Raw genomic sequence first — 121,896 nt, 5'->3', positions numbered from 1 at the left:
AGGTCTACAGCCCTGGCATAAAGAAGAGGCCAGAGCATGTGCTGTAGATACTTTGGGCCCTTCTGAGGTCAGGGATAAATTTTTGACTTGCTCAGTTTGTTTTCACCCCATCTGCAAAATCGTATTGGTGACACTGGGCACTCTCTTGGCACCCTGTCAAAAAATAACAATTAGGAAAGATGTCGGGCTTGGTATGAGGGGAGCTTTTTAACTTTTAGTTGACCACAGATGAATACAGTGTAGCCACATTGTGAATAATCATCAGTTTTGAAATCCTATTTGTTACAAATAAATGCGTATCATGGAGGGAGATTAGGGTAACTTGATGTCCATGCATCAATCTTTGGCGCTTCTTGTAATGGCAGAGGAAAGGGGAGCTTTCCCAAAGCTGTTGAGAGAATGTGTGGCTTTGTGTGGTTTGGTGCGTGTTTTTCCTCCTCTGAGCCTCCTAGGAGGGGGAATGTCTTTTGGTAGGCTCTGGAGGGACTTGAGAGAGCTGACCTGCCTGGATCTAAAAGTCAGCCTTTCAAAATTGAACCATAATCACTTTCTTCTGCTAAATGTGTTTGGTAACAACTTCTATGGGAAGTGTTCATCACTGGTCAATTGACAAAACCAAAAGCCATCTGTTAAATTTTGCCTAGAAAGCCATGTGTTCAATGGCCACTGCCTTTCCTGCACCTTGTTCTGGAATCTGGCATGTGAATTCAGTGATTCCACTAAAGGGAGACAATGCTTGAGATGTAATGGTGTGGCTGTTTCTCCCCCTTTTTTTTTTTCTTCCTGTTTTTTAAAAATATTTGTTGACAGCTGTTTTCTTTGGCAAGTATTCTTAACACTTTGTTCTTCAACAAAGGAGGAAGCCCAAGTGTCTTCTTTATAACTACAAAGAAAGTTCACCACTTCCACTGTCTGTGGACCTCTTCCTCTCACACCGGTGGCAGCAGAAGCCGTGCTAGTCCGACTCCACCGTTAAATGAGAAGGCAGTTGGGGATTTGTACATGTAAAGAGTTAGTGAAATAGTAGAAGAGTACTTTCTGTATTCACCCAGTTACTGTTTTACATTAATGAATGCTGTTTAGGAGGAAATGAAAATCTTTCTAATGGGATCTAAATGAGACAAGCAGCAGAAGGTAGTTTCCTGGAAGGGAATTAGATCCGACTGTTGGGATTTAACACACTCTGTTTTGCCAGAAGTGCTGTAAGATTATTAAAACATCACAACCTCATTTAGTTGCTTTGTAATCTGCTCTAATACGTCTCCCTTAACCTTCATGCTGATAAGGCAGTTGTGTAACAGACATTGAAGGCCAGATCTTGTGTTGCTTCAGTGCATGGGAGCCCATCCCAGTAAGCCCAGGTGGGAATGCTGGCTGCAGCATTTTCACTCTTCGGATTATGTGGAAAGCTTGCCTTTGGGCTGCAGGCAGCATCCCTGAGCACACACAGATGTGCCCTAAAGGTTACTGTGTGCTGCGGCATCTTGTCGCTGAAACACTCCTGCTTTTAGGGAGCCCCATGACAATTCTCTTGACAGGGTACTGGTCAACCCTTGCTTTTTCTGTACCTAAATTTTGGTTGCACGTGAAAGTGTGTGTGGCTGCTGTTAAGGTGGTGTTTGCTGTTTTCATTAAATGTTTCCACTTAAGTTAAACAGGTTTTTCCTCCAACAGGAGCGATCATTGATCCAACTTCAATCAAAAGAGGCATTTAGGCGACAGGGGAGAGGCCTTGCCTAGCTTTTTAGAGGGATGAAACATTGCATCATCCATGCTGCTCGCATGCACCTGTAGATAGGGAATGCTTTTTGGGTGCTAGCTAAACTGAATGGGGCAGGGAAATACAGCTGGGGAATGCTTAGCTTAAAAAGCCAACAAAAGTTTGGCTGTACCTAGTGCTCCGAGGAACCCTGTGATGGCTGCCTGGCTACTCGTCCCTGGTGATGTTTACAAGCAGTGGCTGTCGTGCTGAGGGGCTTGGGGGAGAGGCTCTGTCTGGATTTCTGTGGCAGGAAAGTGGTGTACTTTATGTGCGATCAGACTTTGTGGAGTTCAATCCCTAAGGTTACCTTTTAGGACAGTTTTCAAAGTTATCTATGTGATTGAAAGTAGGTGCCTTTTCTGCCATGTTTGGGGGTGTGTGTGTGTGTTTGGTTTTGGGTTGGTTTTTGTGTTGGTTTTTTTTTTTTTTTTAAATTTCATTTCCAATGAAATCAAAGCCAAAAGTATTTTCTTCGTTTTAATGGGGGGAGAAATGCTTCACCTGTTTAGATGCTTCAAAATTCTGCATAGTGTCTACTTGCACCATTAGTTGTCTCACAGCTTCATCCTCCTTCTCCCCCCACCGCAAGCCCAAACTCTGCTTAGGCGTGGTGTAGGGCTCGTTTGTGAAAGGATTTAGATCTCAGTTCCCACCAAAAAGACCCCCAGCAGTTCAAAGTGGCGAAATTCCCCAGGTCATCTGTGAAAACTGCAGTCCTTGCTGGTACGTACCAAGTATTTCAGGCCCCTTCTCAGTTTTGCTCCTTTGCTTCATCAGTAAGTGTCAAGTAACTATCTTTAGACAAAACCAAAGCACGATTTATTTTGCATTTGCTTCTTTATTCTACAACACAAGCAACATAAATAGTTTATAATTTTTGATTTAAAATATTTCCATTTCAGAACTCAGTCAGAATAAAATATACACAAAATACAATTTGCAAGCCAGCTTACAGTGACTGCCTGACCACTGGACACCCAAGGACCAAACAAAGCTAGCAGCACGACAGGACGCGGGGAGGTGTTTGTCTAAAGAAGAGCAGAAGGGTAGAGGGAGGAAAGATGGATGAGACTGGGGAATTGCAGCTAGCTATGAACTCAGTAGAAGGTAAACCCAATGTAAGCACTTGCTTGACAAGGTGATTTACAGTCTCTCTTGCAGAAAGTATTAGTGGCTCCTCCTGAATATACAGCTAGAGAGATGAAGTCCTGGGAATCATGTTTTGTGGTAAAACACTTCCTATGGCAGCCATCATCATGGAAATAACATTTGATTTTTTCATTTTCAAACAGGAAAGGATTAGATCTTTGGCAAAATGGAGTGTCCACTCCCTTTGGCTTGCTTTCAGTTTTCAGTTCTGGTTGAAGGGCCCATGGAAGTATGTTTGCAGTCTCTCAAATAATGACAAAAAAGGGGTGGGGGAGAGAAAGTGAGGGGAACGGGAAGAAGGTGCTCGCTGCTGTCATTGCATACTTTTCAATCTCCCATCTGCTCCAGCAAACAGCGTGCGGTACAGGGCTCTGTCACCACGGTGCTCTGCCCTTCCTGGCTGTTCTCCCTTTGGCATCGAATCCTGCTTTCCTCTGCAGAGCAGGGGGCTCAGGAGCCACAGCCTGCTTGCGGAGGTGATATTTGTCCCCTGCTTGAACCTGTGTACCCGTGCCTCTCTGCTAGCTCAGCTCTCTCGTTTCGGCTTGCTTCTTGTGGAAGCATGGCACTTCGCTGCAGCCCAGATGAACCAAATGCATGGGTAGGAAATAGGGCCCTGGTGCTCCATGGTATTTAGATGAAATTTATGGAAGTATGTAACTACCTTTTGAAAAGTGGGGTGTTGGGGTAAAAGGATTGAAATAGATCCTGTTGCCATGTTTCTTAACAAAAAATGCCCTCCATAAACTCAGTTCTCCAATTCAGGGTGGCAGCGGAGACTATGCAAACCTCAACTTGCGAATTTGCCAAAAATAAAGAGGATTTGAGGGATCTGGTCCCACAGGCGAGTGCGTTATTGCATTAATCCAGTATCATACAGTGTAGCTCCACCAATATCCACAGAATTGGGGCATTTCTTCTTCCCTCTGCTTTTAGTTCTTAGCTTGGAGACCTCTGAGCACTAAGTAAGCATGCATACTTATGCCACATGCTTTTATATTTTTTTATTTTTAAATAGCCAGCCCCCCATGTTTGGCCAAAGCTGTTTGTTTAGTATGATACGATAACAGTTAGTGTCACATATAAAGTATATGTTCTGAGGAGGATTAGTGGAAACAACAGAAAGAGGAGCTACGACTCCTTCCTTGCAGCTGTACAACTTCCGGGAGTCCCAGATGCGTTGCTGGTGAGGACTGCTAAGGGACCCTTATGTTGTATCCCTAGAGAAGCTCTACTCAAAAAGGGAGATTCAGTGAAGAGAGATCTCTAGCTGCCGGATGCTGTTATCTACATTGCATAAAATCCAACACTTGTGCTTCTGTGCTGTGGTAACTTGGTCCTTTTATACTAAAAAAGAAGAGAAACTTTTTTTTTTTTAATTGATGGTATTGCATCATTTCTTCAAACAATTGTGGAATGATCAGAAATGGAAAAAAAAAACTAACTGTATTTCTTGTCATATGCCATGATTAGCACTATACATAGATCTTCCCAGAAATGACTATAACCAGAGTAATGAGTAAATAGCTTGCTTAAACATAAACTTATCACACCCCCACAAAAGCAAGGGAAGAAAGGACTTAACTTTTTTTTTGTGAATTAAAAAATATTAATCTCTGAGGAATGGCATTTCTAGAATGGATTGCTAAAGGTGAAAATAGCCAAATCACATGCTCAATTTCTGAATAAGCTTCTACACAGAAGAGCTAGGTAGAAATAATTGGCTTGCTATGGTCAGCCTCCTACAAGTTAAAACTGGATCTGTGCAAAAGTTCTAGTTTTGGGGCTCTGGGATGTGTGGGAATATGTGCTGGTTCTTGTAGATTTTCCAAGAGGGAGGTGTATAGTGGACAGCAGCAGAGAGGGTGACATCAGGAACTGTACAGGACTTTCCCTTTTCTGAGAACTTGTGAACCTGTATGTAGGGATTGAAGGATTCAAGGACTGAGTCCTGAGTATTACAGATATCCAGCTATGTAACTCACATTGATTTCAACAGCTTAGGCGCTTTGAGTGTGGGCCTAAGCTGTGGAGAGCGCTACAAAGCGCAGGCAGCACATGGAGCTGGACCTCTCTACTTGCTAACTCGTTTGCCACTCGGTTTCATACGGGTGCTGCGCCGAGTGCTGCAGTGGAGATACCAACACTGAGATGCCACTATATCAAGTGCAGATGGAGATTACATATGGTAACACAAGGTATGTAGAGGTGGGGGTTATATCTTTGGCAGGTGAGGATTTGCCAGTGAATTTTACAGTAAGGTTTACGTTTTAAACACAACCTGAAGCTCAAATTGAAAGGCAAAGTACCTTACAAGTCACAGGTGTAAACTCTGCTTGGACTTGACATGAGCCAGCTATAGTCCAGAGGACATGAATTTTTTATCTGTGACGAGGCAAAAGCTGCGTTGCCTGTGCTTGGAGTTTTACAAGGAAAGTTTTGCCCACGTCTGTGTAAATCTTTCCCTAATAATTCTTTTTAGATGCTAAATTAAGTCAGCTATTCTCAAGTGAGTGTTTATCCCTAGGAGAGTATTAAATCTGTATCTTAACATCTTAAAGACATGAAAGCATGTTAACCAAATGATAGTGGTGGTAATTCTATGGCTGCTGAATGCTCAGAAAAGACTACTGTGGGGAAGTTACCATAACAACTGCATTAACCATTGCTGATGTGACACAAATATTCAGAGAGCATGATAAACATACTACTAATGTGGATATTGCTCTGCAAATATGCCGAATGCTCAGAGTATGACAGTGACTGGAGCTACAGGAATCTATACATAAACACATCAATTGTCTCATTTATCTGCATATATTCACCCTACAGAATAAAGTGCAATGGCCTGAAACCGTATCAATTGGGGTAAGACCTGCTTCTGTTATACAAATAGCACTTCCCTCATGATTATGCTGCTTTTTTTCAGCTTTAAATATTTGCGTGATGATGAGCTCTTCCATGTGAGTAAAGGTAGCTGATGCTGGCCAACAGCAACTTTCTCTGTTAGTGGCTGCCTGCCTCTGATCGCTGTGGTGGCCCTGAGGAGCGTGGTGTGAACTAGGCAAAGGCAGGAGAGGTGCAGCTCTGGTACCTGAGAAGGATGCCAAACCGCCGCACCTGGGCTTTTTTGTTTGTTTGTTTGTTTTCTTAAGCAGTTCAGTTAAATAAAAATTATTGGCCAGTCATTTTTAAAAATAACTGGCCAGTTCAATAAAAATCAAACCCAACTCCTATGGAAATGTATGTGACAAAAAAAGTAAGTGCAAGAACAGAGAAGAATGTGGTCATTAACCAGAGCAAAGAGAAAGAGCAAGCTCAGGCTATAATACACAGACTCTGTTTTTTCAGGGCTTAAATGTTCTGATTCAACAGTAAAGCTAGTAATATGCTGCTGTTAGCTCATGCATTGCGTTATGGGGCTATAAGTAAGGATTTGAACAGGTTATGTGAGAAAGACTTACACGTGTGGATACAAGGGCTACTTTGTGCTACTGACTGAAGTGCTTCCCCACTCACAAGTGGAAAGCAGAAAAGCTGCTGTAGCATGGTACAGCTGGACATGATTGGGGTGTTCAGAGTTGGGGAGTCCCCTTCTGAAGCTTAGGACAGGCTAGTGCCAGTACCCTTCTCCTGGGACTCCTCCTTTGGGCTAAAAGCTTGCTTTGTGAGGCTTGAAGGTAGCACGCTGGCAGCCTTAAGCCCAAAGCATGCATGAAACAGAGTGCACAGGACTATGAAATGGTGACTTCACATGTTTAGTGTCGCACTTCTTTGGGGCTTGCTGATGTCTATGGCTAAACTAGCAAAAAATAGCTGAGAATCTGATGAACCAACTCATTTTTTTATTTATTTATATTTTGGAGGTGCATTAGAAAGCTGCTGCATCTCAGATTAATGGTTCCTGAAGTGGCCATGGCCTGCTCTCCTCACCTGCTCACCATTTTGCATATAAGGAAAAGGAAGAGCAGCACATGCTAAACTTTCCTTATGTAAAGCCTGCTGCTTCAAAAATTCCTTCACCTCCACCCCAATCCTTTTCTGGAATTACTTAAAGTTACTCGTGACCTCTTATGGAGGGGTGTTAATGCGCAGAGGCACTGAGGATGACAATGGGCACTTAGTGCAAAATTTGGAGGGCAAAGTTTAAAACAGGGCAACAGCAATATAGCAAATTTACTCCTACTCATTTCCAGTATGGTATTTGTAGTGTAAGAAGTTGAAATGAAATGGTATTTTGGGTCAAGATGGTGGCTGTGTTCATGGGCTTGAGGGGGGTGGTGGCATGGTCACTCCTAGAGCTTTTCTTTCTGTTTTACAGAAGGATTTTTCTATTGCAACCACAACACCTAACCACAGTGTTTCCGAGATACTAGGCCCTCTTCTGGAGCCCTGAGTGATTCTGTTGGACTGCTGTCAATTTTACTTCTCCAACATAATTTAGGGATTTGCTTTAGTTTTAGATTAGTACAGCAAGGATCTGCATCCATTCAATGCATGTATAATGAAAAACAGCAGAGTTGGGTGTTCTGCATACAGTTTATTATTCTGATTTCTGTTGTTGCCTAATTAATGTACTGCTTTAAAAGCAGTTGTGTATAAATGCCCAATAAAAATTTTAACAAAAAATATAACCACCCTTTTACTCTACCTAAAGGTGTGTAAGAAAGACATGGCAACAGAAATCAAACCATGCCACTACTCTCCCATATACCAAGAGCTAATCTCACCTGTCCCCAACGAAGCATTAAAACTGTTGGGGGAAAATTGACAATTGATAAAATTGTTAAATTACTAATTTATAAAATCAAATGTATGTGGTATGAAAGAGTTGTTCTTAAGGAATTGTTATGTCCCTGAAACAACTTAGCAGAGGGAAGTTTTGAAAGAAAGGGAAACAGCGTGACCAACACTACAGAAAGTTAGGGGACAAATATTCCCTGCACAAGTCTAGTAGGTGACAAATGGGAAGTGGGAAATGGAGGGAAAAGGCAGGAGGATAGTGGCAGACTCTTTGTAAACACATCAGCTTGGGTGATGGCTGTTCAGTGGAGCCTCCTGGCTCCCTCTGTTTTCCTAGGTTTAAGATGCTAAAAGCTGTGCAAAATCCAGGCCTGATATAAAGAGATGCCATTTTGAGGATGCTTTGGAGCAGGGACTGAAGCTGTATATTTAGTTGGTGTGCACATTTTAAAAGCCTTGGGAGAACATCGTTAAGGGGTCACGCAAGATTAAAATCAACTTATTTTCAACAAATTATTTCAACTTCCCATTAACAAATTATGTAGTATGGGAGTACGAGATGGAATGTCCCAGGGGCTGACATAACTTGTGCAGCAAGGTAACTCTTTGCTGTGTCTAGCGTGAACAGCATCACATATGTATTTGACAATACAGTAGTCAATCCTTCCCCTTCTCTCACCCCTTAATAATATCAGCAAATTGTAGTAGTCACTATAGGATTGCTGCACAGAGGGGGATGTAACCACCATGAGGATCTGTCCCCTTCTATCTACAGCAGCAGACAAGAAATGAGAGAGAAGCAGGAAAGATACCTTCCTTTCAGACTATTTTCCATCTTGATTCAGCTCAATGTGGAGTGATAGGCTAAATTTAACATAGGTGATAAGGGTGTTCCTGGCTACAGCAGCTCTATATAAGCGAACATATAAGTTTCCAGTAGAAGCATAAGCTAACTTAGCTACAGTGTTGCTTAAACTGGAACACTTTCTTTACTCTGTTTAGTTGAATGCTGGATATTGGCACATGCTGGTATTTGCTCTGTGGTGTGTCTTCCCCCCAGCTTCACTGGAAACAACAAAACAAATTTCCCTGTTGCCCTTAGGAGGAATTAGACACGTGGAAAAATGATTGGCTATAGGGATAGCTGAAGAGGTAGCCAGGGTGTTGTAGAGAGGGCAGTTTGACAGTGCCATTTCTCTTCAAGCAATACTCCACAAGAGCAATGAAAGGATGAATAGTCTGTGCTTGGTTCACCAGTTTTAGACCTGGGATACTTTAATAGTCACTTATTAGCTACCCCAAATGTGACCCGACTTCAAAGGCTCTTCTCAGAGCAAAATAAATTTCCACTTTCTCTAGTGAGTGAGGCATATAGTTACTACAATAACTTTATTTGGCTTTCCTCTCTCATGCTAATTTCAGAAGGGAAAAAAGTTACCCTAAACAAGTGACACCTTTTTACTTGTCCTATAGCCCCACCTTTTTCCTGACTTTTATTTATCTATTTTTTTAAAGTGTACATAGGCTTACTGGTCTGGTTTGACATCCAGATGACAGTTGCGTTCACAGCTAATTGCAAGTGTGGAAGTTCAGCTGCAGTTTCATGTGGCTCCCACTGTTGCAAATTTGAATTAAAATGAAGGCTACTGAAATGTATCACCCCTTTAGGTACTAGCCTGATTTACTGGCAGTTTCTGGGTTCTGGGGCCATTCCAGACCCCCCTGGACACACTCATACTTTGCCCCCTTTGCTAGTGTGAGTGAGGGACACACAGTCTCACGTGGACAGAGGATATACATCAACAAGCTCACTGTTTCTTAATTTATCACCAACAAATGATCAATTAATGAACCCCAAATACTTCTTGACTGTATACCTTGGATGTCTTCTCCCCTTTGCAACAGAGCACAGCTAGGTTTAAATGATGATGTCGTAAACTCGGCCGACTCTTCCCAGCCATTCCCGTACTGCCTGGCGGACACGGATATCTGTCACGTGGCAAGTCAGCTGGCTGATGCAGGGGAACACTGCTGGCTGCAGGGCTGTGAAAGTTTGGTCTGGCAGGGCCTGAATCTGGTTGAGAACTGTCAGCACCATGTTGGTCCATGCCTACAAACAAATTGAATAAAAAAAAAAAGACTCTTTAGAAGACCTTTCTAAAGAGAAAAGCCCATCAGTTGAGTTAGAAAATAAGATATCTGGTGATTGCGGCCTCATAAAGAGGACTGAGTAATGCCATCATATTCATTTAATGTTCACTCTGTCTTCCTAATTCACATTCAGTACTGTAAGTCCTTGTTTGACTCTGTATTGCGGGCATGATGCTCACCCTTCATCACCTTTTACTTCATGAAGTGAAGTGAACAAAGACTTTCAAGTTTGATGCTTTCACTGATTTGGACATGCAAGCAGCAAGTTTCTGTTTAGCAACAGAGCTCACTATTTCTGCTGTGGAATTAACAAAAAAAACCTGAAGTACAAAAGCATTGTGACAAGCAGCATCCCATTTTCAACAGCCCTTAAGTGGGCTAGAGCCCTTAGAAGTAAGCAATGAGTTCACTGTAGGTTGTTAGTTCTTAGGACTAAGTGCAGCTTTGGCCTCAGTCACAGAAGCACTCTTGAAAGCGGTACTAGTATATGCCTGATAACACTGCCACTGATTTTCTTTTGATAAGACCGAATCAGGTTTTTATCAGTGCCAGGTGCTGCAACAGTCAGTCCTCATCGTGATGTAACATGATGTACATGTTCTTTATGTAACAAAGACATTTAATGAAGTGATTATAATCATTATAATAAAAGCAATAGAAAAAAATACTTCTCTTTTTAATTATTGCTATTATTATTAGCATTCTACAAGTATGTCCTACCTGTATCTGGGCCTCGGCATCCCTAACAGATATATTCAAGGAACTGACTGTGGATCCTGAGCGTGGTCTCTTCTCTTGTCTCAGGATCTCTGGACCAGCACTGAATGAATGCCTCATTTGACCTTGATCTATAAGATGTTGTGGCCGCTGGAGTATGGGCGAGTCTGGCCCTCTTGAACCCAGGAGCTCCCCTTTCTTTTCCACTTTGACCTCTTTGGTGAAGGATGTCGTGGCCTGTTGCTGCTTTCTTTTCTTGTATTCTGTCATGAGCTTGGAGATAGTTTTGTCAGTGGCTATGGTGTAGATCTTGTTGCCAGCACTCTCCCACCATTCTTTTTTCCTGGTTTGCTCTTTTTTCTCTGGTTTAGGACTTAGGGGTGGGGGTAGCAGCAACATTTCTCCACTCCCTCCTCGGGGTGTCAGACTGTCTCCCAGTTGGTCCCTGATTTGACTCCGGTCATCTTCCGATGGTGTGTCCTTCCCAGATTGCCCTCCGGTTGATGGGGTGGAGGTTTCTGAGTGAAAGGATGGTAAAATGAAGAAAGGGTCACTTTTGAACACTGGAGGCTCCTCGACATTATTCTCCAGGTCCAGATGCATCTGAATATAGTTGTTGCACAGTTCCATACAGAGCTTATGAAGTCGCTTGATTAGCCACCCCCAGTCCGCATTGCTGACAGGCTGTACACTCAGAGATGGTATTCGAGCCCTCCACTGTCTCTTCTCCTTCCCTCGTGGGGGACTGACCTGGGCAGTTTCTTCAAAAATGTCTTCATCTTCTGAAGAACACTGCTGTGATGAGTCTGTGCTTCTCTCATCATCTTCAAAGAGGATCTTCTTCACTTGCTCTGCAGTGATGTTCTCCTGGTTTGTCAGGATCGCACAAACCAAAGCATGGAAGTAGATGTTGAAGCTCATTGCTGACTGGCGATACAAGTTGGCAGCTCCACTAATACCAGACACTTTTTTCAGCAAACACTTCAACCCAGGTCTGGTGTCAAACTCTCTGGCTGTTCTATAGGAGTCCAGCAGTAAGTCAAAGATGACAGCGAGGTTTTGCATGGAGATGTACCTGAGAAAACCAGCCAACTTGTTTTCTGGTACTTGTATTGTCATTTTCTCCTCCAAGTTAGAAGGACCTTTCACAAATTCTTCCAGTAAGATGTCATATAAATTCTGGAGCAGTACTTGGTGGGACAGCAAGCTCACCACTATCGTCCTGAAAGGAATACTTGGGAAACCAAGCATGGGAAGGAAAAAAATAAAATAAAATTAAAATGGTGCATTGTGCTTTTACTAGGAGTACAGGAATACTTCGTATTTTAGAACCTAACATGAAAGATGCAAATGAAAGGCCAAATTTTCAGAGCCTTGTAACAAAAAAGTGGAGAAAGATAAAGTCATCTAGAATGGTCTTTCAGCTACTCTTTCAAATACTTTCCTAGAAGGGAAGACACTTACATTGATTAAGAAAAATAACCGTCCACAGCAAGCACACTAATGGCACGTGTGCAGAGCTGGTATTAAAACAAAGCTCTATTATAACTTTTGTCTTTTTCTCCAGAGATGTCTAATACTGAGGGATTAAATATTCTGTGTTTCAATTTCATGGCAGCTGCAAGTACTCTCAATGTTTCAGCCTGCTATAACTGAGGAATTTGTTAACACGCAAGTTATGCAGCACTTCTGCCATCGGTCCTGGACTATATTTTCTATTTTTGTTGCTGAACTTTGGCTAAGTTTAAATATCCTTAAAATTCCTCCACCAGCATTTCAGCCAACCTTAACTTTGCCATGACAAATTGAGGCCAAAACTAGTTTACCACTCAGTTTCCATTTCCACTAATGCCAGGAGTACTTCTTAAAATAAAATACAAAGAGCCAACCAACCAACCAGTGAAAAAACATCTACAGAAACATCAGCAATGCAATGGAGCATGCAAAGAAGCTTAAGTCTTGCTGAAGGCACTTTTCACTGTTTGCTCTTAAGACTTCAACTTGAACACTGAGAGCCTAGCATGGAAATACCTATTCCTAACCCTGTTTCTCACATGTCGTACTGGGTGATTCTTAGCTGTGCTCCTGTTAGAGAGATGCTGTGAGTGGTTCTGGATCTCACTGATTTTTGATTTGCACAGGGAACCCAGGAATGGCAAGTTCCCCCAACCAAAGTTTTCAGGTCATTCACTAGTAAATAACATTGAGAGGCTTACAGGTAAGGGAGGCTAGGAAGAAGGGGTGGGACAGGGTTGTTGTTTGGCATCTCATGGATTTAAAACTATAAACTGTAAAACCTATCTTAAGGCATTTAAAAGTCTTTGCGTAAGATTACAGCGGCAATGTTTTAAATGGAGCTGATGCTCTGGTACACGTAGTAATACTTGTTTTGATTTAGGGAACTATGATGGGTCACATATTAATTAACACTGCCATCTAGTGAGGAAGGGATTTTCCGGTTTGCTTGCAATACTGAAGTTTTAGGTCTAAGTCAAAGTGAATCTTCATGTAACATGAGATGTTCAGTTGTAGACCTTCAATTTTTTTGTTGCAAAAATTATCCTACTTTCATTAAACAACTTTCAAAAGTGTTTTCAAAATACCAAAACAAAAAGTCTATTTTTTTTTGAGAAATAATTTCAAAACTCAGTTTTAGGAATGCAACACTTAAAAAAAAATCCAGAAAACCCACATATTTTAACTCTGAAAATTTTGCCTTACGTTAATTGACTTATAAAAGCACACAAATGGTCCTGATTTTAAAAAAAAAAGAAAAAAAAAGTCCTGAGACTTTTGAGGAACTACCATATGCTTGGCCATGTAGAAGCTATAGGTTAGACAAAACTGTGCTTCTAGGGTTAATTTACTTATGTCAGTTCACTTACCATGACACAGCTGCCAGTGCCGATACATCAGTAAAATTTAATAGTCTTACTATCTGACAGAACTAAAATCTTGATGATTAATACATACATTGGAGCTCTTTATGGGGAAGTAGTTTTCCGCTGTAAAAATCATTAGAGGCTCTGACTCAGAAAAGCTCTTAAGAGCATGTATAAAGTTAAATGAGCGCTTGCATTGATTTCAAGAGACTAATCCTGTTTCAAAAGCAGGATCAGATGGAGATCTGCTTTTCCTTGTAATAGCCAAAAAGCCAGTTTCCAAGGACAGCTGAAAGTACTGCTCAATTCCAAACGAAATTAGTACAGAGCTATAGGTGAAAACACACAATGCCAAAGCTGGTTAAGGATAGTATTTTCTTATTCTGCCCAAAGTTTCGAATTGAAATATATTATTACTTTTTAGGAAGAAGAAAAGCTCCCTTACCCCAGCTTCCTGTGAAACGATGCAGCATTAAGGAAACAAAAGCAAAAAGGGAGAAGACAAACCCCCCTAAGGTTAAAGTAAAACTTTTGAAAGGCCACAGTTACTAACATGCAAGATCAGCATATTACTGCACTGCTGTAGCAAATAATATGAAAAACAGTGGCACAGTCAAATTTTGAGCCCTGTTTTGGTGAAAAATAAGCATTGCTGGGGTAACATTTGCCTATCGGCATATACGCTTTTTGCAGTTGTTTAGACAAAGCACAGTGTGAGAGCATTCGGAGTTTGTATTAATTGCAAGCTTTACTTATTTATTTGTTTAAAGACAAGCAAGACCCACACTACCTTTTCGAACACAGCCTGTTAGATTGCATGGCCTTATACGCCATGAGAGGGGAGTAGTCCAGTCTTTTGCTTTGCATTCATTATAACAAGAAGAATGATCTGCAAACCTTTGGATAAAGCAGGTATTTTCCCATCACGAAGGAAGGGTGTAGACTGTGATCTCAACCTTCCTTTGTCTCTGTGCAGGGCCCTGTTCTCTGAAGGCGAGGCAACAGAGCACCTGCTCTTGGGGGAAAACTTCTGTACAGCTGCGTAAGCATAGAACCATCTTGCATGGTCTTTCTTCCTGTCCATTCAAAGAAGGACCATTACATTCTGGCTCCTTGTTGCAAGCAATAGTTCAGTTTTGAATGAGAATGCCTAAAGTGGTACAGAAGCAGGTTTGCTATCTGGTAAAAGACAATTTCATGCCATGTATTACATACCTTGCAATACAAACACAAACCCTGAATGCAGAATTCTAATGCTTAGCCCTATTGATGTTACAGCAGTTGTTTAAACAACCGAATGCAAGCAAAAAGAGATATTCTTCGACAGGATCAGACTGTCATGCAAATGCATGAGTTTCTGAGGTGGTAACATATAGAAGGACTTCCACAAAAATAAAGTGCCAAGCAAAACCAACGTTCCCTAGATCAATATGTTGACAGTTTCGCAGCTTTGGATGTGGTCTCTTCACTTCATACTGCTCCAGTTCATCCATTAACTTTTTCTACCTTCTTAATCCAGTAATACTGAATTTAAAAGAGCATTAGTGAAGGAGGCATTTCATTTGCTAGGTATCATTACAAACATAACTACTTCCAAAGCTTTCTTCAAACTGATAGTTTTAACTCTACTTAAAGAAAATAATCTCAATATTGGAAAGATTTTCCCAGTATTTCCTATGAGAATTCTTTTCTTAATTTAATCTGCATTTCCTCTACTTGAAGGCTTTGTGTGGCCTTATGTATCCTTCAGGTATTTGTAACCTACCAATTTTTACTATCTATTAGAAGCGTTTTCCTTATTTAGCTTTCTGAGGGCCACATTAGAGACCCTGACACAGGCTTGTCTATAACTGTAACAGCTCTTGCATGTGCCTGCTCACCAGTATATGATCATGGGAACATTCGGAGAGCAGAGAGTAGTAAACTACTGTCTCCTGTGTCACAAAACCTAATTTTTATTTGATTGGTGTATTTCACTTTTTTTGATGACACCTATGGAGAGGCATGGTTTGCCAGGCTCTGTTCACATCTCTGCTGGCCTGACGATATTTTTATCTTGCTTTTAATGACACAGTATTTTCCTGAGAAGATATTTTACCTTCTCTGGGTATGCCCATTTGGTTTCTTATCTGGCGGCAGGTCAATGATGAGCACACACGACTGGGCATGTTCAAACCCTTCCTTGTTGCTAGGGGTCTTTGGGGAGCACTGGGTCTCCAGCATGAAGACCTAGAAAACAGCAAGTTACATAAAACAATCAGTTTAGCGCTTGCACTAGGTTCTTGGGAGGCCTGAGAACAGGATTTCCTGCATTGTGAAAGATCTGTTATGACGACTTATTTTACAGTGATGGAGAGAATGCAAGATATCCCCCCAGGCAGACCTTCCCTGGAGCATGCTGCTTTGATAAAACTGCCTCAGGGCCATGGGCTACCTCTAGACACCCAGCAGAGTACAGGGCAAAGGACAGACATCTTTTTCTTTGAACTTGTATAGGGCATAATACCAAACACCAAAACAAGCTTTCTGCTGTCTGTATGCTATTAGAAAATATCATGTATAGTGGAGACAAGGACCTGTTTGCATAGTTAGCCTGTTGTACCTAGAAAGGTTGGTTGTTAGAAGGATTATTTTCAGCCATGAAGATAAAACAGACACCTAACTTGCAATTCTTTGGATGGGAAATGGGGAAACAACTCTCAGTTGCTGTAGCTTTGTTCTGTAGCTTAGTAGTTGTGTCAAATCCTCACTGAGAAGGACTCAGGGACTGCCACTGATAGTGTCTACAAGAAAAGTATAAATGCCACATTCCCTGCTTTCTTGAGTTCTGCGTCTTTAAAACTTAATTTAAAACATTTTTTCTGTTCAAACAAAGCCTGCCATTGCCACATTATTTGTGATCAAATCCTGGTCTGTGTGTCTCAGATTTTCAAGCAGCATCAGGGTATGATTAATCAAGTCAGAAACTGACACCAAACATCTGTTGGCTCTTTTAATCCAGCTGCTTTCCCATGCTGAAACTGTCATACAGTATTTACGGTTTTATGGTACCCTGCAGGTCATTAAGTTCAGTCTGCTGTATTTCAAGGAACTTGTTTCATATAACCTCTTTCATAAACTGAACAACCTCCATTGTAGTCAAAAGGACCCTGAGAAGGTTGTCTCCAAGCTTGCTCTGCTGATTAGAAGTTAGTGGTGAGTTTTAAACCATTTGTTAAATGTCAGCATTATCCTCCAGTTCTCAGTAACTCTTTTTCTTCTCTGCAATCTCTATCCAGGTATTTATAGAGAAAAAAATCTGTATTCCTCTTCAAACTCTGCTTTGGTAGGTTGAACAAATCTTGTTTTCTAGTTTCATATCACAGTCGCTGTTCTAGTGCATTTTTTGCGCTTTGAAAGAATCATTCTTTAACAGAGTAATTAAAATGTATATGACATTCTAGATGAGAATTCATAGTGCCACTACTATTTCCTTTTCTCTATCAGAAACATTTCCACTGATGTATGCTAGGGTTGTCTTTTTTAAAGATACGTTACACAATAGGCTCATCGTCAGTCCTCCTCAGGTACCTATGCATCTTCCCCCACCCTAGGTATTCCTAATTCCTACTTACAGGGGGACAGTTTTAAGTTTTTTTTTTTCTAGCTTGTATTACTTTTTCTCAATACTGCTGTTAGACAAATACATGTTAGTCTGGTGATGAGGAAGTCTTTGCCCGGAGGGTTTGTGAGGAAGGCAGTGGTAAAGATGTACTTTCATAAAGAAAAGCCCCAAGTTTAAAAGTTCTCTGACTTCCCCGGAAACATCAGTCAGTACCTGTTGTGCCATGGCTCTGATTCTCCAGTATTCAGCTTCAGCACTTGGCGAGAGGCAGGGGGCTGCCACCTTCACTTCACAGGCATCTCCACTAAAGCTTTCAGAACCACTGTGGAAATAGCCCAACAGGTTCTATAGAGAGACACAATATCAGACTTTCACTGTGCGTTAAATGAAGTCAGTGACTGTAGCGTTGTCCGGCCTGTTCATGTGTCATACAACATTCAGAGTGATCTGTCCCACGTCACCTGCTATTTAGAATTTGATGTATTTGATGCAAAGGCATTACAACTTCTTATGTAGTCTGGCCTGAGATGAGTATTTTTTTGTTACAAGAAAGATAGTGAGTTGAGAAATAATCTATACGGAGCGTGCAGCTAAAGGATCAAGTAAGCAACGTTGTCTTCTGTCTAGTTTTAGCCAAACAGAGGAAGAAACAGATCAAAAGGTAAGTTTTCACCTACTAAACTCTTCTGATTTCATACTGTCAGGGCAATTTAAAATAAGTCTGGACTATTAGTGACTAGTGTTGTCTGCACATGTTTACAAAAACCGATTTCAATCTCCATTGTTGATCCAACACCTTTCATTGTGAGAGAACTGACAAAATAACAAAAGCTACCACATAATCCTTATGCTTCTTTTCTTGGCTCTGTACCCAAAAACTTTTCTGAAAACGAAAAAGCAACCTGTCAAAAGTTAGTGAGTTTATAACTAGCGTGATTACATTTTGACTGTCAGCAAAAAGGCAGTTTACCTTTACTGGCTCCAGAGTGGCAGAGAATGCATCCTGCAAGGCACAACACGCAAGCCTCCACATCTCTTCAGTAAAAACAGGCCCTGCTGTCACTAACACATACCTGCACGGACACAGGAAAACGTTACCATGTTCAAGAAGGAACTAGACAATTCTTACTTGCAATGGGAGAAGGTTGAAAACAGAACAAAAGACCTACTCAGTAGCTAGCTAATGATATCCAATCTCCTCCTGTAGTTTTGACTTCCCCCCCCCCCCCTTTGCTTTTCCTCTTTAAGTAGTCATCTTGCCAGGACAAGAACCACGCGTTGTGTAAGTATATAACGCAGTACTTATTTTGATCATGACTGTAATAACCTGAAGACTGTGAAAGGTATTAATTACCTCTAAAGACCTGTGAATTCCAACAGAAAGACCCTTGATTATTTTCCTAAGGATTAATTATTGACTAACTGCGTAAGTAACATACAAGTGCTTTTATGGGAATGATACACATAGCAATGCCTAAAATCACAGGCTCTGAAGCAGACAGAAAACAGCAAGAAAAGGTTAGTAAGTCTAAAATTCATTATTCAAATAACAATAGATAGATATATTGTAGACTTCTTTTGAGATGTTAGCCAACTTAATCAGTCCACAAGTTCTTCAAAGATACAAAGATATCTTTTTTTAAAATATGCTAACAGAGTGAATAGACTGTGTTACCTGATACAAGAGCAGCCAACTCTGGAAATAATTTCTGTTGGTTCTGCTACACAGGCTACCAGCAACTTGAAAAGATCTTTCAGCATAGCATTGATCATATTTTCATAACCAATATCTATAAGGAAAAGACACAGACTAGTTTTAACATCATTGCCTTTTCATTATAATTAGAGATAAACAGTCTTGCTACACTTACTGCTATTCAGAGACTTTGCGAAATGGAATCTTTTTATGCAGCTATCACTAGACTTGAATTTTGAAACGTGCATCACATCAAACTGAAATAAGAACAGTCCTTTTGATGTTAACAATACAAAATGTCTGGACTTAAGTGGTACTGGAGAAATTCTGTTAGATCTTGTTACTGAATATTCTAGTTCTTTATGATCAAAGTCTTAGTATCTTCTTTTGGAAAGTATAATATAGACTGTGATGATTTAATTTTGAAGATAGCCCTGCTCTGAGTGGAGGCTAGACTAAATAACTTCCCTAGGTCCCTTACAAATTATTTTTTTTCATAATTCTAAACCCTATAAAGAAAGAAGAAAACCCCAAACAAACAGAAATTTTCAACCCTCTTCCTCTTACTTTATGCTTGAGTAACCAAAAAGCAATGAAACCATCTCCCCAAGTAGCTATTCAGTAACATGCCACCGATGACTGTCAGTAGATGTGCAGTGCAATGACATACCTGAGTGTATGAAATTTTGAATGTGCTCCACTACGAGTTCACAGGAAAGACCAATGGCATGCTTGAAATTAGCAGATGCCACATCCCAGTAAGAATGGTCACCATGGCTGCGATGGAGCCAAAGAGACATCGTGGGAAGAAGAAGATGTACAACTGCATAAATGCCAAATCCTGGGCCTTGAAATAAACACAAGGATGGCTGTATATTTTTGCTTACAAAGCCTACATGCACAGTAAATTTGCTAAGTTGTTCCAAGCTTGAGGCCAGGGGCAGTGCTAAAGAAAGCAGGTTCTGAAACTTTTTTTGTGGGATGAGAGGGGTAAGCAGGTTTGGATCTAGTTTTGAGGTAGTATATGAACATTTACCCAACTGTTTACCTGCTGTCTTTCCCAGCAGGTCTACAGGACTATATAATTTTCTTTTTTCCATTTCCTGGACACCAGGCAAATGTTTTCTGTGGCTAGGACACCGATAGAGTACTGCACCTCTTTATTTGTGCAATAAATATAAGAGAATGTTCAACATGCTCTTACAAGATGCCTTTTGTCAACATAGAACAATGCACTAACTGGAACAACAGATCACGCTCTGAGAAAATCCCTTTCTACTTGAGAATGTCTCTGTGCATGAGTAACACACATTACAGAAGTGGTTTAGGATTCTAAGAGGTTCGGGTCAGGGCTCTACTAGCTGACATTTTATCAAACCCTTTCATTACCAGGTGTCTTGGCAATGTCCCTCAGCAATTCAAAGAGCAGATCCAAAGTAGGAGGCTGGTGCTGGCGGGGACAGTTGGATATAGCAGTTGTTAATTCTTCCAGCAGAATAATCCAGACATTGATAAGGCCTACAAGTAAGGAAACAAAGATTAAAAGCCGTGAGCGAGATACTGCATTGACCACAGATGGAACTTGCCCTCAGAGAGTGATGGAGGCTAAGAAGTTAATTAACTTAAAGATCATGGGTTCTTGCATGTTCACTGTTGCTGTGTAATGGTTGTGGGCAGTATCTATTTTTGAAATGATGGTCTCCTTTTCCTTCCCTTTTTATTAAGTTTGTGTTTTGTCCCATCCTTCCTCCTCCATGTACATCTTGTTCTGGTCTTCTTTCTTAGTTTACTGTTCCCACTAGTCCAGTCTCTTTAACCTTGGGGTTTTAAAAATTTTTTTTAATGGGATATCTCACTACCATTGCAAATGCTGCCCAGAATGCTTTGTACCCATTTAGGTTACGCTTTTAGGTAAGGATCCTAAGGTGACTAGCCATAATTTAACTGTCTCTATTTGGTACCCAGAACTGAACAGTAATGATGCCTCATGAAGTATCATCAGGCTGCCTCACATGTCATCTTTAGACATTAAGAGGTCACAGATAGAAGAGTATTAAATGTGGATATAGCAGAGCTGGACAACTACCAGAACAGCAGTTAGGATACAGGTAGTACTGTGAGTTCATATCTACATTAGCAAACGTATCCCTAAAGGATTATGGGATACAACTAGTTTTCAATACAATTTTGAAGATGGTTAGGAATTGCTTTAATTTTTCACAGATCACTTAAGTACTTGCTAGTTCCCCATGATACTATGAATGACTAGAAGGATCTTGCATACTACACTCACAATGCTCCTGCAAGGTATAGTGTTATTCTTGGGTTAAGTCTCCTTAAAAGGCTATGGGTTTATTGGGCTAAAATGGGTTTTACTTTGGTTCACTAATAAGCCCTTCTCTGCCACTGGTAGCCGTGCTGATGTGGTCTGTGTCTGCATGATGCTTGCTGGCTAATTATGTTCCAAAAGCAATAAAAAAAGGCTGCAAGGGAACTTTGTTTAAGATACACAGAGTTTGCTGACTGCAAGAGTCTTCCTGAGAATCAACAAAAACACACTGAAATCATTACTTAGTAACTGGGTTGATCATTTATTTATTCACACCACTTCCACAGGGTAGTATGTACGATGACATTGTTTGGAGTCATATGGACTTTAATGATGTTTCTAAATAAGGAAACAGCACAAATCACTTAGCACAAATCTGGAAGAACTGAGTATCTTTTAGAAACACTCTCTTGAAGAGTTTGGCATGGAATCAAATACACTATGAAAATACACTGCACCACCGTATGGCAAAGTAGGCTAAAACATTTTGCCCCATCTTGGTACTGACTTTCAGCACTGGAGTGCCAGGTGAAGTACTGTCTTCTGTCTTCGTAAAGTCAGTTTGCCTAGCAATGTTCTAATACTGTTACCAGCTAAATAAAAATTGGGTGAAAGTTTCAGTGCTTAGCTCTGAACCAGAGAACCAGATCAGAAGGTTTCTTTGCTGCAGGGTGGCATTTCTATTCACAGCAAGCAAGACTATTCTCTGATAGGCAAAGCCACTTCAGAACAGTAGGCAAGTGGTGCTCACCTGAGGTGGGGAGACCCTAGGTCAAGTCCCAAGCCTGGGTCAAAGCAGAGACTTCCAGTGACTTGGGTGTCCCACATCCCAGTGAACACCCTAAAATTTCCAGAGAGAAAAAACCCCAAACATAGAAAGTAAAAGTTTTTTTTTAAAAAAAAACCAAACAAACTAGGACTTGTGGTTTGCTTTTTTCAGAGAGCAGCTTTTGTCTCCTTTATCCAGGGCAGCAGTGGAACAGGACAATCCATGTGGTGGAAGAGCCTAGATAAAAGTAGGTACCAAGATTTATTCTGGTGAGGTATGCGAATGAAATGCATTGGAGTCAGCCTGCTTTCTGCCTGGTTGGAGCTGGCTCTTCACAGAGGCAGCCAGGCTGGAACAGCTCAGTCGTTCAGATATTCAAAAGTGACTGTACTGTTTCGAAGGGCAGTCCAGAAGCAGTAAGGCTGCATTCCTCTACCACTTGGCTCCACACAGATCTAGTTCATCAAACACCTGATTAATCCACAACCCATATAAGCCACAAAAGTAATCAGGAGACAAATGCTGCTTGTTTTTCTGGCAGTCATAGTGCTTTTTATGGACTTTAGAAATACACCATTGAGTTCAACAGACCACAGGACATAAGACCACAGGAAACATATTTAAACAAGTATTCTTTATCTTTCTAAACTCTAACTCTACACTGATATTTTTTCTGTTAAAGGCAGGCCTGCCAATACCAACCTTAAAAGGTTTTCACTCCTTTCCTTCAGCTGTGGTCTAGAAAGTATTTTTGTGTTAGCTCTCAGAAATATATACTGGTTGTATTATGAATATCAGGATAATTAAAATATTATTAAAATATTACTATCTTGTCCCAAGAGAGGGGTTGTATTTTTCTCATATGTGAGCTGTATCTTTTAACATGAAGAAGGTGATGTGATCTGAACCAAGTTCTGTGTGCGCACATGTGTATGTGTAGACAACAGGGAGACAATGAACTATGAAGTTTTTCTCCTTTTTCTCCCCCTTTTTGCAGCTGGCAAAATTTACAATGACATGTGGAAGAAGAAATTGATTAATTCCGCATTTACTGCTTTCAGTGCACTTACCGGTGTCGTCATCAAAGTCAGAAAGGATGCACTCAATACCATCCTCACTGCTAGCTGACTGTTCCTGCACTCTTCGGGGCAAGTTAACCAGCCGGCCACTGAGGAAGATGGGTTTCAAGGGCATTTTATAGATTTTGGCTAACAACTGGGGAGGGGAGGGGAGAGAGAGAAAAAAAGAGAAGAAAAGAGAAATATATATGGGAAAGTTTGTAAAAGCTGTCACATGCAACACAGGTATGTAAAATAAAATAAAAGCTATGAAAGCAGCATAATGTCAGCATCTGTTCTGTTCATCCAGCAACCGTGTAAATGAAAAACACAACTAGAGGCCAGAAGTCGTCTGTTCATTGACAAGTAAGGGGTCAGGGGAAGAAAGAGAGGGAGAAAAGCTATTTAAATAACACATTTTTGGGAAGGGAGCGTGCTCCCTCCTCATTTCTGAAAGACCAACGTTACTACTTACTCATTGCACCTATGACCTAAGAAGCTCCATTAGCTGTACACAGAATAATTTGGAGCTCCAAAGGACTAAGTAAATACTGATAAAAGGACCTGTACAGGTTCACTTCAGAGCTTCATTGCCTGTGTTGTCCATTACACAACAAATACAAACTTTGCAGAATTGTGCTATAGCTGGGATGCTACCAGTATTTTACCAGGCCTTTCTAAAGTATTTGCAATATACAGACAAGATTTCTTTTTAGTCATTCCTGTTCTTCTTCTAGTGGCAAGTTAAAAGGTATAACAAGATAAAAATGGCTGCTTCTTTTAAAGAGGAGAAAATATTTCTGCCTCACTGTGGACTGGGGTTTGTAAGGATGAGAAAGAGTGATGTGATGCACATAGTGTATAGATAGAACATACATTAGATATACACATAGATATTCACTAAATTTTTTTAGGTGAACAAGACAGCAAGAACAGTTTGATATGTCTGCTGTTTATTATTCTGAGCTGCCTTATTCTTTCCTTCTCCTCTCAGTCTGTGTACTGAATCCATCCATTATCTCTGAATTTAGGGATTGAGTCCTTTCAGCTATGGTAATATCCTTTGTTATGCATTTGTATTGTACCTTGAAAAAACATGGCCTGGGTCCAACAAAAAGACCTGCAGGTACTACAGAAATACAAACAACGTTATAAAATCAGACAAAAAACTTCCTAATAACCCTGGATAATAATCTGTGCTGTGTGCAAGGAGATTACAGGAAATGTGCCAGCATTCTAATTGTTAGAGATTTGCCCTGAGCTTCAGATATGTTTTCACGGTACAGATAAGCTGCTGCTGCGTTTTAGAGGGTGTAACATGTTGCTCTTCTTAAGACCTGAGAATTCTCAGGGATTTTTTTTTTTCACTCTGTCATTCCCAACACTTTTGCAGTAACTGTTTAAATAAGAATGAACGTAGCTTTGAATACGTTACTACTAGGTTTTGAACATTCACATTTTCCCACATGCTCCTTGGGTCCTTATCTCCTCAGTTTTCCCATCGTTAGCTGGCCTAGAAGGTATGAGATGCCTTCAGATCGCCACTCTCCATCTGGCAGTGCAGGTTATTACCATCAGGCCTACCACAGATTCTGTTGCGTTCGTGCAAACCACCTAACCATTGATGCAAAGCCTGGAGGTTAGAACTGTTTCCTAGGCCAGGTTAGTACCTGTGTGAGATTGTTCATCATACCTGAGAACATCTCCTGAGGTAATCCAGTGCGGGAAGGCACAAGTCTGTAGATGCAGATCCTGATCCTGGCACACAGTCACCCATCTCCTTACAATCTACTTCCCCTGGGGATAGGAAAGGCAGCATTGGGAAGGACAGAAGAAGAAAAACAAACATAGCATTAGTTTTCCTTTCTCGTTCAGTTGTGCCCTAATGTCTGAATAGAATCCAGAAAACATCCTTTGTTTGATCTTATTAGATGACAACCAGATGATTCTCATACAAACAATACAGTAATATTGGTCACAGTTTATACATGGACTTTTATAGGAATAAATGCTTTAATAAATACATGCCTATTTAATAACTCTTTAGTAGAGCCTTTGGAAGTTCTTATAATCATACCTTATAGTCATCTGTCATATTGACTCCACTCCATTTTTTTCCATGGGTGTATGAATTACTTGCTCATATTCAACCTTTGCTCAATTAATATACTAATTTTTTTCTATTCATTTGCAACCAGTGCCCTGGAAAACTCTTCTACCACAAGTTCTTCCTTTTAGTTTATTTACTCCTTAAATATACCATTTTATATTTTGTGCTACAGTATTTCCTTCTGCTGTCTAACTCAGGTGTCAAAGTCTCACAGTTTCAACTGTATGATATCCTCAGGCTCTAGTGTCTCAATATCACAGGTATTACTAACTCTGTGGCATCAGCAGACTCCTACTTTTAGGTCAGCTTGACTAAGTGTATTAAATAAGCAGATCAGTTCCACGGCATCCTGTTGCAGAGCTCCTCCCTGGATAACTCCAGCATTTTCCCTGTCTGCATAGTCCCTCCCCTCTCAGCCAATGTTCTGCCCACCCTAGAATACTTGGCTCATAACCATTTTTCCAGGTTAGCCAAGTCCTTCCCATTCAGTGCCAAATCTGAAGCTTTACTAAATGCCTATACACATTAATGTTTTATTGCCTTAAAAGCTATTCCTCTCATAAAAACCACAAGATAAATATTAAATCCTTTCATTAAAGCCTACTTTATTCTCCTTTCATTACATTTATTTGCTTTTTCTATGCTCTTAACTATTCCCTCCAAATGTATTTTAAAGTTGTCTACTATTGAGATCAGCCACGTCAGCCAGTGAAGTTTGAATCCTTTAGTTTTATGTTAAAATGCACATAAACGGTAGTATATTTGCTACTGCTTAGTACTGAAGTATCCCATAGTCCTACTCCCTTTAATACAAAAAAAGATCTTGCTTTTTGACATGTAACCACGAAGGGGACAAACTTATCTCATGGAAGTAAGAAACCTAAAGAAATATAAGACAGGCTTTTAAGTTCTCCAGAAGGAACATGAGTTCCCTCTACTGGTACTGGACATGCAAGTTTGTTTCTCTTTTGTAGTAATAATTACAATTCCGGTCTGTCATCACAAGCTGAATTCTGCCCCCATTGAAATCGATGGTGAAATAGCTTAATAAGACGAGAGTAACACTAAAGACTAGATCTGCTGCAGTTAGGTGCTTCATTTAAATCAAAGGGAGTTGCTTACAGACCTAGATACCTCTGTGAATTAATATACACATGGAAAAAAAAAGCCCCATTTTACCACTCATTAGAATTTTTGCAATTTACATAAGGAAAGAAAAAAATCATTGCCACAGTTCAATGAGAAGTGTCAAATGCTAATGATCAAGGCAAGCCAGGGAACACGAACATGGGGGCAGAATGACCCAACACCATTTGCCTTTGTTCTGAAGTTTGGTGAAGCACCACAATTACTCTGCAGGGTCACCTTGACTTGACACGCCTGGTCTCCGCTGCCCTTAGTAACACAACAAAAAAACTAATCATGGGGACAGACTGTTGTTAGTTGCAATGCTCATGATCTCATTGAAGGTTCAGCAGGTTTTCAGCACTGCATATGCCAAACTACTGCTGCTGAGGTGGGCAAGGGTAGAAAGGAGCCATGTGGCTTTGACCGCTGAATGTAAAACATACCCTGTTCTATTGCAGACAATCCATGCTGTCACTGCACAATGCCAGGCCATTTTGCAATATTCTGGTTTTTGGTGTGGTTTTTGTTTTTTTTTTTTAAATTAAATGAATATAAGCAAGTCCTGATGTAAACTGAGATCAAATGAAGCAGACATTTAATAGTGAGATGCATCTTTTCTGCTATAACAACTTGAAGCATTGATAGCATTAAAAATGTTTCTGAAATAATCCCTTGGTCTTGATTTTACTTTATTTTTTTAAAGCATTCTGGACTCAATTTCTTCACTGCCTCTCTCCTCACTACCATACTATGTATTACATACCTGAATTCTCCTCTTCTGCAGGATCAAGTTTGACATATCATGACTTAATAGGATAAAAGGAAAATAAAAATATTTACCCAGTCCTTTGACAAACTTCATAAGGCACATAATATAACTGGTGGCGGCATTGGCAAAGACCTGGATGCTGTCTGTGTTTAGAAATGCTTCAAAGACATCAAACACCGGAGCCTGGCGTTTCCCTGTGGAAATAACAAGATGAGAACTCTTCCCCATCCCCCGTAAAGGTGATTTTCCAATCATTTTTCAACAATTTAATTGAATCTGTAGAATTTCTTCTATTCTAGGCAGAGACAGAAATAATCTTAGAAGTAAAACCTTCTCTTGGTCCTGAGGCAATTCGTGTAGCCCTTCTTTGGAAGTAATACAGACTCCCTCCTTTGCTTTATCTGTGAAAAATACAGCTTATGCCTGCCCAAATGGTAAGAGCATTTGAACTCAGCTCAGTAGCTAACACTTCTGTTTGGTGAAAGTTTCTGGTTTAGTTCTTGATAACTGCCAAGATGACCGCAGTCACGTGGAAAACTATTCAGATTATACAGTAACAAAATAGCCTTGCTTTTCCTAAGTAGATTATCAGTCTTCAAAAGCTGTATACACTTGCATTTTGCCATCAATCGCAACAGATCTGAAAGACAAAATTTAGGTTTTCCTCCTAAAAAACCCATATCCCTCACACATGACTTGTAACATTTAAAAATACCTGCTAATGGGGCAAAAGAACAGATTAAAGTGATTTTCCCATACTACCCAGTTTCCATAGAAGCAAACATCTCTGGCAGGGATGCAGAATCATTCTTACAGGAAACATGGTTTGTAATACTGCTAGCAATTCGAAGCCTTGTGATTAAGTGCCTGGACAAGCACTTGCCTAGATTATCACACTAACTTACCCTGATGTATAAGAGCAATAGGTTTCACGTAGTAAGAAAGACAGTCCACGAGACGTGGCAGTTTTATACCGTATGCTTTCCTTTCTCTGGCAGGACAGTGACAAGGGCCCAGCCAAGCTCAGTACTCCTGCACTACTGTTTTGCTCAAAAAATATTCAAGTAGGTTTAAAACATTTCTTTCTCAATTCTACTCAGCTGCCAGAATCTAGATGATAAAAAGTCAGAACAACATCTCAGCTTTCCCTCCCACCCCAACTAATAAACCAGGTACTTCAGTACAGTTCTGGAGTATTGCAGTGCCGCTGCTAAGTGCCACTGTTCAGGTAGGGCATTTAAATATATTGAGTTAGTTATTGTGTCCCCGAGTAATAAGATAGGGAAACATATGGAACAGTCAGTGCAGTAAGTCCTTACCCATAGAGTATTCTCCTACAAGGTACTCTTTAACCTCTGACTTGCTGCTGCTGTGCACTGTTTCCAGAGCACTGAACAGGGGTCTCCATCCTGACTGGATCTGGGTAGAACACATTTCCACCAACTCTCCTATAGAGGTGACCACCTGCAGACAGTGTTGGAGAGGTTAAAAGAATAAAACCAAAAAACAGAACGGATACATAGATGGGCCTTCATAAAGAATGAGGATGGCTTTAAACACGTTCCTAGATTTCACCATGTCAGTCTAGACTAATTTTTTTTTTTTTAGATAAGAGAAAAGTTTTATTTAATTGCTTTAAAGCCAGGTGCTCTACCACAATGCTGGCTTAGTTAGGCAAAGCCCTCCTGATTCCTTGAAGATGATTAAGGGGCACCATTTGAAGGGAATTTGGGAAACACTCTCAAGCGGACCAAGTGCACTCTGGAGACCATCCTTCTTATGGGTATGGTAGGCCAGATACACCCTGATCAGGGCTGACTTGCCTGGTCTTGGACATCCTCATCACACAGCTCTAGCTGCATGATACGCTCAAAGGGGCGGAAAAGCGCCTCATTAAAGTGAAAATGAGAAGGCTCATTCCAGTCCGCCAGCACTTCAGTGAGGATGTCATGGATGAAGGAGACAGCCTTCCGAGAAACGTGTCTCTCCTTATGACAGGCAGCCTGCAAGGAAAGGAGGCATATTAGAGTTTGTCCAAGCAAAAAATTTGCTTTTAGTGAGACACTTTTAAGGGAGGTAAGCACTTATGCTGCTGAACCCTAAAAACGCCTTCACCACTATCGTGACTAGGGACCCCACTGCAAAGAAAACGGGAGAGTACTGCCATGGAAACAGATGACTGAGGCTCTGAGCTGCTTAGCATCCCACAGATGCATGAAGGTTTGCTGACAATTCAAAAAGCACAGAGCTAAAAATAAAGAAATTAAATAATAAAACCAACAGAACAGAACTCGTGTGAAATGTTGTCTTTTATTTCTACTGTGTGACCATTTTTCCCTTCAAAAAGGTAGTTTCTGCATATATTCACCACACCTATCTATGCATGACCAAATGTCACTTTTTATTTGGCTCTTTATAGAACTTAAAGTGAGAAGGTTCTCATCACTTTTGGAAGAGCTATTAAAAAAATTAAATACCAGTGAATCTGGATATAAAGTTACTGTTTTGAGCAACTATGCAGGTTATGCTAAATTCTGTCCTTTCCCTGATGTTGCTCCTTCCCAGTAATGCCCTCATCTGCACTGAAGTCAACCAAAAAGACTGACCGGCCCTGCATTCTAAAAACATGGAAGGTACTTGAGTTTAAACTGGCCTGGGATCTTAAAAGACTTAAAAGTGTTCAAAACATGAAAAGTATTTAAAGTGGTCTCAGGCTGGCATCCAAAGGCAAGTGAGACAGTAGTTTTCAAGATAAAGGGCTGTTAAAGCATACAACAAAACTATTCTCTGCTATTTCTACTTCACTTAGAGGGATTCCACTGAGACTCTCCAGTGTCTGAACTCTGCTGTAAGACAGTCCACACATTTTCTTGAGTCAATGAAATGAAGTGCTATGGCAATTTACTAACAGCTCAAATTAAAATTTCAGAGAAGCATGCACCCAATAGACCTGGGCAGATGACACCACATACCTCACCGACCGAAAGAAAGAAAGTACTGCACGTTTATTCATACCAATGATACAAATCAAAAAGCTCTGAGAAGTCAAGGCACCAGTATTTCACCAGATAAGACTGAAAGTGTGGCTGTGGAAAGGTCATTTGCTATGACTGAAATCCATTATGTGGCTGCTACTGGCATGCCACTGACCAGGGTTCACAAGGAAGAAGGAAAGGGAAAAATGTCACCATCTTCCCAGTTGAGCTGGCTTTATGTGGGAAAAGAAAGCCTGCATTCTTTTACGGGATGACTTGCAAGGATGCAGACCTTGACTGGGAAAATAGGTAGGTGGAGGAGCTACTTTTACTCTCTTAGGATGGTTTTAGTTTTTTCACCACAGACACACAAGAAGCATCATATTGCAAAAATGCCTGTTTCAGTTATTTAAAAGTGCACTCCTCAGTGACAGCATCACAATATATGACACAGTATATACAATACCCCAACAGGAGTGTAACCAGGTTTGACAATGTTGAGGGTTGATACACATTTTAAGAGCTATCAAGCCTTCTCCAGCTTTTTCAGCTTTGCCACCTCTTCCACACATTCCCATTTTCTCCCCCACCCCTACCTCTACAAGATGAGGTGCCACCAGGCTCCAGCAGCGCATGAGGTGGAGCAACGGGCGAGATTTACTCCTTACAATTCTGAGCATGGCATCACCAAGTCGGAACAAGTGAAGTGCACTTCTCCTGTCCTGGGTAGATTTTACTTCACCTACAAGAAAGTATAAGAAAATAAATGGAAGCTAAGCAGCAGCAGCTCCTCCATCTTTAGATGTCTAATTTGGAATTTAAATCAGGTTAGAAATTATTAGTATCAAGTCAGGGGTGGGGGGGTGGGGGGAAGACAAAAAAAGAAAAAAAGAAAGAAAAAATCAATGCAAAACACAGCCCATGCCTGTGCAGGTAAAAGAACATGAGATAGACCCAAGTTTTAAGAACAACTTCTTAAACGCATTTTATTTTGATTTAAGTGATTTTTTTTTCCAAACATTTTAAAGACAAAGGCTTGGAGAAGTAGTGCAGAAAAGTTAAGCAAGGAGTTAAATAATTGATATTAAGACCCAAAATAGTAGTTACAAAAAACCCTGGTGACATCTACAGGAAAGAATATAAACTACAAATTACTTAGTTTTGGTTTGTCCTTTTGTATTTCTTCTCAAGCAAAAGATATGAAGCAGAGGAAGTGGGAAAATACTTTTCTGTTCCGCATCCAGTAATATTTGTTATTCCTATTAAAAGGGATTCATCTTCTGTTGCTCTTACAACATTTGGAAAGACACGTCATTCTCTCATTTAAAATATGCTGGTGCTTTTATCTCTAACGAAAGATGTAATCAGGGGGCATACCACTTTTAATATTAAAAAAAAAACCCACCTAATTAATTGCTCTATCCTAATTTTAATTTTATTATTACTAGCTACTGTTGATTGACTACTACATACATGATAAGAAGATCACTATTTAGTAAAAATAAAGTGATGAATGTTGAGGCCTGGAGACAAGCAAGAGCGAAAAACAACTTGAAGTGTCATATTGAGAAAATGACAAGTAGCACTTCAGGGAGAGGGGAAACTGATTAAATTGGAGACATATACCATATAAAATCCACATCTGCCACAGGACAGAACAAAGTCTGTATGACTAATGTAACTTCTAAAGGCACAGTACAAATTCAAGTGAATTTGTGAATCCTTTGGGTCCAGTCCTTCTGCTCTATTTGAGACAGTGATGGAAACGACAATTTACAGGCTTTGTACTGTAAGGTATATGCTCCACTCTGCTGGGGAAGAGCAAGCAGGACAAATCCTACTGCTTTATTTAACATTCTTCAGTTGTGTGCTTTGTTTGCTATCACCCGTTTTCTGAACACTTCTGAGGTTATCCCACTGTCAAATGTCTAACCTAAATCCACTGTCTTAGGTCTATGTTCACCTGAGTTTCCTTACTGGATTGGGCTCCAAAATGGAGCTATGATTAAATATCTGTGGATAATTATACCCCCGAAGTCCAAGAACCAAATGAATATCCTCTGAAGTGTTTCATAGCAGGTGTAGACATGGTCCCTGTCCAAAAAAAGCACTCAACCTTTCTAAAGACTTTGAATTGCTCCTACAGAAAGATCTTATTAGACTAAATACTGTGTTTTATTTATATGTTGAAATTTCAATGGGAAAAATTAAAGCTGTAAGAATTCAAAGCAAGTCCTGTAAGCAGTACAGTTGTATGTGAAACACAGAACTCCGCAAGGGATCTTCAGGCGATTTACCTGGCATTGCTAGGGAGTAATCAACTGTATCTGTGACTGAATGGAAAAGCTGGGCCTGAGAAGCCTTCTTGAGCTGGTAAAGAAAGCCTGCCAATGCCATCAAGTTTAACTTGTCAGCAGCATCTTCAAAGAGCCTGTGAGTAAAAGAACAGAATCTAATTGAAAAATTCATGAGATGCAAACTTAAATGTGTATGTAAGAGGAAAACCCTTATCTGTACAAGGCTGCTATGTGTTGCCTTTGGTGACACACTGGGTTATTAAGGGCTTTTTCATTTATACAGTGCTACAGAAAGACTTTGATCCAGAAGCTTTATTAATTGGTGGGTGGAAAGCAGAGTGCTGTAGGACCAACCAGAACCCTTCCAAGATTCAACTGCAGTACTAAAACAAAAAGTCACTTTTTCAAGGAATCAACGCTTCCCCATTACTGTATCTTAATGCTATAAGCAGTTCATGAACGAGTAATCAAAAAAACAGTGAGAATATGCCCAGTCTTCACAACATAGATCATCATAGCTTCACTGACTTTAGAATTACACCAGTTTGCTCCATCTGAAGTTACAACCCCTTACATGAAAAACAAATCAATTCTAGTCTTAGACCTAAAGTTGCTGTACCTGAATTGCTATTTAGAAATATAAACAAGAGTTGTTATTTTCAGCTGCAATGAGCTGTTAAGATTGAAGAGTTAAAATCTGTACCCTTAAAGCAGTAAACTTATGCTTACACAGGAGGTGGGTTCCACAGAGATCACAGTGAAATTTCACATGATGCAGCCACAAGTTGACACAAATATGATTTTCTGACATTGCTTTTCATGAAGAACTTTCTATAGTCCTGGGAAACTGGGGATTGAGTCCTAATAACGTCTGCACTGAAGTAACAGTGCAGCAGTCAAGCCTGCATCATTAAAATTACAGTACTGCTATTCTCTAATCTTCGGAACCAAGTTGTATTGTGATCTTCCTGAATAAAAGGTACTTGCCATGCACAGAGTCAAACTCCTACAAGCGGTGTCAGTATGCATTACTTTTTCCTCTGAATTTACAAATAACTCCCTCCTATGGGCAGAGATCAAGAATACAAAATGTCAGCTGAAGAAAAAAGGATATTAGAAGCATGCAAACCCAGGAAATTTTCAGCTCTAGTCTGGGCTGCCGACAGAATAGCAGAAATAGCGAAAAAGTCTGAGACATATCAGTCTGCAGACTGTGTTGTAGGGACATGTAACCCAGCCATCCTGTGACCATGCTTGGTGGCCCTTCCTCCTCTGGACACACTGGGGCATGCTGACAAGCTGTCCACAGAGTCCTGACAGAAGCGTCTGCTTTCTAACTGTCACTGGTCTTGTCACTCAGTCCCTTCCTGTCAGGACAAGACACCCACTTATTTTGTCTGCTTTAATGAACACAACAGATTAATTTACGTGCAAGCAATAAATCCACCACTCTCAGAATGCATTTGATTTACTTGGCATATTCACTGTTGTGCACAGACATACTCAACCCAGTACCTGCAGGTACTGCAGAGATGCAGAAAACCAGGTCTTTTAGGAACTGCTGGTTGTGACACACACGCAGCTCTCTTGTGAAACTCAGCTGAAGCAAGTGGCTGCAACAGACAAAGATCAGGCCCCACTGCACCACAGAAAAGTCCATTTTGGTCCTGTTTTGGGAACAGGGATTATGGTTCCTGACAGGGCTGCTTTTACCTGTCAGCTTGCGTGGAGAGTGCGAGAACAGCCTTGGCAGCACTGGTCCCACACAGCAGGCTGCCTCCACGGAAGTCAAAAGCTCTGCCCTTACTGCTCTCCTTGATGAGTTCCTGGATAGAAACCGGCTGAATGACAGGATTGCTGCTGAGGGTGGTCTCCTGCTCAGGGGTGAGTGCCTGGTGAGAATCCCCAGGCTCAGAGTCTGGGTGCAGCCCCCCAGGTGCCTGCTGTGACTGGGTGATGGTAAGGGAGGGCTGGGAAGCACCGTCACTGAAGTGGGTGTGCTCCAGTGTGCTGATGTACTCACACACCCTGAGAACAAACAGGAGAAGCAAAAGATGAATAAAACCCCCAAAACAACAACTCCTCCCCCTGCTAATCACCAGGCTCACTGAAGAAACACTTGGACCTGTACTCCAGAGGTGAGTCAGAAGGATAGTGCCAGTACAGCTCCTGGCTGCCTCACAGCCCCATCCCTGTGAACAGCCAGCTTACATGGAAACCCACTGCCGACCCACAGGCACCGATTTCTACATCTGAACCAGATACGATGCACAGGACGTTGTCCTCAAACTGTAAACAGACGATCTCTAACTCTCAGACTCCATGTAGATAACCTATCTTCTTATATCCTTTGGCCTCCCATGGGCCTAGATAGCAAACAGTTTAGTGGAGGTGCCTGAAAAGCCCATTTAGGTTCCTGGGTCTGCCACAGTCTTCTGGTAACTTCGAAGTTTCTAAGCACTGATTTTGTCCGTGAATAGCGGTGGAAAACAGCACCGACTTTTCTCTCACAGATACTGGCAGTTAAGTCACTCTGACACTGTTTATACAGAACACTCCCAGAGCATGTAAAGTCCTTTTTCTCAGTCTGTTACTTTCAGGCAACATGGTATAAATTCTGCTTCTTTTGGAAAAGCTGGTGAGTACCTGAACACGTGAGGCCAACAGTCCTGATTGTGGCTTCCCATCTCCAAGCCCACGTTAAGGACTGCATCCATACACAAAACATGAGCAGTGTGCAGGCAGACTCCCTGCACTTTCCCCATCTGCTCCAGTTTCTGCTCCACTTTCTGTTTTACTGCAGCATGAAAAATAAAAAAAAAAACGTTAGCTTCTCCAGCTTTTAAACAAACACTGTTTTGTATATAGGGTGATGGCAAAGGTATACAGTCTGAAAGCTATAAAAGAACATGGATTTTAGACAAAAACCAAATCAGATAAACCTCTTTCTTCCTAATAAACATAAGGCAATTTTAAAATTAAAATCCCTTTTGATTGATCTTATATGCATGAAAAAAATCAATGCCAAATTGACAACCTCCACCCCCAAATTCACATCTTGTTGCCCACAGAACAGATGCAGATTGCCAGTGATATTACATGTTTCTCTTTGGAGCTGGCTGGCTGGATATTTATTTATTTTAACTAAAATCTCCTTTGCTATGGAAAGAAAAAAGTTTGCGGATTTCACATCTATTTCCATACAAAAGTTTCACCAAAGAGCTTTTGTTAATGGATACTCTTGTCAAAGCAAAACTAATCCTGAGCTGAACTACAAGCATTTGGACCTAATTCTTTTTCCTGAGAATCTCTGAAAAGCTTAGTTTTCATGCTGCATTGGAATGGAAACAAATTTTGAAGCTTTGCAAGCTTTCACAGAACCGATCTGTGAGCCTCTGGCCACCGCTACTGCCTCCTCTTTGCTTCAGCGTGGCCTGGCCAACTCGCTTCAGTCACAGCTAGCAGAGTGGTCAAAAGCTGGTTTGTGCTCAGGCCTATTCAGTTTTGTTTTCTCTGCTGAGACACCAAATTTAAGTGCCAAGCAGGGTCATTTGTGCAACACTGTTTTGTTATGGGCTTCTTGCCATTAGAAATCAGATGTCATCAGACACATTTTAAGTACTTCTCCAAACAGCCATTGGAGACAACAATTGACTTTACTGACTTCCACTGGGTTTGAAGTAGTGGTATAGAGATGCAGAACTTTTCACATGTTATACATATATCACTTTTTTATTCCAGCTTTATTTAACAGGATTCAGAAACAGTTTTAAATTTTGATGATGACAAAAGACAACCAAGGATATATGCACAAGACAGGGAGAGGGACGCAAACTCAGCTTATATTACCACCCAACATATTAAAAAAAAAAATTGTTTCTCTGATGCCCTCTGGTTGTACTAGTATCACAAGGCTTAAAAAGTGCACATTTCAAAAATGCTCTTGGCATTTGTTGTTGCATGTGTTGTTCCACTGATTTCAGTTCCATATAAAATATAATTAGTGTGACATAATGTTAAGAACCTAGGACAGCGGGACATGTACTGAAGCCTCTAGACGTATATCCCACATGCCTACACGTGAGTGGTGCACAGTAGTAGCACTCCCCTCTGTCCTTTTTCTATGTGTAGCAAAGTACTTTCCAGTTGCATTTTTGCAGGCAATATGAGATAAAGTAGGTAATTTAATCACATAGTTACCTTGAGCTATAGTATCGCTGGGCTCTTGGATTTCTTTTTCCTCTTTCTCTTCTTGAACACAGGAGGCAGCAGCCATTTGGGCAAGAGCAGATGCACAGTTAGCAGCAACTCCTGTAAAGCAACAACACAATTACTGTTTAACCAGATTTCCTCCCCAATCACATGCAATCTCCGCAACAGGTTGTGTCAAGGAAAGTTGGAAAGTTGGCTGGATATGTCTATGCTGTAGGGAGGTGGGCTCTATGGGGAGTCCTACAGTCCAGGTTCCCATCCAAGACTGGAACAGGATGCTACTTTTCTCTCTCCCAAATTACTTCAAGGAAAGTTACCATCCTATTTTGTAAGTCTGCCATGACATCCCACATGCAGCAGTACCTAGAGCACAGCTGAGCCGGGCTGCCCTCCTCAGTCCATCCAGGCTCAGGCAGATAGAGTCCTTCTCCTTTTGGTTCTGCTCCTTGGCTCCTTCTGCTCCCAAAATGAAGGCCAGCCCCTTGGAGCTGCCTGCCATGCGGCCAGTCAGTGGTGTGGACAAAGTGTCAATCAAGTTCTTCCAACAGCCGATTAAAAGGTATCGGGCAAAAGCAACTCCTGGGGTGAGAAATGCATTACTACTACTACTTGAAAATGGCAACACAGCAGCTTTATCATCAATGGTAAAAAAAAAAAAAGTCATATTTGTCCTCTTCATGCTGGACTACCAATTGACATGTAGGATGTACTGACATACTTCCCTCAACCCTTAAATTGTTGTTCTAAAACACAATTTATCTGAATAGGCTTATGGTATACAACAACCCACTGCTGGTAGACACACTTGTGCTTATAATACAGTCTTAATACCTGCAACAACAGAATCATCTGTCTTCCGGTTTTGGGAAAGAGGAGATTGAGCTGAAGCAGATGCCATCAATTGGCCACCAATTGCACTGCTTCCCAAGCCATCGATGTCTGCCAGAACATTAAAAAACAACAGATTACTATTCAATACACAAATGGTATAAGGAAAGCATCTCCTACTGGCCCTTTGTTCAAATAAGTACTAGTGCTCCTGACTTCTCAGGTATGCTTTTTAGTTGCTCTTTTCTGGCAGCCTTCTGAAGCCTCAGCATAAACATGAGCTGTGGCATCTTATGCTTTGCCCAGTATAACCAACGTTTTCTTGAAGAGGGGAAATATGCCACTCTCAAAAGCCGCCCCCTCTCCTCCCCACCCCCAAAGTTACAGTCAACAGAACTCTCAGCAAAGATTTCATGGTATTTCTTACAGTTCAGAACTTCCCACACCCTTATATCTCCACATTTCTTAATATAACCTTTCAAATCTTGCTAAATCCTGTATCTAGATGTTCCTAGACCTCAGTCTGAGTTCTCAAGATGCACTGGGATCCTATGTCCTAAATGCGATTTTTAGTAGACCTATGTAGGTTCAATCTCAACAAAAGAAATACAACCCTTTCTCCAACACAACAAAAGACCAGCTTCTCACAGATTATTTAATGTTAGGGACATCAGGTTGATTTCCTTTTTATCAGCCCCTGTCTGTCTGTCTCTTCTCCACATACTTCATAGCTATTGTTTTTCCAAAGCGTTTCTTTCAGCTTCCCAGCTCAATAGCTAAAAGCAACACTGAGCTCAATACAATCAGCAAAAAACTTTCAGAGCAGTGCTCTTTGATTACCAGTTAATGGCTCAGCTGAAGCCAGCATTCTCCCTGCATACACTGTTTTAATTACCTCTTTGTAATCATACAGTATACACATTCAAGTAGACACTACATTTTATATCAATACAATATCATAGACATCCTGCTGCCTTTCAGCTGATACCATTTGATTTTTTCCCTCAAATGAAGCTAACGATTGTTTTCAAGAATTTGTCAGAGGTGCTCCAGGTTTTCAGCTTCTCTCTAGTGCCATTTGGCATATCCCTGGCATAGCACAAGTCTGAACCAAGGGGAGCCCAATCTGTGGAAGGCTTCCAGGATCAGATGCCACTATTTATATTTGTACTGCCCACAGGCACACTGAAATGGCTTTTCTATGACATCAAGAAAACATCAGCTTTACCGCTTATCATTAACAGGTACCAAGTCTACCAGAACTGAAGCTGACAGAATTAAGAGATGTTTTGGTTCAGTGAACAAACCTACTCTCCCTGTCTCCCAGGGACAGTTTGTTTTTAAACCCATGCTTCAAAAGCTTTCTGTCTGATCCAAAACAAACACTTAAGTACCTGCCACATTTAAGTCTCACTCCTTCTCTACCGGTAATTTCACGAAACACCACGTGTTGCATGATGACATGCTGTTCTGTATGTAATGCAAAGCAGCAGCATGTTATCGTAGTTTGTTTTAGACGCGTGTTTGGAAGTTAGCCTTGCCACCATAACGTAGTACTGACCGGTCAGCATGGTGATAAGTGGAAGGCTGTGCTCTTCAGGGCTTCCCCAGTACCCAGCTTCCCCCAGCATGTTCCTTTCTAGTACCTGGTGGTACAGTTCTTCAACCCAGGTCTGGGAAAATACCATCAACACACCACTGGACTGGACCTGCTTCATGAACTCCTTCTGCAGAGAACCATAAAAGCCAGATGTAAGACAACACTAAGCCCTACAGTATGAGCCTCAGCCCCTAGATCTACTCCTGAGCGTAAGGGAATGCAGGAGTAGAAATGAAGCTAAGCAAAAATAAGAATTAACCGAGGATCGCAGTGTGTCTCTATGGTGGAGAATGACGTGATAAGGAGCTTTCCCTTCTCTTATTGCGGTTCATGTAAGATGCAAATCATAATGACAGCTCTTGCACAGTGACAATGGGACATGCTGATCTCCCACTATTTCTACAAGGTAGGGGTAGGATCTCAATTCCAATAAAAAGAAGTTGTGGCACCTAACGCTGCCTGTCCAGCAATCAGGCCTTTCTGCATTGAACAGTCACCACAGATGAACTGGGGTCCCATCAGATATCTGAACTATTTTCAACAATACTTAGGTCATGCTCAGGCCTGTTGTGCACAGTGCTGCCCCTAGAGAGGTTCTAAGTCACAGATTTGCTCTTGCAGCTGCTGAAGAACATACCAGAACTGATCCACTTGTTTTTGAGGTCTTCTATAATATAAATTCTCTTACATGGGAAGCTCAGCAATAATGGTACATTTTAACAGAATTTTTTGTTTTTCATTTTTGTGTTCCATGTATCACCGACTTTTTTATTTTTAGGGCAACTCTGCAACGACTTCTCTTGAGCAACTTAGTTGAAAAACATAATTCATGTTTTATAAGTCCTTCAAACCAATTTTTAAAAAGCCCAAGAAGCTGAGAAATCCCAGGCGCCACAAAAATCATCAGTTTGTATTACTAAAACCTAATTATTTTTCACTCTAACTTCTCATGTCTTCATCTGCGTAAATACAAATCAAGTATTAAGCAAGAAGTTTGTCGTTACGCTCAAAAGTAGTTGCAAGATGAAGGAATGCCCCTTGATAACGTGCACTAACAATACTTGCTGCATCACATGATGCTAATGAAGATCTGTTCTGAAGACAGAGTATCCATCAAAATGACTGCTACTTTAATGATAATCAGCAAGCAGCATTCATTCCTCCCCGAATTACAGAGAAGCTGTGTAATTCAGATGCATGATATTTATCATGCAGGATTCATAAGCAGTTTGGAGAACGCTTCATTTGCAATTATTATTTCTCCACTTAGCAAGCAGCCTGAAGGCTTTACGTGTGGGCTGTTTTATGTGAAAGGTAGCAAAACAAATTTTCTTTTTTTAACAGTTTTCCCATATTCCCCAACTCACCAGCAACACAGGGGCTTGGGAAGGCTTCTTCCTGTAGTAATCCGAGTTGGCCAATTTTAGGTTGAGCAGCAGAGTGTAATGTGAGACCATGTAGAGACTGTCTGCATTCATCAGAGTCTGGAAGCTGAAATTTAGGTTTCCCTCAAATCCTGGTGAGTGCATCATACCTAACAAAAACACCATGTGAGCTCTCACATTTTACACAGATTTTGCCTGGAAGAAAAAAATCAGAAACTAACCCTAGCATTTCAGCAGCAACAGATTGCTAGAATAGTTAATGAATCATCAGTAGAAATTACTCTACTAAATGTACTAGAATAGAGAATAGAAAAATAAGTAGTCCATCTAGAATGCAGTGCTGCAAGGCAAACTGAACACTCCAGTCACAGTCCAGCAAAGCAAGATGGTAAATTTGAAATACACCAGCAGCACCAGTATTCATTGGGATGACTGCCAGGTACAAAGCAAAGGGCAGGATACATCTGCAGTGCTAACTGGAAAGGTGAGGTAGGAAGGGGCAGAGGCAAAGCCTGCGTACTTAACTGAGCATACATTGCACCAAATGGTGCTAATGAGGGTGACAGCCCTTTTAACCCCCCAGTAAATCTGTCCTGGCCAAGTGAGCTGTTGGATGGGGACTGGAGCGCGCAGGACCTTGCAGGATCAGCCTGTAATCACCATTCTCTCCATGGTCTAGAGGTATGTGGACAAATGTTTCGGGCCAAGCTGGCTGGAACTCGTTACAACTCCAAGCCCTGTTTAGTTCATACAAGACCTGCTTTCTCGATAGCTGAGCACTTGCAGCTCTGCCAGACCCATAAGTACTCCTGAAAACACTGTTTGTATGAAATGACAGCCTACAACCACGCCCAGTGGCACAATCCCTTCTTCCCAGGTAGGATGGACGGCACATACATTTTCCTCTGAGTTAGCTGACCTACTGGTAGAAAAACATAAATCAAGTATGAGCAATACCTAATTGAATCCCCATGATCTGTAGTTTGAGCCATGAAAAAAACAGAAGTATTAGACTCCCCCACATGACCCACAATATTTCATGGTTTTCACATCAACTGTGAAATCCATTCATAGAATGTCAATTAGGGAAGATTAAGGAGTAAGCTTTATCCTAGAGGAACGTTGAAATGAAACAAAAAACCAGTTCCAAGGTTAGTTACATGATGAAGCAAAGCTGTGTCATTTAATTGCTGCAGTGGTTTACTGTGAATATATTCCTCCCACCATAAAGCTCATGCCTCTTCTTAGACAAAATACAACAAACCATTAACATTAAAAAAAAAAAAATCCACACACAGAAAAGAAGCAAATGTTTTTCTTGCCTCGTGAGGGTTTGAAAGCTCTGTGCTGCTGCCTTCTCGGACTTTCCACTGTCGTCACTTTGGGGGCGTGGATAAGGTGAGTAACTGTTTGAGGGCGGATTTAGAAAGAGAGTAACTGTTCCAGGGTGGGTCTAAAAAATGAATAGCTGTTCAAGGGAGCAACCTTTGTGGAAGCGGGGTGATAGGGCTGGCCACAAACCGTACGCACACGGGTTGGCGTGTGCTTGGGGTAGATTTCCGATGGTGAATGTTAACAGAGAATCTTTACCTAGTACCAAAACTGCAACCACGTGCTTGAAAGTAGCCTGTGAGCAGCTCCAGTGACTCCTTCATCACTGAAGGCAAAGATGCATCTTAACACTTTGTTGGATGGAGGATCATGATATTGATGTAGCTAGCATATATTGATTTGATGCCTCATCTCTCTTAAATATGTACCTTGGGGACTAGAATCTGCTAGAGTAATAAAAACCTCAAGGCAGAGAGGTATGTAAAAGAAAAAAAAAAGCCCACTTTATTTTGCATTAAAATATTTTAAAAATTGTGCAACCTTCTATACAAGACCACAATTAAAAAGGAAGGTGTATAACTGCACATAAAAGTGGCTACTACATAGTCGGTATGTATTTGAGCACCCAAAAGTGTTTGGGAAAAATATGGTCCCTAATCTCCTCTAAAATATGGGAAAATAAACAACTGCATTTGAGGGATGCTGAGATCTCAAAAGCAGATTAGCTGATGCATATACTTGCAATGATGCTTAACAACATAAAAACCTTGCTGCTAAAAGCTATGGAATCAAAACTGAAAAGAGGTGCTAAAAATGTTTGCTATGATTATTCACACAATGGCACGCTATTTTTAGAATTAATGCCTTGACACTGCAGTTCATGAGAAGAGTTATGTCTGAATTAAGAGAATACTGATCATCAACTTGAATTATAAAAATCTGCCAGCTATAACAAACGATGAGGTTAGCACAATGTCTTAACAGAGACAACAGTTCATTTAAATTGGCCAGGTAAAAGGAGATCCTGAAAAAATGCAGACTTTATGTTCTGTGTAAGTCAAGACAACGTTGCGAATTTTTAGATAATTCAGTATTTTTTAAGATAGATATCACACTCCAGTGTCACTAAGGAATTTTTTGGCATTGGTTTCATCTAGCAACAAGGAGGAACTTTCTGAGGAAAGATGAAAACTGTAGATTAGGAAGGCTTTTAACCAACTGACTTCCAAATTTTAATTTCACCATAACTCTGCTTAGCTGACTTCACTTTTTCCACGCCAGTGCCTCAAATTCCTACCTCCATTCATTGCTTTTCAATCCTACGAAAACATAATAATATTACAATACTATTTAAGGACCTAGCCTGTAGGAAAGACTACTAAATTGCAGCTAATGCATTTTTCCCCCAAAGTGTAAGAAAAATTGAAATATGAAACAAAGCAGTTAAGTAAGGTCTCTCAGAAACACAAAAATACTGCTTCTGTACTGGCTGGTCTCAGAACTGCACCTGCCTCTTTTCTCAACTCGAACCTTAACTAATACTCAAATTTCCTAATGTATTCTTCAGGAATTATACATGAATAAATGTTGTACGTACAATGAATAGGACCAGTTCCTCTAACTCATCACCTCATTTGTGCCTTGAATTGTTGGTGCTAACGAAGGAGTCCTGAAGTACGGACTCAAATGTTGCCTATAGAGGCAGATCAGACTGGTGTCTCGGAAGCTCTCCAGGCAGAGTTCCTGCCCCCAGACATGTGCTTCAACTTCAGTCAGTCTCTCTCGCTACAGGTCTTCAAACTCACGCTTCTCTCACCTACACAGGAACACAAGTCCTCACCTCAGGAGGACTGATGGACTTTTGCTTAAGATCTGAGGTACAAGTTAAGGGACTGTTTCAGCTGGATTGAATCTCATTCCAGGCATCCAACTGAGACATGATCTGCACAGATCTTATGAGAGCATAAAATTACACCTCTGTAACAGCCACAGCTCTACAAAAACACCAGGATATCTCTTCTAAGCTATATTAATACAGTAACTTGCTACTACATGTTTTTCCATGATTCCTAATTGAGGGGCGTCTTCTAAGAGCACTTCACCAAATCAGACTGGAAACATGGTATACATTTTTAATTACAGATTTAGCCATGGGAGTGGCTTTCTTAGGAAAGTGAAAGGTCTTCCTCAACTCAACAGTTTAAGTCCAAGACTAGGTGTCTTTTTAAAAGAGATGTACAAACCAGAAATTATGGCCTTAATGCAGAAATAAAGTAATACTCTTCCATCTTCTCACTGTATTACTCATACTGAATAACAAGAGCAGTGTTTAGCCTTAAAATGTAGAAGTCTGCTAGGTCTACCTCTTCCAACCCTTTAAAACGTTCTAAACAGATTTGACAGACAAAAGAGAAAAGAAGTGGTATACTCATGCACAAGGGAAGAGGTGCACAAAAGTTTGAGCTAGAGTTCTAGTCCTGGTCTTTTGGCATAACCTCACTCTTCTTCAGGAAAAAGAAATCCCTTGTGACAGAAAGGATGCTTTTGAGCACCTCAATTAGGAATGTAATTCATATTACTGTCCCCTTTAAGATATCTCAGTTCTGTGATGTAACATGGCCAATGTTTCTTAAGAATGTCACCTATCATATTGCTGAGTTAGGGCTTATTTGGGCAGCATTTAAACAGGATATCAGGAATATCAGCTTATTCACCCAGCTTCATATCTAAATTATGCTGTATGATGATGGGAGGCATCCCTTCTGACTCTGTATGAGTTTAATGTGTGTGAGAGAGCACAAATGAATGAAGCAATGATTAGGAGAGGAGCAATAGGAAAGGCAATTGTGGTGAATTAAGTTAAAGAAACAGAGAAATATATTTTAATAAACATTTCCACTTTGGCCACTGTCAGGAAAAAGAAACCCTTCTAAAAATATATATACTTATACAAATTTTAAATATACTATCAACAGGACAAACTAGCCTTTGCATGGTGTTTTTTTGTTTGATTGACCAAGTCAAGATCCCAAAGATTCTAACCCTGAAAGAACTGCAGGTATTTAGTCTCTTAAAGGTAAGATCTCTAATTATTTTTCACTTGGTCTGGGCTTTGAGCTTTGCATTTCCTGTAATGATAGATAGCAGTATTAAGAAAAACAAAAGAGTGAAGAAGAGAGTCGCTCCTCTTTTCTTATCCTTTCAAGAGCTTACTGCTGTGGAATTTTTATCACCTTCTTTGCAAGACTGGCTTTACTAATAGGAATGCAGTGATGTACTAAGCTACTTAAATCTCCTTCAAAACAGGTGATGGTCCTCCCCACACCCCTCTCATGCTAAGGGGCAGCCCCAACCTCTGTTTAATGACAACATGTGCAAATCTTTTCAACACATCTTCACAAACCTGTGAAGAGGTATCTTACCAAGGAAAATGCGATTTCTCTATTGACTGAGGACATAATCCAGAGCCTGTTAAGAGTTAATGGATTGACCTCCCTTTAAATCGGTGCCTGCATATTCAATTTGCTTTGCCCTAAATGAAGTGTGCTGCTGTGGAGGAATGTGCTTTGTAAAGCACAAACCTCCTTATTCTGGATATGTTCTCTGAAGATGAAATCCTACAAGAGAATCTGTGTACAGTGCTGTCACAGTGTGCATGCTGGTTAGACAGTAAATATTTGCTTGCAAACCTGAGCAGAAGGTTGAAGAGAAGCTCTGCAGTGCTCCATCCACCTCCTCTATGCTGGGAAGAGCTATAAGCCGAGGAAGAAGAGCTTCAAGTGATTGGATAAATAGCCGTGCACTGTGCTGGTCTGCTTCTTGATTTTTCAGTAATTTCAGAGAGAGAGCAGCAGTACGTAAGGACCTGTGACCTGGACAATCCCGTGGTGTCTGCTCCTCGTCAGCCAGGGAGCAATTGTCAGAGCCTATGTCCGAGACATCTGACCTGCCTGAGTCCTTCTCTGCTGCCATGGAATACTGATCACATGAATCAAACTCAGTCCTAGAAAGGTCCTGGTCATCTACACTGAAGTTACTTTCACTGTATCTGGATCCATAGGACCGAGTCTTGCAATCAACTGATAAGAAGTTAGTTATATCTGGATAGACTATGGTGTGGCTTCTCTGAACAACATCTGGCTGGTCGATGGTTTCTGACTCCGGTTCTCTATAACGTATCTCTTTGCTTTCATGTCCAGCTGGAGATGGTAGTGAGTTTTTTTGACTTTCTGGATTATCCTCTGGAGTTGTCTGTCCCATATCCCCTTCCAAAGTGGTCTGACCAGTGTCTGTGGTAACGCTAATGCTAATATCAGGACTCTTCTCATTTCCTGATTCCCAGGCAGGATTTTCTGAGGACAGGATGCGCCTCTGCCACCTAAAGTCAGCATCATTGATCTCCATGGAGTCCCTGCTCGTCTCGGTCCCGTCCTTCAATTCTTCTAAGTGCCGGAGCAGCAGCTGGATCTGCTCTTCACTAAGACCCCTTCCTTGGCTCAGCTCATCTAATGCTCCAAGCAGGGCAAAGACGCAGGACACTGAAGCATAACATGCTTCAATACCACCTTTGATGCACGCTTCTGTCATCCCATCCATGATACTACAATTAAAACAGAGTTTATTTAAGTGATGCAGCACATATAGTGAGCACGTGTCACTATCATCCAACACCATCCCTCCATAACCAGGATAAAAAGAAGTGAAATTATCCTGTAAGACTACTCCTGAGAAAGAAAACTAGTATTAGAACAAATTATTATGTCTTGCATGTGGACATGGTCATCCTGTAAAGGGAGTGCCAACCAGAGAAAGTTACTATGCATTTGTACCAGCATGCACAGTACGTTTTCCCTTACAGACAAGCACTTACACTGAAAAAACCCTCAACACCCAACTGAAGCTAAATTTAAAGCCATCTGTGTCCTGAAAATTATCTTATCTACAAGATATGATCTTTATAAGAACTGAGAATCCTTCTTGCTCAATCTGACAATGTTTAAATTTTTGACTATCTCCTTTGACTTCATCTTGGAAATATACCTCTAAATAAGCACACAGTTATTTCATTGCAAGGTTAGGGACCCAAACCCCAGGAATTTCCAGCTGTAAACCAACATATTTGGATATTTTGGCAAACTCCACAAGGTAGTTATCTATGCCTTTACAAACAGGCCCAGACTGATGACAAACCAGTAAAAGCTTTTACCCCTCTTCCATTTTCACAGCTTGTTTAACCAGGGAGATACCCTGGCTCATATTTGGATATGCTTCTACAGCTGCAACTGTTTCAGGGTCCTGTGTGCACAGGTTTAAGAGAGAAGAGGCTAAAGGAGGAAACAAAACGTACAGCTTGAGAAGATCCAGATGGGACTTCCTTTTAGAAATAGGTCTCTTCCTGGATTCTGACTCAGAAGAGCAGGGCCCTGCCAAATCACAAAGCCGCCGAGGACTGCCAAGTATCTGAAAGGAAAGGAAACAGAAGTTACTGGAGGATTATCTAAGCATTATGTAAATACAATAAATGAGTCATACTTCTGTCAAGCCCTGGAACCTGAGGTAGCAGTACTGTAATTTCTCACAGCAAAGGAAAACAGCACACTGATGTTCTACTTATTAAAGCTATCTTTCCTCTTTTTAAAGGCAGAAAAGCAGAGAGAAAAGAACAGAATATTCAACAAATCACATACAAAATGTTCTCCGCTGCTTTACATTTTTGACCAAATACGTTTCAACTGATACCGCACACAAGACAATCTTTATGCCTAAATATAGAGCAAGCATCTTGCGTTACATTGTATACCAAAGGGAGCCTTTCTCTTCAGTCACCCAGTTACAAACTGGTAAGAGTCATGCAAAGATAGGCACAGTGATTCCTTCTGACTCAACCTGCTGGGTGGCGTCCTGTTAATGCCCACCAGGAAATACAAGGCGGCTTTACAAACAAGCCCATATTAATAAGCAGAAAGAGGCAACAGATATGTCCTGCAAGAAACAGCACTAGACTGAGCTTTTCCTAAACCTTCAGTTGTCATCTTGCTATGTTTAAAACTAGAGGAAGACAAGTGCCAGGCTGACTGCCAGTTCAGACAACAACCCCGCAGGTGGCTGTGTTGTGTTAGGAGAGATCTTCAGTCACAGAACAGCCTAGGTAGGCACCAGCTAGAACAAAAATCCTCTAAGAGAGACCACTGTTCCTACAAAATACGTAAGTTGCCTTGTATTCCACAACATGAGAAGAAAGCCGCACATGTGAAATGGAAGAGCCCATGACTTCAGCTGCTGCTCAAAGAAGTCTCACAATGCTCCATTTCTAGTGCTGTCAGAGGCACCGGCCAAGAGGCCAGAACGGACTGGTCCTGACATGGCTGCTTAAGAGATTGGCAGCTTCCTTGTGGCTATTCTAATAAAGCTCAAGGAAACTGTATTTCAAAAACCTGGCATGTAATCAAAGCATATATTCACCTTAATGCCTGGAATACAACACTGTGAGGATGAATGTCTCCTTCTAGCAAGAGCAGAGAGTGGGGAAAGATGCCAAAGAAGTTGAGAACTGGATCACTATACTGTATCTCACCCAAAAGAGCAGTCATGACTCAGTAAGATCTGCTCCATGCAGTACCACAGCATGAACACTGATGGAGTTGCCATAGCAGCTTGCATTATGGAGACAAATATAGCTATTACGACTTTGTAAAACTAGAAATATTTGTCAGAGTGGCTTTAATATAACAGCTGTGCTCAGAAAGGGCGATTTCAACATCCCTAGCGCTAAGGTCTGGAATGGACTGGTATGCATGTATCAGCAACATTTACTGTTAAATAAACATTTTGCTCTACATGCCTGGATTTGCACGTGTGATTATCCTACCTCTTTCATAATTTTGATGGCTTCTACTCGATGCTGAGGTGGTGGGTAAAGCAATATCCGGTGATAGAGAGACTGCAGCACAGGCTTCATGGATTCCACTGACCCCACCAGTCGAACCAGTTCTGCTGCAATATAATATATGGTCCGTGCAACCGGACCACTAAGGGCAGGTGCTGTGGAGGAACAACCTGAACCCCGGCCATGATCAGAGATCCCTGAGGAAGGTGAATCAGCCTCAAGGCAGATGCTGCTGTGGGCAGAGGTGATAGTTTTGTCATGGATTGGATTTCCCAGGATTACTACTAGGGCTGGACACAGTTGCTTCCTGAGAAAAAGAGAAAAGCAGCAGATGGTAACTGAAAAAAAATCATCTCACAGGAACAGATTGAAAATAGCCCACGGATAAATGAGATACACACTCTTGTTTTAATGATCAGCCAACAGCAGTGGCTAGATAGAATAACAAATTATGCCAGGTTTTTTTCATCTCCCAAGCATCAGCATGCTAGTACATATGGAAATACTTTTGGGTGCTTTATAAACATGGTACTGATTTTGCAAGTTCATGTTGCTGCACAGTGCTGCCCTTTACAGGATAGCATGCCTGCCTCTTTCATTGGCTGCAACCTATTGCAAGGTAGAAATTCTCGGTTTCTACTGCCAAGTGTTTCTTCTTCAGTTCAACTTGGGAGCTTTAAAAAAAGCTGACCAAACAAAACCAACCTATGTTAACTAGAAGGCCTGATGTTCCATCACTGAACTGCACATGCATGTATTTTAGTAAGCACCCTTAGTTGTGAACCTCTGTTTTGCTGGCTTTTGAGAACATAATTAAAGCCCTTTACAGTAACTCAAAGTGTGCATTGTAAATCCTCATATGCCACTATACACTAGTATAGTGTAGAAGGACTATATACCATCCTTCAACTGTCTTTCTGCATGAACACTCAAGTTAAGTGATTCCACACTAGCAGATCACTCTTCTGTGGAACCAGAGCCAAAACCAACTCAGCACTTTGCTCCATTAGCTGTTAATTCAGCTTTGCGCTTACACACTTGACATTATACTTCAGTCTGCAAGACCCCAATTTAAAAAGCCAAGAGCTGCATAAGAATGCAGTCCCAAACCTGATTTTCACCCACGTGCCTCAGAGGTTCAAGCTGGTGCCTAGAGCAAGCACCCAATGACAAGTAATGATTCAGCATAAAAAGTAACACATCCTTATAGGTAAATATATCTTATTTTCTCAAGATTTTTGTGCAGCCCAGAACTTTCATTGCTTCTCTTAATGTGCTTGCTAAAACGGCTCAGCTTCCTGAAGTCACAGAAAGAAAAACAACTTTTAATCAGACATCAGATAATGACTTTGACTCTGCTTATTCCATTTCTTTCTCCAAATAGGTACACTTCAAAACATATCAATTCACTGCTTAAGAAACATGCCTGCTTCGAAGCAGGCGTAATCACAGGTTGCAACAGCAACATATTCCCCACACATCTTAGTCCCATCAAAGTGCCTCTGTATCAAACTATGGAGAACACTGTCAGAAGAACACAGAGCTACATCTTCTCTGTCTGCTCCCTTCTTCATCTTCTGCTGAGAACTGACTACAAAGTGCCAGCCAGAAAGTTGTGTGCATGTAGGCAACAGCTCCTTAAAGAACAAAGATGACTATCAGTTTGGTTCACAACTTCACTAGACAGCTAATGGATTAGCATGTACTTATACTGCTATATAGTCAAAATGATGTTTGAAGTTTAAACTGTTTCATGTCTTCCTCATGTTTGGTTTTTTTTTCCCCCCACTTCATCTTAAGCACGTAACTGGAGGATGCATATTCCTTGGCAGCCGTGCGGGTTAAGAAGTCCTGCCCCTGATGGCTTGCCCTCATGTCACACAGTTACAAATACAAACACCTGTAGATTTGCAGCATAAACTGGATCATCAAAATGATGTAAATTTAAAATAGAACAGGAAGTGTTTTCTTTTAACAGAGATCATTTCAGTGACCTTGCTTATAGGATGGCCCCATAGTCAGTCACATAAGTATAAAAAAAGGGTCGGGTGAAATTCAAGGGCAGAAACTTCTGAAATGGGTTTGCGATGAAAGAGGGAATTCTGCTCTTACATTAGAGCTCCCAGAGGCCTCATGCAGGGTCCCTGTGCAAGACTGCCAAGTGTTATCAACCTGAAGAGCTCCCAGTTCAGCAGCCACTGATTTTCCTGGGACAACAAGGGAAGTTATGGGTACTTCTACATGTTGCATCCTTAGAATTGGGCCCAAATCAAACGCTGCCATTTCAAAAATTACAGGGTAAAAGTGCAAGAAACACATTTGCCATTAACAGTCACATATCTTTTCTTAACACAATCACCTGCCGAGGTCACAGGATGGGCATGGACTGCAAGGAACTGCATATCAGTTATATTCTTGCTTTATTACTATGACTCAATTACACATAATGCTATAAAAAAGCACTATTGCAAACAAAAAGAGGGAAAAGGATTATTTCAGGTGCTATGAGGTGATGGTATCAAACAATTTAGGGGTAGATACGAACACTAAAGACATCAAGCCTTTCTGGTGAGCGTATTAAAAAGAGGATTTCTTGATAAAGTGGAAGCACCATGAAGACCATTTAGCCTCAGCCCTTATACAATGCAGGTCATAAGCATTTCTAGTCACCAGCACACCATCTGACATTAATTCTGCTTATCTTCCTGTACTACTGAATCAGAGCAGTAAAAATCTCTACAGAACCCTCCTACGATAAGCAGAATATTTGTGTGTTTAGTGCCATAAACAAATCCGAACTATTGCAGAAAGCATAAGAGATTTTCTGTTCTGGCTAAATACATTAGACTTCATTACAGTGATAATTCACTACAGGGATTTAATGTGCTAGCTGAGCATGAGGTCCTAACCAGTCTTATATGAGACACAGAATGAACTGATAGTGGGTTAACAGCGAGCTCTGCTCACATCTGGAGATCTATTACACGTTTGTTTGCATGGCTGGAGGGAGAAGGTCCTTTTATACTTACAAACTGAATATTTGCGTTAGTCTTCAGATGTACTCACCATATTAGATCAGTGAATCCTTTGTGCTGGTGCATGCTGGGAGAGGAGCTGTTTAACATGGAGAGGATGCACTCCAAGTAAAGAAGCTGAAGTTGCCGATTGTCACTGGCAAAGAGAAAAGATGCCAGTCACGTCACATTAAAACACAGATTATCTAATTTTCTAAAATAACTACATTAGTTCATTTGAAAATTATACTGCAATTTACAGCAGTAATTTACTTTGCTTCTTCCTACGGATTTACAATGGTGTGATCACTTTTACCATTTCATTTATTTTGTACTGATCACATGCACCTATCTGCTACTTTTTGTAAGTAATAGAAAGAAAATAGATTTAATTAATCAAATTTCAGAGTCAGGAATTAAAAAAAAAAAATCTATGTGACAGCCATAATGGTCAAAAGTCAATGTCTACAGGCAAAAAGTCGCATGATGACATGGCTACCTTTCAGGGCCTTGTCAGTTACTCTGTCAAAACCATAAACACAAAGTAAGCTTCATGAGAAAGAACATGAAAGATCCTGTGGACACCTGGAATTGATGCACTTGTAATGTACAACGTGCTTGTACCTACTCTCAGAATTAGCTGCAGGATTCAGGAGACAAGCAAGGCTGAGTCTGCCTTACGAAAAGAGCTCCCCACGCCAATTGCAATCACATTCTGGTTTTCCTTCCTAAGACAACTAGGATTTAATCATTCTTTTTTGGTCCAAGATGAGAGCTGGAGGAATGTATTTTCTGATGTATGATGGTAGGTAAAGGAAGCTGTAAAGAATGGATTTATCTCAATTAAGGAATTCCTGAAATTAAGGAATGAGAAACATCTGCTCTTCTGTCACTGCCTGAATTCCTTTTGTTCTCATAAATGAATTTTCATCCACGTAGAACAGTACCATGCCATGCAGAAAATAGTGAATCCCAAGGCTTGAAGCTAGATTTCTAACTCTATGCTATGGAGGGTTTAAAACTGCTGGCTGGTTATATATTTTGGAGGTGATAGCCTTTTCATCACAACAGTCCACACCTATCTGGAAAGATACACACATTCCAGATACAACTGCCGCCTTTCCCAACAGCTTTTCTTACAGATTAATGCTGATCATCAATGTGTTGCAGCTGACACTTGCATGGGCATGCACAGGGCATCCCTGCGCTCTTGATGCCTCTTACTACCAAATTGTTTTCCTGCAGGTAAGAAACGAACATCGCACTCCTGCACACCTCAGCATAGCTGTTGTGTTCATATCACTGCTGCCACAAATTCCAGAGTCACCAAAGTCACCAGCGGTCCCGGGAAAAAAATTCACCTCCCCGAACTCTTCCTCATCATTCATAGCTGTGCCTCCCTCAAAACCAAATTCTAAGCAGCTTGAAATCTAGAAGGAGGAATTGAAGTAATCTTCAGACTAAGAAATTAGAACAGGCAGTATAGCATACTAAAACCTCACTTCACTGACCTGGAGGTTAGAAAGTTAAGTTGCTGCCAACAAAGTGTTTTGAAGGAGATACCAAAATTGGTCTTGAAAGAAGTAAAGGCTTTTCATTCATAGAGTTAGTTCTTTAACAAGCCATCCTAATTAAATTTATTTTCCTCAGATTCAACCAGAATCCTTTACTATGCTTTGCACATATTAGAGAGCCTAACAGTCTAGGTACATAACTACAAGCATGGAGTAAATCATGGCTCAGCGAATATTTTTCAGTCCTCTGAATTTCTTACTGTATTTTACCTACAGCCTCAATCTGTTCTAATTCAGCACAGTTTTATGGGGAGCTGGGATTGCAGATAATTTTTTAAGAGACTTGCAGTGATTTTGAGAGATCCTGTCAGATAGTTTAGTTTTGATATTTCATAACCAGTAATTCAAAGTGATTATCATTTGGTGGACAATAGTCATCAGATGATAGCTGTTCATAGCTTCACATGTGGGCAAAACTTGACAGAAAGAATTAATCTTTCAGCTCGTTTTGCCACTTGCTATTGTTAGATACACACTTTTGAAGATCTCTTCTTATTGTCCTGTAACTATGCACAAAACTAAAAAAAAAAAATCTTCCTCTAGAAGATTCAGAAATATGCTTTTGTTTTCCCAAATGCTGACACTGATTAAATAATGCTAAGTAAGGCACTCTTCCCATTCAAATCTTGCTGTAATTAGAGACACTCATGGGAGGAAAGTCTATAGAAGAACTGCACACAAAGATGTCTGTGCTGTCTTTGGCTCTGGTAGTTCTTAAGCCATAGACTTCCTGAAAATGGTGGAGCATACAAAAGGAAGTACCGATGCACGCTTGTTTTGTATTTCTCCCATTTCCCCGAGTTCATCACAGGCTACTTTCAGACACATACAGTCCAACCAAAGAGACAACCTTATGCTACATTTAAAATAGTTTCAGATTGGCTTTTTCGCTACCACTCGGGTGATTTGCAACTGGCAGTAGCAGCAAGTTAAATCATATTTTACTGATACAGAAACAATGTTGTCAAGCAAGAACTTGTTTTTCCCTTAAAACTTTTGAAATATTTCCAGCTTGCTATATATCTAGTTTTCAAATAAAAGCTGTGTAATGTTTGCATTGCTTTTGGCCGGTTTGTCATCTCTCTAACACTTAAGGGGTTTTTTGGCTCATTTCTTAATAGACCATTAGTCAAGCCATGCTAGAATGCCACAGGAAGTAATTTTTAACTCTTGAGCAAGTATTTACTGTTACAGTACTGGCCAACAAGAGACTTTAGTATTTTAATGCATTGTAATACCTTATTACTGCCCATAATAACTGCATTTTAAAAGTCAGGCTCATGCATTTCCAAGTAGGTAGAGTGTATGATATTCCTAAATTTAAGGAATACAAATTATTTCAACTGGATAAATGCTGCCTTTCCAAGGAGGACATATTAATTCATTCTGCATATTAAATGTTTCTGTTAGGTTTTTCCATGTCTCTTATAATTGTTGTTCTCTCTACAATAGTTGCTTTCAAGCCAGAAAACTTCTCCTTTGACAAGTATTTTGCTGCTGTATGGGAGTTACTTATAGATTAGATTTACTGGAAGTTCTTTAAAGCTGAACAGTGCACAGAGAAGGCAAATCAGCTTCTCATCTCAAGTAATGATTAAATTAATGCATCACGAACAATACTTCCTCTAATAAACACTTTATTTAAGCACAGTTTTGCTCCATAATCCCAGAACTACAACAGTACAATCACATGTATCAGTGACACTCTCAATCTCCAGGTAATAAATTCAAATTATAAACTGAAATAACTCACTTTATGACAGCCTGGAGCTTCTCACAGAGCACAGTGAGGACAGATACAACATCATCGCAAAGAGACTCAGCTGAAGTACCTCCAAAAAGGACAAAGATCAGAGGCATTACATATATGCAGCTGGATTACAACGTCAATTCACTGCATGGACTTTCAGAGTTGGTCGGAGCTTCTAAACAATGAGTAGGGCCAAAATTCATAGAGAAGATGCAGTAGGAAAAGTCCTAGACTGGAAAGTGATCTCCACAAAATGCAAAAGCAGTACTATTAAATCCGGAGAGAGCATTGATTACTCACACGCATTTACGGAAGATTAGCTGAAATCCAACTGAGATAATAAAACAAGTATATAAATAAATCACTTAAAAAGGACTGGCTCCAGTATTTCTACATGGCAGCTAAAATTTCGGTATCTCTCCCTGTAGTTTGTCTCTGCTACACAGCTACTGATGTCTGATCAGGTCCTGATCTTAAAAGGGGACACTTGTGCACTTCAAAGATTTAAGCCTCCATCCACACAAGTTCTCCTGCAGAAATCCAATGAGAAGATCAAAAGCAGGGATTATTTTTACCTATCAGGGAAGATGGTGGAAGTTAAGCCAGAATAGAAGCAGAGAGAATTCTCTTGTAAAATAATCATTTGGCAAGCGTGAACAGATCTTTGCTAGGGATGCGCTTTCAAAAGCTGCTGTTATACAAACCATATCTCTGGTCTGAAATACAATAACACAATCATTTCCAGACTCCATGTCCTATTCTATGAATCTGTTTCAATTTAGGAAGTAAAGCCACTTACTAAAACTTCCTTCAGAGCACTGAAACTCCTTTAATTACAGAAGTTAGCACCTAGAAACAATCATTTATTACAATGTTGAGTGCAATGCTGTTACCACGGTCCAAATGAAGACACAACTGAAAATACCAGGAACTAACAGGACTGTCTCAGTTCTTACCACAGGTAACATCAAGCTATGGAGAAAGTAAGAAATACTGAAGACGCAATTCCTGTGACAGCAAACAGTACTGTGCTGATGAAAGGAAAGTGAAGAATAACAAAGCTGGATTGGAATCACTAAAAAAGTGGTACAAATACCTTGAGTCTTGAATTTCTGCAAGGTGTCATGGTTTTCAATTGTCTGTTGAGAAAAGACAAAGGTGGTGTAATCAGTGGAAGCTGTAGAAAAACACTGTAAAAGCAATACTTCAACAGCAGAGCTTTCTTAGCAAATCCATGTCCTCTATCTGTTTTGGGTTTTTTGTTTGTTAGGTTTTTTTAAACTTTTTTTTGCATAACATTTTCAAAAATTCCTTAAGATCTGTTTTAACAGCCATTTAGATTTAAGGAACTCGCATCTCATTGAGCTGAACTAGGATTTGTAAGTCCTTATGGGATTTCCTACACCCAAAAAATCTCAGTAATAACTAGGCATTTAAGTCGCATTGAAAATAACTGAGAGGAAAGCATAATCTAGATTTCACAAAGTACTTAGAAACCAAAATCAATTGAGTGTTAGAGAGTTTATCACATTGTCATTGCTAATGCTACAGTACCAACACAATTAATAGCAGTCAGGAAATGGAAACGACCTCTTACATCATTTGGTTCAGCTGCGGTGTAGGGTTCTTCCTATCAGTGCACAAAGGGGTGAAGCAAAATTCTCCTCTCAAGCACCAACAACAAACTGCCAGGAACTAAATGCAGCTCTCATATATTTTCACCTATTCCTCAGCTAAGAACAGAACTGACAAAATTCAACTTTCAGACCCAAATTGAAATGTCAAAACTACTGGTTTTGGTTTGGTTTGTTCGTTGTTTTTTTTTTTTTTTGTAAATGTTTTGGCTAGTAAAATAAACCTACTTAGCACAGTCAGAAGATAAATTTAAATAAACTGATTAATTCTGTTCTGCTGTTGCTCATTAGGAGAAAAGTAATCTAGCCTAATAATCCAAATTAGAAGTGATCATCTTAACCCAAAACAGACATAAGGAAAATACTCTGTACAACTACAGTCCTTAAAATTCCCTAATAAATAGAAACTGACTTTTACAATTAGTACTTTTTGGATAATATGATAATATACAAAGCAGCACAAACAAATGTAAGAAGCCAATGTAATATCACACGGGCCCAGAACATTTACAGTTGTACTGACAATGTGCTGGGATTTCATCCAAACAGCTCTCATGGATTTTAATAATGCATTAAATAGAATTTTTTTTTTGCTAACAACCAAGCAAAGAATTTCATAAGCTTAAATTATCTTCTACAAAAAAGTAGAAGAAAATCCTCAATTACACTTTCCTTAGTTGAGAATTTGTTTTGTTTATGTAAATGTTTGTCATGCAAAAACTTTTGGAAAACAAGCAAACAAAACAAAGAATGGAAAAGGAAAAGGCCAAGGCAGCCTGACATCAGAACAAAGCCTCTTTTGTTTAATGGAAGGAGAAAAAAAAATAATCAGCCAAGTAGAGCTGACAATGTGAGAGCTGCGTTTCCGATAGACTGCTCTGAGGCAGGTGCAGAGTCAGAGCCCAAAAAAGCTTTTAAACAGGATTAATTGTGGAAGTGTCAAATAAAAGCCATAAGGCACAACAAGCCAGTACAATACGCTGCAGCCATGGACATGGAACCATTTGTTGATGCCAGAAGGCTCACCATATTTTCTTGTTTTTGTCGTAACTGTAAAGTCAAGTCACTCAACATTTGGCTGAGGGTTGCCCGCACAGCGGTGTTAATGCTCCGCTGGTGACAGCTAGATACATATGTCTCAATGCAAACCTGATGAGGAAACAAGATAGCAGTACAGAGATATGAACTGTAACTTACCAGTAACACATTTTAGGAGGATACCAAGGTCTCTCGCATGCAGATAGTCAGCCTTCCTTACTATTTCATATTGCTTTATTAGCAATAAACATAAAAAGTTTTCAGCAACATGGAAAACTGAGTAAGTAGCATCTAGAAGCAGCATGTAATTCATCAGTTAATCTCACAGCTGCAGGAATGGTAAGGCAAAATTGGCAAAGTCCTCCCCTTCTGTCAAACCCAAGTGATTTTGGCACTTGCCTTGCTCTATAGATAATTCCCTAAATGCTGCTTCAATTGTTCATTTCTAGATACTTATTTGTAACTATCACTCTGCAAGTCTGTATCTGCAATGTAAATACCCTCCAATTCTTTACAGTTGTTGCTCTGTTGTATAGGTATTTGCCACTTTTTCTATAATTAATTATTACATACTGCAGCACATCTGAAAGTCTAATACAGAAAATACAATACTGTTTTACCATAAAGAACACAAATGATTGCCTTTTAATAACTGGCAATCAATCCGAGGATGACTCAGCTCAGAGATCGCACAGGAGCCAAGGTAGCAATGAAAGAACACTGATGGATCATCCAGGTCCCGGCTCCATGCCCAGCTGCTCGCAGTTTTTTGACACTGTGCTGTGACCAGAGTTGTGCTTGACTTTTGCCCCCAGATGATGTTATACAAATAGTCACCAAAGCATAACGCAGCTAGGACCCTGGGGACAGCACACTGCAAAATGCAGTTTCTATCCTTGATCAGATTTTCTGTGGGAGCTGTTGGTCTCTTGAGGAGCTGCTGTAACTGCAGTAACCACTGTAAGTACTGCACAGTAACTACACAGTGGCTAACAGTCCTGATGGAGCTGAGTGGGTTTGCGACAGAAGTGTGCAATACAATCCTCTCAGACTGTGACCCGAAGAAGCGGTTTTGGTCCTTTGGCCTACACTGAGTTTTATCATTAACAATGACCGTAAAAAAAAATGTAAATGACTGTTCACATACTTTTCAGTCTTTGTGCTTTTATTCTGCCATCATTCGGCTATATAGGTAGTGAGAAGAACCATGGATATAGATTAAACAAAAAAGTAATTAAAAAAAAATAGTATAAGTGATATGCATGAGGAGTATACATAAATGCATCTGGTGTATGTTTTTGAATGAGAAGGATATTATATGATGTAAAGCCATTTTTATAGTTCCCTAACAAGGATGATTTTTAAGAGGGAAATATAGAAGTGATCTCATTATATAGGTTAGTCAGTATTGACATGGGCACATGGACAAGACTCTTGATAGTTTCTAACTCCTACTGAAATGAAACCAAGCTATTCCATTGACTAAGAAAGAAAGGCAGTGGGCTTAAGGCTATAAAATTTAAGATTAACATGTTGCTGGCACATTTCTGCATTTATTAGAGTGGAAAACAACATAGGTATGTTCCTAAGACCCTTTTGACCCCCTCACTTTGGGTGACCTCAGCATTTCAATAAAGCCACGAGCACAAGAAAGCATGACTGAGTTTCTTGGATATAAAGTATATCATGAGTGATCTAAGACGTCACACACTACTTAATTATGGCTCCTGCCTTATTTTCCCTTATTTCCCAACTACACTGAGAGACAGCATTCCAGAGCTTTTCAAGTGTATGTATATCTCTTGTTATCTCATGCTACAAACACTACGCAGATGACAAACTGGGACTGATTATCTCCTTTGACAACACGTTAGAACAGGTTACAGTTGAATGCATTTGCAGGGTATAAGGGACCTAACCAACAGCGTATCTCATTATTGTTGCTTGTTTTCAAGATTCCAAGATCCCCTCAAATAACACCCCCCAAAAATAAGGGATTTTATTTATCTTGAGATCAATCAGTCAGTGATGAAGATGGTCTTATAAGTTAAAAGAAGGCCTGGATCAACTCTGCCCATCATTCAGCTATCACCTGAACTCCAGTGGACAAAAAACCCTAAAGCCTGTTAACCATGTACAGCCCTTCGCAGAGGCCAAACCATTCCAGTGCTGCTGAGATAATTCTCTTGAGCTGTAAGTCTTTTTCTAGAGTACCTGAATTAATTGATGAAATACCATTCTTTGAGGTAGGCTGACTTTCTGGAAAGAGCGTGGTTCATCTCTCCTTTTTTTCTCCCCTCCCCATGCTGGCTAATGAGCAACAGTACTATCCACTCGAGCTCCGGTCTTACAGAAGGCCCTGCGTTCTAAAATGGCTGGGCAAGGTACCTTTTGAAAAGCCACTGATGAAGAAGCACCAGTAAAAATGCGAGAGCTCAGGGCCCCAAGGAGGTGTGCAATGGACATTTTGATCATTTCATGCATTCGGGGACTTCCAGCTCTATGGCATGCAAAACACAACTAAGAGCAAAACACAGAAGGGTTAGCCAATGAAACACAACAGAGTCAAACAAAACAAATCTCCAAAAGGTAGATGGGAGTAACAAATACACACATAAAAACAAGCAACAGTCAGAGCATGAATTAAACTTTCTTGCAGGGGTCCAGGCAAGCATGGGAAAGTGCACACAGCAAGATTTAGTCTGTTTTCAATACTTAAGCCACAAAATATAGTACTCTTCATGTTGGATGCTTCCGTAACTTGAAGCTGATAATATTCAGAAAGATTTGGGGTGCCATTATTTGGTCCAAATGAATTGAGAATGATCAGGCAGTGCAAAACGGCCAGACTGTAGCCTTGTTTGTCAGAGAGAGTTCTCAGAGAGTTCTACCAGTAACGCAGGCAGCACCTTTCCAATTCTGCAGTGGCTGCACTTTGCTATAGAGGGCAGGCTAGGAAAACTAAGGGACTGACATGGAAAGAAATGCCAAATAGCAGGGGCACTGGAGCATACTCTCTGCCACCTTTCCCTTAGAGCGAGTCAGAAAAAGAAATGCTGAGGCTAAGCAAATGCTGAACTCAGAAACAATTTTCTGTTTCCTACCGCTTATACGTTACAGAATTCAGATACAAAGGCATATCGAGTCCACCTGTTACAGCCTCTGCCTTACCTGAGGAAGCATGTATATGCCTGGCGGGACTTGCTAATTAGAAAGACCTAGGCATTCACTGAGGTGCATGGGGAAAATACCTGTACCTCCAAACACTCCAAATAGAAACACGCATGCTCTGTATTACAGCTTGTTCCAATTCCCTGAAGGAAATGAAAGTTTTGTTTGCTTTGTGGCAATCTCATCAGCCTGCATCAGGGCTCCTGTTCATTTTAAAAGAAAAAAGACAAACTATCATTGTGCTAACTTGTACCACTATACTAGCAAAGGCTTTTGGGAATTAAAATGAAGTGCAACTACCAAGAACAGCAGGGTTTAACTCCACTCTGTGAAAGAAAACAGCCATTTTTCAGGATGCTTTAAATGAATAACAGACCTACTGTTATCCAAATTTACAGAGAGAACAGAAAATATGATTTCTGATACAGCTTGTAGCACACAGACCATGACTGATGGACCGTTTTCCCCCAGTCTTAGGCAATGCTCTTGAAGACAGAAATCTGAAAGGTTTAGAGCCATTAAATGTTCTTCCCAGCAAATATTTTGTCTAAGCTAGAGCTCTTTAACTACAGCAAAGAGATGTACTAAGCTGAATTCATCAGCTTTTGCCTTGCATGCTAGAAAGTCTGCTGAGAAAGACTGCAGCAGGGGAAAATATCTGTATTTTCTTCAGTTTGGGACACTGACCTAAAGAGGGTTTAGTTAAACTTAAAAAGTTGCGGCTTGCTCTAAATACCAATTCAGCTCATTGTTGCTGCAGCATCTACAGATGCGGCTTACAAAGACCTCCAAATATAGCCATACCTTATGGATTTGGAAGTCTCACATAGCACAAGAGAAACCAAAGTCTAAGCTGTGCAGGACATCTGGAATGAATACTACTTTTTTTATCCTATATATATTATACACACAAACTGCTTAAGTTGTATCCATGCCTTTTAAAGCCCATTTGCTACAAACTGGTAGCTGTTTCCTTTGGTTCTCTGTTATCCCTGCAACCCCATTCTCAGCTTCCAATGGGACAATGCAAAGTCAATTTTATTCCTAAACTTAGAAAATACTGTAACTTCCAGGTAACATTGGTTTATTTCCACATGGGATTTTTCTTTTTTACAAAATACCAAAACCTGAGAAGGAACACATCTCTAAATGTCTACATACACTTAGAGTATAGGACATGTATATAACCTTTACATTGCTCCATGGACATTAGCTCTACCCATACCACATTAACAATATAATTTTATAATATACCACGCACACAACAGCGTGTGCTGTGCAGGAGGATTAAGTGTTCCTGTGCATCTTCTTTAACCTGAGCAAACAGCCTCATGGCTTGCTACACACTGTACTAAAAATATCACCAATCTACAAAGGCTCACTTAATAGACCCTCAAGTATGTTTTTCTACAGCCAAAGCTCCTTCGCAATTTAATTCAGACTAAAATCTAATGGAATAAAGGGAAAAGAGTGACTAATAGCACCAGGACAACACCATATATCTAACAGGACAACATAATACATTTTTTACTTGGATGTATTAGGAAAAAGATACACACAAAGCTAACAAGGCACATTGTGGCGCTTGTGCTAACATGGCACATTATGGCCTACACACCTCTCTTGAGGAAACTTCATTAGTTTTAGACTTGCACCAGGTAAGGAATCAGCACAATGCTGTGTTATAAGGAACTCAAGGAAATTTTTCTATTGCAAAAGGCAAAGCAAAGTAAATATGAGGAGTAGTAAATGTGCAACATTGTAGTGTAGAATTGTCTCTCAGTTTCCAGAAGTGCCTTCCCATGCAAGCCCATCAGCCCTGCCCAACTTGCAGCTATTTCTTCACACTAGACAAAAGGTAATACCAGTCCTTAAGCTGGTAACTGTGATTGGAACTAGTTCAGTTTCAGGGTATGTACGGAAGACACACTCTAGGTAGCGGGGGAACATTAAGTGACACAAGCAATGGTATGACAGAGGCACTTACCTCAGCAATCTTCAACACTGAACTCCCATTCAGCTCAAATGTGGAGGTATATGTTATACAGAGCAAGACCTTGAATCAAAAGAGCAGGAGGAAGGAAAAAAAATTAAGATTCATCTGTTACTGCCTCCCTTCCCCAACCATGTGCTTTTAGCCATAGCTCCTTCCATTTTTAGAGCAGACATCAGAAGCTTCTTACACCACGTGTTACTGGGATAAAGGAGGTAGCACAATCAAGTTGCTTCCTCCTGAGAAGTTGCAACTATTGGCCAGTTGCAACTATAGGTACAGCTCAATGGATTATTTATTGCTGTCTCCTACATCTGACAACGGAAGGAAAGACAACCCAGTGATTAACTCTGGCCTTGGACTTAATAGCCTGAATCCGTTCGTATTTTATCCACAAGTTTTGCATGATTTATGATCAGTCCTTCCATTCACTTCTATCAGTATAACAAAGGAGGAAGGAAAAAATGCATACAATACAAGTTATTACTTAGATGACACAGATACGTATGTATTATGTGAAACAAGCCATTAATTACTGTTTGACATGAGGATTTCCCAGCCTAGGATATTTCCAGTAAGTGTATTATAGTCACTTGATAACGAGCAGCTGAAAAACAATTCATAAGCCCCAATTCATGAGGGAAGGCTTGTCCTGTCTTGAACTCAGCAGGAGGAGTAAGAACTAAAAGCCCTGTCCAACACCTTAGTTTGAAGAGAATGGGAGCGGGAATGTGATGTGATCTACCACAGGGGTAGCGTGGTGGGTGAATGGGGAATGTGGTGAGAGGTGCTGTGGTGTAATGCCTTTAGTGTCTAGAGATGTTCTCTCTCCCTCCCTGTCTCCCTTTCCAGTCCCTCCAGCCCCATGGAAGACAGAGAGTCTGAGCTACTTACTGTCCTCTCTTCTTCAAAGCATAAATAGAATTTATAAAAATAGAATAATTAAATAGAATAATAAAATAATAAATAAAAAATAAAATAATAGATAAATAAAAAATAAAATAATAGAATAATTAAATAGAATAATAAAATAGAATTTATGCTTTGCTTAGTTTTGCTGAGTTTTTTGGGATAAGCATACCAGGAAAGTATCAGTCACACTAACACTAATGTATTGGTCCCTACAACTTCCTCAGCACCAAAGAACTACTGTTCCCTGCTTCACAAGGAAATGCGGAGCATCAGGTAAGTTAGCATTACTGACTGTTAACCATTTCTTTTATTTATTACATGCTTCTCAGTGGTACTAGGTTTTTATTTTATGGGTAGGTTCTGTGACAGCTATTAATGCACAACACCCTGGGGTTATCTCCTTAGCCTAGAAAGCAAAACAAACAAGCAACTTTGCCACAGTGTGTCTGATCAGAGCTTGCAAATAAACAAATAAAAAAAGGAGGTGAAGGAATGTATGTTTTGGAAGATTATTGCCCTTAGGTCCCTGTAAAAGTGTCATTTTTCTGACCTTTTATTGTGTTGCGCAGTTTCCACATTACAGTGGAACAGTAGAAAATTGTAATGCAACAATTTGAAGCAGCAAACTAGATCACCTCTCAGGGGCAAGCTGTATCTTCTCTCTAGGTAGTGATGATCTCTAGAACCATCTCAGAGCCTTCATAAAGAACAAAAAAAATGCTGATCTGCGGGTTAAGAGAAGCAGACAATTCTAATATAGCACACTTAGCATGCTGCAGCCACTGAACACCCATCATTACTATTGAACCTTTGCTTGGGAGAATACCCCTCTCTGCAGTTATTTTGCACCAGGCAGGGGGAAAAAAAACCACTACTGGAAAGCAGGCATTTAACAACTGTAGAGGAATTTGAACTCTCCATACAGAAGCAGCTTTGAGCATTAGTTACTTGCTCTTACAGGTACAGACAGAAGAGCCTGTCCACAAATGAGTGTGCCATTTTTCTGGAGAAGGACACAAATAACCGCCTTCGCATTTTGACAGTCAGACTGGAAAGTTTCTATGCACTGAAATGCATTGCATCTTTACAAATGTTTTTCTCAGCAGAAAAACTGTATTTCACTACAGGTTGTCACACCTTACTCCAAGGTGGTTTTGTTTGCTTCTTTGTTTGGTAAATACAATACCAGTCAGGAGCTTGATCCTATTCTTACAGAAAATTTTTCTACTATAAAAAGTATCTCAAGAAAACCATTATGCAATGGCAATTTTACATTTGTCCTTATATGTTATTTTGCCCTGACTCTCACTCAGTCCTTCATAAATGGAAGCTGAATAATTTGGATAAATACTAGAGAGAACAGAAAAGGGCATGCTACTCTTCTGAAGTACAATAGTCCTGGACTATAATCTCTTTTTCAGATACCTAGTATTTAGCTTTAGAGCAAAGCAAAGTTTCTGAACCAATTTTCTTCTTCATAGTTTCTCTTTTCTGTGAAATGGGCAAAATGGATATTCTCATCTTAAAAGTGTTACACAACCTACCCCATGTCTTGGTTTCGGCTGGGATAGGGTTAAATTCCTTCCTAGTGCTGTGTTTTGGATTTAGTATGAGAAGAATGTTGATAACACACTAAGGTTTTCAGTTGTTGCTAAGTACCCTGCTAGTCAAGGACAGCTTCTATGCCCTACCAAATGCACGAGAGGCTGGGAGGGAGCATAGCCGGGACAGCTGGCCCAGCTGGCCAATGGGGTATTCCATACCATGTGATGTCATGCTCCGTATATGAATGGGAGGCACATTCCAGGAAGTTGCAATCGCTGTTTTTGGCCATTGTTCGGCGGGTGGTGAGCAACTGCATTGTGCATCACTCATTTTGTATATTCTATCATTATTATTATTATTGTTATTATTATTATTTTCCCTTCCTTTTCTGTTCTATTAAACTGTCTTTATCTCAACCCACGAGTTTTCTCACTCTTACCCTTCCGATTCTCTCCCCATCCCACTGCAGGGGAGGGGGAGAGTGAGCGAGCAGCTGCGTGGTGTTTGGCTGCCTGCCGGCTTAAACCACGACACCCCAGTAGTACAAGGAGAGATTCAAGCTATAGAGCACTAACACCTGAACTTGACAGTGAAGGAAATATGTTTCTAATTACAAATTATTAAGAATGCTGCACTTTGTATTTCTTGATATGAACTCTGCAAATTTCTCTACAATCCGCTGCATTTGCTGGCATATGGACAAATGCCAGTAAGGAAGAACAGTGAAATCTTTTTTCCTGTCCACAGAACAAATCCTACAGAATAGCTGAAAAGTAAACAGTCAATTATAAAACCCCTCAATTATCTCATTTGGTTAATAAGTACATAAGTCATAAGGGTTGTTATTTCCATCTGCTGCTCAGCCTACACCTGCAGAATTTAAAACTTCAAAACCAAATAATTTTGTGTGGCATTAAGTGAATTCTAAACTACCGGTCAGCCTCACATCCAGCTGCTGGGCCCCACCTTGTTAGCAATTAACTACCCTGAAATTTTATTGGGATTTCTAATAGTTGTGAGAGCTCAGCAGCTGGCTATAAAAATACATTCAGTATTCAAGGAAAAACTGTGATTTGTACTCTCTATAGACTGCTGTGTAAAACACAGGTGTAGCACACAGTTCATAAACCCAGAGACGGATAACTGTCACCTCCCACTGACAAATCTCTCCTTATTGTGCTAAGAGCCAAGATGGACAGCCAGATCCATGACTAATCTTATTCAGCAGTTTGCGTGTCCTGATTTTCCCTACCTGTAAAACCTCGTTTGCTTCATGTAATTTTCTGCTCTCTTGTACCATCTTGGCTTTGTACAGTTTGTTAATACCTAATGCTTTCCACAGATCAGAACCTGGAAGCCGTGTACTACAATACATGGAAGTACACCCCAGTTTAGGTGTTCTTCTAAGCCCTTGCTCTTCAAAATCTCTTCCTCCCCTCCCCCCCCTTTTTTTTTTTTAATTTTCCTACCTTTATAGAGCTGATCTGTGAAAAGTTAGCACATATATGCCTAATCCTTTCTGTCACAAGTGCCAATAACCAGCTTGTAACAGGCGAATGATAGAAAAGTCAGATATCAAGTGCAGTAAGGAAGTAATGATCAAAACCTTGCTATGAAGCAATAGGGAATTTCAGCAAAAAGACGGATAAGTTTTGACTGCTGCTCTTTGTATAATATGAGATCTGGGAACCTACTAGCTAGAGAAAGGGCATATGATCTAATGTGGTCAAATGACAGAAGCATAACAACTTATCAGCCAGCACATTCTTGGCTTACTCCACTTGCTACTGTCTCCCCTCACAAATCATTTGTGAGATCTGAAAGATGGTCTCTGACCAACACACAAGACTGCTCTCAGCTATAATTTCCCTCAGCGCCACTGCAGGGCTCATTTACACTCTTGGCGATGCTCCAGACACTCAACTTGCGTGTCTTCTCATTTATGTGGAACAAACGGGAAGACAGCAGGCTTCCCTTTTAGATTACTGGATGAAAAATAGGATTAAAACCAAACGAAAAACCAAACTTAATCATTCAGATCCACTAAAAACACTGAGTCTCCAGACAGTATATATCCCATAGGCTGCCTAACTACTCATGACACTAACTCAAGCAGTCTGTATTTAAAAAAATTAAAGAAAAGATAGGTTTTCTTGGGCAATGACATTTTGGTTTTGCAACCACTGTTAGTAGAAGCAGAAACAGAACTACAAAGCAATTCCTAATAACATCTGCAGTACAAAAAAAAATTGAAAATTAGCTTTTACTGTGTGTTACTGTGATGAGATCTTAATTAGTATGGACTCTAAAACACTTTTTTTTTTTAAAAAAAAAAAAGAAGGAACTTACATGACTGTAGAGATAGTTTCAAAGTCACACAACATCCAGGATGTTTTAATTGGCTTCCATTATCTTGCTAATGCCCGGATGAGATCACATTTACATAAATGGCTTATCCACAATGAAAGTATTCATTTTAATTACTGTTGAAGCTCTGACTGTCATGGAACAAGAAATACAATTCCTACTCCCTGGAGTCCCAGGGTATCAACCGTAGTATAAGAGCGCACGCAGGGATAGTTTTCACAAAAAGTAGAAACAAACAAACAAAAAAACACCAAAACCAAAACAAAAGGTGCTTCTAATGATATAGTGAAGGTCAATTGACATAAAATGTACAGGATTTGAACTGCAATGTAATTAAACTGACATTACAATGTCTATCCTGTATTTTAAGAGAGGTCTCTTAAAAAGGGAAAAAGAGGGAACATTTTTAGATTGTAAGACTGCTACATGGTGCTAGCCAAGTTCCCCAAGTGCTTAGCACGTATTTGTAGTAAAAGGCAATTCTCACATTGAAGAGCTTATGGTGGAGTCACATCAAATAAACAAGATGTGTAAGAAAGCAAGTAGTATCCCCCAAGATGGAGAAAGAGGGAAAAGGTACAAAACTTTAAAGCAACTGTAATCTGTCATCACCTGAGGATGCTTCAGTACTTCACTACATTTAAGTGCCAAATCCAACATCCATACGCTACTGCTATCCTTTTTTTATTCCAGCACTCAAAGTCCCATTGGCAAAATCCTCTGAACATTCATGTTTCTCCTAGTTGGGATGCACATACACACTTTAGTCCTTAGAGTCCTGAATTTTGCAGCCACCTCTAATTCCTTTGTGGGATTCATAAAGGAAGCCTTTCCTGACTTACTTTACTCGCAGGCTTGTAAACTTGGATGCAATGTATGCTCGGATGATTCTCAAATCCATCCCCCAGGAGGAAAAACCCAGTCAGAAGACAAGGCAGAACAACCCTTTATCTCATTCAGTAATTTGACATTTAAAGTAGTCATTCAGTATTTCTGCAAAATAGTTTGGACAGGAGGTGTCCTCCTATTTGGCAGAATACCGGCTGCCTGCCGGGTTAAACCACACCACCTGCTCATGTGACATTCTTTGGCCTTGGAGGAAAACAAGGGCAAGAGAAACAAAGTGCATTAATGAACCCATGTACATTGTGCCACCATGTATCACTGTACAAAGCAGCAGATTTTAATCATGGAGGGAAAGGAGACAGTGTCTTCCATGAATCAGTAAACCCACAAAATGCCTTGCTACCACAGCAGCAACTTGTGCTCAGCCTCATGAATGCACCAGGGCTTCAAACACAAGGCCTGTGTCTGCTATAGAAGAACCTCACGCATTATCAGTGGTGACACGCTGAATGCTCCCAGAAGACGATGCCCATTAGGTCACTAGATTAAAACAGAACTGCCGCTGAGCACTCTTTACGGTGGTATGAAACCAAGTGAAACTTCTGCTTATGTAGTACATAAGTGTAGAAGGGAAAGAAATTATTTAAAGCAATTGCTTAATAGATATTTAACAGGTTTTCTTAATGGCTCTGACGGGGGCTTTTGTCTTTAGAATTTTAACACCTAAAGGCAGGGAAGATTAAAAAAAAGACTGACTAGCACTGCTAGGATGGCACTTCCCCCTTCACAGGTTACAGCCTATTTAGGTATACTGCATTACTTTATTAATCAAGACGACATACACCTGAGTAAAACAAAACTGAAAAAGGACAAATACCAAACTGAAAAATACCAACAAAAATTTTAAAGAGTTCTCAAATAAAAATGAAGTTACATGCATCCACTACCAAAATGATGAGAAAGGATGTCAACACACGGGTGTAAGTAAACCCAGAGTTGTCAAGGAAAAAAGAACCAGTATATCCCCTGGATGGAAAATTCTGACATTTATTCTTGACAACGAGGGAATTTTTTGGACAGGGGAGGGGGAAGACAACTCCCGTACCCTCAGATACATGCAAGATTCCACCGACACTACATCAGGGGAACTTTCTGTGTGGCAATGTACTTTGCAACAGCTAATTTAAAATTACTGTTTCAAGTCACTAGATTAATGGCAAGAAGATAGCCTGAAGACAACCTAAGAAGTGGCGTCCCACAGGCTGTCTGGCTTGCCAGAGGATTTCACCCTACTCCAGACCATCTCCTGACCTGCATCCAGGAAAGAGTACTAAAAAGCCAGATAAGCTGGTTTTGTGGTTGCAACATCAACCACTATGCCACATGAAGCTTCCACCTCTTTTTCCTCTCTCACAAGAGACATAGCTGAGGAGCTCTAGGGAAGAGGACCCCCAGGAGCTGGCTGGCAGTGTCAGAACAGCTTATTGGGACACAAGTTCTCTCCTCAGCTGCCCTCAGGACCAAATGACATTAACAGCTATGGTGGCAGCAGCCCTCACCATGGGAAGCTCATAAACAGAGAAGGTCTAAGCGGGGTGCATGTCGTCTGTGGCACATCTGGAGTATGTGTATAATTGCATGTAAAAGCTATGGCAAGTGACCCTTCCATGCCACTGTTATGTGGCCAACTTGGCTGGCAGAACTTGGCACTGTCACCTCCAGTAAGCAATAATGTCTGGCAGCAGGGAAAAGATTAAATGGCAATTAGTTAAAGGGTTTCTATATTTGGTTTTGTGATCATACAATGTCTTTCCAGTTCACTTTCTTAATGGTTAAGCAATCTCCAGGACCTTGGTATATGTTTAAGACTAAAGAAAGTCTGTAAGAATTTGTACTTCCCCTCCACACAGGATAGGTGTTAAATTACACTCTTCAGGGCTAGGGACTTGCTACTTTCCACGTAGCACTGGAAAACCTGCAGGTATGATCCAATGACTCATTGTTTGCATATGCTGCACAGCACAGAACAGCTCAGTGATAAAACTCCAGCACTGCTCGAGTTTCTTCATTTCAGCAAAATCCGCACTGTTGCAAAGAAGAATACCAGTCACAAGTACTCCAGAATAACAAAACCCCCTACATGAACAGCAAATCTGTGCAGTATTAGCATGGATACTGTAATATAGTATATATTTGATCAAATATAGATTTGTTCACAGTGTATCACAGGTAATAATCCCCACCCCCACCCCCCACCCCTCAGTCATTCATGAGGTAACTCGGAAAGAAACCTATGGCTGAGATAACCTGCAGTAAAGAACCCTTCTGCCATCCACCCATGATTGCAGGAGGAATGACCACAGGGGACAGAAGACAGGAATCCTGCCCTCCTACCCTAGCCATGATTGCCTCAGCCCTAGGGTAGAGCATTCCTCTAATTCCTGCTTTTTGTGCCTGACCCCAACGACTTCGATTACACCACACCGAGTGGGACAGTTCCAACACACCGAGTGGGACAGTTCCAACACGACAGAACAAGAACGTTCTCTGTCCAAAAACACTTTCATAACCTCACAGCTGAGGGAGCGCTGAGAAAGTTAAAATTTTTGCGTTAGAATTTCTTCAGGCAAGAAACTATGCCTACTTTTCTACTCCTGCAAACCTTTTAAGAGACAGGACCAATGCTCTGCTTAGATTTTTAAAGCCTCATGGCTGCCCAGATCCACAGGGGTTGTTCAGGGTTATGAATTCAAGCACAGAAAGGTACTGAGGAAGAGCCAGAGATCCTGGAAAGAGGCTGGATTTTTGAGATACCGCATTCATTACCAACTGGTTTAGGCAACTCCCATCCAGTATCCATTCAGCCATATCCAGGCTGTTACCATTCTCATTCTTTTGTACCCATTAAGGAGAAAGCTCAGGTATTTAATTTAAGACTGTGAATTCTGCTACGATAGCCAGGCACCTAAGAACCAAGGGAGTTCTTTAATCACAATCTTAATTATGAGTACTAGGCATTTACCATAGTTCTAATTAATTTGGGAAAGGATGAGCTTATCTTGAAACATGCAAGGTAGGTCACTCAATCAACCTGGTTACTTATAACTAAGCACATGCATAAAATGACTTAAAAAAGTAACCAGCAAAAAAAAAAAAAAATTAGAAAAGTAAACCCAAGAGAGTCTGGATTTGTAGTTGGCCTACATTACAACAATTTAATATATGAAAAGGCTAAGCGGAGGACGCACTAAGAACTCTAGCTAGCATTCCTGGGCAGGACTGATCTTAGAAGAGAGTCTTATTTGCATGACATTGTGCTAGCCTTTACAGACTTCCCTCTTTGACAGTGCAGACTGCTAGCACATCTCTGAATTATGGACTGGACAAAAATCAGTTATTGCCTATGACAGCTCGTATCAGGCACCACTGTTACAAGAACTAATGAACACATTCGGGTGAAACTTTCTTCTACAAATTTTCCTATTTTTTCCTATTTCCTAATTTTTTCCTATTAATATGGATTTTAAACCAGTTCTAGATTAAAGCATGCAAATAAAGTTGAATAATTGTTTTTATTTTTTACTTTATTTGAAACATAGTCTTCTCTGCTCAGAAAGAGACTGGATTGCAATTTATATTACAAGTGATGTTGAAAAATGTTTGCAATAATGCAGTGCATAAATATATTGAGGGAAAAAAGTGATCTGTTATTCCAAAGTTATATATTAATTAAAATATGTAGATTAACAGCAAGTATCAGCAATTGGTTTGCTGATTCTTATCCTGATGATGATAGTCTCTCTTTTCCATCTCTGTTTACCAGTTACATTTTTACTGTTGCACCAATGAATTCTTATTTTTAATGGGCAGTGAAATCACTCTTTTTACTCCTGTATAAAACTATTATACATGCCTTGCCTCAAAGAGGCAGCATAGGGAATAACATAGTTTATATATACCTTTAAATCCAAGTTGTTTCAGTCCAGCTTCCTCCTCCATTTAATTTTACAGTTCAAGACAAAGCAGAACAGTTGCAAATGATATTCTATTAAGCATAACCAAGTTGTATGTGGAAAGATACATTTCATAAACATTAACCTTAACGCAAGGAGAAGATATATATATTTGTGAGAGTTTATTACAGTGATCAGCTCATTTACCAGTATCCAAGAAAAAGGTGCAGAACATAATCATCCACGGAGGCTGGGATTTTACAGTTGTGTTGTTGTTGTTTTACAGTTGTGTCAACATTTTGGATCGAACAGTTTAGAACTACTTTTCAAAGGCATAATATAATTCATTCTCTGACATGGAGGGCCAAAGAAAAAAAATTAACTAACCCCCCAAACCTTCCACGTCTTGGAAAAAGAAAAAAGTTAGGCTTCCGTTTCAATGGTGACAAAGTTCCTGCCAAGTTTTCTGAAAAAGTTAACAATAAGTTTTGCTCAGCTGCTCAAGCACAATCAGCTTAATCCAATATTTGCATTAGATCAGGACTATCTCCCTGAACCTGTAACAACATGGTTGTGCAGAACCTAAAACAGGTCAACTATGATTGTTAAAAAACTAAGAACAAACAAAAAATTGTCCCCAAACTTTCTATTAGTCCTTGTAGATCTTCAGTAACGACTTTCTCAAGTGCTGACTAATTTGACCCCGTAACTGGAGCCCTATCAATTGAATTAGTTATTACAGAAAAAATTTAATAAGGACTAAGAGATGGCTCTTAGTACTCGAAGAATCATTTTGCATCTTTATAAAGCATTATGGTAGCAATCTTGGAAAGAACAATTACAAATACCCAACCTCAAGACAGCGTTTCAGAGGCAGAGCTATTTGCTCCATTCTGCCTGTCCTTACACAAGCTAGGTTTTACCGCAAACCTTTAATTCAGATTTCAGTTCTGAACATATCCAAAATGAAAACTGAAATCACACGAAGAGTTGTCTAGTATTACTACCGGAGAGTTCCTAAATGCTGTATTAATGGATCAGTGAAGAGACAAAGAGAAAAGATTGCCTTAACACAGCAGGTTTAGCAAGGGTTCATTAAACTTCATTCACAGATTAAAAAGACTTCTGGCTGACTCCTCACTGAAAGTCTACAGCAGAAAACCATAAAAAATTTGCCCACCAGCAAGCAGTACACCTAATCCACTAACAATGCAAGTTGGAGTCACTGGGAATAAACTAACCTTTCCTAAACGAAATAGCTGTTCACCATGGGCAATAGGTAAATAATGGGAATTAGAAGAGTCTTCTCTCTCTCAAGCCACTTTGGAAGAATATTTTTTCATTCCAGAAAATCCTCAAGTCTATTTCAAAAAACACCACAAGTAGAGTAGCCACAAATACTGTGTGAAGTCTTCTCAGAGGTAATAAGAAACAAAGCTTGGAAGCTCCACTGATATAATATATATTCGTAACATGTCCAGCATACCACAACAGCATTAATTAGAATAGTGAAATAAAGACCAAATATCTAAAAAGACTTCAAATCAGAAAACTGAGTTTCTTTCATAAAAGGTAATTCTTCTCATTCTTCCTTGAAAATTTCTGTCTTGCTAGCTGTAAATTTCTTGGGAAATCTGGGCACAGACTGAACTGACATGCACTGGATTACATGACACGGCTTCATCTGTGACTGAAGAAAACAAAAGGAGTTAGTAGAAAGGGAAATTTTAAATGATCAATCATGCCTTTCTTTTTAAAAAGAAATTGTTTACTGTCAGTACCCATTACATTACAGTGTATCCGGTTTATCTGGAGAGCTTATTTCTGGGTGAGGACTCATCTACTAACTTGCAATTATTCATTAAACTTTTTTTTTTTCTTATTTGAGAATAATGTTATCACAGTTTAGATAGAGAGAGAGGTACTGCATTATTAAGAAGGTTGTCAACTTATAAATGAAAGTCACCATAACATGGGGGGGGGGAGGGGAAGTCCTTGCTGTTTTGGATTCTTTCCACCCTACCCACTCTTCCTTCGTATTTGGTTTCACCTGCTTCGACGCCACAGTTGTGTTCAAAGCTGAATTCCAGTTCTTCCAGGAGCCTTACCTGAGGAACTGGATTTTAGGGTCAGGGTTACAGATGAAAAATTACCAAAAAATCAAAAATAGAAAGTAAAAGTCACGGAACGTTGAGGCTGGAAGGGACCTCAATCCAGTGCCTCAGCTATAGATTTGTTTCCTTTCCACTGCTGATCTGACGACATCTGATAGTGGTTTTGGCAATACTGTATGCGTTCCTGCAAGCAAAGGTCTAATTGCATGAAGCAGAAGTACTTCAGCCATGTTAAAAACATCTGAAGCCAGAATTTAAAAGCATCAAACCAGGAAAGAAATCAGGATCCTCCCACTCCACAACCAAACCCAAACCCATGATATTCATCTTCAATCCAGAACATGTCCAGTACCCCCTTCTGCTGCTGACTACCTATTTGCTTGCTAGTCTAGTGCTTAAGAGGTCAACAAAATGTCCCTACTCCTCAACATGAGCTACACCCTTGCATTTCACAACAAAATTCTTCCCACTTCTGGGCCAGCCATATTGCATGTTCGTCTAAGATAAGTGTTGAATTACTGCCCCTCCTATTTTTTCTATACATCTGCAACTGTATAAGTAAATCAGTGAGTCGCTTTGGTGCCTCACCGATAAAACACTGAATTTGATTAGTGATCAATATATCTCTTCCTTCCCAACTCACATGAATATTGCAAAGAAAATATACAAGTAAAAATAATAGATTATTCTGTTTGAAACTGCAATTCAGCTATTGAAGTATTACAAAAAGATCGACAACAAGGCACTGTATGGTTGTGTGATTTTCCATTCCCTTGATACAGTCAGCTGAGCACAATAAAAAACAAACTGATATTACGTATATTAGAGGGCTTTTCAGTGTGATAGCCAAGTATCATGGCAACAGCAAAGGAGCATGCTAAAGTGGCCTTGTGTCAGATACACTGCTCCCTCTGGTCACACTTTCTGCATTACCAGGTTTCTCAGTATCTTTTAATATGATTTAAAGCACCTAAATAACCTCAGTTTAGTCCCCAGTGTGAAAATACTACTAAATCTCTGTCACAAAATACATCAGAGGTACAGAGAATACACAGACAGCACAGTCATTGAGATATTCTAAAGAAATACTAAGCTCAGCAGCTAAATAACATGCAAGTCTTAATGCAAAATCTATACACCCCAGACAGCTTGCTTTACTTTGTGGGAAATAAAATGCAGTTAGTACACCTGTGTGTGTTATAGGTGCCCATTCACGTCACAGAGAAATCATGCTCTTTTCCCCTTCCTCACTGAGAAGACCACTGCCTTCTTTTGGCACGAAACTGCTGTTGACATAAAAACGCTTAGTAATAATAAGAGTGTCCTGCAAAAAGATAAACAAGGACTTCAGAGTATCACTTCTACTCTGGAAATTCAAGGGGGCAATTTCCCCACGTAATCACTCTATATGAAACAGCTAAGATCTGTGCAATCCACAACTGGTATTCAGAAGAACAAGAGATACTGGCAGCAATCCCTAACCTGGAGTTTAGTTTAATATTTGCTTATTACAAAAAGTAAAATTCCACTTTAAATCAAAGTTTATGAAAAGGGTAGGAGTTACCTCACCTAGCACAGAGGAGAGAGGTATTGTGAGAGATGAAGGCTTTGAGTTCATCTTGCATTTGGGCAGTATAAATCTTCCCTGGCTGCACTCCAGCACAGTCCCCAGCCCTGGCCCTTAAGCCTGAATGCTGTCAGCATGCTGTTTTTGTGATCCTCCAATCTGGGAATCTGTAGAGCATGCCATGACACTCACGCTTAAAAGTAAGGAGGATTTGGTACCTAGCCATAAATTAGTGAGTGCTGTTCCACTTTTACAACAGTGGCCCAAACTGCTTGGTTTTTTCAGTGCCAGAAGAGGTCCAGCTAGCACTCCTCCCCATTTATTTACAGCAACCATTACAGTTACTCTATTCCATTCCTGTCTAATGCTGCCCCTTTACAATAGTATTTGATAGGCTGCAAAAGCATATCAAGCAAGGCAACTAACTGCACTTATGCCTCTCTCCTGTGTTCTTCCTTTCACTGCCAATTCCAACTTGCAGTCACCCAAATGTAAAAAGCTTTACAGAACGCTCTCCTCAGCTAATCAAATCCCTTCACACTCGCATCTGCAATACAGGTGGACGACAACAAACCATTAAAATAAATATTCAAAACATTCACTTTGGATAATATGTGAAGTGTGAATTTCTGGTCTACACTTACTGGGAACAACAGGAGATATTTTGGACAGGATTTAAAGAAAGAACCAAAAAACATTTAAGTGATTTAGGAGCTTACATGCCAGCAACTTGCAGTGAAGTCTGTACTCCTGCACCTCTATTCTCACATCTATTTTGCATGTCTAAAAGCTTCTGTGGAATCTTTGATGGCTGCATTCTTAATACCTGCAAGACTGGTGCAACTGTGCAGCAAATCACAAAGAACCAGGTCAGTATCACTGCTGACCCAGTTTCATGCAAACCTGCTCACACTCAGGAGTGTCTAATATCTGCACTGGATAAAGATGTATTTAACCTCCTCCGTATGGAATAACACAGTCTAATGTACAATCATATGCTGCCTTGAGGACACATTTTAGCAGATCCAGGGTTATGAACGCATTGCTGAGACCAGCTGCTTGAAAAACCCCTGAAGGCTTTAGCCATTCAGTCAGACTTGGGTTAGCTACAACATTTTCAAGTGTTGCAGTGGCATCTGTAATCTCCAGGTTACAATGTACTTGATTTGACTTTTAGGCAAGCCTCAGATTTAATGCCTCTGAGTTTTAACTGCCCTGATTACAGTATGTTTTGGTCCTCTGGTCTCTTGAAATATTTACAACAAAATAGAAGTTTTGCTTTGTTCTCAGGATGTAAAGAAGTAGCCTGATTTTCACCATACATGCATTTTGCTGTGCTTTTAGCCAGAAAAGGATTTGTATGTTAAAATTTCACTCAGTAGAATGAAGACGATGTTTCCCTTTCTCTTTTGCGCTTAGACTGGAACTGAACGTGTTTTTTTTTTAAAAAAAAAAAAGTGTACATAAATAAAATCTTAGGTTTTGGCTTGGATTTTATGTGGTTTGGTGTTTTGGGGTTTTTTTTTTTTGCTTCTCATACCAAGACAACTTGAGAAGATACTCACTCATAATTGTAGTAAAATACAGTGCTCACATTCTTCTCAGTGTGGGGGCAATGTGTCACAGATGCATGTCATGGTTTTCAAAGAAACAGTGCACACGCAGATTCTAAATCTGCAACACTCAAGAAGGCAAAAAAGCGACTTGCAAAAAATTACTGCATACCAAGAAAGACCTGCTGGTTCAGTAGTGCTACTTCTTAACTCTTCCCCTTTCCCACTGTAGAGACAAAAGAGGCAGGAAAGAGGCATGCTGGGTTAGGGATGCAAATCTGGGTGTCATCAGTTAAGCCTGTACGTAGGCAGAAGCCTGCTCCCATAAAACGGGTAACAGTCCACACAAATACTCCTCCCTTTTTTCTGCTGCTAGGCTCACCCTTCTGCATGTTCTGACACTGAGTGTATTGCACCCAGGTAGTCATCTTCAGTGGCAAAGAGTACAGCTACTACAGAGCAGTTTCAGAGCAGATAACATATATTCATCAAAACAAGGATGTCACATGTAAGCAAGAAATAAAATAACTAATCCATGCATTTAGAAGTAAAGGACAGTCAAGTAAGTAGATCCATATATATCAATCAGTAACAGGTATAGTGAACATGCAAAAAGGACCACTAGGTTTGTTCCAAAATGGTTTGGCCAGTGATCAGCTATAGCACGACAAACCCTGTAGTACAAAGTTTACATGCAAACATCTGAAAACTATCCACCACCGTATTGCTTCACACAAATAATACAGGTATTGGAAGTCACTTTTTTATGGCAGTACTGGCAACTCATACAACCAACCCAGTAATAGGGCAAGGAAATCTGACAGCACCTCCCCTTCAAAGCAGTACCTCCTGGCAGCTGAGCTTCCTAACACACCCAGGAGAATGCTAAAGCATTTCTAGACATGGAAGCTTTCACTGAGTATACAAAATAATGATTTCCCTTATGCACTAGTCGAGGGACATTTTGGTGCCTAAACAAATCATGCTCCGTTATCAGCATTTTACAAAGAGAACATATAGCTAACAAACTAGAAAGCACCAACGCACACACAATTAAAAATTACAAACCTGCACAGCCCACCTCATGAGCGCTAAAGCTCAATACCAAACACAAACTTCCAAATCTGCAAGTCATTTATCTGTGAACTCCCATGTAGTGAACTGATGGTCCTATTTCAATTTGCTAAAACTGGGACCATCAGTGCACTGACTGTTAATATAAACTATCTCCTATTTAACTCAGGGAAACACAAACCGAGTAGAAATGGAAACAACTGACGTCTGCCAGCAGGAAGGAGGGAATCAAATACTGTCCTAAGGTGAAGATTTCCAAGGCAACAGCTAATTTGTTTGCTAACCCCAGCATTCAGTCAGGCAGCCTCTGTTGCAAGCATTGACGTGTGTGAAACACTAACCTTCATCACTTCGACCTGCAGGTCTTCATTGAGCGAAGGAGTCACTTTGACGGCATTCAGCATCTGATTAAGCAACTGTTTCTCATCTGAGTCTGTTTCCATGGATACAAACCTCTCATCAGACAGCAGCTTCTGCAGAGAGAAAACGGCAATGTACAGGTTGAAACAAAACTGCCTCTGCCCAATTCTGCTGTAAACTACTACACCTAAACCTATCAGTGTTTGGTACTATGGTGGCTAGGTTTCTATGTACAAATTTCAAATTGATCCAATAATATAAAATATGAAAGTACAGCAAAAACTGGGACGTCTGTGCCACGATAAGGGGACCGTTAACATCTTTTGAATCAGCTGCCATTCCAGTATCACCTTTCTCCATCCCACTTCTCCAGCATCCAGAAGAAAGCAGACATCAGTAACTGACACGAGAGATCACAAAACACTCCAAGTAATGCCCTCAGCAAAACCTCTCAACGTTTTAGAAGTGAGGAGAGTGTGGAACCCTTGCACCCCCTCCACCCCCCCCCCAAAAAAAAAAAAACCACCAAAAAAACCCCACTCAGGCTAGTATCCTGGCCTCAAACTAGTGCTAGCAGATACTCTGCCCAGTCAGAGACAGAGAGTCAGCTATGATCCTGCTCGCTCCCACAGGGCACAGAGCACAAGCACTGTGGAGGTGGCACTTCTGATCACTGACAAGATGTGTTTTGTATCATTCAGAAGTTGACTAATCATGGATGCGATCAAGTCCTCAGGAGGATGATACTGTTAGCAAGCATCATGGTTTAAGCCAGCAGGCAGCCAAACACCACACAGCTACTTGCTTGCTCCCCTCCTCCCCCACAGTGGGATGGGGGAGAGAATCAGAAGGGTGAGAAAACTCGTACGTTGAGATAAAGGCACTTTAATAGAACAGGAAAGGAAGGGAAAATAACAACAACAACAACAGAATATACAAAATGAGTGATGCACAATGCAATTGCTCACCACCCACCGAACAATGCCAAAACCAGCAATTGCAACTTTCTGGAACATGCCTCCCATTCATATATGGAGCATGACGTCACATGGTATGGAATACCCCGTTGGCCAGCTGGGCCAGCTGTCCCGGTTATGCTCCCTCCCAGCCTCTTGTGCACTTGGCAGAGCATGGGAAGCTGAAAAGTCCTTGAGTAGCAGGGCACTTAGCAACAACTAAAAACCTCAGTGTGTTATCAACATTCTTCTCATACTAAATCCAAAACACAGCACTAGGAAGGAATTTAACTCTATCCCAGGCAAAACCAGGACAGTATGTGACTGGCATGAGGACCACAAACATACATAGGACTGCGTTCAGTATAGATTGACTGAACTTCAGTCTGAATATTTTAGAGCAATCACATTTCCTTTGCCTGGAAAAAGCCAGTATCTGAGCCAGTATCTCCCAACATGGCCAGTGGCACTATTTCCTCAGAGTTCTACTAGAAATGCCTCTTAAATGCCTCTTCTATTTAGTCTATAATCACTGTCCTGGTTTCAGCTGGCATACAGTTAATTTTCTTCCTAGTAGTTGGTATAGCGCTGTGTTTTGGATTTAGTATGAGAAGAATGTTGATAACACACTGATGTTTTAGTTGGTGCTAAGTAGTGTTTACGCTAGTCAAGGACTTTTCAGCTTCCCATGCTTGGCCAAGTGCACAAGAAGCTGGGAGGGAGCATAGCCAGGACAGCTAACCCAACTGGCCAATGGGTATTCCATACCATATGATGTCATGCTCAGCATAGAAAGCTGGGGGAAGAAGAAGGTGAGGGGGATGTTCAGAGTGACAGCGTTTGTCTTCCCAAGTAACCATTACATGTGATGGAGCCCTGCTTTCCTGGAGATGGCTGAACACCTGCCTGCCGATGGGAAGTAGTGAATGAATTCCTTGTTTTGCTTTGCTTGCAGGCGCGGTTTTTGCTTTACCTATTAAACTGTCTTTATCTCAACCCACGAGTTTTCTCACTTTTACCTTCCTGATTCTCTCTCCCATCCCATTGTGGGGGGAGTGAGCGAGCGGCTGCGTGGTGCTCAGTGGCTGGTTGGGGTTAAACCACGACAATCACCTTCATGAGTGCCTCTTATTAGTGGCAGGCATCCTGCAATAGAGGTCCCCACTCAAGTCTTTTTCCAGCTCCAGTCTTCTTAGAAGCTCCCATGACAGAGCAAAACAACCTTGTCTCAGTTCCCAGGAACGCAACCTTGCTCTGCCCCGGTGCAGACTTTGATCAGACCACTTCACCCTGTACATTCTGCACCAGTTTTGTACTGATGCTCCTTCCTAGCTTCAACTCTGTAGCACATTTCACTGGTTCATTCCTACTTCTTATTTTCTACGCTTGTACTGGGTTTGGCTGGGACAGAGTTAATCTTCTTCATAGGAGCTTACAGAGCGCTGTTTTGGATTTGTGACCAAAACAGTGTTGATAACACACCCATGTTTTGGCTACTGCTGAGCAGAGCTTACACAGCATTAAGGCCTTCTCGGTTTCTCACGCTGGCCCCCCAGCAAGTAGGCTGGGAGTGCACAAGAGGTTGGGAGGGGACACAGCTGGGACAGCTGACCGCAACTGACCAAAGGGATATCCCATACCATATGACATCATGCTCAGCAACAAAAGCTGCAGAAAGAAGGAGGAAGGGGAAGATGGGGACATTCAGAGTTAAGGCATTTGTCTTCTCAAGTAATTGTTACACGTGATGGAGCCCTGCTTTCCTGAAGATGGCTGAACACCTGCCTGACGATGGGAAGTAGTGAATGAATTCCTTATATTGTTTTGCTTGCGCATGCAGCTTTGTGTTCCCTAATAAACTTTGTCTTAGCCCATGAGTTTTCTCACTTTTACCCTTCCGATTCTCTCCCCCATCCCACTGTGAGGGAGTGAGTGAGTGGCTGGGTAGGTCTGAGCTGGCGGCCAGGGTTAACCCACAACAATGTTTTAAAAAATTTTGCACATAGCATTATATCAAGTGTTTTAGCACTGTACAGCCTGATGAGATTTAACTCAATTTACAAGGAAAATAATATGTTTTTCTATATAAAGGAGAATGTTTCATTTGGTATGAGAGATATGGAGCTATTGGAGAAAGTCCAGGGAAGGACCACTAAGATGATGGACTGGAGCACCTCTCCTATGAGGAAAGGCTGAGAGCTGGGACTGTTCAGCCTGGAGAAGAGAAGGCTGGGGGGGGGGGGGGGGGGGGCGGATCTTATCAATGTATATAAATACCTGAAGGGAGGGTGCAAAGAGAATGGAGCCAGGCTCTTTTCAGCGGTGCCCAGTGACAGGGCAAGAAGCAACGGGCACAAAGTGAAAACACAGGAGGTTCCCTCTGAACATCAGGAAACACTTTACTGTGAGGGTGACGGAGCACTGGCACAAGTTGCCCAGGGAGGTTGTGGAGTCTCCCTCCTTAGAGATATTCAAAAGCCATCTGGACATGTAGGTGACCCTACTTCAGCAGGGGGTTTGGACCAGATGACTTCCAGAAGTTGCTGTTAACCTCCACCACCCTGTGATTCTGTGACCTACTTTTGGTAAATTCAAGTTGTACTTCATCTCATTTTTGTTTTTTATCCTATTTTTTTAACCTATCTCCATAGCATCAGTCGTGTGGTTTGCTTTTTTGTTCTTCATAAAACTTCACATATCATAAATGCAGATGGAGGACTGTACTGTTGCCTGGATTACTTTTTTAGGCTTCTAGATAGGAGGTAACACTCGTATTTAAGGTACTACGCTGCAAATCCGCAACTTTGCAATTGCAGTCCTTACAGAGCTCAAGTGTATGTGCAGCAAGTTAGAAGAGTGAAAAGATAAATTTTATCTGAGTGTTCCCAAGGAAGTTATACTACAGTGGACAGTGGGTTATTCATAATTCCTCCACTATTCTTGGCTGATCATCACTCTACAATGTTTTTCTAACAGGTATACCTGCACTGGTACAAGAGCAGGCATATGTTCAAGTCCCACTAGTCTACTGTTGCTTTCATTTTAAAAGCAATGCCCCCCCCACCCCCATATATCTGCAACACACGGCACAGGATCTCAGAGTGGGACCAGAGTACTACGCTGCAAGAAGGTGATACGTGTCTTCTGGCAAAGTCAAATAATTACAGGAACCCTTCAGAAAGTACCTTTTTTCCTTAGCTAGAGCCTCCTACAACCATGTTGTGCCCCAATATGGGGTACTCTCTAACGAAATGCTTGACACCTCATATGCTGAATTAAGTGAATTTGAATGATCCACTTACGTCCTTATACTCCCAAAACAACTTCATGCTTGCCCTTTGAGGGAGAAATTTCTTTTTGGAAAATGGTAGCATGCACTTCATGCCCCAGAAGTGTACCAGCCTTTTCCACAACAGGCATCGCCCTAGTGATAAGTATATACTGATATATACTCATTTGTCAAATTAAAAGAATGCTAAACTGCTTTAGTTTTTATACTGTCAAACCCAAGGGAGTCTTTTTGTTGCTCGTGCTGCACTGCTGTTTTCTTTTGCAATTTCATAAACTTCTAAATCAGATGCTACTCCTACTGTTTTCAGTGTACAAAAAACCCTGGAAAGTGCCCACACATAGACAATGCAGCTCCCAGATCCTTTATTAACCTCTCCATCTTTCAAGCACTGCAGTCCTCTCTTCTAACCAGAGAAAACAGAAAGACTTGACTCAGTTTAGTTTCTAAGACATGTAGCAGTGGCAAGGCTTACTGAGAACACCATAGGGCCACACAAGGAAGAGTGCATCTCCATTTCAATCCGAAAGCCAGGAACTCCCACCTATCTCCAGAACATTTTTAGCTTCTACAGAATCACCAGCCTTTACTTGTAACCTAACTTCTGAACACTGTTGCAGAAACATGAACATTATTGTTAGGTCCACCTGAAGATAAGACACTTTTTCTGTAGTATTTTCCAAAAGAAAAGCCTAGATTTCCTTGACACCCACTGCCTACTAACACACCCCCACTCTAAAGCCATACCTGCATCCCTGCTAGAGCCTGTTGGGCCAGCTTCATGCTCTTCGATTCCAGAGCCAGTTGGAGAGGAAGGAGACACTTCTCCCTGACGAAAATTAAAAAAATAAAAGTGAGAGGGAACAATGGAACTAAAATTGGCATTCAAGGGAATAACGTTCCAGAAGGGCTGTATCACTTTCAGTAAGATAACACTTCCATACAGTAATCAAGGAGAATTTCACAACTCTGTGAAGCACTTCTACCCTCTAAAGAAAGCTGGCATATTTCTTCACATACTGTTAAGAATGGTCTTTTAATTGAAATTTCACAAAATACTTCCCAACTGTTAGCCCTCTGTGTGCATGCATGAATGTGCAAAGCATAAAGAAGGGATTCACAGATCACTAGTGGTCCTTCAACTCAGCGTGATAAGCATTACATTTCAGTCACTTACCTTCTGTTTAATATTCAGGTTGCCAGAAAAGTGGTTTCATAATCCACTTTCTATTAGTCAAGTTTTGGTCTATGGCCTCCTCTACAGTACAGTGTGCCCTGTCACGTTAGCTCCCTCCAACTATAAATGTTGTAGGCAAGAGCAAATGTACACTAATGAGTTTGGTTTACACCTGAACTAGCATGTGCTAGAACTATGACTAAGCTGTATTTTGATTACAGAATTACACATTTTTTTGAATATTAAAATAAATCACTAATTAGGATAGTATTTAGATGCTTTTGACTCTGTGCTCAGATACTGAGTTTTTTTTATTTGGCGACTAAAGCAAACAGTGCCTAGAGCTGTGACTTCTCTCTTTACTCCTTGCTCATTATCAGAGAAGGGCTGCAGCATCTGAGGAACACCTAGTAACCACAAGCCCTTTAAGCAACTCCTGCTAGTTGGCAGGAAACTCATTCCTGATCAGAGATACTCAGCCCATGTCCAACTGCAGTCTCCCTGAAGGTTTGCAACATTTCATTAGGTCACATATCATAAGAGGCACTTATCTGTACATACAAAGTCTATTTTTGCATTTGTATAGACATACTTGTTTATGGCAAACCATTCTGTGCCAGCCTTTGAGAGTCTTAGTTCTCCAACTGTCTGTATTGCACCCCAAGGAGCCCTTTTGGAATCACATTAATTTCCCCCCCATGGAGACAAGTGTGTGCAAGGTAAGAAGGAACAGAAAACAACTAGTTGAGTCTTTTTGTACCCAACTGGAAACCAAAAAGCCCTGACCTGTTCCATTTGAACTATTCTTCTTTGTCAAGTCTCAATGCATTCAAACACACACCCAAACCCCCTGTCTTTTCAAAGCAGAGTCAAAGATGAGTAATTTCTAAAAATACCAAAATGAAGAGTTTTTCCTCTTTTGCTCCTGTGAGCTGCCTTTGACCTGAATTCACTTAGTTTCAGTTGACCCAATGATAAATAGTTTATGGGCCCAAAAGTATATAAAAATAAAAGTATTGGCTAGCTCTCCTACAACTCTAAAGGTTCAAGTTCTGACATGAATGAAACACATGCAGTAGACCAGCGTGCATATTCTGCTCCTCTCGCAAATCCTCCCTTCATAATTAGCTAAGAAGAAGCCCTAGGTTAGAGCAATAGCGATTACCAGAGTTTCAGACATATCGTCAAAGCTACCTAAAGTCATGCTTTGCCACAGTCTGCCCATAACCTACTGACCTCACTCCAAAACTGGTAGTCTACAACCTGAACTTGCTTTTTAAAAAACTTAATCGGAGATTACCAAACACTGGCTGTCTCAGCTTTGGGGAACCTAGCTTGTAACTCCTTCAGCGGATCCTGCTTGCAGAGGGGACTGAATATCTACTCTGAAAAGTCAACTCTATTTTGGGTATATTCAGCTGGTATTCCTTTCTCTCCACCTTTCCCAAAAAAGCACAAATCACAAGCTACCCCAAGGGGCACAAATCTGCTATTTGGTCTTTGAAATGCAACCCCTTCCTTTAATGATAAATTAAAGACTTGAGAGTCACGAGCATGGCTCAGTTAAGCAATTTAGCAAGCTTCTGTACTTGGCAAAGACCTCTTCAGAATCTGCAGGTCTTTTCATATTTGTACCTTCTTCCCAGGTTATGGGAATTTGTAAAAGGCCATTTGGCCTAACACCACAAGAAGCTTTTTAAAAGAAACATGCATTACACAGATTTCTAAAGAACTTGAACCAGAACACATGTGTATCTTAAAATAGGTTTCTAACTAAAAGCTAACCATTTGCTTCATTTAGGATATTCTGAGAAACGCAAGCACAAAGCCCAATTTTCTCAGAAGCTCCTTTCTTGAATGTTTCTGGAATCAATTTAACTACAAGGACTCTTAAAACCTGTGAGTTTAGCATCTGTAGCTTGAACTACAGAACATCTAGGAGATATTTCCTCAGAGTGTCATAACATCCAGATCTACAGAAACTGCCAAAACATCTGCTCCAGGGTTCATTCAGTACTCCTCTAGCCAAAACAGCGCTGGCAACCGCCTATGTATCTACTGCCAGCTTTGCCTAGACCTGGGAACATAAGTGGCATGCAGGTAATTTGTGATAGGACTTTCTAGTTTAGAGACGTGCCACAGCAATATATCTCTAACCCACGAAGCACCTTCAAGTGCTAACTTTTACATTGTGACTTCGACATACTCACTCTTTTAAGAGTTGTCACCATCACCCTCTGGGGGAGAACTCACTTTTGAAATTAGTAGATCAACAGGTGCCAAAACAAGGTGCCTGCGCATTACCTGGTGCTCAATCAGCCAGACACACAGGAAAAAAAGAAGGGGGGGGGGGGAATCACAATAGTGTGTAGTACTAACTGCAGGGATGCTAAAGACTGATGATTATTTAGACCTGGACCTCTTCAGGGCAGAACACCACATTTCTTTTAGACTTTCTACAGTTCACTGCATAGGATATAAACATATGGGGCATTATTAATACACAACAAACTTATTCTCACATTAAAGTGGATGAAGACTGGGAGGAGAGGGGAAAAGGAAAGCAGTCATAAGTCACTGGAGTGGATCCAGTTCAGTTTCATTATAGTGAAGACAGGTGGGAGCTCCTATGGCTTATGTGTAGCTACCCTGCACATCAGCATGTTGCCTACCATCTGTCATCACATACTGCAATAAGCAGAGAACAATGAGAGCTGTTTCTTGAGATATCTCCCAAAATGAAGAGCAAAAAATGACAAACAGAAGGATGGAAATTAGAACATATTCAATTAGCTGAACTTCCCATCCTTGCTAAAAATGTTTAATTGAAAATCTAATTAAGGTTGCAGCCTGTATTCCCACTGTATTCTTGGAGAAAATGAATTGCCATTGTGTCATTTCCTGTTCTTGTTACACACTCAGCCAATTAAATCTTTAGCATTTCTATGCTACAGGTATAAAACACCTGCAGAGATACCTCACAATGTTTGATTAGCTTGAGCACCTTCCACATTTCAGTTCAACCTGCCATTTAAATGCATCATCTGCTAGTATGAGAACACAGAAGGACACAGCAGAGAATCCTCAGGCAGAATAGGGGAGGATGATGTAAATTAACACAGTCAGTCCCTACTAAGATCTACCACTAAAGAACTGGGTTCAATAAGGCTGCCACAAGAGATATTGCAGACCAGAATTTGGTCTCAGCGTGCAATGAAGAAAGAGATTGAGGTTTCCTCTTATACCTTACAGCCCTTTTGTAGTTCTACCCTGTTTTGGGTGGTCCCACAACCATGCGATCTCATTGCTTACTCCACTCTCTGCAGTTCTATACTGTCAAGTGACCATTCAGGTTTTGTAGTGCTACACATGTAAGACATTTTACATATGTGAAGTTCTCAGAATAAGTTAGTGCACATCAATATACTTCAAAACATGTTTAAGAATGTTTTCCATTTACATTACTGTACGGAAACTAGTTTCATACTGGAACTCCTAAGTTTCCATACTGATGCATGCAGGTGTGGACATATATACACATACAGTTTTAGGCACAAATACCAACTTAACCCTGAATGAGACGAGTCAAGTACAACACAGAGGGGGCATGAAAGGAAGGGAGCACCTTTGACTTGGAGGAGGAGAAGCTACCAAAAGCTTCAGGATAAGGTATCCTGGGCATTGACAGATGAAACCAAGCAATGAAAACAGAAGCTAGAGGGAAGAAAGAAGCTGAAATGGTGTAAAGAAGGAATGATACTGAAGAAAAAGGATGTGCTCAGATATAAGTGGTATACTATGCTGAAATCCACACTAATTGCATTGTTTGCGTATGTCCACACAGCAGTGCTCTGAAAAGACAGCTCAGTTTAAAAAACAAAACAAACACACACCCTCCCCGCAAAAACAAAAGAGAGGGGGAAGAAGAAGAAAAAAAATAACAAAACAAAACCAGAGGGGCACCAATAACAGATCCTGGCTATAGTATTCTATCCCTGACAGCGGAAGAGAACACAGGGATCACTCTTCACCTGCTGCTGTTGTCTAAGGTCACCTGTGCAAAGGGTATGGTGAGAGTCACTGCAGAACAAGGGTCTGGAAGAATGATTTTACAGCACAGAAAGTAATTGCAGAGACATGAAACAGCTTTCCTAACCCCAGGGTTTCTGTTAAAATCTACTATAACACATAAATACTGAACAAATAGGTATAACATCATGGCAGCCCCCCCCTTCAAAACAATGAGTGCCAACCACCCTCCTGTCCTGACCCAGAAGACCAATTAAAAAAAAAAACCCACCATATAATATTCTAAGGTCACTAGAAACCAGTAGCCATTTGCACTAACGGGCACTCGATTAGAGAAAAGAGCATTTGGCAAGTGTGGACCTTGTTACGTACAAAACAGAGTAAGCAGAGAGTGCGAAGGACAAAGACTCAGTCCTGTTCCTACTGCGGCTACCTGGAGTTTTGTCACTAGACCTCTGTGGTAGCTGGACTGAATCCCAAGTGCCCTGCCCAGGATCAAGCAAAAAGTCAGAGACAGAACCAAGTGCGTAATCCAGGACCAGTATCTGTAGGAGCACAGGTTGCCTCCTGAGCTACCCCACTCCACGACTGTCAACTTCGTAAACTGCAGAATGAGTCATGAGAACGTAAATAGCCTTTATATTCAGCACACTGGGTTACAACGACCTTTCCAGTTGTCTGAGTTTGCCATGGCTCATCAATCTACCTCTTTCCCTGCAGGTCTGTCACAAGGGATGCTATGACAGACCAGTCAAAACAGACTGCCAAAAAGGTCAGAGTAAACAGATTACTACTGTAAGTAAGAGATCATAAAAATCTTTCTATCCTCATTGTAGTGGAAAAAGCCTTTAGTGAGAGAAGAATAATGGCTCATTAATTCCCTTTCATGATGAAAATTGTAATGAAGATAAGAAATGGCCCAAACTTAACTCCTTCTTGTTAGTGCCTGGAACATAGTCTCACCTTCACCTCCACGATACTGACTTAGGGAAGGGGGCTGATAAATCAAGTTATTTGTCACCACTGTAAGAGTTATTTCCCTTCATGCAAATGGTGATAACCATATTAATTTTCAGAAATGGGATTAAAAATAAAGAGAGATTAAAAATAAGACATCTCTCTGCATTATCTTCCCCCTGAAAATTACATAGGAGAAGCAAAATTCAGAACCTCAGGGCCTCACCAGCATGTAATTTGCATCCCATAGCATAATTCACAGCCCAGTCAAAGAACAGATAAGAATTTGATTCATGGCTGTTGCCATCTTCTGATAGGCTGTTTGTTAGGCAGGGTAACAGTCATAGCCAGAGTCTGACATTTTTCAGTCAGAGTAATACTGACAGTTCAGAAGAGCTTCTCAGTCTTGGCTGCTTAAAATGAACAAAGTATCACAGCGTGTAACTCCATTAGCCTCACTTACTCAAGCAGAAAAGTTGGCCCACCATGAGAAGATAAATGGTAAAGATGAATTCTCAAAATTCTGGAGGTTCTCCCAGTACTCCCAGGTACTCCCAGTTACCCTTAAATAAACCCAACAGAAGCAAATACAGTTCCTACACAAAAGGGGACGATTTAATTTGTGTAAAACAAATTCCAGCAGTGTATATATGAACACATGTACATATAAAAGTAGAAACATCCATAACTCTTCTTTTTCCATGCTAGCTTAGAGAAAGTTCATAAAAGACTCCAACTACTTTACGGTTCATAATGGAAGTACTTAAAATCTGGAGGAGGAACAGGAAATAAATACATCCTTTTTCAAGCAACAACTCTTCAAGAAGAAAGATTTTAAGTCCTTGCTCATATGCTAGAGAAATGATTAATTTTATCTACAGCAGAAATATGACCATCCCACTTACGAAGAGTATTACAGTCGAGCTCAGACAGAAGTTTGGAGCTTGCAGCGTACAAATACAGGGCAAGTTCTCATGTCTCCACAATGCAGGAAGTCAGACCAGGTGACCACAACAGACCCCTCCAGCACTAAAATTTGTATCTCTAATGCAAATACAAGTTTGTGGAATACTTAGAGACCTCTTAGGGCAATAGGATAAAAGATAAAAATCTGAAGCCTTCCACTTAAACCCTCCTTTTCAAGAAAAAAACACAACAATAAATTATCTTTATGATGCTGTACCACTACAAGATGATCAGGCACTGTTGCACAACTTTGGAGTTACAGCGCTACATAAGAACGAACAAGCAGTCAGTGCTGCAGTTTACAGGTCCTGGGAAAAAAAAAACCTAACCACACATTGAGAGACTGCTGTTGTACTATGTTGGTATAAATTCTGACATGCTTCAGCAGGGCCAGGATTTTACTCCAGTTACTCACAAGCGTAGAGACACTTGTGTGCATGTTTCCCATGTCAAGAGATTTGCCCCTCACACAACCAGATGAGGTTCCACCTTTACTAATAACTTTATAATTTCTGGCTGAAAGCCAGGTCAGGTTGGATGGGGCTCTGAGCAACCTGATCTAGTTGAAGACGTCCCTGCTCACTGCAGAGGGGTTGGACTAGGTGACCTTTAAAGGTGCCTTCCAACCCAAACTACTCTATGATTTATGATTTTCATTTTTCTTGCTCACCACTTGCAGCTTCTTTTTTAAAAAAATCTCATTCTTTTTTTCCCCACACAGTACAAAACTCTTCACTTTCATCCAGTTACAATGGAAAGCCTTCTTTTCATGAGTTGAAGTTTAACTCTCCTTTTCTTTCCGTATCTGATTCTCTCTCACCTCAGCTGCTGACATCAGCGCTCTCTTGGAGTTCCCTCTGGGTCTCTCCTCCAGCTCAGTATTTCCTTTTTCCAACCTCTTTGCTTCATGTATTCCCCTCTTCCCTTGACTCCTTTTGCTCTTCAACACACAAAGTAATCACTTCACCCAACACTAAAATGAACCTGCCTCTGGAGGGAAGCATATGAGTTGCTTATCAGAGGACACTTAATGATACAGGGAAAAGGAAGTGAGGAATTGTGGTGGGTTGACCCTGGCTGGACACCAGGTGCCCACCAAAGCCGCTCTATCGCTCCCCTCCTCAGCTGGATGGGGGAAAGAAAACATAATGAAAGGCTCGTGGGTCGAGATAAGGACAGGGAGAGATCACTCACCAATTACCATCACAGGAAAAACAGACTTGACTTGGGGAAATTAGTTTAATTTATCACAAATCAAATCAATCAAATGAGAAATAAAAACTAAGTCTTAAAACACCTTCTCCCCACCCCTCCCTTCTTCCTGGGCTCAACTTCACTCCCAAATTCTCTACCTCCTCCCCCCGAGCAGCGCAGGGGGATGGGGAATGGGGGTTGTGGTCAGTTCATCACACATTGTTTCTGCCGTTCATTCTGTGGTCCCTCCCACGGGAGACAGTCCTCCACAAAGTTCTCCAATGTGAGTCCTTCCCACGGGCTGCAGTTCTTCATGAACTGCTCCAGCATGGGTCCCTTCCATGGGGTGCAGTCCTTCAGGAACAGACTGCTCCAGCGTGGGCTTCCCACGGGGTCACAAGTCCTGCCAGCAAACCTGCTCCAGCGTGGGCTCCTCTCTCCACAGGTCCTGCCAGGAGCCTGCTACAGCGTGGGCTTCCCATGGGGTCACAGCCTCCTTCGCGCATCCGCCTGCTCCGGCATGGGGTCCTCCACGGGCTGCAGGTGGATATCTGCTCCACCGTGGACCTCCATGGCCTGCAGGGGGACAGCCTGCCTCACCATGGTCTTCACCACGGACCACAGGGGAATCTCTGCTCTGGCGCCAGGAGCACCTCCCGCCCCTTCTTCTTCACTGACCTTGGTGTCTGCAGAGTTGTTCCTCTCACATATTCTCACTCCTCTCTCCAGCTGCCGTTACTGTTGCACAGGTTTTTTTCCCTGTCTTAAATATGTTATCCCAGAGGCGCTACCACCGTCGCTGATGGGCTCGGCCTTGGCCAGCAGTGGGTCCACCTTGAAGCTGGCTGGCATTGGCTTTATTGGACATAGGGGAAGCTTCCAGCAGCCTCTCACAGAAGCCACCCCTGTAGTACCCCCCAGCTACCAAAACCTTGCCATGCAAACCCAACACAGGAATAATGCCTAAATGTAACTTTATACAGTGTGTTAGCTAGAACTTTAACAATTTTTCAACCTGGAATGTTGAATGAAATTGCAATTTAATACTACTTGGTACTAAAAAAGTGACACAGTGGCATTTCTAATTTTTGCTATTTACATACTTTCCAAGAGAAATGGATTTGCCATAACAGCAGAAGTATAGCTCTACTCATGGGAAAGGCAAACGTGAGCAATTTAATCTTCCATCCAGTCTAATGCAGCCGAGACCACAGAATTCATACAATCATAATTAAATAGCTCAGCACAGTCACTCAGCTGGAGAGCGCTTCTAAGGTTATTTGCTTCTTTGCTATACTCGCTAATAACATCTTGATTTCAACACAAACACAAAGTTCCTATAAGAGACTGATACTGTTGTCAAGATGAAACCAAAACAGAACAAAATAAAAAACATAAGCACACGATGTACCTTTGCTTGAGAGCAGAGGAAGAGAGACAACAGAAGATTCTACACAATATTAAAGTGGACAAGGCCACAATAATAATCAGGATGCTTCCAGTCTCCAAAGCTGTAGTGTAATCTCTCTGTGATACGTTATCATCACTCTCCCTAGAATATCCACCCCAGTAGATTTTTGCCCTTTGTGCACAAGGTGTGACAGCCACTTACTAACTCTGCTCTTAAGGAATTTGATGACACACGTAAACCTCACAAGGTCTTCATTATACAACAATCCATATCCTTTAGGTGATTTTATTGATTATCATTTGAAGCACATCATGAAGATGAGGTGAGGAGCAGAGTATCCATCCTTAGTGTACATCTCCTGGCCTGAGGTAGAACACACGCTGGACTTGCTCAGCCTACAATTCTGAAAGCTTATCAAGGTGTTCCATGAAACTTCTCTTCCCTATATTTGGTAAGCCTGGAAGGGAAGCTGAGGATTTTTCCAATGAAAACATTTTTGTTTCAAAATTTCAGTTTACTGAAAACAACAAATAAAGCATCTGATGAGAATTAAACTTCCATCAGGAGAAGTTTTACAATACTGGGTTGGGGTAGGATTGAGGGGACAGAAAAGAGACACAGAGGTACTATAGCACAGACATCTTGCAAATTACCTTATTTTCTCCATTACAGCTGGATGGCCTAGAGTTAGTTGCAAAACAGTTTGATGAAGAAATGGGAGGATGAGGTATATTTCTGGTCATTACTAGTTACATTTTGAAGGTTAATGCTGCAATGTGAAATTCCATTCAACTTCCACAGCAGTGCAATGCTAAATCTTGACAGACCCACGGGATGGTTGTTAAAAATATCCCCACATTTGCAATGTAATTTTATACTCATTGCACCTTAGCATATTCAATTTCTTAAGCAACCAAACATTCAAGGAAACCTTTCCTGCAGCTCTGTTACTTTTCATGGAATGTAAATAAAAGAAATGTGAGAAAAGACTTATTATTCCCTTCATTTTCAAAACAAAGAAAAGTTATGACTTCCACAGCATCACAGAAAGACCACAGCAGAGCCAAGCCTCATTTAGTAGGAAAACAGTTCCCTCAGTTTCAGTGTCACTTCTCTTCTTCCATCCCCTGGCTTCCCCACTCAACCATATTTCATTCTAAGGCAATTATCAAAAGCCTCTTGATGTTCTCATTTTCTTCTCCTTTGCAAGCACTAAAAGTGATCACATGTTTCAAACAAACACCGCTACCCCATTATCATCCTTAGACCCTTAGGGCAATATTTCAGTTGCATTTGTTGTTAGAAATTAAACAAACACTCAAAACTATGGCTGCTCTCATCTTTTGTTGGTGCTATTCCTGTACTGAATGATTATGTACATCCTACAGTAACTGTATGTTGGGGGTTAACCCCAATAGGCAGCTCAGCCCCACCCAGCTGCTCTGCACTCCCACCCTACCAGCTCCTATGAAGAAAATCAACTCTGGCCCAGCCAAAACCAGTACACTGTCACAAATCTAGAATGGACTTTCAGAAGAATCCATAAAAGGAACAAAGACCCAAAGCAGTAGTGAATATTAAGGTTTGCTACTACAAAGAACGTCAGGAAGGGCAGAAAGTTAGTCTCAGAAACAGCAAGCACTGCCCTTTAAAAAAAAAAAAAAAAAAAACAACAAAAAAACAACAAAACAAACCCACAAATAAGAGCAACATAAATAATCTTTCAGAAACGATGCACCTTTTCCCATGACAATACCAAACCTTTTTTGATACCTTCAAGAGCCATAACCCCGTCTGACAGGTTTTTAGGGACTCCTAGATCTAGAGGCCTTCCAACGTTTTTGGAATCTTGTCTTGACAGTAAGAGTTCAGACATGCATGATGGAAACTGACACTATACATGCCTTTCCTCTTCAACACTGCTGTCTTTTGGGGTCCCAGAACAGATGCAAAGTTCTACTGAGATAAAAATACCTGCCCATCAGAAAAGAAATAGGGCCAGTTACATATCCCAGATTAAACATGCAGATTGATCCAAATACTATATCAGCCAGTGCTACACTGCCTTTCTAAACCTAGTCGCCTCCCCTCACCCACCCCCCAACATTAGAACTAGGAATGCAACATTTTAAATCAAGACCAGAGCATATACACCATGCAAAACACCAAATGGGCTACATAAATGTCCCCCAAAGTCTGGATCCAGTCTGTAAACTGCCAACACAGGAGATGCAGCTCAGCAATCCACATTGCCACTAGAATCTCTTCTTGGCCAGATGCCTGCCAGGGAACTCATCATCCACTTGCTGAGTGCCAGATAGCGACTGTGTAATGGTTGAGCAGCATGAGTCACATATCCAGCAGTCAGGTTCAGGAAGAAAGCACAGGAGCACTTAATGCCAGGTGGCTGTGGCAGCAAGTGCAGGAAGCAAAGTGTTTTAAAAATGAGAAAGAGTAAAATAGAGGTATGCTAAAAACACCCCCCAAAAAAAACTCAGACACAGTCATTCCTCCCTCCCCGCACCTTTATTCTGGTGAGGGGATCTGCTATATATAACAGCTTCGCTATCCACGCTCTCCAGGTAGAAAGAAACTAACAGAAATGATGAACCAAATAGAGTAGATGGGAGAAAAATGAAATGATGAAATCACAAATATTTCTTCACAATGCAGAAGCCAAAACTCATCCTAAGCCTCAAGATTCTTTAAGTGGATGAAGTATCTGCAAAGCTAAGTGGATTGGAAGTCTCTATGGCATTGGATGTTTGGTGATGATCACACCACACTTACTGCTTTTATTATTTGTTGAGCACATGTAAGCTAAAATGAGTGAGCATATTGTTTTATTTAAGAGTTTGTAAGCTGCAGCTACTTCTCAAGAAGTATGTCAGATGCAAAGCTAGAGACGCAAAAATAAATGGCAGAGTAGAACTACCAATTTCATCCCCAAATTCCCATGACTATAGGGAAAAAAAAAATGCAAGGAGTTCAGAGTTCAGCTAAGTTTAAGGCTTACTTCTGTTCCCGGCTGCTCTTCATTGCACTGGCTTCCCGAAGTTCACAAATTGCTCTCAAAAACTAGCACCCAAGATGAATAGGACTGGGACACAAACACGAGAAACAGAACTGGACATAAGCTGACATACAGAGGACCCTACTCACCACTGACTTCTGACTTTCCAACTGTAATCTCCAGAAATACTGGCTATTTTTGAAATGCCAATGTGAAATACCAGAGGGATGCAAGCTTTTGCAGTAATGAACATAGGAACTGCTACCAATACAAAAAGGATTTGGAAATGCTCAGCACCTGAAAGCCAGGACCTGTATCTCTCCGATTAGGCACCCAGAATTGGTGCCCTGAAGGCTTGAGCCTGTATCTCCATTTGATTTCAACCACCACCTGCAACTTTTAGATACAGAGTTGTGCAGTATACAGATATGCTGAAGAGATAAGCAAGCATTTGGAAAGGCTTTCTGGTTCTTCTTTGAAGGAATGAAAATTACATCAGTTACTATGCCAGAATGCCTCACTCATCAACATGTTTCATGGCCATTAAAGTCCACAGGGGAAACTTTAAACTAGCATGAACAGCAATTTATACTATTGAGAGTCTTGCCTATGCATCTTCTTCTGCACTCAGCCACATTTCTCTGGGAATAAACAGGCAACAGCCACAGAAGCTCCACAGAACAGCTCAAACTCAAGTCTGCAGTGATGCTTCTGCAACACTGACAAAAGGGAAAAAAAAAAAATTTGCCGTTGTTCTGGTCAGAAGAAAAGAAAAGTAATGACAGGATAGTAGTAAGATCTGGAAATTATAGGAAATGTCTTAGAACTATGAGAAAAATCTCTTTAGGATAATAATAATAATAAAAAAAAATCCTAATGAAGGATGGCAGGGACGTGGTAAGAAATTCTGTATATAAGATTCTAGCTTCCAGTGAGGACAGCAACACCAAAACACAACAGCTAAACTACCCACCAAGCCACAGCCTCTCTCAGAAGTCCCAACCAACCTCCTCTTTGCAGCACCAAATCCGTGCTGATAGAAAGCCACTAAGTTTTACATAGCCTATAAGGCATGAGTTAATCACATAAAGCATTCCAAGAAACTCTGGTAAACCCAAGTTCTTTCAAAGCGGTACGTGACTGGCAAGCGCTGTCTAGCCTCATATTTTATTCTCCGGTACGTAGATAATACCCCTAAGTACCAAACTGCTCTGATCAAACATTCTTTTTCAAGGCTCATTTTCTTGTGTCTGTTCAGTTACCTTTTATGGATCATATTTCAGCCTCTAAAATCACAATGGAGAAACTGGCCAGGAATTAGCCAAGAACAGAGACCTGCTCAGTGTAGGTGGCTGGCCTTAGAATTTGTCATCTTGAAAATACTGAAGTGAATACAGCCCAACTTAGTAGCAAACAGTTGTTTGCTAGCAGACAACATTAAGCTCCCTTAAGCTATTTTCCATGTGATCAATTCACCAATTAAAACACCAGCATATCAATTTGTTTTATCTAATTCATTATTTAGAAGTCATCCATCCAGTCACCTTAAGCACCTAGTATATACCCAATCTTCACAACACCTGTTCATCAGAGACAAACATCATCATAGTAGGCAGCCAACAACAGACCAGTTACCAATGGGTTACGTGACTCTCCCTTCTCAAGAATTCACAGGATGTCTATGGCAAAGCCTTGAATTGACTTAAGGTCATTTCCATCCTGGTCCACTTTAATCTCCTGTAATATTTCATACCCTTGCTCAACACCTCTGATTACAAGTTAAAGTACTGAAAAAGCACACACATATTCTTATCTCAAGGCAGAGCTGACAGGACTCTGTGGGAAACTCCGTATTTGTTGGAGATTTGTATTTCTTTAGGAAGTGAGACGTTTAAATAATGCCCCTCACTAGAATTAATATGCAAGGTCACTAACCGGGATTTGGATTCATAAGTCCAATTAACATCAAAGGAAGCTGAACAGCAAAATAGTCTCATTTAGCTCCCTGAAGATATACCCAACAGATCTCTATCAAACTAATTAAAGAATGACACTCCACGCTGAATGTCCAGTCATTGCACTCCCTTGGGGTAAAAGTACCCCAGGTGCTCCCAAACATAGCAGGCACGTGCTATCTAAACTGCTACCAGACAAGTGCTGGAAACAGCTCCCATACAAATGCTACAGCTGAACCCCCTAACTAATTGCACGGACTTCAGGAAACTATCATGTGGCCTGCCCGCTGTTCAGTAACAGAAGCCCAACACAAAAGAAGAAGCTATGGATAGGTCAGGAGCAAGCCAGAATATAGAAGTAATCTACTCCAACAGTAAGGTGGAGATAAGTACATAAAAAACCCCGAACTCAACTAGTCATAGTCTGAGGAAATGCAAAGAGATAACTTGTCCTCCCCATTCTCACGCTAGGATCACTGTCTTAAAAGAAAACATTATAAAGAACCTCTACTCATCTAGAACTGTGGTTTCAAAACCAGCAAATGGCCTTTTACTTTTTAAGGGGGGAAAAAAAGGGAGTATGCAGTTTACACCTTCTCCTCCTCGTGAGCAGAATTCATTCTTCAGTTCCAGAAGGAAAAGAAGGACTTAAGTAAGGACATGGCCATCCTGTTAAACAGCAGTAACACCAGCACAACTTGCTAGTGGAAGCCAGATGCTGCTTTGTGGAGAAATAGAAACAATACTGGTTGGGGTACTTACTAGATTCACTATTTCTGAAACTGAGCCAGTATCTATCCCAACTGGACGTGGCAGATCATGAATCTCTGTCCCCCATTCTTATGCAGTATAGATGTGTCCTAGATCGTTAACTTCCCCAAATATACTGTAGAGAAGTGCTGATATACTTTCCTTGTATTCAGTATATTCTAAGGACACACCAAACTTTCCTACTAAACAAGCTGGAACATTTTCCCTGCATGCAGCACTCTAAATACTCTAATACCAGCTGCTGCTCTTGGAAGAGACCTCACAAATATATATTTTTCTCCTAAACTATTTTGCACACTGCCTTTAACACCTTCAGTATGTTACCACTATGGATCTCAGAGTTGTGGACTAGAGTCACTTCGTGGAAAGACGATACATACCTTCACTCTAACTCTAGTATCATGGAATATTCCAGACAATATCCCCAGGTTCCGCTATATTACAGCAGAAAGGGTGAATGGCAGATTGAAAGTGGATGAGCAGCCAGGGGCTGATCTGTGTTACAGCAGATGATGCAATCTGCACCTGATCAAGTTGAAAGCAGGAAAGGGGCATGGTCAGGATTCTCTATCCTGCGCTCATCTTGGCTGTATTTCTGGTCATTGCCATTGCTCTATTTTCAAGGCTATTCTTTCACAGTGTTAGGAACCAAGCCGTCACAGTGCTGTTCTTTAACAAATACCAAGCAAAGATGAACTTTTATTTAATTTGCACATCATGCAGGCGAACTCCAGCCCAAGATGTGGCCCAGTGTGCTGATCTGGAGTCTGGCAGTAGCTTGTTAGCAGAGAATGAAGAGTAACCTCAGAGTACTGGTGACAGCAACATCTCCCACACTGTCTGAGGCTGTGTGGCAGCACCATACCAAGGACCCCACAACAAAAGCTTTTATTCAAATTCTCTAGTGCACCCTTCATTTTGTAAAACATCCAGTAATATTGAGTGCATTGTTACTGACAAGTCTAACTTGTTGTCAAGTTAAGAGCTTACTTCATAATAGCTATACCTGTGAAGGATTTACAGTGGAAAAAACCCCAAATAAACAACTACAACATTAAGAACGTTGGAGGAAGAAAAGAAAAAGGTAGGCATATCTGTAAAGAAGCAGTAGACAAGTGAAAAAGGAAGAAATGTGGTAACAGCTAGCTAATTCATAAGGAATGAGAATAGTACTTAAAAACAGATACCCCAACACTGTATTAAAGATGAAAGGTGATAAAAGGGAAGATAAAGAGCCAAGTTTTCTCTAACCACAATGCCAAGTAAACATAATCTAATTCTAATGGAGCTCCTGGGAATTACTCATCCAGCTGTTCTCTGCTGCCCAACCTGTGTTGGAAGTGCATGTGTCTGGCACTGGTCACGTCAGACCTGTGCTTCACCCATTCCCCATTGACTTGAGGCCCTTTGTGGGCTGCAGCTGACAGGAGTTTAAAGCAGCAAAAGAACTGCTCTTATTCCTTCCCTATTTGGTGACTGCTCTGGAACAACTAGCTCTTCAATCCCTAATTTTCCTTGCACAAGCATATCTGAAAGGAGCAGTGGGGAGTAATGAGGTGGTAAAAATATTCTAAGGAGAGTAATATTGTGGTAAAAATGTGCCACTTCTGCCAGCAGCTAATAGTGTCCAAGAGGACTAGAGGACAGGACAAATTCATAGCAACACTCCTCTATACTCTTTTATAAACTCAATCATCTCTGACTAAAGTACCCTAAGAAGGGGTACCTTTGCATCTGATAGACCTCAATCAATTTCTTGCATCAATTTGCTGGGGTGCATTTTGAACCCTTGCAAACTTTTAGCATCCATTACATTTTCTAACAAGGCAAGTCTAAGCACTTCGCATCTTAACTATAAGCTGTGTGAAGCAGTATCCTCCTGTTTCGAACACTGCACTTGCTAGTTTGTTTTGATGTTTCTTAGTGGTTTTGTCAGAAAGGAAAATTTTGCCTATTTACTTTCTCCATAGCAATCAGAATTTCCAAAATGAGATCTTAAATAGCTCTACAAATGGGGGCAGTGCCACCTCCCTCATTTTATAGGTGTACAAATCGAAGCAGGAAGAAGGGAGAAGGCTTACTCAAGATAATCCAGCAGGCTAAAGGAAGAAGTAGGCATAGAAACTGTATTATTTTAGTTCCTACCCACTGTCCCAGCTATGTGGTGATATAACCTTTCAGTTTCTAGAATATTTATTTTCAGTAAACAAAAATTGATCTAGATTTAAAAGAAAACAAACACACTGAGAAGCATCATCACTTACACTGAAGGCTGTAATTTAGAAGAAAAACTCTTTAGACCATAAGACAGTCCTCTTTTCTAACCAAGTATCACCATTATACATATTCCTGCCCATTTTCACATGTTTCCTTACATTTCATTCATGGCTAGAGGCCAAGGGCTCATCAGCAAATTAACCATTACTACCAGCCTAGATACGTGTATCTACAAACTAAAGAAATCACATAGATTTAGCCCCCTCCTCGGCCTACCTCACTTTTAATTCAAGTTTTTATTTCAACTTTACAAATACTCACAGCTCCACAGGATTCAACATTAAATGTTCTTACCTTAGCTGATATGGAGGTATCTTGATAGCAGCATCAGCAGAATCCAAGGTTTCTGTATAACCAAAGGAAACAATAGGGCTTTTAAAAGAAACTTTTGAGTTCAACCATAGTAATACAATCTGGCTACAATCTCTGAACCAATGATCCTAAAATTTATACCTACTCCAGCTGACAGAACAATAATCACTGCTGCTCCAAGTCTCCAAAGATTTGCATGAATCTATCGGGACACTGGGTGCCCAATGAGAAGGCACTGACTACCATCTTTTCCTCAGTAAGCTCCCTTTCACATATCAGCACTTCAGGCAGCACACATACTAAAACTGGAACAGTATAGAAGATATTAGCATGGCTGCTGTGCAAGGATAACAGACAATTAACGAAGCAACCCATGGAACATCAAGCTGAAAGGCCAGTAATAAGACAGCAACAGGTATGAACTACCACAGATTGCTGTAACTATGTATGGATGAAAAATAAAAATTTAAAACAATTTTAAGTATCACAGTTATGCTGATGTAAGTTAAGGGTCTTGCTGACTAGGTAGTTAGCATCAAAAGCGTTTCAAGTCACAGCCAATCTCTGAAAATGAGTGGATGCTGCAATTTACCTAAGCTCATATTCCCTTAAAAGAAGAACTCGTTTTATTGATCATTATTTCCATTATACATCAAGGATGAAAAAGCTTATGGAATCCAGTCAAAAAAAATCCAGCTTTTAAAATAGATGCTTGAACATAAGCTAGCAGTGAAAACTGTACTGGAGGTTTTTTTTACGATGGAAAGAGGTTGGGGCGGGGAGGGAGAAGCCTTTAGAGAAAAGACATCACCACCAGCCCACCCCCCCCAACATGCAGAGAAACTGGTAGCTACTGATACCCGTATCTGCCTCGCAAGATCTACGAAGCAGACCCAGGAGGTGGGGGTGGCGAGGGACACGGACGCTCTCCGGGACCGCCAGCAGGTGCCACAGCCCCTTCCAGCAGCGCGGAGCTCCCGGGCACTTTGAACCGCCGGAGGCGCTCCGGTCCCTCCCCAGCCGCTGGAAGCTCAGCGGCCAGCGCGGAACAAGTTTGTTGAGGTCTCCCTGCCCCCGCCGTTACAAAACCTCCCCATCGGAGGCTCCTGCCCCGCACCGCTACGGGCAGGGCTGGGCTCCGCTCCGCTCCCCGGCGGGCAGCCCGGCCGCGGCGGGGTCAGCCTGGCGCCCCTGCCCGCACCGCCCACCTCTTACCGATGGCCCAGGTGCAGCTCTCCTTGATGGCCCTGTGCTTGCTCCCCGACGCCTCCTTCTGCAGCTTTCGCAGGATTTCTTCCATCTTGCCTCCCCCGGGATGCTGGCGTAGCCGCGGGGGCAGAGGAGGAGGAAGGCGGTGCGGGCGGCAGAGCGGTGCCGGGGCTGCCCCCGCCGCGGCCGTGCCTACGCGGGGACGGTGCGCGGCACCCCGCTGCCGCCCCGCCGCCGCTGATGAATCACACCGGGCTCCATGGCGGGGACACGTCAGTTGTTGCCGCTGCGGAGTCCCTCCTCCTCCTCCTCCTCTCCCACCCCGGGCAGGCCCCGGTGGCGCAGCCGAGCTGGGGCCGAGCCTGGCCCCGCCCGCCGCGGGCACAGCCCGGCGGCTGCGGCCTCCCCCCGCCCCGGCAGCGCAGCGAGTCCCTTCCCGGCGCTGGGGGGAGAGGCGGCGGCGGCTGCCGCCGACCGCAGAGGGCCCGGGGAGCGGAGCGGGGGACGGCGCCGCCGGACCCGGACCCCGCGGCGGCAGCCGCCCCCGGGGGAGGAACACGGCGCGGGCGGGCTGCGGCCTGGCCGGTTGCCATGGCGATCGGCGGCCTGGCCGGCGGGCGGGGGCGCCGGCAGCCCCTGCCTGCCTGCCCCGAGAAAGCGGGAGGGGCGGGCTTGGTGTCTGCCTGCGGTTGAGGCTCAGCGGCTCCAGCCGGGCGACTCGCGGGGTCTGGGCTTTGCAGGGCTGAGGCGGGCGCCTGCTCCTGGGCCCCTCCGGCCTCCCTGCCGCCCCGCTGCTGAGCGCGGCCTGGGCCTCCAGGGCTGGATTCCTATTCCCCAGCCACGCCAGGCCGGCGCTCCTCTCCCCGCGGTCCTGCTGCAGGGCAGCCCTTCTCTCCCGCCTGCGGAGCCACGCGGGGCGGGACGCAAGGAGTCGGGCCTGCACACCGACACCTGTGCGGGGGCTGGGCATCCTCTGAGATCAGTGGGATCAAATAAATGGCTGTGTGCCCTGCAGGGTCTACACCTTGCTTCCCAGCTGGCACGTACTGAAGGTCACGACTCAACTTACTCGCCTGTGCTTTGAGAAGCATGTGTACCCCTGTGTCCCCCCAACAAGCCAGCCCCCGGGAGAGAGAACAGCCACTCTGCCAGCTCAGACCTACCTCCTCATGCCCTGAATGCTTTCTATCCAGCAGAACTCCTGCCTTATCTCTAGGATAGGCTACTTGCCCTTTTAGTGACTCAGTTAATGTTAATTGAGTGCTTTAATGTCGTTGTCTCTGCTGCAGAATATCTCTCAAAAGATAGAGGAGGACAAACAGGAAAAGAGAAAGACAACAGATAAGAAAGGCAGTCCAGGTAGCAGCTGGCAGTATTAGCGGTTATGTCTCCTACTGCTAACTGGAAGAGTACCAATTGCGAATTACCAGACAGAATATTGGCACCTGGTGAATCAGCCGTAGCATTTCCCATAGGATACTGGGCTTTCAAAGGCTGTCCCTTATCCAAATACTTACAAGGGCTGATCCTGCTTGTGTTCGCAAGTATAATGAATGCATAATCCATAGTTGCATTTTAAGGCCAGAGTGTAAAACTTGTGTCTGAAGAAAAGGATTTAGAGTGATGCCAGAAAGGTTTGGAGATGGATAGGGAATGCCTAGAGCTACAATACTAAGGATTTAAAAAAAAAGAAAAGGCTTTAAAAGAAAGATCATTAAGCTTCAGATTCTAGGGCGTAAACCAACCTCTAAGAAACTGGAAGTAGTTTCCCAAAGTTTCTTATCTCTGACCATGCTCCACCACCTTCCTTGGAATTAACAACTGGTAATAGCTAGTGGCCAGGGTTGTCAGTGAACCGTGATGCTGTAAGTCAAGGCTCAAATTGAAGTGATGGTGAATTGTTCCCCACTTATGTGCTTCCTCTTTACTCTATGATGTGCTTAGTGGAAATGAGCATGGGGGTTGGTTTCTGTCTTTTCAAGTCTTTGATCTTTTTTTTTTCCTGCGGGGGAAAACAACAAAAAGGACTGTGATGGTGTTTAAGGTATTTTTAATGTAGAAATGACATATCAGAGATCATTTGGACCTGTGGAATGCTAACAGATAAATATGTATCTATTCATAGTAAATGATTAATTGCTTATTTTCAGGAAGCCACTGATGAAACTGAATTAATTTTGAATTTTAGATTATTTTCTAGCTATATGCATCATCAACTTCTCTGTGGTCTCTACAGGAAGCCCTTTGCAGCTGAACTCTTCACCAGAGCTACAGTGTTTTCATAGGTGCTGATGTCACTGAATCAGGATTTGCGTTTATTTATATTTTACTCACTGTCCAATGTCTTCAAGCAAAATGGATCCTGTGCTGCTAAACACTTTTTCCCAGCGGTATGTCAGCAGAGTGAAAGAAACAAGGGTCATGTTCAGGCTCTCTTGAGCATCTTAAGGCCTGCCTATAAAATTATGCAGATGGAAAAACAAGTAAGCCATGATGAATCTTCCGGAGCAAATGTACGTCAGAGTACCATAAGTCAGCTTGCTGACACTTCTCATATAAGGCCCTCCATCTCCAAATGAACAGGAGTCCATCCATCCTTGTCTCTGTTGTCTACAGTAAGCACATAAATACACAGTAACTACGTCCTGCTGGAAGTCAGTCACTGAATGCGCTTTGCACAGGGAGGAGGTCACATTTAATCATGCGCTTTGGGCTCCCCTTCAAGGCAAGTGGCCTAGAATGTCACAAGATCTGGAAGTCCAGGTATAGAGTAGGGATGATGGCAAAGAAAACTCCTATCTTCTGCCATGAAGAGACAGCTAAGCTTTCTATGGTCACGCTTACAGCTCATAAGTCCTCCTTGCCATGTCCTGACTGTTGAAAGCCAGCAGCCTTCTACAGTGGTAGAGGCTACCTAGGACTCAGCTCTGATGATCCCCTGCACAGCTGAAGCCTTGTCCAACTGGAATTCAGAAGGATCCTGTGCAGATCTGGTATCTGCAGGATGCAGTGGTTACATATCGCAAAGATGCAGTGGCAGATACTCAGCCTGCTTTTGGGACTCTCACCTGGCAGTGCTACTGATCTTCCGCATTACGTGAATGCAGATTATACCCCAGGATATATCTACGGCTCTGAACACAGCCAAGACCTGTGTAAGCAAAGCCAAGCTACTCAAGATAGATACCCACAGTAATAGAATTATATTAGTATATAGGCTCTCTGTCTAGGCTAGTAAGCAGAGTTAAGGAGTAGTATATGCTTGCCTTCAGGGATCTCCATGCTACTACGGCTCTGCTCCTTCCAGTAGCCAAGGAAGGCAATGTGGTGCAAGTTTAAATCTCCCCCCATGGCATATAGCTGTATTGCCCATACACACACCTGCCCTGTCACTCTAGTCTTTGAGATCCTAAAAAAGAACCAAATGTACAGTGGAAAATATGAGTCAAAGGCATGTTAGACTGTGAGATAATCACATATATTTGCTATTAGTTATTATCGCTCATGTATTTCCTGTGCTTTGGCCATTTTAACAATATGCTTGGTCAAGATCTCATTGTATACTGCAGATGCTGGACAGTGTGGACCAAAGAGATGGGCTGTGTTCCTGAGAACTTCCAGTTTAATTACAAAATACAAAAAATACCCTCTAATGACAGGAAAAACACCTGGTTTTATGGTTCAAAATGGTGCTTAGCCAGATTTTGCAAAATTACTTTTTTCCCAGAAGCACCCCCATGACTGGACTGACCAGACTTGCAAGAGAAGCATGGGCTCGGTTTTCCTCAGGAAGCTCTGTACGTATGACTCCCCTTATGTAGGACAAATTGCTCAAAAAACTTGAAGTGAAGGGGGCTGTAGCTGGGACACGGGCTCACCAGCACCTTCGTGACATCTGATACCAGAGGAAGGTACCCTTCCTTCCCTCTCCCAGAGGGCAGCAAGACCCTTGTCGGGGTTTGTTTCCAGTTTTGCCTGTCTAGACTGTAACCACATCATTGATGATAGGGTGGCATCTGTCATTGTTTGCCTGATTGCACGGTGAGTTACCAGAGGCTGGCTGAGTGCTCAGTGAAGTCATTCCTGAGCAGGTGCTGCTTTCTGCACCCTCCACAGCATGACCTTGCTGAACAAAGGCAAAGCACTGCAAAGCACTGCAAAGCACAATGACAACCGGTGCTGCTGAGCGCAGGGATTACAGAGTTAGTGGGAGCTGTGAATAAAGCTAGCATATATTCAGGACTGTCTGTTCAACATACATCGTTTATTCTGTAAAGAACAGTTGAAGCAAAAGTAAAGTCTTGAGATCCATGGCAGGACAGAAATAAGAGACAAGACTCTCTGGCTCTGCTGAGACATACTTTCTGCAAAGACAGAGGAAAAGCAAAAATCCCCTTAACTGCCTTCAATCTACCATAACCTTATCATCTCCCTGCGGAATTGCAAAGGCAATCGAAGAGGGTATCAGGAATGCAGAACAGCTATTCTGGGTCAGATCAAGGTCCTCTTTACCCAGTAGCTTATTTCTGACAAAAGTTAGTTGGGGATTCTTAACGAAAGGGTAGAAAGAGTATAGTGCCCCTTCCTCTGGTAAACTCTCACAGTTCCTATTAATTTGCAGACTAGGTACTACCTGAGACAGTGGTTTTATCTTTATGTATTCAGGAATACCTGACAGATTTTTCTTCTGTGAATGTATCTAATTCCTTTTGAACCTTTTTATGCTTTTGACCTTCACAGCCATCCTGTGGCAACAAGTTCTACAGCTGAGTTGCACACAAACAAAAGAAAATACTTTTTTCGCACAGTTTTACCTTCTTTTTGCTTAGGTTTTTGATGCTACCTAGCTTTTGTACTGTGAGAAAGACTGCATAAGCTTTCCCTATTCACGTTCTCCCCACCATTCATGATTCCTTATGCACTGAGAGTGTCTCCCCTCAGCTGTTTTTATTCCAGTCTACAGTGGACTATTCTTTTTAATCTTCATACATGATCTTTGGTCATACTGATTGCCCTTCTCTGTACCATTTCCAGTTCTGCTCTACCCTGAAATATGAGAGTTTGGAAAGAAGAGTGAATACATGGAAAAAGGCAGCATGAAGATTTGAACTATAAAAGCTCTCTTTCTTCCATCAGACTTTACTGAAAATGCTTCGAGGGGAAAGGAAATTACAACTAACTGTGGAGTTAAACTTGGTATCACAAGAGTTCCAAGTTGGCCAGACAGCTAAACTTCAGAGGACTCATTGTGTCCCATCCTTCTCTCTGCAATCCAGAGGATTCCCATAGCCTTATCTATGGAAAGAGAGCTTAAAAGTGTAACAGCAGTGCATTCAAAGGCTCAGGATTGTACCATTTGGACATCATATATTTGGAATATGCAAAACTGGCAAAACCAAACTCTCTGAAGCTGTGTCTAGAAAGACACTGAACTGACAACTTGTCATATAGCTGAATGACATGTAGGTCACTCAAAGTTACAAATGCATTATACATATTGGGGCCATAAACTGCTTTGAAATCCGTTGTGGCCTTTGAGAAAAAGATGTCTCTCATTATGAGGAAACAAGGACATCATGGCATCTACAGCTGTCAGATGCTTGTGATGCCAAGTCAAGAAAGGTCGTCAAGACCTAACTACACCTCTGCCGGCCAGGAAATGGATTGTGATTTGCATACCCTGTTTGGTCTTAAGCAATAGGTAAATAAATAGGTTGAAGTACTAGAAATATTCCTTAGAAAAGCTGAAATTGTGTAAGTTTTCAACCTAATATGCTCTTTTTAAAACAGATAAATAGATTTTCAGGCCACTATTTCAAATTTTAATGTATGGCTCCCCTGTGACATCCCGAAATTTGTTAAGTATAGTGCAAAGTAAAGAGAAGCACAAAGGGACAGGTTAAATAGAAGTTTATTTAATAGTGTTGATTTGCAGGTGCTGTTCTGCCACAGATAGATCAATCTGAAATGAATTCCCTGGTTTCAGGGGAACGTTGTCAGTTTTACAATGCAATAGTGGCAAAACTCAAGTCAGGGCCTTCTTTTTATGCATTCATATAATATTCACATATAAGGACTGAACATGAGAAAATTTCTCCCTTTTCTTCTCCATGCTGCCCCCAAACTCCCTGAGATGTGGTTTGACTCTGTTAGTCAATGGTGCTTATTTTGCCAACTTTAAAGACCAACTTAGAAGATTTAAAAGATAAAATGTTCTGAATTAAGAGAGCAAGTTATTTCCAGAACATAGTTAGGTTCCTGTTTAGTATGCTTTTTTATGCACAATAGTAAGTAGGAACTTATTTCAAGGAAGGTAAGCCCTGGACTCCAAAAGCTCTTCCAAAGAATGTAAGGATCTATTACTCCCCATATGCTCTTGTCCCTGCAGACACTACTTCTCATCATCTCAAAGGTAGAGCACGTTCAATACTTCCAACATGAATTAGGAGACTATCAATTACTTCTACATCTCTCTCTGCCATCTGACCGGCACAGGACCGAGTTCCTGGATTTGACACTTAAATTGCAAATTAACAGTAAAGTCGACCTGTAAGTAGACCTGTGGTGTAGTCACATGCTTGGAGGTTTTCCTTGGGATGTTCTTCAAGACAGCAGTTTGCTATAAGCTGACTGATGAACTTGCATATTGAGTGATGCCCTTTTCTATTTCACTACTAGTATTAATCAATGTGAAATCAATGCTCAGATTGTTATTGGCATATACTTTCTGGAGATATAATCAGAGAGAACATAGCATTCAGCTTCCAACTTGCTAAGAGTAGATAGTAATTGCCTCTAAGTCATGATCCGAAAATCCAATGCTAAGTGGATATTGAACCACACAAAAGCTCTTATTACAGCAATAGGCACACAAGCACACAGCCTTGTAGGCTTGAGGGAGAGCACTGTTACCCAAATGTATGTTTTTTAAGGCTTTTGGAAATTGCTCTTACATTAAATGGAAAATCTAGCAGAAAGACACAGCGTTTCCCAACCTGTATTTTCAAAGGGGATTTCGAAGAATGGCATTGCAGAGTTCTGCGTTTGGATTTCAGTAGCTTCCAGATCAAATATACTCAGTCTACAAATGAAAAACCTTGGGGAAAAAGGGATCTAATAACCAAGGCCACAGATCCATCTGGTTTCTATTAGATTGGATTCCTTGCCATCTACGGTGTACTATAGGGTAAGCAGAAAGAAAAAAGGTGAAAATGTTTGGGAGATTATTTGAATGATGGTCCTTTAAAGAACAATGACTGTTTATAGGGTTAAAGTCTGAATGTATTTAGTTGGCTTGATCTTAAACATACTTAGCCGAAGCCTTGCTTTCAGTACTACTGTAAGCCTCACTGATTTCAGCAGTACATGATTGGACCTATAGCACTCTTTTCCCGCACATTATGTTGCCACAGTTGCAAGCAGCAGAACTGTCTGATTTCAAGTCTCACTGATGCGAAAAGAGAGGGGCTTGCCCTTTACTTTTGCAATGTGCTCTCTCTCTCTCCTTTGATCTGTAAGAGCTTGGATTGCTGCACAGTAGCTGCACTGGTTTGCCCATTTTTATTTTTTTTTTCTGAGCCTGTAAGGAACAGGGAGATAGGAATAATAAGAAGCCAGACCACTGGACTGAAGAAGATTGCTCTTTTATTGGAGGATAAGGTACTTGCCTTTTCAGGTACTTAATTTCTCAGAATAATTTTGTGTATATGGCATATTTTACAAAAAGACATTATTTAAACACCAATGAATGTGCAGACGTGTACAATAATATTTGACGTTTAGCTTGAATTAAAGATGTTCTGAATTAATATTGCTATGATTTCCTGACAGCTAGTTTACAAGAGTTGATGACTCTCTTTTCTTTTTCACCTGTCTTTGCTATTCTGTCTGGTATATTCTCATGCTTAGTTAGAATGTACACACAAAAGCGCAATTATTAGAAGAACATTGAGATGCAGCTTGTGCATTGTGATAAAAGTGTAGATGCTCATCCAGCTTCATGACTCCTCACAGTCCCAGCCTCCTTGTTCACTCTGCCCAGTTCTGCCCTTGCTCCTCTGTGCCTCATCACATCTCCTCTCCTTCTGCAGGTGCTTTCAGCTATTCTCACTGCCCTCCTGTCCCACACTTCTTCCTAGGCCAGTCATAGTTCGCCTTGTACACGCATCAGCCTACCTTGCCCCTTGCCTCAGTCAGCCCTTCTGTCTATGTCTTTTTTATTTAAAAAAAAATGAAATCTATCCCTTTGTAGATCTTTAGAGTTAGATGACATATTCCTGTATGTGGGACAGTTCTGAATTAGGTTAGAGTAACTTGGACTGAGCTATGTGTTACTGCAGTACTCTCTGTTTAGGACATGAGTAACCAATTTATGTTTAGGTTTGGCACTGCTAAGTTACACAGACACTATTATGGTACAAGATAAGCAAGTCTGCTTGCTCTCAGCTCCTGCATCACACGCTAATGACCGCCTACAGGTGTGCAGGTTTACAAATACAGGAAAACTTTTGTTTAGTCCCTTACAGTGCAGAGTATTAGCATATAACTACAAAAAGACTCTTCAGATAAAATCTAGTGGCCTTACTGAACATGTATAGACTGATTTTCTGAAATTTGGAGAGATTTGGACAGATTTTTGGATTTCAAAAATGCAGCAAAAAGCATAACTCTGATACATAAGCCATTCATGCATTTTGTTTTAATTCTTCATGACAACAAACAGGGACAGTACATCTTCTCAAAGAAAGGTTATCAGATTGTATTAACATTGGCAAAACATTACCTTCTCTCTTTTGTTTAGAAATAGTGAAACTAATCTGATCGAAATGCAAAGCAATCAGCCCTGCTCCCATCCAGATGGAAGATTTCAGCCCCAGTTAGTATTTGGCAAAGTGAGTGAAAACGAGATTGTACTGTGGCAGTTGCCAGGTAACCTTAAGGTAGTCCCACCTGTAATGCCAGCCAACTTTATAAATGATATATATATTACAGATACAATATTTATTTCATACAGTCACATGTCATTAGTAATGAGAATATTGTTCATTTAATTTACTGTGCCTTTTCTGATTTGTGTGGAAGATGAAAACATTATCTTCTTAAATACCAAGAGTCTAACTTGAATAATTTCTTCATTCAGGAACGAATTAGTCCAATCATTGCTCATGTCAAGAGTAAGCTGATCTTTATGTGCAGAAGAGCAGAGCATCATTGACTCATTAACGAATAGCAATGCAGATATTAGAATAAGAGGATTTATTTGTGTTACCTAAGGATATATAAATACAAAGTATATGAAAAATAAATAATTGTCTCTCTCTTTTCTTTTTTTTAATTAGGCTCCCAGGTTCCATTTGTTTCCTTGTGCAAAATGTTGTAAACTAATTTACTATTATTGGCCACTGAATGAAGACACAGCTTCCTGCAGCAGGGGTTAATCGCTGTTACAGGATTTCCCTTCAGCGGTGGAAGCAAGTCCTGTAGCTACCACAATGCTTCCCAATATCACAGCTTAACACACCTGACATATTTCTTGTAGTTGCCAGATGCTTCAGTGTATATGCATCCACGCTAGCCTCTGAGGAGGGCAGCAGCAATCCCTGTATTCTCTGCCTTCATTCTCAAAGGCTGTTGCTGTAAATAGAGGTTAGCCACCGTGGGTATTTGCAAGACTGTGAGCTGACGCAGGTCCTTCAAAGTCACAGAAGATGGTCCAGTAGAGTTACACCAGCAGAAGAGGTAGGCCCATTTTTTTTTATGCTGAAGCATATATATACACACCACAATTTAAAGTCTCTAGTTTCATAATCCTAAGAGAAAATCAAATGTCTGGATGCTAATTAAATTTTATTAATTAACTTAAAGAGAAATTCAAGGAATAGATTTACTGCTTGTTAATCTTTTCATTAATGATCTTTGCCTATTATGCTCACAATGAGTCCAGTTCTACAGGAATTTGCATTCCACAAATATTCCATGAATACAACACATTAGATTATAATTTCATTTCTTAAAGGAAAACCCTTGAGTAGGCATTACAGTGATTTATGTTATGTTGCATGGATGGTTCAGGTCTTTTGTCTTTGTGCTTAACAATGCAGCAAGAATATAACAAGCTGCATATCGATACGAGGATTTATCACTGAGTGCAAAATGTAAGCTTCCCACGGATGATGCATCTTTATTGACACCTGCATGTGCTGAATCTCATAACTTTTTTCGCCCCTGCTAATTATTTGCCCCATTAATCTAGTCACCTCAATGCTTTCTGATGGTTTTTCTCTAGCAAACTAGCTGCATAGATTTCCCAAATCCTCACATGGCCAGAAAACCACAATCTTCGCACTTGTGTTTGTTTAACTTTTTCCTTGTTGAACAGGCACTGGGACATATTTTCAATGAATGCCTTCTGTGCTTCTCACATCTCTCACAGCCTTGCTGTGGTGTTCCATTACCTACAAAAGCCATTTATTGCCTCACGTATTCCTCCACCATGGGCATTATCCCTTAAATAATTCACACCCCATTTTGCCTTACTGCCTGAGCTGCAAACAATATAAAAAATATTTAAGGACAGTCTTTACATAAAGCTCACATAATTTCATATAAGTACAGTTGAACCCTCTTGTGGAGTCAGGTTTGCTTCAAGAAAACTCCAGCTCAGCAGGAAATTTACTGTGTCGTGTGTGAACTGTTTCCCTCATGATTTGTGTCTGAATCATGAGAAAAGAACATCTTCAGTGCAAGCTGCATTGTTGGCAGAGCATATACAGGCAGTTAAATCACTTTTATCTTCTTGATGCTTGTGTGATTTGTTCTTTTTGTTTGGTTGGGGTTTTTTTTCCATTTACAATTGGGGGCAGAGCAGATGGCAAAGGCTTAGCTTGATGTAACATGTCCATAAAATACGCAAAGCTGTCAATGAGCCTTCTTTCCAGCAGGCCTATTTCACTTTCAGGAGGATTTTTCTTCCACTGGCTGGAATGAACCTCAAAAAAGTATGACTTTAGGAAGAAATGAGTAGCTCTATGAGCAGCAAAAGTTAATGGTTCTGCGGTTCTCTGTGAGCTCACTGTAGAGCTTCTCCTTTAGGGGAGGAAGGCAGTACTCTGGGATTCTCTCCTCCACAAGGCAATGTGTTTTGACGAAACTTGTAGGAATTCCTCAGTTTTGCTGCTTCTGCTCTTCTGTCACTAAAAGGTGTTTTGGGGAAGTAGGGAGTGGCAGGAAGCTGGCAAAGTCATAGAGTCATCAGCACTGCATGTGTTCGTGGCTTGGTAGAGCCAATCACATCAGTCTCATTAAGTTCTTCTCATCAAGTTCCAAAAGAAAAAAAAAAACCTTAGATTTTTGCTGCCATAGGATTTGAGCTAATTCCTACAGGTTCCTTCTGACGGTGTAACTTCAGAAGCTATTTCTGCTGTTATTTCTGCTGCTAGGAGTGCCCAGCTTGTGCCAACATATACAGCCCTCTACAAATAGACAGTAAAGACAGGCTTTACCTGAAAACACTATCTAAACAGAAAACACAGGTAAAACAAACCTTACTTTTGCTGATTTCTTAGCTAAAGAAATGATGGCATGGACTGCTTAAATGATTTGCCCAAGGCCACACACAGTGTCTGAGGAAGAGCTATGTCTGAGGCAGAGCTGCGAACAGAAAATTTCTCCTAAGCCACAGTTCAGTGCGTTAAGCACAGTTCATCCTTCCTTTTCAGAGTACTACTATGTAGTAGCATATTATTCAAAGTTGCTGACAAGTCTGAATAGCTCTTTTTCTAACAAATGAAGGAGTGGCGGTTGGCAAAAGGTAATAATAGCACTGGGCAGCAAAGATTATAACTGCCTGTGCCATACATTGTATTATACATTTTATCTTTACATGCTCCCTTAGAGAAGCACAAACAAGAATACAAAGGAAGCTGAAATCTGACACCTGCCTATAATTTATAATACTCATTATATTTTTTGGGACAGCCGTCTCTTGGCAAGGTAAATTCTTTTATTTATAGGCAGGGGCTGCTCATGATTTGCATGCTAATGCATTCACATCTGCAAAGCCTATAAATTAGCCTCCAGCTCATTATGGCAATGCCATTGTCCTACTTGCCAGTATGTAATCTAATCCCAAATGTTTCAGATGTCCACAAAATAAAACCAGCCCGAGGGAAAAGCTTCACTGGTCCAGTATTAGCACACCAAAAAGCATGCCGCTCCCCCCCCCCAAAAAAAAAAAAAAAAGAAAATAACATAAAATGACTGGAGGAGAGAAAACCGCTAAGTATTTCAGAAAGATGAGCCCAAAAGCCTAACACTCAAGAAACTGAAAAGCTGTTGCTATGTTTTAAGCTGCTTATGCCAGTTCAGCCGAAAGAATGTATTTATAGCAGCTTTTTAATGGGCTCCCTATAAAAGTATCTTCATAGAAGATTAAGTCATTTGGCTGTGCATCGTGATTGTATCCTAATGTGTCATACATGAACACTCTTGTTATTATTACTGTTTACATTCTGGTTGTGCCTAGCTATCTGAAACAGACACTGAGGACCTTTTCATTGGTCTCCCTTATAAAGGCCATCCCTACTTTCAGGTAGTCAGGAGTTTATGATTATGTCAAGATTTTGCCCCTTCTTTAAGCTGGCAAAAAGATGAAACGCAGCGTAGGCAAAGCAGGCTCATAGAGCACATATCCTCTCCCATCCAGATGTGCGGGTGCCTCCTGTGTTAATTCACTTTGTCAAAGTTAACTGGATGGTACAAGACCGCTGGCCCCACAAGTAAACGTTCAGCTTCTGAAATCTCTGCAGGCTCAGCTTTGCTACTATGGGTAGGGTGAAGGGTACTCTCCACCAACCTCAGATAAGTTCTGGCTCTCTTGTAACTTCCATCTGGTTACCTTTAACTGTGCTGAGACACATAGGCATGCCCATCCTTAAAAAAGAGAAAAGTGAAACCCATACAAATAAACCCCAAACGCTACCTACATCACTGGAAAGATCTTAAACAGGGTGACAGAGCTGCTGTCAGCAAGCTCTCACCCGCTGCCCAGACTTGCTTCTGCATTTCCCTACTGCTTGCATCCTCTGGCCTTTTCATCTCTTCCTCCCAACTTCTCCACCTACTCTTCCCTGGCTGAAGAGTCCTCAGAAACCTCCCTTCTTTGCTGGCCTACAGCTATAGGTAAGTGATCGTAAATGAGAAGGTGGCCTGAAACAGGAGAGCTTTGACTGAGGCTTCAGAGTGGGAGGGGGCAAGGCACAGGTCATTGCACAAGTGGGATGTTGGATCCAGATGTACCTGCATGCAGGAGATGTAGCAGTATCTTTATTAAATTTCTTTATTGAATTCTGTTTAATAATAATAGCGGGTTATTTATTTATTTACCTGTAACTCTCTTGTTTGTCAGAGTAGGTGGGAGAGGAGCAGAAAAGCAGGGCTCTGCATGAGTCATAACCCAGAAAAAGCTCTGCTGAGAATATAGCTCACACTGCTCTGCAGCGTAGCCCAGGTGATAAGCATCAGTGTTGCTCTTGTCTCCATGTTGTCCATCTCGTATTACCGTGAATGACAAGATTCTCTATGATGTATTCAAATGGGGCTGTAGGTAGAGGTAGGAAGGTACTTTACCATTTCATCTTCTTATATTTGTCTTTTTCATACTACCAAAGAAAGGGGAATTGCAGCATAAAGAAAAATAACTACTTGTTTAGAACAAACATAGACATATAGAAAAAAAGGTGTTACTTTTAAATCCAGGATTTTGACCTCCATTCTGTTCAACTGTACTTTTGATCTTGCAAAGAATTGCATGAGGCTAGATCCAGCTATGGGGCCCAGGGAGGGTTTATACATCTCTGCTGCTTATCCCACTACACGAGTGGGCAGTGCCCATGCGTGAGCCACACCCCTGTCACCCCTGCAAGTGGCAGATAGCTGGCAGTCTTTCTTTTAAATATAGGAGAGTCCCAGTGAAGCCTGTGGGACCTTCCTATCTAAGAGCTGAGCACAGAGTGAGGGAACAACAGGGCCTGGCACTCTTGCTGAAATCTGCGGTTCAAGCACGTGTTTAAAGGCAGCCTTCCTGCCCATATTAGGAGCCGGGCTGCTCGGTGCTACGTCTGGGATGAACTTCTCACAGACGGGCCCTGGAGCGGTCACTGCTGGATGAGGACCACTGGCTGCATCCACGCTGCTCTGAACGCGCCGAGCTGGGGATGGCAGTGAGCACTGATCTGGGTACCTCTCCTCTGCACGTCTGCCTCACCCAGAAGCTAAAGATCATTTGGGGCTGCTGAGGTGCTGGACATATGAGGTCCTGTATGTCCCACAGAGAGCGAGCGAGCTCTGGGTGTGCCTGGGAGCTGCCCTCGTAGGCTGGATGTCTGCACGGGCACCGCACCTCGCCCGCCAGGCTCCTCCAGCCCTGCAGCAGACTGTGCCGACAGACTCTGAGTGGTTGCAAGAGATTCCAGTATTTGAGTAGTTTATCGATGGCTCCCGTGTTTATTGTGTTTCTTCTTTTCCCAGCAGAATGGAGGGTGGAATACACTGGATGTTACTGTTTAGATACTGCACTGAAAAATACAGTGTCAGCGCCTAGACAGAGCTGATTCGCATCCCATTTCTAATTGCATTCACTTTCTGAACATGGCATAATCTCCTTTACAATAATATGTGTGGGAAAAAAAATCTTGGTAGCATTTTTGTTCAGGTGACCTGTGATAAAGCCTCATTTTCTCTTTTCTCTGCCTATTGTGCTTTTCTTTAAACTTTTGATGAACCTATATTTTGGACCTAGTTCTTTCATGCTTTGTATCACAGAGATCCAAGGAATTATTTCTTCACAAACGGTAGCAAAAAAAAGCATGCAAAGGCTAGAAACAGGCATGCTGTAAAGAGTTTAAAAACATTTTCCTCTGTGTGTATTTAACAGTTTCCATCTTTGCCATATGTTCTTTCCCTCATTAATTTGCCTTTTAGATTGTTCTTTAACACTTGCCTATTTTCTTGCTTCTGCAACAGAAGGGAAGTTGATCTTTCATTTGTTCCGCAAATATTCCTTATTGTCCCAGGTTTTATTGCCCCATCTGTTATTGTGTGATCAATTGAAGTCTCTTGTCGTCTCGCTTTTCCAACTGATCACACTATACCACAGGTTATATTTCAATGTAATTGCTATCTACTGTATGATGTGTAAACTAGAAAGAGAGGAGCAAAAAGATGAGAATATTTTTCCCCTGCCTACCATTCCTCTCTTTCTCTGTAAGCACATATCTTCAGTGCTTACTTATTATCGGTGACAGTGTTTAAACTAAATCCCTCATCTCCACTCTTTTCTACGCAAATCCAATGCTTCCATCTCAGTGTTTACTACTTTAAAGTACAAAAATATTTACAGAACATGCTCATCAACACTTGAGAGAAACGGGTAGATACTGTCACACTTCAAGAGCTGAAGCAACACTTCCTTGCAGCACCCTTGCCAAAATGGAAACTTCTCCCTTCAAGCACAGTGTTTCCCCATTCTCTCTCCTCCATCTCCCAGCCCTCTCCTACTGCTCCCAAATGCTTGGTCATGCACGGTTGTGTTAACTCTGTGTGTGTGTGTGTATTTTTAAAACTACTTTTTCTCCCAGTTTTTTAGGCATTTATAGACACTATCTTCTGCAAAATCCTCTTTCATCTTCCTGCACTCAGCTCTATCTATCACAGCAAGGTGTTCAAGGTCTGCTTTTAAAATCAGAGGTACAGTACTGTTTCTGCAAGGGGAAGCTAACCCTGTAAGTGTGATCGAGCTGATTTGAAGAAGGCGAGTCTTTTGCAGCAGGACAAATAGATGGAAATTTCTCCTATCTGTCCAGTGCTACGGGAGAGAAGACTCAGCATTATAACTATTTATAACTATTGCTTTTCGTAATAGAGCAAAATGGGTCAATGCCAGGGAGGAACACGGAGGCAGCTCCTACTGTAACAAGGCTTGGGAGAGACTGCGTAAGAAACAGCACCCCCAATTTGCCCCTGAAATAATGACGCAAAGTATTGACATTCATGCATGCTGCATGAATCCAGTGTCACGTCCACATGTGCTGCTAATTTGGTGTTGTGATCCCTCATTTGAGCATGTACTTAAAGACCAGACTGTCTCTTAGAAACCAGGCCTCGGTGGACTAAGCTATTGGGTGAGTCATTTACAAAAGCTAAACAAGGCCTTTAATGTGGAGCTGTGCAATGAAATGTACCCTGTCTGCTTCTGGATGTGCACGTGGAGGGTAAATTTACCCCAAAAGCTCCTGATGCTGCTGCTGGGAACCAAGACATCATTTTACAAGAGCTGCCTGTGCTGAGGCTGGAAAGAACAAAAAATGTTACAGTCTTCTACAGTGCTGTGTGGGCAGGTTTGAGATGAGCATGGCTTTACAGAGGGGAAGGAGGAACTGCAACAGGAAATTCGGATTAATGCAAGGAAATGCTAATGTTGGTGGAAAGGAAAGCTGCTGTAAATCTATCAAGCCAAATATATTTTCCTCAGGAATGAAAAAGTCTTTCTAGATTTGACTGTTTCCTCAAAAATATTGAGAGAGGCAAAAAAAAAAATATATATATATAAAAAAAAAAAATCCTGGTGCTAAGAATGGACGGCAGGACAGCAGCTTCTGGCTCCCTGAGTGAACTCAAGCCCAGAAACGGGAGGCGGTGCCAAACTCCCACTGGAAGGCATCAAGGCGTTAGGCTCTACCTCCCGCAGGCCTGTGGTGTGGGTGCGTGGTGAGGAGCTCACCCCGCCGACGGGGTAACTCTCCATCATCCGTGGGGAGACAACCAGACACTTCACTTCAGCCTCCGTCTGAAACAGCTGAGCCAGGGGGATTCCACTTCGGGTTCCCGGCCTGCCGTTTCCGGGGGAGTTAAGCACCTGAGAACCTCGTTGCTGCAGGAGCGGGAGGAAGGAGAGGAGAGGGCCTGCCCGGCCTGCCGGGCTCGGCGGCGCCAGGCCGGGTGCCGCGGGGCAGGGTGCGCCGCCTCGCGGGGAGGGGATTTTGGCGGGAGGCCGCCGCCGCCCCCCGCGCGCAGCCGGGCTGCTGGGGCGGTGCTTACCGCCCCCTGGCGGAGCGGGCCGGCCCTTCCCCGCCGGCGCCCCCCGCGGCACCCGGGGAGCCGCAGCACGGAGCCCCAAGCCTCCGGGCTACCTGCCGTGTGCGCAGCAAATGTGGAAGCGAGTGTATGTGCATCACATGCTCTTTTAAAAATAGCGTAATCGTAGGAGAAGCTTCAGGTCTCACTTAAGCTGAGTTTCAAATCTGACGCCCGCACTCAGAATGGCGTGAAAAAGCAAACTGTATCCCTGCAGAGCGGAGTTACAATCACTGCATTTCCAGCTTTGTATCTGATATTGCTCAAATATTATATTTTCCAAAACACACCTTCTCTCAACTTAACTTGATGTGAATACACAACTCAATAAATACAAGCATGCTGCTCTGCAAGAATTAGCAGGTCTTCCCCGTACTTCTGAGTAAATAGAAGTTTCTGTTAAAAGAAAACAAAGCCAAACCCAGTGAAAACCTCCAGAGCCTCGTGCATAAGTATACACTATACCTTGGGTTTTCTTGGAAGGGTGATTCAAAAAGAAATATTAGCAACTCTAGGAAATAATGTTCATGCTGCACCAAGTCCCCATTCCTGCAGGAATAGTTGCAGTGTTAGCTAGGCAATTCCTAGCACTTTTTTACCGCTCTTCAACATCAGGCACAGAGATGGTCAGTTTGCAGCCTTGGAAAAGGACTTATGGACAAAACCAAAATTAATATGGAGGTCAAGGATGACACAATTCTTTATTTGATGCTTTCCTTTTTTACACTTTGAAAATGCAAATGAGAGGATGAGGTAAAAGAGGAAAAGTTGCAGCAACAAGTCCATAGACCTTAATTGTGTGAAGACCCTGGATATTGTGTGGGCATGATCTAAGTGAGCCTGAGGCCTCTACAGAGCTCTGGGGTAAAATTCCAGCCACCAGGGATTCTGCCATTTCCTTTAATAGAGACGGGATTTCATCCAGTGCAACTCCAGGACAATGCAGAGGCCCCTGCACAGCCTCGGTGTAGAAAACTGGAGTTGGCGAGCTCACATGCACCTTTACGACTATCTGTATGGCAATCATAGGCACTGTGTGCGCAGAAGGAGGAAGGCCCTCTACCATCTTTCTATTTCTAAGATTTTAGGTCACCTCAGGCTGATGGAGTCACATAAGGTGTCTCTCGCTGGAATGAGAAAGGGTTAGTCACACCTTTGCGGGCCACGCTGATGTCCTAGTATTTTCACAAGGCTTTTTAAGCAGGCTGAACAGCGCATCAATTGCACAGAGCCAGCTTATTTCAGCTGTGCCAGCCCCAGATGAGTCTCTAATGTAAGCTGAGTTCAACCAAGAGACAAGAGCTGGTAAGAAAAATTGCTTTCTTTTAAATTCAGATAATGGCAGCTTTTCAGCACATGTGAGGAAATTGAGGTTTCATCTGGAAATACTGTTGGAGTGGTTGTTGCAAGTTATACCAAGTACCTCCCATCCCTATCCTGTTTTATGGGTTGAATGACTACCTTGTTTTGGTGATGCTAATTAGGTATTATGGCTGTGATGCCCGAAGAGAGATTAAGTAGAATTAGGGCATTTGGACATGGAGGAAAGTGAGCATAAGACGCTGTGAAGGACAACACCCATGAATTATAAAATAATTGGATTTACAACAGGTATTCAGTCTGCGGACATTGCTTTTTTCCTAATGGTTTTAGCTGAGAGGTAAACAGGCTAGAAAAAATATATTCAGATTAAATGGAAAAAGGAAAGGAACTCCAGCCCTGAGGAGACCCCCTGCCCTGCCCCCCGGCTGCCCGCTGCAGGGCGGAGGGGTGCCCTTGGCACTGTGCTGCCCACCATGTCGTCCCCCCCTGACATGCACTCTCGGGAACCAGCCTGCGGATTCCCACTGGCCCATTCCAAAGCCGTCTGGGTGAGAGCCCAGACGTGCCTGTCTGGGCTGGAGCTGATCCCTGACCCTCACTCAGCGCCGCTTGGTTTTCTCTGATAGCTGGGTGAATGATTGCCTGCAGTGGTAAATGATTTACTCCACATAAAGCACCGTCTACTAGAGGGGCATATCCTAGAAGGACAGGAAAAAATATCGCTATAGAGCCCCAAAGACTATGAAATTATCTAATTATTTACATAATGAATAATTAAAGGTAAGGATAGTGGTGGTGAAAGAAGCTTGTGATTCCTTTATTCCATGGTAAAAGAAAAATTTGGGAAAAGGGTCTAGATTTTCATAATAACTACAGAACACATAGCTGTGTTCATAGCCGAAGATAATGTACTTTTGACAGAGCAGCTTGGTCCAGAATGCCCAGATAGATGAGGAATTTTTGGTTGTTTAGTAAAGCAACCTTCCAGTTTATTTTGTTACGTATTAGGGCATCTTTTCCTCATGATCATAGCACTACATGTTTTTCATGCGTGTATCGTTGCAGCCCCACAGAGCTGAC

At 41.4% G+C, this 121,896-nt stretch overlaps 1 protein-coding gene across 5 annotated transcripts; it reads right to left on the bottom strand.

The window, feature by feature from the left end:
• Positions 1–2,165: 2,165 nt before the first annotated feature.
• On the bottom strand, positions 2,166–102,685 carry ARFGEF3 (ARFGEF family member 3). Of its 5 annotated transcripts, none has more exons than XM_075145937.1 (35): positions 102,370–102,685; positions 101,137–101,188; positions 83,840–83,921; positions 78,829–78,960; positions 62,551–62,619; positions 59,781–59,912; positions 57,381–57,503; positions 55,817–55,859; positions 54,724–54,802; positions 51,449–51,553; positions 48,365–48,689; positions 46,844–46,956; positions 45,186–46,096; positions 40,147–40,313; positions 38,741–38,906; positions 37,183–37,290; positions 36,715–36,930; positions 36,340–36,450; positions 34,786–34,936; positions 33,853–34,167; positions 32,140–32,273; positions 30,439–30,584; positions 28,691–28,870; positions 28,187–28,331; positions 26,939–27,061; positions 24,554–24,657; positions 22,873–23,017; positions 20,094–20,222; positions 19,375–19,551; positions 18,684–18,798; positions 17,979–18,081; positions 17,222–17,353; positions 15,503–15,633; positions 10,526–11,756; positions 2,166–9,764 (listed from the first exon to the last, which is right to left on the bottom strand). In XM_075145937.1, the coding sequence occupies exons 1-35, from the start codon at positions 102,452–102,454 to the stop codon at positions 9,573–9,575; spliced, it is 6,672 nt and encodes a 2,223-aa protein (XP_075002038.1). In that variant the 5' UTR covers positions 102,455–102,685; the 3' UTR covers positions 2,166–9,572. The 5 variants fall into 5 exon arrangements, with proteins under 5 accessions (XP_075002038.1, XP_075002039.1, XP_075002040.1 ...); XM_075145938.1 differs by having other exon boundaries at positions 36,715–36,927; XM_075145939.1 differs by lacking the exon at positions 57,381–57,503.
• Positions 102,686–121,896: the final 19,211 nt, after the last annotated feature.

The sequence above is a fragment of the Calonectris borealis genome, chromosome 3, assembly GCF_964195595.1.
Source record: "Calonectris borealis chromosome 3, bCalBor7.hap1.2, whole genome shotgun sequence".
NCBI lineage: Eukaryota > Metazoa > Chordata > Aves > Procellariiformes > Procellariidae > Calonectris > Calonectris borealis.
Note: the sequence above shows the minus strand (reverse complement) of the source record. Positions and strands in the feature narration are given on the sequence as shown.

Excerpts from the sequence above, each read along its gene's own strand:
- ARFGEF3 (XM_075145937.1), bottom strand. The coding sequence starts at position 102,454 with ATGGAAGAAATCCTGCGAAAGCTGCAGAAGGAGGCGTCGGGGAGCAAG. Across the intron at positions 36,931-37,182 it reads AGATGATTCTGTTGTTGCAG|GAGTTGCTTTTGCCCGATAC; the intron begins GTATTAAGACTG and ends TTCTCACCCCAG. Across the intron at positions 27,062-28,186 it reads TGTAGGAGAATACTCTATGG|GGAAACGCCAGGCTCCGGTG; the intron begins GTAAGGACTTAC and ends TTATTTCCACAG.